This window comes from Coregonus clupeaformis, chromosome 3 (assembly GCF_020615455.1).
Source record: "Coregonus clupeaformis isolate EN_2021a chromosome 3, ASM2061545v1, whole genome shotgun sequence".
NCBI lineage: Eukaryota > Metazoa > Chordata > Actinopteri > Salmoniformes > Salmonidae > Coregonus > Coregonus clupeaformis.
In genome coordinates, this window is record NC_059194.1 from 25,171,780 (window position 1) to 25,310,169 (window position 138,390).

General features: G+C 43.1%; 7 protein-coding genes across 12 annotated transcripts; 6 read left to right on the forward strand and 1 right to left on the reverse strand.

The window, feature by feature from the left end:
- Positions 1-18,896: 18,896 nt before the first annotated feature.
- On the forward strand, positions 18,897-21,556 carry LOC121546458 (UDP-N-acetylglucosamine transferase subunit ALG13 homolog). Of its 3 annotated transcripts, none has more exons than XM_041857739.1 (3): positions 18,897-19,005; positions 19,534-19,714; positions 20,483-21,556. In XM_041857739.1, exon 3 carries the CDS (start codon positions 20,707-20,709, stop codon positions 20,890-20,892), a length of 186 nt encoding a protein of 61 aa, XP_041713673.1. In that variant the 5' UTR covers positions 18,897-19,005; positions 19,534-19,714; positions 20,483-20,706; the 3' UTR covers positions 20,893-21,556. The 3 variants fall into 3 exon arrangements, with proteins under 3 accessions (XP_041713673.1, XP_041713677.1, XP_041713667.1); XM_041857743.1 differs by having other exon boundaries at positions 20,522-21,556; XM_041857733.1 differs by having other exon boundaries at positions 19,534-21,556.
- Positions 21,557-21,722: 166 nt separating this feature from the next.
- On the forward strand, positions 21,723-23,524 carry c3hxorf65 (chromosome 3 CXorf65 homolog). Its single transcript, XM_041857751.1, has 5 exons — positions 21,723-22,017; positions 22,131-22,217; positions 22,811-22,933; positions 23,065-23,133; positions 23,270-23,524. Exons 1-5 carry the CDS (start codon positions 21,993-21,995, stop codon positions 23,467-23,469), a joined length of 504 nt encoding a protein of 167 aa, XP_041713685.1. The 5' UTR covers positions 21,723-21,992; the 3' UTR covers positions 23,470-23,524.
- An 8,126-nt stretch (positions 23,525-31,650) lies between these two features.
- LOC121542765 (sestrin-3) lies at positions 31,651-47,386 on the forward strand. The gene is made up of 9 exons (XM_041852300.2): positions 31,651-31,892; positions 39,895-40,095; positions 42,077-42,259; positions 43,000-43,245; positions 43,377-43,491; positions 43,830-43,954; positions 44,172-44,338; positions 44,592-44,736; positions 44,941-47,386. Exons 1-9 carry the CDS (start codon positions 31,827-31,829, stop codon positions 45,028-45,030), a joined length of 1,338 nt encoding a protein of 445 aa, XP_041708234.1. The 5' UTR covers positions 31,651-31,826; the 3' UTR covers positions 45,031-47,386.
- A 10,718-nt stretch (positions 47,387-58,104) lies between these two features.
- Positions 58,105-63,168, reverse strand: LOC121542773 (forkhead box protein O4). The gene is made up of 3 exons (XM_041852311.2): positions 62,486-63,168; positions 60,804-62,272; positions 58,105-60,587 (listed from the first exon to the last, which is right to left on the reverse strand). Exons 1-2 carry the CDS (start codon positions 62,915-62,917, stop codon positions 60,833-60,835), a joined length of 1,872 nt encoding a protein of 623 aa, XP_041708245.2. The 5' UTR covers positions 62,918-63,168; the 3' UTR covers positions 58,105-60,587; positions 60,804-60,832.
- A 3,206-nt stretch (positions 63,169-66,374) lies between these two features.
- LOC121542781 (sorting nexin-12) lies at positions 66,375-83,601 on the forward strand. 4 transcript variants are annotated; one of them, XM_041852340.1, is made up of 6 exons: positions 66,375-66,596; positions 67,514-67,609; positions 67,764-67,888; positions 68,048-68,138; positions 80,710-80,720; positions 81,667-83,601. In XM_041852340.1, the coding sequence occupies exons 1-5, from the start codon at positions 66,432-66,434 to the stop codon at positions 80,713-80,715; spliced, it is 483 nt and encodes a 160-aa protein (XP_041708274.1). In that variant the 5' UTR covers positions 66,375-66,431; the 3' UTR covers positions 80,716-80,720; positions 81,667-83,601. The 4 variants fall into 4 exon arrangements, with proteins under 4 accessions (XP_041708274.1, XP_041708265.1, XP_041708258.1 ...); XM_041852331.1 differs by having other exon boundaries at positions 81,670-83,601; XM_041852324.1 differs by lacking the exons at positions 80,710-80,720; positions 81,667-83,601 and having other exon boundaries at positions 68,048-68,150.
- Positions 83,602-91,446: 7,845 nt separating this feature from the next.
- LOC121546492 (cationic amino acid transporter 3) lies at positions 91,447-104,583 on the forward strand. Its single transcript, XM_041857759.1, has 12 exons — positions 91,447-91,679; positions 100,053-100,477; positions 100,923-101,084; positions 101,303-101,474; positions 101,754-101,872; positions 101,962-102,184; positions 102,528-102,667; positions 102,788-102,890; positions 102,971-103,206; positions 103,455-103,621; positions 103,880-103,988; positions 104,159-104,583. Exons 2-12 carry the CDS (start codon positions 100,111-100,113, stop codon positions 104,299-104,301), a joined length of 1,941 nt encoding a protein of 646 aa, XP_041713693.1. The 5' UTR covers positions 91,447-91,679; positions 100,053-100,110; the 3' UTR covers positions 104,302-104,583.
- Positions 104,584-106,878: 2,295 nt separating this feature from the next.
- On the forward strand, positions 106,879-115,587 carry ubl3b (ubiquitin-like 3b). The gene is made up of 5 exons (XM_041852360.2): positions 106,879-107,798; positions 110,806-110,914; positions 112,887-112,973; positions 113,399-113,476; positions 113,693-115,587. The coding sequence occupies exons 1-5, from the start codon at positions 107,772-107,774 to the stop codon at positions 113,743-113,745; spliced, it is 354 nt and encodes a 117-aa protein (XP_041708294.1). The 5' UTR covers positions 106,879-107,771; the 3' UTR covers positions 113,746-115,587.
- The last annotated feature ends 22,803 nt before the right edge of the window (positions 115,588-138,390 follow it).

Sequence of the window (138,390 nt, forward strand, 5' to 3'; positions counted from 1 at the left end):
CCATCTGATACCCCCCTTGGTATCGCATCCATCTAAATAGGGCTATTCTCCTTCTTGTTAAAACTCCTCCTACACCTTGGTTCCTGGTGACTAATTCTAACTAGCTGAACCAGTATAACCAGGGCACATGTATCTAGCCACCCCTTTGGAATTCTCTGCCTTACACTGCCTTTACTGGCACACGCCCACCACACATCGGTTACAGGGGCTGTAAGGTTTAGAATTCTCTCCTGTGCTTCCGAACTTAAATCTGTCACATTACTACTATCTCCAATTGATAGTTGGTGATGTCTTTGTTTCTCTTTACCCCCCATCTGGATGTTCAGTCCCCCTCGGTCTCATATCCCCACCCCCAAGTGTATTTAAACACTTGAGTCTAGGAACAATCTGCCGTGGGGGCCGAACACGAATATAATAGGATTTTATAATCCCAATTTGCTTATTGACATGTACCCCACCCATTGGCTACGTCCCTAACCCTTATTTTGAATCTGACAGTCTGCCCTTCTCTGACTCCCATTTTGTAGGCCACTCGTCCTTGACGGTCAGTATGTCGGGTCGCTTCTCTTCTCTTTTACTTCTTAACAATGGTAAGGGCATAGCATAATTGGTGGTGGATCTTGACATATCAAGACCATTACCGAGACTATGATGCAACTCAAGTTATCCATATCCCCAAAAACCGCCAACCCTCTCCTGTCCTCAGTCTTTCTGCTTGGTACTACCCCATACTCACACCCTGAGAACACACTACAGTGATGATAGGTCAGGGTAGGAGATCTTTGTTAACAGAGGTGATCCCCATACCCTATTGGTCTAGTTCTTCTCTCTAACTCTGCATGTGTTCAATGGTGCTTGTATGTGTTCTTACCTCTTTGCAGTGGGTAACGTGGACCCAGGTTGCTCTTTCTGCTATTCTAATGGCAAAGGCAGTGACCAATATAACCTGATAGGGCCCTTCCCAACAGGCCTGCTTCCAGTTTTTCTTCTTTAGGGACTGGATGCTCACCAGTCACCTGGTTAGATAGAGTGGGTCACCTCCTTTAGTTCACCTGTGGGGCACAAAACCTCTGACATACGGGTGTGGTTAATAAACTATCTTCACACGTGTTCAGCTCTCAATTTCAATTTCTGACTTTTTTTTCTAGACTGTATCTAAATAATTTTTAAAAAAAAAGTATTTTGTCCTCTCCTTCGTATATATTTATTATTTAATCCTATCATCTCCTATAATCCTACCATCCCCCTTTTGACACATGTTTTGCTCATGTGTCAATATTACCACCTACCTAAACAATCACTTAGGTAATATTGGTAATTTATCATCCAATTGCCATCCCTTATTTATTTTTGAGACTGTCCCTTGCTTCTTTATTGCTCCTATCTTCCTGATCTCATTACTAAATAAATGATCTAGGTAATAGCTGTTTCGCATTAGATTGTGCCTTCCTCTGATTACTGCAGCTCATTGCATTAATTTAGTTTCAAATACCAACTTGTTGTTTATTAAAGCATACTAAAAATGAAATTTAAATGACAACATTTGATAATACCTCAATTTACTTCTACCTCTACTTAGTACAATTGACTAGCAACAGGTATTCCTCATTCAGGGAAAGCTCTCTCTCTCTTCTGTTATTTTATGGTTCAAATCATATATATTATTATCAAATTATAATCTTCTTCACACTTTTCACAGTATTATAAATTACCCTCAACTTGGTAAAATAAACTATCTTAAAGTCCTCCTCTCATGCCTTTAGAATTGACCAGTGTGGATGATTAATTAACACCAGAAGGTTAAAACAGAGTTCAGAGGCAATTGAAATTATTCAACGAACTGTTCCATCCCATAGTATACCAAACATTACCATTATTCTAAATATTTCATAAATGTTACTTATCCCAAGTGTTCATTAAGTCCTCATGACATTCATTCTCATAATAAATCATATACAGTGGGGAGAACAAGTATTTGATACACTGCCGATTTTGCAGGTTTTCCTACTTACAAAGCATGTAGAGGTCTGTAATTTTTATCATAGGTACAATTCAACTGTGAGAGACGGAATCTAAAACAAAAATCCAGAAAATCACATTGTATGATTTTTAAGTAATTAATTTGCATTTTATTGCATGACATAAGTATTTGATACATCAGAAAAGCAGAACTTAATATTTGGAATAGAAACCTTTGTTTGCAATTACAGAGATCACACGTTTCCTGTAGGTCTTGACCAGGTTTGCACACACTGCAGCAGGGATTTTGGCCCACTCCTCCATACAGACCTTCTCCAGATCCTTCAGGTTTCGGGGCTGTCGCTGGGCAATACAGACTTTCAGCTCCCTCCAAAGATTTTCTATTGGGTTCAGGTCTGGAGACTGGCTAGGCCACTCCAGGACCTTGAGATGCTTCTTACGGAGCCACTCCTTAGTTGCCCTGGCTGTGAGTTTCGGGTCGTTGTCATGCTGGAAGACCCAGCCACGACCCATCTTCAATGCTTTTACTGAGGGAAGGAGATTGTTGGCCAAGATCTCGCGATACATGGCCCCATCCATCCTCCCCTCAATACGGTGCAGTCGTCCTGTCCCCTTTGCAGAAAAGCATCCCCAAAGAATGATGTTTCCACCTCCATGCTTCACGGTTGGGATGGTGTTCTTGGGGTTGTACTCATTCTTCTTCTTCCTCCAAACACGGCGAGTGGAGTTTAGAACAAAAAGCTATATTTTTGTCTCATCAGACCACATGACCGTCTCCCATTCCTCCTCTGGATCATCCAGATGGTCACTGGCAAACTTCAGACGGGCCTGGACATGCGCTGGCTTGAGCAGGGGGACCTTGTGTGCGCTGCAGGATTTTAATCCATGACGGCGTAGTGTGTTACTAATGGTTTTCTTTGAGACTGTGGTCCCAGCTCTCTTCAGGTCATTGACCAGGTCCTGCCGTGTAGTTCTGGGCTGATCCCTCACCTTCCTCATGATCATTGATGCCCCACGAGGTGAGATCTTGCATGGAGCCCCAGACCGAGGGTGATTGACCGTCATCTTGAACTTCTTCCATTTTCTAATAATTGCGCCAACAGTTGTTGCCTTCTCACCAAGCTGCTTGCCTATTGTCCTGTAGCCCATCCCAGCCTTGTGCAGGTCTACAATTTTATCCCTGATGTCCTTACACAGCTCTCTGGTCTTGGCCATTGTGGAGAGGTTGGAGTCTGTTTGATTGAGTGTGTGGACAGGTGTCTTTTATACAGGTAACGAGTTCAAACAGGTGCAGTTAATACAGGTAATGAGTGGAGAACAGGAGGGCTTCTTAAAGAAAAACTAACAGGTCTGTGAGAGCCGGAATTCTTACTGGTTGGTAGGTGATCAAATACTTATGTCATGCAATAAAATGCAAATTATTACTTAAAAATCATAGAATGTGATTTTCTGGATTTTTGTTTTAGATTCCATCTCTCACAGTTGAAGTGTACCTATGATAAATATTACAGACCTCTACATGCTTTGTAAGTAGGAAAACCTGCAAAATCGGCAGTGTATCAAATACTTGTTCTCCCCACTGTATACCCCAAACTCAGCCAAAACCGAGACCTCCAAGACCTATCACCCTTGACCTGCTGAAAACCCCCCAAAATTGAAACAACAAGGCTTTATAAACATCATACTAGGTGTGTTGTTTTTTGTTTGAAAAACCCAATTTGAAAAACAACAACCACAAATAGTCAGGCCCCACTTGATTTGGTAGCTCACTTTAATGACCTAAATACTGCCTAACTTCACTACTGCTCCCCCTAGCCCTGGGCAACATTCCAATGAGATAAGCTAATCTCTTTCTCCTGGTTATACATTTTGTTAACCTTCAATTACCATCAGTAATCTAAAGATGGTAGTACACACAAAACATGATACAGATATCCCCAGTCCTAACCCATCAATAATTGTTTGTATCAATCTAATTCCTCATAACTAATCCATAAAACCACTCAAAATTCCTCGAGTATACAATGATTATTTAATTGATTACCCTAAATCTGCTACATGTGATCTCATCTCAAATGATCCATTATCAATTATTTGATCAACCCCCTAGGAAAATCTGTCCCCCCTGTAAATGTCATATTAAATTTTTTAGCCAATACAATCACGGTTACATCAAATGTTCCCTCCTTTGGCCATTTAGTTTGCTACTGGTGATCCTGCCATCTCTACTTCTGGTGTGGTCTAATGTCTATATTAGGGTGTAAGGTAAATTATTCCTGTTGTCTTTTTCAGCTAAACGTTTTATATCCCTCAGTTAATGGTATTTTCTCCCTAATATATCTTCATACTCTTCTTCTTTCCCTAAATGAGATTTAATCCCTTGCCTTTCCTCTACTATCCTTCTATCATTACTGGATCAATGATAATAACTGTAATAACTATTAATAATAATTGTAATAACTATTTCACATTAAATTGTACCTTTTTCTGATAATGTTATAATTGTAGCCTATTGCATTACTTTAGTTTAAAATATAAGTTTGTTTATTTAACAAATCTAGAACCCACTATAGGTTGGTGCTATTCCCTCAGCATAATAGCTAAAGCTACTTGCATCCCCTGGTCCCCGTAACGAAAATAAATTATCGTTCTAGAATTCACCAACTATTTGCATACACCACTGGCGTCAAGCAACCTATCGAATAAAGTAATAACCATTAGACTTCGTCAAAGAAATGCTTTTCATTCAACTATTAAAACTTCTGCTCGATCTAGTCAAGCAAGTACAACCCTTTTACCCGGGAACTAGAATCATAAATGATTTTCCTTTGTCCTCAACTTAAATAATTTTCACAGCTCTATCGCCATTTCAGTTCGCTATTCAATTTATTTAACTGTTCTCTCTGATTAGGCCCTAATTAATAAAACAAATACTGGCTATAAGTTACCAGCACACATTTAATTCATATCCCTATCACTTTTGAACTATGTACTTGTTATATCTAGCCTAGTTGTAAAAGAACGGACATCTGCACAGTTTCACATTGAACATCACTCTGTCGTTTAATGACATGTGCCACGCATTCTGACAACCCATTCATCCGTAACGCAGCACACTGTCGTAAACCATAACAACGTACAGTACGACGTACAGCACGTCGTACCATACATAACATTTCCCCCCCCTTTCCAAAACCAGGGACTGGTACCATATATAAAATGTCCATAGGGCAAGAACCTAGAGTGATACCTGTAAGAAATAAACATTAACCCTTAAACGGATGGACTCTCCAAACTAGCCAGTTCAGTCCGTTAACCTGGAGGTTGACTAAGACACCTAACGGAGCCTAAGAATGAAAAGAGGTTAAGTAGTCCCCCAGATAAGCAGGGCGAGTTCGTGCCCGCATAGGCCTTTCTTCCACCGTCACCGCTTGTGGCTCTGGCCCTTGGGGAACCCACAGAGGCTGGGGCTCAGGTGGTAGTGGTGGAGGAGGTCCATCCGGTGGCGTCTCTGGCCTGCATGTCTGTTTTGTGTGCCTTCGTGTTCCTTGAGGGGCAGGGACTTTTCTGAGGCGGCTGGCATGCCAGCGTGATCCATTGCTCATCATGAATGTGGCGGGCCCCAGTTGTCGACTGACCTGCAAGGGGTCCGACCAGAATGAGGCCATTTTGTTGCACCGCTGAGGCCGTCGGGCTCGGACCCAGTCTGACACTTGAATGATCGACTTCTTCACCCTGTGTGCCTTGTCAAAACGCTGTTTCATTGCTCTTTGGTGCCTGGTCACTGCCTGCTGTTCTTGGGTGCGCCTAGTCGCCGGTTCTGCTACTCTCTGTGTTCTGAGTCTGTCCAGTGGCAGTTCCATCTCACGACCTAGCATGAGGGATGCCGGGGAGACCTGTGTTGTTGTGTGTTTGCTTGCTCTGTAGTGCATTAGCGTTTGATTCAAAGCAGTTTGGAACGTGCACCCCTGGACCAGGTGCGCTCTGATGCCGTTCTTCAGCGTTTGGTTGAAGCGTTCCACCCCTCCGTTAGCTTGTGGGTTGTAGTAGGCCGTGCGGATGTGTTTGATTCCCTTGTTGCTGAGATATGAGGAGAACTCGGCAGAGGTTAGCTGGGGCCCATTGTCCGTGGTAAGGGTGAGGGGTAGGCCCCACCTTGTGAACAGGCTGTCTAGGATGTCCACGATGGCCTGTGCTGTGACAGTTCCGACAGGAACCACTTCTGGCCACTTAGAGTGGAGGTCATACACCACCACCAGGAAGCGCTGATGGTGAGGGACTGCGTGTCCATGGATCTCGCCACAGATGTCCAGTTGGATGTGCTCCCAGGGGGTGGGACGGCCATGCGAGAGGCTGCAGGGGGGGTGGGGCGGACTGTCCTGTTTTCCCACTGAGGAGGCATGCAGCACAATCCCCTGACCAGGGCTTCAATGTCGTGGTCGATGCCTGGCCACCACACAAGGTCTCGACATCGCTGTTTGACCTTGACTATGCCCAAGTGACCCTCGTGCGCCATGGATAGAACACGCGCACGCAGGCCACTCGGGACCACAGTGCAAAACCCTCGAGAGACACAGACTTCTTCCCAGCAAGAAAGTTCGGTGCTTCACTCTGGCGAAAGTCGCCAGCTCTTCCGGCACATGTGCTGGCCATTTAGTGCGTATGTAGGTGCGCAGGGTAGACAGTGTGGGATCCTGTTCCGATGCTTGCTTCAGCTCCTCCAGTGAGACGACTGACTGAAGAGGAGCGTAGAGCATTTGTACAAGCTCTGTTTCGTTGTCGTCTGGCAAGACGGTTGGAGTAGGAGCGTCAAAGGAGCGTGAGAGGAGGTCTGCCACCACGTTATCCCTCCCCGGAGTGAACTTCAGCTGATAGTCATACTGTCTGAGGCGGTCGGCCCATCTGTGCAGCCGAAGTGGCTTGTGGCCAGTTCCTGATGCTGACAGTAGCGTTGTGAGGGACTGGTGGTCGGTTCGGAGTGTGAACAGACGGCCATATAGGTAGAGGTGCCACCTTTCGCACGCCCAGACACAGGCCAGTGCTTCTCGTTCGCCCACAGAGTACCGTTGTTCTGTGGGGCTCAGGGCCCTTGAGGCGAAGGCGACGGGCCTCTCAATGCCATTCTGCAGCTGTGAGAGGACAGCTCCTAGTGCTCCAGCTGAGGCGTCACATGTGACAATGGTGTGGCAGACGGGGTCAAAGTGAGCCAAGACTGGGGCTGTGGTGAGCTGGCTCTTCAGTGAGCGGACCGCGTCTGAGCAGGCTGCCGTCCAGGCCCATGGCTCATCCTTCTTGAGGAGCTGGCGAAGGGGCGCTGTGGTCTGAGAGTAGTGGGGCAGAAACCGGAGGTAGTAAGCTGTCATGCCCAAGAATGAGGCCACCTGAGAGGCTGAGGTCGGTTCCGGGATCCGGTGGACGGCTTCAATGTTCGACATGAGTGGGGCAATGCCTTTGGCCGACAGGCGGAAGCCCACAAACTCGACGGCTGGAGCTGCAAAGGTGCACTTTCCACCGTTCAGGGTCAGGTTGTTCCGCAGTAGAGCACTGAATACTCTGTGGAGTCGATAATCATGGATGTGGAGGTCAGGGCCGTGGACCACGATGTCATCCAGATAGACCGCCACCCCAGGTATTCCAGCGAGGATGGTGCTCATCACCTTCTGGAAGCAGCTGGGGGCGGAGCTAAGTCCAAAAGGCATGCGTGTATATCTGAACACGCCAGCGTGTGTGACAAAGGCCGTGAGGTCTCTGCTAGCTGCATGGAGGGTACCTGAAGATAACCCTGACGAAGGTCAAGCTTCGTGAAGATCGTGGAGCCATGGAATTGTGCGGTCAGCTCCTCAGCTGTAGGCAAGGGGTACTTATCCGGGACAACGGCCTTGTTCACAGCACGGAGATCCACACAGGTCCGGATTCCACCGGACTTTTGGTTGCAATGACCAAGTTTGAAATCCAGGGGGCAGCGTTGACTGGCTCAATGATGCCTGCATCCAACTGTGACTGGAGATCTTTTGTGACATCATCACGCAGTGCAAAGGGAATGCGCCGCAGGGGCTGCATGACTGGGGTCACTTCCGGATTCACTAGGGGCCTGTGAGTAAAGGGCTGTGAGGCAGCCCAGTCCATCAAACAGAGTCGGCCAGTTCTGTTGCCATGTGCAGGTAACCTGGTAGATAGCTGACCCACTGTCATCTCTCAGTGTGAATCCCAAGCCTGTGAAGAGGTCGAGGCCCAGGAGGTTGGCACCCCGCTTTGCAACATGAAATGTGAATGATGGCAGATGTTTGGTGCCGTAGTGTACTGGGACCTGGAGGGTGCCTACAATGTCTATCTTAGATCTACCGTACCCACACAGGGCAGTGGAGGGCTGTTGGAGTGGTAGGTGACTGAAAAACTTGTAGTAAGTGGCAAGGTTGAGCAACGACACCGCAGCGCCAGTATCCAGCAGCAAAGGCAAACCCACCTCACCCAGCTGCACAGTGCATGTCCTGAATGACACATGGTTGGTGGAGACGGTTCGGATTTCCGTGTGTTCATGTTGAGAGTGAGATGAAACGAAGGGCCTGTTCTGGGTGGAGCTAGTAGCAGGGGCAGAACGACACACTTTCGCAAAGTGATTGTATTTTGAACAGTTCTTGCATATTTTCCCACGGGCTGGGCAGTTTGAAGCCCTTGAATTGTGAGAGCTAGCCCCACAGTTGCCACAGCTAGTTCTGTTTGTTTGTCTGTGTGCCTGCTGCACGGGCATGTCGGTGTCTGTGTCCATGCAGCTATCGACGCGGGAGGGCGTGCGCAGCGCGTGATCGTTGTAGTGCGCCTGCTCGGGCTGAAGCTGCTGTGTGAGAATGGCTGGGGGCCAGTGTATGCTGCAGAGCTGTCTGTTAGCATAGAAGAGCATTCCAACGCCGCTTCAACCTGGAGTGCTATTTTAATAGCTCCATCTAGTTGTAAATTATCCGATTCCAAAAGCAGTTTCTCCCTTGTCTTTTCACATAACGTCCCCTCTATCAACTGATCCCTGATGATCTCGTCCTGAAGTGTCCCGTAGTTACAAGAGCTAGCCAAATCCCTCAGATTAGCCACGTAGCTTTGAATGGACTCACCCGGCCGTTGGTGTCTCTTCCGTAGCCGGTAGCGTCGGAGGAGCACTCGCTCTTTCCCGGCGAAGTGGTTCCGTAAGAGGCTGACTGCAGCAGTGAATGTAGGAGCCGATCCAAGCGCTCTGAAAATCCTCTGTCCCTCTGTACCAAGGCAGTGACGGAGCAGTGCTGTCCTCCGCTTGTCGGAGATTGTAGAAAAGTCCATAGCTTCTAAATAAGTGTTAAAACTATCAAGCCAGTTATTCCACGGGACTGGAGGTTCGCCAGGCACGGCGAGGAATGGTGCTGGCGGTGGTAAACTGAATTCAGCCATCTTCGTCGCCAATGTTATATCTAGCCTAGTTGTAAAAGAACGGACATCTGCACAGTTTCACATTGAACATCACTCTGTCGTTTAATGACATGTGCCACGCATTCTGACAACCCATTCATCCGTAACGCAGCACACTGTCGTAAACCATAACAACGTACAGTACGACGTACAGCACGTCGTACCATACATAACAGTACTGTCTCTCACCCCTCCCCTTGCTCCTTCCTACACAACGGGGGAGGCGCGGGGACCTTGTAACATATTTTCATAGACCTTTCTAGAATACTTCTACTTAAGCTATCTAATTCAACCTTTCACATTTCTCAATCCACGTAGTAATCTAGGTCTATAGCCACAATGCGAAAGCTTTACCCACTGTCCCTACCTGGGTTCAAACCCGGGACCCTCTACATACATCGGCAGTCACTCCACACATTCCGCGATGCTTTCAAAGCACGCCAAACAACCACTTCCATGTCGCACAACCAGCCACGTCATCACTCCCGACTAGCCAGCCCTTTCATCTCAAACACTAAATCCCCTAGTAGCAAAAATAAAACACTCTCAAACAGCGTTCTGCATTTACCTCTATCATCGGGTTTAAAAACTAACGTAACGACATTAACCATCCTCTATTGCTGTAGTAATGTCTTGTTTGGTTCAGTTTATTTATTACGGAGTGTCCATAATACTTCTCTATTCTCAGTAGTTTAACTCTCACCTCATTCAGTAACACAAAAACTCTCTCCCCGCACCTATTTCGGTTGAATAAGTGAGCCTTTCTATTTAACCCAAAACACGCTACAAATCGTCCATTCAACATCACCAAACCAAATACTCAGTAGTATCTGGTCACCACCTACACCAGCCGTCGAATTCCACTCATACACACAGACTTCACCTTATGCCACCGAAATGCCCAACAAAACATAATAGTTCAATGGAGCCCCCTATTGGCTCTCCACTGTTTATACATTACTTCCATACCCACATTAGTTATGGTCCGATTACACATTAAACCTTATCACATGATCAAACAACGGCACAACCTTAAACTCATATTCTCTACTTTCTCACCCATTACGTACGTCTTCGTTCGGGTTAGCAAGTTCATACGTATATATCGTTAGAAATGTATAGGTACCTATAATCGCTTCGTGGTGTTTTTAGCCAATTCTTAATCGACACAAATCACTTCTTAGTCTTTCCTGACTCTCCAAAAGCCATATTCTCGCTGTCTCTAGCCCCTCCCGCCTTTTGTTTCAAGGGTGGACTTCAGTACTTTCAGCACTCGTTCCGCCTCTGTGTGTCCTGCCATATTAATGTACACGAAGTTTCTATTTCTCACTTTTAATACGTTTTATTTTAATTTCTCTACCTTAGTATATCTATTCCCAATTATCATTCACAAATTATACGGTTTAAACAACCACAAACCCAATAGTTATTCACAAATTATACAGTTTGGACAGCCAAACTTTAATTCCTAATTAGTTTTCTATCAAGGTATACAGGTTTATTAATTTTAGTAACCCACATTCACTCTTTTATTTAGTCTGCAAACACTATTTTATTACACTGGGATCATTCATACTCTCATGCATACGACACCCTATACTTTAAAGTGCTCCTCCGATCTGGGTGTACCCCCAAGTACAGCTCCCTGCCGAAGCGCAACACTATAGTGTACTTTAAAGTGCTCCTACGATCCTAGCCGTACTAGTTACGGACCTTGCCGATAGCGCAACACTATTTAAAATTGTAAGTGTCCCTCTGATCCTAGCCGTACCCTCGTAGTTACGATCCTTGCCAGTAGCGCAACACTTTTATCCAATAATTCCCTATATCCCACAGTTCCCACCCCCGGTGGTCCTAGCCTGGGGATTTCAGTATTTTCTCTGATCCTAGCCGTACCCCCGCAGTTACGGACCTTGCCGGTAGAACAATACTCTATGGTGGTTTAACATCACATTCACCACAGGTTTGCATGTCACAATATGGTGCTTATCTACTCATAATAATTCCATAATTTAGTTCACTTACATCAGACAGGTGTTTCACAAAATTAATTTGGATAAAGCCAATGTGCAGAACTTTAGTTATATAACAATAGGTGTCTGCTTACCTGTTTTTAGTAGTCCGGACTCTTTGTGAAACACACCGTCCAATTACAGAGATGTGTCACGATCGTCAACCACAGTGGACCAATGCGCAGCGTGATTTGCGAACATACTTATTTTATTAGAGTACCACACGAACAAAACAACACGTGACGTCCTTGGTAACAGACACTAACCATAAACGGAACAAGATCCCACAAAACACTGTGGCAAACAGGCTGCCTAAGTATGGTTCCCAATCAGAGACAACAAGCAACAGCTGATACTCGTTGCCTCTGATTGAGAACCACCCCGGCCAACACAGAAACACAAGAGCTAGATAATAAACCTAGAACACAAAACACATAGAAATAACACACCCTGGCTCAACATAACAGAGTCCCAGAGCCAGGGCGTGACAAGATGTCCAATGGGCCGGACAATACCCAGCGAAGTCCCTTTACCAGATCACAGTCGGAGGTCACCAATTGTTAAATTGCGTCAATTCAAATCTGGTATTGGAACAAAAAGAGGTCAACACGACTTCTAAAATAGACTAGTATTTTAATTAATGCAAAACACTTCAATGGTAAATATGATGTTCGTATATACGGGTCCACTGAAATACCACGCAGGGCAGACAGAGAACTGGTCCATTGTTATAAGTTCTTCTTTAAATACTCTGACAGAGATAGTTCCCGCTCCCTGCTGGCCTATCAGAGTAGAGACTGAGCGTGGTTTAGACTTACTCAGCCTATCGTTGGCGCACAGGCTGGTCCCAGCCCCTTGGCGCTTCACTGTTGCCAGGTGTTTAGTTGTTTTGCAACTTGTCCAGAGAGTCAGCAACCTCAGACATCTTTGTAGCAGAACACTATGTCCTTGAGCGGTCTAACAAAGAGGCAGTGTGAGTCACAAGCCTTATCTCACCCTACTCCCTAACAGCTCCTCACATGAATCACAGCTTGTTAGGTTAAACATTTTATATCAGTACAGTACAAACCTTTTATGTTTAATCATTAATGCTTTCTTATTAAGCTAACAGCACATCTAAAATATAAGAGAATAATTTCCCACAATACACAAACATTTGATTAGTAAAATACTGAATCAGTCTTCTTTCTCAAATGAAGGCGATGACGCAATCTTTGCGAAAGGGAGGGCATCTGATTTAATTGATCCTCAGCTCATGGCACAGACAATTCATTCAGGATAAATTGACTTGTTAATTAGTTCTGAAGGATTTCTTGCCATAGAAATGTACCTGACTAAAAGGTACATTCGCATGACTGGGTATCCCGAGTTGAACTCAGTTGACCAAAGTTACCTCGCTAACTTATCAAACCTGATATGTAGGATACCCCTCTGATCATGTGGTCACAAGTTTGGTGTCCTGAATCAACATTGGCAAGCAAATGCTCTTACATTTCTGTTTTAGACTGTTACATTATTACAGCTGATGTGATATACATGTTTCCTACTTCACATCAAATTTAAATAACTTGAGGCAGTGTGCTGTACCTCCTACTACACTGCACATAAAGAGAACTGACGCTTATTCAGGTGGTTGACCCCTTGTACATACAGTAGCTGCGGGAAGTAAAGTAGTTTGGGGTGGGGGTGTTACAGCATTTTTTTGCTTGTTGCATGTGCTACAGACGGCTATATCGGCCCGCTAATACAGGACTAGTAAAGGCCCAGTGCACTATTTTTGTGAAAAAATATTCTTAACAAATATATATATTTTGTAATATTCTGATTATTCAGGGGGTGCTACTGCACCCCTTCTTCCTGCGGCTATGTCCTTGTATTTTTATTTTTGCACTGTCTATGCACACTTGCAGGGCCCTACACACCCATGCACACTACTAAGCTAACATATGGAATTGTTTTAAGATGGTCATACCAAGGATAATTTAGTTGATTTGGAATTTTAGGACCCCTTTAGGTGTAAAAAAATATATAATAAAATTATTTGATGAAACATTGAATTTGTCCTTACTGCTATTAGCCCATAGAAACGCGTTGAATAACAGATTCATACATAGAAAAACAGATAAAAAATAAGTCGGAAAAATACATCAAAAGGAAGTTTGTTTTAAAGTGTCTGTCCTATATCTTAGAGATATAAGAAAGATGTCGCGAACTCTGATGCGGATGTGGTGTGAATCAAATGCAGGACACAGGAGCTAAGTCAAACCAGACTTTACTTGCAAGAACAAAATAACAAAACGGGTCTAACCAACCCGGAGGCGAACAATACGCCACAGTGCGTAAAACACTCCAAAACCGACTGCGCACAAAACAATAGTGCGACGGTACAAAATGAGCGTCTGGCAAACAGCACTGCACCAAACGACAGGTGAAAACAATTACACACAACACAAGACAAACTAATGGAACGTATAAAGGGTACATAATCACACTAACAGGGAACAGGTGTACAACAACTAGACAAAACCAAACGAACATCGAAAACATACAATGGTGGCAGCTAGTACTCCGGGGACGACGACCGCCGAAGCCTGCCCGAGCAAGGAGGAGGAGCAGCCTCGGCCGAAACCGTGACAAAAGATCAGGAAATTACCCTCTTTTATTTTTTTACCCATATTTAACCCCTTTTTGGGCATTAAACTACTTCCATATATAGGGTTTAAACTGGTACAGGGCTACCTTTAGAAGAGTCTTGTGAGGCTTGTGGGTGTCCTAGAGCAAGTAGGCCAAACTGTTCGGATGCTGCAGACGTTTTCATGAGAAGACCGAATTTTGGGATGTCTCATGGTCTGAAAAACAATGCTGCTTAAACAGACGCATTTTAATGGGAATGTTTTATTATGCTAATTAGATTTCGGGTGGTCGCGGACATCGACTCTAGGGAGATATTTACCATCCCTCCATTATCCCTGCACATTGTAAATATGGCACTGGAACTGACTGACCCTTTATATAGTATGCTATGCTTACTTACTTTCTCATGTTCTTCTTATTTCTTTTCCCGTGTGTTTTTGTTCTACCTTATGTTATTTATAGTATTACATTGTTATTGATTACTACATTGTTGGGTTTAGAGCTTTCAAAAAAGGCATTTCACTGTACTTGTGCACGTGACCAGTGGCGGCTCCTGAAAAAATTCTCAGGGGGGGCAATTTTTCTGATGATTTAGGTGACCTACACACATTTTAAAAAAGATATGTCCAGCAACAACATGAAGACAGGGGCAGCATATAAGTCAATACCAGAAGCATTTATTGACTGATCTCAAAAGTGTTGGCTTACCAGGGTTGGTGGAGCCCTCAGTTTCATCTTTGCCTCGCAAAGCTAACTCAAACACTCCGCAAAACTTCACACACTGGATTAGCCGGCTGAGGATGTGGCGGTTCTTGCTAATGTCGTAGTAAATATATTTGTTATAGTGAATATGGAATATGATATGTTGAGTAAAATGTTGTGCTAAGATCTATTTAGGTCAGGAGCTGGTTATAAGTTCTGTTCCTATCCAATAACAATGGACAAAAGGGTCCTATCTTGTCAGCCTTGTCAGCAGGTGGCCAAGGACAACACCCACGCCATAGGCCTCTCAGTTCTTCCAACTCACGAGTTCTTGCTCTGAGGACACACACACACACACACAAACACACACACACACACATCATCACTGTTAAACACACACACACACACACACACACACACACACACACACACACATCATCACTGTTAAACACACACACACACACACACACACACACAAAAAATCCCCTCTCTTAGGCTGAACATTTGAAGACAGAGAACCCGACTCAGAGCCAATGCAACAGTGACACTAGCCTGGAGGGGACCTCGCCCAACTCATCAGGACCAATCAGAAGATCAGAACTACTAGATTCAACCTACTTCATTTATTGCATAAAATGTCTGCACACAATGTTTCGGGGCTCTCTTCAGATAATAATAATAATAATAATAATAATAAATGCCATTTAGCAGACGCTTTTATCCAAAGCGACTTACAGTCATGCGTGCATACATTTTTGTGTATGGGTGGTCCCGGGGATCGAACCCACTACCTTGGCGTTACAAGCGCAGTGCTCTACCAGCTGAGCTACAGAAAGTGGATACTCATGGATGCGCATCGCAATTGTAAAATGTCAACACAATTGGAGACGCCACGTCATTTTTGGAGACATGTTATTGACAGTAAACTATTGTAGATGCGACTGCTAACTAAATAAAACATTTTAGCTGGCTAGCTAATCATCTTAGCTAAATGTGGGGCAAACAATTCAGTTATTTACCGTTAATTTGAGGGATTGGGGTGAAAGAAATCGAAGTTACATAGTGATACTTTACGATATACTGTATTGACAATATCGCAATATTTTAGCGCTAGTTGGCTGTACCTGCACCAAAACACCATTATTGTTCCTTCATAGCTTGTTCTCAATCTTTTCACATTGGGAGCCAATTTGTTTTCAGCACTTTTATTTCCATGACTGATCAAAACTCGTTCTCATGGCTTTCTGATCCCTCTGCAACAGACATATGGTGCGCAATAAAATCACAGTATCGAATCGCAATACGTATAGAATCATGAGACTCGCAATGCATATATCTTATCGTGAGGTTCCTGGCAATTCCCAGCCCAAGTTCATTTGCCACAACAAATCTCTTCGCTAGCAAACGCGATGTCTTCTCCAAAACGGCAATGTGTCTCCAGCAATGTTTACTTTTTTGACGTTCTATGGCATCTCCACTTTCCAAGCATATATGACCACATGTAATATTTTGGTAAGTGATGCAAATAGTGAACTATGTAGGGCCAGGATGTAAAATATATGTAGCTGCAGCAATTTCTCTTATCTGATATGGTAAGTAATGGGGCTTAATGTATAGCTCCCTAAGAGTTTGACGAACGGGTCCGTGCACGCGATTCCAGATATCTTTACCTCTGAATAAACTGCCTTTATTATACCATATCCACCCTGTCCAAAGTCTCTACTTGGTCTCAGTTCTCCAGTAAACTTGTGATTATCAACACTAACCTCATCGTTGTGGCGGCGGACAGCTAGCCTGTATCCCTCATCCAGTTGAGTGGCAATGTCTTTTTTCGTTCGTACCAATTTTTGGAAAATCCTCAGGTGTAGGACTTTCCGCCTTTAGTAGAAACCTGTTGAATTATTAAATTTGGTCTGGGAGGTCCTAATTGTTTCGTTGCCAATTTATCTTCATTTGTTCGCCGACAAAAAGGAACTTCTTTCAAAGACACAATCGAGTTGCACTGAACGCTATAGCCATCTTGATAGTAGTACGTGAATTGATTGATGAGGCTACCCGCTCTTTTCTTAGTTACGTTCATGGTTACGTTACGTATGACGAAAGCGCTAAGTGCAAGCCCTCAGACACCCATAGAGATTGTATTGAAAGCTCTGAAATTTGAAAAAAATAGATTTTACATGGGAGTCTATGACAGACTTCTGGGCGATTTTCAACCTGACTGAAATCGCCCCAAAAGGGGGGGGAGCCATTTGAAGCACGACTTTAGCCTGATTGGACATTTAGTGGCAGTGTGGCACTGTGGCAGATCAGACGTCTAGATTACAACACTGATAACTACTGTTGCCGTGATATAATTGATTAGAAAAAAAATCCCTTCCTTTTCCCGTTTGGCAGTGCGTCGCCCATATCGCCCTATTGAACACACCGCCCCTGCACGTGACATTAAAATTTGAAACTTCGTTTAATATTCAGATGAATCAACTCAAGTGGCCTTAAGGCGTAGTCCACTGTAGCTCAGTTGGTAGAGCATGGCGCTTGCAACGAAAGGGTTGTGGGTTCGTTTCCCACGGGGGGGCAGTATGAAAATGTATGCACTCACTAACTGTAAGTCGCTCTGGATAAGAGCGTCTGCTAAATGACTCAAATGTAATGTAAAAATGGTTGGGCCATTTTGGCTGAGACAAGGCTACTTACTTTTACTTTGCTCAATATACAGATAGAATATGGTGTAGAACAGATATGATTTTCTATAATGTAGAAAGAATAGTGTCAGCTCTATATAATATACTGTATTTCTATTTGCAACGTTATGTGTGTTACACATAGTAAGGCCAAGTACTGTCACACAATTAGCCACAAGGGGGCAGCATTCCCTTATTTGAAAGCAGATGTTCATCAAAGTAGATTCTTGGGCTTTTGAGGAGTCAAACCGATTGAAGTATTTTCACATCACTAGTGGAGTTTTCTAAATGGTCAGAGGGATACTACCACTGTTTCAACAGTAGATCAATAATACCACACTTCTTATTCGGGGGAAAAAAATTCGAGACTAGGTAAATCTCCAAACCTTTAGGTGGCAGAGTGATGTATTATTTTGTGTAAATAAAAAATACGAACGTGACTTCTGGCTATTGACAGATATAAACAAACACACAATCGATATCTTTACTGTAACATTAGTTACATTTGATAACATTAGTTACATGAGTAACCATGAAGAGGGTATTTGTAACTGTAGGAACAACGAGCTTTGATTACCTAATTGAACGTGTTATGTCCCCTGAAGCTGTCCAAGTGAGTATGATCTGTGAAAATGGCTACATAAGCTAGCCCATTCAAATAGAAGGTACATGTTATTTAAGCAATACGGCCCGAGGTGGTGTGGTATATGGCCAATATACTACAGCTAAGGGCTTCTCTTAAGCACAACGCAACCTGGAGTGCCAGGATACAGCCCTTAACCATGGTATATTGGCAATATACCACAAACATATATATTATATACTGTCTATTTAGGAAGCTGCCTGAAGGGAATTTCACAGACACTGCCCTAATCAGTGGTGGAAAAAGTACCCAATTGTCATACTTCAGTAAAAGTAAAGATACTTTAATAGAAAATGGCGTAAGTAAAAGTGAAAGTCTAAAAGTATTTGGTGTACATATACTTAAGTATCAAAAGTAAATGTAATTGCAAAAATATACTTAAGTATCAAAAGTAAAAGTAGAAATAATTTCAAATTGCTTATATTTAGAAAACCAGACGGCACAATTTATTTTTATTTTTAATAGCTAGGGGCACACTCCAACACTCCGACATAATTTACAAACGAAGCATTTGTGTTTAATGAGTCCGACCAGATCAGAGGCAGTAGGGATGACCAGGGATGTTCTCTTGATAAGTGCGTGAATTTGACAATTTTCCTGTCCTGCTAAGTATTCCAAATGTAACGAGTACTTTTGGGTGTCAGGGAAAATGTATGGAGTAAAAAGTACATTATTTTCTTAAGGAATGTAGTGAAGTAAATTTAGTTAATCATATCAGTAATGTTAGTTCATTATATCAGAGCTGTAGCTCCGCCCACCGGTGAAGTGGAGCAGAGCATGCTGGCCCGCCTGGCCGATCTCCAGTTTAGAGAAGATCAGCTCGAGAGAAGTCAAGTGAGAGAAAGTTCTAGCCATCCTTGTGTTTTCCCAACAGTTAGCTTTCATTGTGTTAGCCAAGGCCAGTGTGCGGCCTTGTTGATATGTAAGTACATATTTCATATCTTTCAGGTGTTTATGTCTGAAGATGCACTCTTACGATCATTTCATATTTATGGTTATGCTAATTAGTAGTTTCTACTGCGAGCTAGCTATTGTTAGCTGGCTAGCTCTGGTTTGGTTGTCATATCGTTTCAGACATTTAACCCTGAATTTGTAGAGGATAATGTCCCCCAATGCGTTGTTTATATGCCCTGTAATTGTATAGGTGTATGGTACATCATTATATGGGTATTACATTGTAGTTCACTGTTTAGAGGTATTCAAGTTCATTGTGCAGTTGTAGCCTTGTACTGAAGATGATGGCGCTATGCCTTGTAGTACACGTGCGGCTGCACCCCTTTGATCTCAATTAGTGCAGTCACAGTCACGTTGAATTGCGCTGTATGGTCCTGTATAGCATTAAAGTTATCATAGTCATGTTATAGCCATACATATTGTTTGTAAGAGATGTGAATTGGAGATTGTATTCTGTCATTCACTATTGTATCTTTATTTCTCTCTTTACTTGCAGACCACACACACACACTTTGGTTGAAGCAAGTTGCCAGACCACTAAGTGCCTTAGCCCATCCATACAACATACACTGTGTTGTGCTGTTCCGTGCCTGTGCATATTCAGCGTTATTAAACAACTGGAATCTTACCTGTCTGTCATCTGTGGCCTTACCAGCACACGGGAGCGAACACATCAAGTAAAACCTAACCTAAAGAATATACAGTCCACCAAGTCCTCACTTACAGTAAAAGTAAAAGTTGTAAAAAATATATAAATAGTAAAGTAAAGGACAGATACCCAAAAAAAACTACTTAAGTAGTACTTTAAAGTATTTTTACTTAAGTACTTTACACCACTGGCCCTAATGCTCTGACTAAACACAAATACGCTTCGCACGCGATACAGTTTAGGAAACAATTGGAATTTAACTTTCATATAAGCGAGAAATACTTGTTCAAATGCAAAAGATACTTACTGTAAGCAGTTTAAGAAAGTTGCACCCGGTTGTATTTTGAGAAACACAGGAAATGTGGGATGGAATGGTCCAGTGGAAATGCGAGTGCAAAGTGAGATGATGCGTTTTAGCCGAGGCGGCGTGTGAAAACAGCCGGATGCAAGTAAGTGTATCTTTTGTATTTGAAAAATGATTTATTGCTTATATGAAAGTTAAGTTCCAAAGGTTTCCAAAACTGTATCGCAAGTTAGGCGTATTTGCGTTTAGACAGAGCGTTGGGATTAAACAGAGCATCGGGATTGTAGTTCACTAGGGAGCCAGCTGTGATCAGTACCAGCAGCTGAGAACCCAAGGGGGGGCCGGCTGTAAACTAGGTATACCTAACTTGGGTTCATGAGAGCTAGCTAGCTAGCTAGCTGGCCTCAAAAACTAGACAAGGATAAGTTGTGTAGATGTGCCATACCCTCGCATTGTTCTATTTATAGTAACGTTTCTTTATCTTTCTTGAAGTTGTTGAAAGCCCGCGCCTATCAACATTTGTTCCTGCAGGTCGGACGAAGCTCCATCCTCCCAGATTCAGACAGCTGTCACAAGATCACGTTAGAGGCCTTTAAATTCAAGGATTCCATCGCTGAAGATATCAAATGTGCCGACCTGGTTATCAGCCATGCTGGTGTGTACAATGGCCGAATAAATAAAAAAACGAAACTACCAAACCGTTGTGCTGGTCTTTAATGTTGATAATTGATAATAATGAAATGCCTTGTCTTGTATTCTCAGGGGCAGTTAGTTGTCTGGAGACCCTTGGTGCAGGCAAACCACTGCTAGTGGTGGTCAATGACAAATGTATGGACAATCACCAGCTAGAGCTGGCCAAACAGCTACACCAAGACTCACACCTACTGTACTGTACAGTGTAAATCCTCATGTCCAACTTAATCATGAGGACTCACACTTTGTCAATCTGACATATTGTACATTTCTGCTAATAAAGTCCCCGAGTTGTCAAAGTGATTCAAATTCATTGGGTCAACTTACAAATCCCCTTTTGTCTCAAATTTCACAGCAATCTCACTGAGACCTTGAGGACGATAAACCTTTCTGTTCTCTCACTAATCGGGACAACCAAATAATTTTGCCAATTTCCTGGACAAGTCCCTTGGTGTTCAATGATTCCAGCGGAGGGCAGTATCTTAGGTCAACTCAGTGTTCTTTTATGGGCTCTGGAGATGTTTGCACTCTGAAACTCTCCTCATCTTTGAGATGAACTGGCGTTGGGGATGGACAGAGGGAAGCCTGGGCCACATGTGCCCGGCTTCTAGGTTTCCTACCAGCATGCAGAGCAAACACCAGAATGCAACATCAGGCTGCGCAAGACTTTAAGATTAAGAGTCTGTTGAAAGGTCATTTCTGGCCATGTTCTATTTCAGCCAGTTTAAGACAGGCTGATTAGGTATTAGATGCTGACTTTTTAATGGTGGATGGGGTATATTTTCAACTCGAAATGATAGACACTCACGGATGTAGATACAGTATATTGTAAATCTCATTCTGATGATTTGTTATGAACAGAACAACTTATGTATAATTTGAGATATTAAATAGGTTTTATAAGAGTTTTGGTGTGCTGTTCATATTTGCTGTTGTCTTGATTATACTGTTGTTGTGTTGTCTGGAAGTGTAATTCAGCTTCTCCTTCACTCCTCATGACACTGGTTAGCACACTGTAATAAAGCTGACATAGGCAGGAGTGGGGTTGCACTCTGACATGAAAACAAACAACACATCCTGTTCAGATGGAGATTAAGACAGATGGAGAAAGCAGTCTCCAAAATCAAAGAATCAAAGTTGTGAAGCCAACAAGAGAAGAAGAGAACACTCCTGTGAAATCACAATTAATATTATGACTTCATAACCATGTATCCAATGATTCCAATCCATGGAACCTTTATCAAAAAGTTTTCACCACTTTAGGCTTCTCATTATCGCAAGGGACTCCGGTTCCTCAGCTTCCTGAGTGATGTTCATCTGTATTAAACACGGAGGTAAGACCAAAGTCATAAAATGCATTCCACTAGTTTCACATTTGATGTTTGCAATGTTAGAAACTGTATTTCAGGCAATTTCTTTATTTTCATTCTATCTCCTCCCTTTGCAGACAATGAGCAGTTTCTGGCCAACACCAACTGCCCTGTGGTTCTCCTGCTGCAGTACATGAGAGTTAAGATGGGCCTGCCGGAGACAGGTGGGAGTTCGGAGGGGGGGAGGGGGGGTCATCAGGGAGGGTGGGATGGAGGGCCTTAATGATGATGACAGCTTCCTGATTGAAATGCTGCTGTGCCGATGGTCCCTAATGCCATTGCTCTTACAGGCTAAGGGGGTCTTGAGTCTATCCTAAGTTTAGTGTCACTGCTGTAACTAAGGCAGGGAATGTGGAGGGAGAGTGCTGATGTGAGTGTCAGGGACAGAGACATGCGTGTGGGGGTTCACCGGAGGCTGGTGTTAAATATTTCACACTGCTCAACTCGAAGGGTGTCTGCTTACACCTGCTGGGTCCTGCCACACTTACCACTGTGTTGTCGCTAGGCCCAGAGCAAGCCTCCTCGACTAATGAAACTATCATTACCACTCTCATTAGCACAGAGTCTAATGGGGCTTGCTGATGAGTGGGTGTGGCTACCGCAAGGCTATCAGTAGTAAATCCTGCACTCTGGCCCTCCCCCTTATCAGCCATCTTTATGTTATGTTATATATTCAACCAGTTTTGTCTCTTTCTCTACATACGGATAGATTTGTCTTAAATGTGTGTGTGTGCGTGTGCGTGTGCACGTGTTTCAGAGCTGGTGGATCTGTGTGATGACCGTGGGGCTCTGAAGCTTCTCTTTCTGTCCCAGCAGCCTCAGGAGTGTGCCAGCCGACTACTTCCTCCCCGCTGCTCCCTCACATTCTGCATTGTTAATCGTGAGTTCTAAACATAATAGAAGTAGAACCAATAGAGTGGACAAGGCCTCTATGAAACTATTCATAATAGCCAAAAAGGAGTTTCTATACATGGCTCTTCTTTGATTTGAAGTATATGTTTATCTTATCAGGAAATCCAAAGGATGGTGCCTATGTTTCCATTACCCCCTTAGTGGTCAACCCAGACCCTGCACTTCTAGGTAACAATACACTCTGCTTGTTAATTATGTGTGTGCATCACTTAAAGTAGTTCATGTGTGTATTCTGGAGGATTTTTTTGTTTACCCTCTGTCTTAGCGTGTGTACATATGTTGTTCCTGTTTGTATGTGTATCAGAGACCCTACAGACTCAGACTGACAGCCTGGAGAGGGCTCGTCTCAGACAGCTCCGCTCTCAGGAGGACCGCAGAGCCACAGAGGCGCCCTCTCAGACCCAACCCACACAGACTAAGGGCCGGGGCCGTGCCGTACATATGGACACCCCTGATGACGAAGCCTCCAATCGCCGGACTGGAGGCAGGAGGAGCAGGAACTGAGAGAACCTATCAATTTTATAATCATTTATGTGCATATAAATGTGGAAATATAATAAAGTGGACCCTGAGTCTATCTAAGTCTATGCTAGCCAATGGTCATTAGGGTTGAATAATACGGTCATCACGAAAACAGCATGTGGGAGTTTCTGAAAAATCGAATCCTTCTTGGAACTCTTGATCAACATGACAATCCTGGGATTATTGTGTGACCACAATCAAAACAAACCAGAGCCTGTAATACCTTGGATTGTATAGGGTACATTTCTGGGTTTGAAATTAAAGCTGACAGTCTGCACTTTAACCTCATAGTCATTATATCATTTAAAAGCCAAAGTGCTGTAGTACAGAGCCAAAACAACAACAAAAATAGTCACTGCCCCAATACTTTTGGCGCTGCCTGTATTTTAAATAGCTTATGACTATAGATCTAAATAGAAATCTCTTATCCAATTGTTACGCTCCCATGTCTAATACACTTTATGCTCTGAAAGGAAGAGAGTTTTAGATGATGTCACCTTCTGCTTCTGTGATTGGTGGGTATGAATACCTGTTTGTTACCAAGCTTTACCAGTTGGGAAAATTGGATGGAAATGACTGAATTGGGATGAGTATATTTAGAAAGGGTGTGAAATCGTGACTGAAGCTCTGACATCAGTGTTTATTTTCCAAGAGTAAGAGTTTTGTTATGTGTCTTTGAATCTTGCTTTGCTCAACAGGTGTTGAGGTGTTGTTGCAATAATTATGTGTCTTGCAATATGTTCAACATGCACAGTTTAATTTTTGAGGCTTTATCAGAATTTCATTTATCTTGAAATGAATTTCCCTTGACCAGTGAGTGAACTTAAATTAGGGGTGGTATGTTGGTGTTAGCTGCCTGAGGGACTGACTGAGCGGTGTGACAGTGTGCCATTCTCTCCTCTAAAGGTTTATTTAGCCACCTCTGGTGGGTGGCTTGGCACTTTGAAACAGGAAGTCGTGGGTGAAATGTCAGCAGGTGGTTCCTTCCAGTGTTTGTGGTTTACCATCTTCTAAATTATTTACAGGCCTGGATCAGATGGTTTTCATAACAGATAACTTCCCTTCCTAGAATCACTGGGTTATTTTCTTAATGTACAGTACCAGTCAAAAGTTTGGACAGACCTACTCATTCAAGGGTTTTTCTTTATTTTTACTACTTTCTACATTGTAGAATAATAGTGAAGACATCAAAACGATGAAATAACACATATGGAATCATGTAGTAACCAACAAAGTGTTAAACAAATCAATATATATTTTACATTTGAAATTCTTCAAATAGCCACCCTTTGCCTTGATGACAGCTTTGCACACTCTTAGTATTCTCTCAACCAGCTTCACCTGGAATGCTTTTCCAACAGTCTTGAAGGAGTTCCCACATATGCTGAGCACTTGTTGGCTGCTTTTCCTTCACTCTGCCGTCCGACTCATCCCAAACCATCTCAACTGGGTTGAGGTCGGGGGATTGTGGAGGCCAGGTCATCTGATGCAGTACTCCATCACTCTCCTTCTTGGTAAAATAGCCCTTACACAGCCTGAAGGTGTGTTCGGTCATTGTCCTGTTGAAAAACAAATGATAGTCCCACTAAGCACAATACAGATGGGATGGCGTATCGCTGCAGAATGCTGTGGAAGCCATGCTGGTTAAGTGTGCCTTGAATTCTAAATAAATCACAGGCAGTGTCACCAGCAAAGCACCCCCACATCATAACACCTCCTCCTCCATGCTTTACGGTGGGAACTACACATGCGGAGATCATCCGTTCACCCACACCGTGCTCACAAAGACACAGCGGTTGGAACCAAAAATCTCCAATTTGGACTCCAGACCAAAGGACACATTTCCACTGGTCTAATGTCCATTGCTCGTGTTTCTTGGCCCAAGCAGCTCTCTTCTTCTTATTGGTGTCCTTTAGTAGTGGTTTCTTTGCAGCAATTCGACAATGAAGGCCTGATTCACACAGTCCCACAGTTTGTGACTTGAGCATTTATTTGGGCTGCAATTTCTGAGGCTGGTAACTCTAATGAACTTATCCTCTGCAGCAGAGGTAACTCTGGGCCTTCCATTCCTGTTGCGGTCTTCATGAGAGCGCTTAATGGTTTTTGCGACTGCACTTGAAGAAACTTTCAGTTCTTGAAATGTTGTGTATTGACTGACTTTCATGTCTTAAAGTAATGATGGACTGTCGTTTCTCTTTGCTTATTTGAGCTGTTCTTGCCATAATATGGTCTTGGTCTTTTACCAAATAGGGCTATCTTTTGTATACCCCCCCCCTACCTTGTCACAACACAATGCATTAAGAAGCAAAGAAATTCCACAAATTAACTTTTAACAAGGCACACCTGTTAATTGAAATGCATTACAGGTGACTACCTCATGAAGCTGGTTGAGAGAATGCCAAGCGTGTGCAAAGCTGTCATCAAGGCAAAGGGTGGCTATTTGAAGAATCAAAAATCAAAAATATATTTTGATTTGTTGAACACTTTTTTGGTTACTACATATGTGTTATTTCATAGTTTTGATGTCTTCGCTATTATTCTACAATGTAAAAATAAAGAAAAACCCTTGAATGAGTAGGTGTGTCCAAACTTTTGACTGTTAGCGTATGTCTGTGGAAGGCCCAATAATGTTTGAGGAACAAAGGCCTTTGGGATTTTGTGTAGAAGTGCCATTTTAAGTTTAGTTTTCATTGTCTTACCTCTTTCTCAACTGGTTTATTCCCCAAACTGAAACAAGTACTGTACTTCTTCGGTTCTTTCCAAAGTGATTACCTCAAGAAAAAGAAGAAGGATGCATGTTAGAAGTATTTGAATAGGGCCACTGTGTCAGGCCATGCAGCTGTGTCTTGCAGATGGCCTAACCACTTGCTGAATACTGTGGAAAAATAGGGAAGAAAGAGAAACAGCTGAGCTGTTCTTGTAAAAGGTTACATTGAGAATCTAGACATCATTTAGAAAGTGTTTGTAATATAAACAATCCATTTTACATGCCATTGTCTGATTCGGAATGCTTGCTGTGTGATTCTTCTCTTTGATTGAGATTTGATTTACCCAATCTCTAGAACATCTACACTGTAAATACAAGAGCAAGCAATATACACTGAGTGTAAAAAACATTGGGAACACCTTCCTAATATTGAGTTGCACCCCCTTTTGCCCTCAGAACAGCCTCAATTAATCGGGGCATGGACTCTACAAGATGTCAAAAGCGTTCCACAGGGATGGTGGCCCATGTTGACTCCAAAGCATCCCACAGTTGTGTCAAGTTGGCAGGCTGTCCTTTGGGTGTTGGACCATTCTTGATACACACAGGAAACTTTTGAGCATGAAATCGTTGTAGTTCTTGACACACTCAAACCGGTGTGCCTGGCACCTACTACCATACTCCATTCAAAGGCACTAAATCTTTTGTCTTGCCCATTCACCCTCTGAATGGCACACATACACAATCCATGTCTCAATTGTCTCAAGGCTTAAACATCCTTCTTTAACCTGTCTCCTTCCCTTCATCTACACGGATTTGAAGTGGATTTAACAAGTGACATCAATAAGGGATCATAGCTTTCACCTGGATTCACCTGGTCAGTCTGTCATGGAAAGAGCAGGTGTTCTTAATGTTTTGTACACTCAGTGTATACGCTATTTCACTTTTTATCCAGCAAATATCCATTCTTGCTGTAGTAAATCTGAACATTGTATATGAAATCATGATTTAGCATGCCATGTAATACTTACATCACTTCATGAATTTAGGAGATGGGTTAATGGGGTTATTAACTATGACAATACGTTTTATAAGTCTGTGCCCTTTGCTGTAAAACAGCTTGATCAGGTTCCTATCAGATTCGTTGAGACCACATGACAGCTTTATGCAGCCCTTTCACATCATAATAAGAAACTGAAGTTTTATATTTAGACTTGACCTCTCATGGAATGTTCTAACATTTAATTTTTCACCTATGAAATTGCCCCTCCAGTTCAATTGTGGAAAGGTTGCGCTCTATTCTGATTATTTAGATTAGAGTTATCTGGTTCAGATGGGTCATGCGTGTCTGCCTAAATGGCTATCACATGATGTTTTTGTGGACATAACTGTGTGTTAATCTAATATGTATTCAGGAGTTAGAATCTAGCAGCTCAGCTTTTCTCCTCTCTAGTTTCTCCAACCATAACAACTATTAAATCTAGCACATTCAAATGATTTTCAAACATTTCAAAGTAAAGTCATATAAAATATGTCATGGTATTTACATGTGCGAGGTAAAAGTAGTCATATGAAATATGTCATGGTATTTACATGTGCGAGGTGAAATAAATATTTCAGGCTGGTGCAATTTCAGTGACCAGCTCTAAGGGGTGTGCTAACAAGGCTGACTTGTCATTGCTCTGAGCTTGTTTTGTGTGCCTGGATGTGTTTTTACCAGCTGTAGAATGAGAATGCTTGTACACCAGTCCCCTCTCCCAGTGGAACTGGGGCCACAATGATTGTGAGCTGTCATCATTAATGGGGGTGAATATTGGGTACTATCTCCCTTTCGCCATTCACTGGTAGTTGATTGACTCCCTGAACAGATGACTCAGTCCATGGCAATAACTCCTGATATTATAGACCCATATGAGGCCCAAGATCTTAGTCAACTTCATGTTCTAGAAAAACAAGCGGACGCTGATGATATTGATATCTGTTCCCTCAATGAATATTCAGCTACTTCACCCTCAGATGGGGATGAGAGAATGAATATTAACATTAAGGTTAATGTAACAGCTAATGAACAAAGTTAAACAGAGGTCCAGTGAAATGCGGTAGCCTCATCCTTCCAGAACATAAACCAAACAAAGAGCTAACTACCATTTCTAATGACTGTTTGTTGCAGTGACATACTTGGAAAATATTCAGACCTTGGATGTTCCCTTGAAGTAAACGGTCGCCTTTCACACTCACACTCCCTGTAGGTCTCTCACCTCACCTCTCTTCTCTACCTCAGCTTTGTTGCTTATGACGTATTGCTCCTGAGGGAGGCCAAGAGTGTGAGAAGCTACTTTTGGCAATGAAACAAACCACATGTAAAATCTTTAGATAGAATTACATTTACATAAATCAGAGTTTATTCATTTTATGCACAGGATACAGCAGGGTGTAAAAGGTACAATGAAATGCTACAATGATGTACTTGCAAGATCTTCTTTCAACATTGCAGTAACAAAAAAACTAAAAAAATACTCAATAACCACCTTTTTGCTGTTGATAAAAATAGTATTTTATCAACAGCAAATGCTACAGAAGGTAGTGAATTAGGAGGGAATGTGTATGTCTTGTGGGAGCAAAAACATTGTAAATCTAGCAGGACATATTCGATTGTTGCCCAGATTACTGTTTAGGACAAAAGCACTATTCATTCAATTTATTTTTATTTATTTTATTTATCCTTTATTTAACTAGGCAAGTCAGTTAAGAACAAATTCTTATTTACAATGACGGCCTACACCGGCCAAACCCGGACGACGCTGGGCCAATTGTGCGCCGCCCTATGGGACTCCCAATCACGGCCGGTTGTGATACAGCCTGGAATCAAACCAGGGGGTCTGTAGTGACGCCTCAAGCACTGAGATGCAGTGCCTTAGACCGCTGCGCCACTCGGGAGCCAAGACCTGTGTGTGGACTGAGTTAGTCCAAGCTTAAAGCAACAAGGGAGCAGAAGGTCAATAAAATAATCATTTGAACACAATAGTCATTAGTTGATATCACATGTTTGGGGAGAGAGCAATGATACTTGTTTATTTCCAGACCACAGTAGCAGGGAACCATGGGATGGCTGTGATTTAACCTGGCATTTACAGACGGGGCCCACCCACTTCTTGGCCAAGTTGGAGAGGCAGGGGGAAAAAGGGTTATATTTTTCACAAGTCTGTATTAGCTCTGTGGCTCTGATGACATATGCCAGAATATTGGTCCTCTCTCTCAAATGTGTTTATTTGAACAGTAAATATACATAGATTTTTTTACACAACAACTACTTTATACTAGGCCTCACATTCAGTTATATGGATTGAGGACATTGCTGCAGTAGAATCTTGATCTAGTTTGACAAAGATTGGCTCTCTTTAAGGGACTGATATAATTTATTGTCCAAAACCAAAATAGTATAATCCCAGTGGTGCTCTGAGATATTGGTTTTCTCCAGGTTGGAGAGCACGTCAGGCTCTGAGACAAACTTACTAAATATAGACAGGCAAGAGCACTCCTCAGCTAGAGTCCCCCCTGGGGCCCTGCTGACAGTGCTATGAAAGGGCGAGATTTTATGTAATAATTTAATATCAATAAATAAATAAAATAAAATACCACCCATTAACCTATTAGAAGTTGAAGCAACAATCTCAGATGTGTGTTTTATTACTGCTTTTTAACCACTTTTGTGTTGTTAAGGGTTATCTGTATATAATGAATTAGTTACCTCTCTAGATGGCTGGCTGGTCAAAAATATATAGCTCAGTGGGTCAAACATGCCTGGACATGCCCTTACAGACTTGACTTGTTGTTTTACCAAAGTGAAACAAGTCCCAAGCCAAACATGTAAGGATGAAGATATGAATAACTATACAGGTGAAGAAGAAAGATGTTTCAGCTTACACTTCTCTGAGCCCATTCCATTTTAATTTTGTAATAATAGCCATCCCACAGGGCACAAACTGGCTGAATCAACATTGTTTCAACATAATTTGTCAACGTATTGTGACGTGGAATCTACATGGAAAATACATTAGATTTGAAAAAAAGTAATCAACTGTTGTTTTAAGGGTGACATTTCAACCACAGGATTATGTCATCATGGTAACCAAATTTCAACATAGACATTGTACCGTTAAAACAATGTCAGATCTTCACAGTTATATCCATCGGGGAGAAAAATTGCCTACGCAGCACCTCCTACTGGAGAGTTGATCTATCTACAGCTACCCTTTGGTCTCCCATCCAGGGTTTTAACCAAGCCCAGCTTTGATATTTGGCACTGACTATTACCAATGTGCTATCGTGAGAATGATTGTTGAGAGCTCTCCACTTAAAAACTAAATATTCACTGTTGCTATCAAAGTCATTACAAAAGGGTAGGTTTAACAGAGCAAATGAAATGTGACCATACTTTTTTACTTTAATATCATTAACATGATGCTATTCAGGCTTATATAGCATTTGCAAGGTCATCAACAACTAGGATTCAACTAAAAATAGACAATTCAATAGGCCTAGGGTTTCAAGCTCTGGATGATTTCAAATGTAATGATATGTATTGATATTCAATTGTGTTTGATTGTCAATGCAACCAAATATCAACATTTGAAGGAGATGTATCTTATGATTGGATAGTTCCATATTAATTTGTAGAAAAACTGGAATTAAAGCCAGACTTAGGCAAGTTAACATGTTACAGATGCAGTGGAGAGCTTGTGTTTATACTTGGTGATTAGAACTTGGTTGCTTTCCTTTTCTTCAGACATTTCAGGGAATCGTTTCTTATGACATTACCTGATGCATGCATATGTTCCTTTTTTAGGACAATCTTCTGTTCCTCTATTTTGTTTCATACATCCACTGTTTTTTCTGATGAATTACTGGTAATCAAGTATCAGGAGGGACATATTGAATGTCATCTAGTCCCTCGACACCATCACACATACACCATTTATTGCTCTCTCTCTCTCTCTCTCTCTCTCTCTCTCTCTCTCTCTCTCTCTCTCTCTCTCTCTCTCTCTCTCTCTCTCTCTCTCTCTCTCTCTCTCTCTCTCTCTCTCTCTCTCTCTCTCTCATACACCCACCTACAAACACTCCTGCTGATGTCAAGCTTGGGTAAGCATATACCCATACATCACTTGCGTTTCTTTTTATTTAGGGCCCTATATGAGACAAATGTATTTTGGACCCAGTAGGGACTGGAGTAGGCCCTGTGAGAGGTAATTTTGTTTTCTGGCTTTCCTCTCTGTGGATTGTGGAATAATAAAGAAAAACACACTGCAAATTGATCTCAACGTTGAATGGATCAAATGTTTTTTTCCACCAGCATAGCTAGCAGTAATTTACTTTCATATCAGCCTTTCAGTGAAAGAGTTGAAGCCTTAAATGCCATCTCTGTAAATTGATTGGCCCTTAGCATTTGCACGGACCCTACTCTTTACACTGCCTCTCTATGCTTTGATTGGGCACACTGTTACTGGAGCTGTCAGTGCACGGCAAGTTTTTTTCTCCTCTAGCTAAATGCCTAGACTTGTAGTGACACTGCTTTGTCAGCTGGGTAGGTGAACATCAAGAGAGATAGAGCCGTATCCATGCACTAATTAGTTGGAAAATGATAATCTTTATGAAACAAATGGATTACCCTCTCGGAACCCAATGTCAGCGCGTCCAGAACCAGGTATTCTTCTTGACTTAACTACTAAAAAGCCAGTCAACATTCCAATTTATGATTAACGTTAACTGGCTACTAATAAAGTTCCATCGACTGTGTCGTTCATTCATTTTGCCCTGAAAAACTTGTGGCAGTTTTGTCTCTCACGAAACTGTTAGCTAGAGTTAGCTCCAGAACTAACGTTAACGCTACTTCATATTCCTTGATGAGGTTGGATTTTTTTGTATCGAGAAACTTTTGCTTTAGCTAGCTAACTAATTGTTTTAATGTCCTACTAGCTAGTTTGTCGACATAAAATGGCTAACTAACTAGCTAACTGCCTTGCTAACTCAGACAACTGATTTGATGACTAGCTAGCTAGCGTTAGATGACAGGAGTTGACAAGGGGCAGGTGAGCAGCTAACTAACAGGTGGCTATTAAGTTAGCTAGCTAGTTTAGCTAGCTAACTAACGGTTCTTTTGAGCCAACTGGCCAAAGCAATGTCCAGCTAGCTAACTATTGTTTCTCATCTCTGAAATAGCTAGGTAAATCACGTTAACTAGCCAAAGTACCAACAATGCAATGCCAATAGTCATTATAGATTGTCATTTAATTGAGATAGCTAGCTGGCTAGGGGACTTCTTGAGGGGAAGATAACAAGCTGTCAAGAATTTTGCTTTGTCAGTCACAGTCAATGAATGAACATTTGCTGTTGTTGAAAAATGGTTTAGACATATCTATTCAACTAAACTAAAAGGATCGAGTGGTCACCTAGTCCTAGAATGTTGCCATAATGGATTGACAACTAGCTAACGTTAACTGGATAGTAAAAACTAATCTGTTAATCTGCAAACTAGGCAATACTTTTCTTCGTGATGTCTTTGCATTATGATTGTAGCTATATTTGCAGTCTAGGTTTGATGGCTATCAGCCGCCTACTCTTTTTGTGGGAGAATGCGATAATGACATCATTTGTAGAGATTTGCACGTGCAGAAAAAAAGTGTCTGCTAATGCAATGTTATTCCATAATTTTGGCAGTCTGGTGTGAGTTGCAAAGAATCTAGTTGGTTTGCTAACGAACAAAGGCCGTCGTTGACAATCAGAATTCAAGGAGCAGTTTTATTCTTCTGTTTCAATCGGCCTAATGCATTGTCCTCTGTCATAATGTCAAACGTTTGGTAAATATATTTGTTTTGTGTGTCTTTTTTCACTAAGATTTTGAATTATTTGTGTGCAGTGATGCTGGGTGCACTGCCAATCAAAGTTGTTTTTCTCTTTTCTGTGCTGTTTTTCCATGTACAGCCGATAGGGGGCATTGCGGATAGGAGAACTTGTTTACTGCGATTCAACATTCAGAAGTAGCTTGAACAAGAGAGGAATGTGCTGTGACATGCATTCCTTAATATTTGATGTAAAATTATATTTGACCTGTACCTACACTTGCATATAGGGGTTTAGACCTAGGCTTTCTTCAATGCCATGTATATGTCAGATGTGCCACATTTACCTCCTGCACCAAACCTGTCATACACAAAAATGTGATGAATAGCCTACCTACCCATTTGCAGATTTGACTAGACAGAAGCATGGGATGTATATTTTTCATTTGAATAAACAAGATCCTATCTGAGGTTTACCATTTGGACATTTGTTGCAGCTCTGGTGAGAAAACAACAGGCATATTGTTGCATCATGCTTTTGGGTGTTCTTTGTGCAGAACCAAAAACATAATAAATAAGCTGGCCATAAAGTGTGCACACTGGCCCAAAGTAGGGCCACCTCCTAGACTATGTTTCTCCCCTTACTACCTTATATCCAGTCAATAAAAGTGCCACAGATAAATGTCAGGTGTTAAAAACAGTCTTATCTGCTGGCATTGATATGAATTGGTCATTCTTACATACAAACCCCACCGGCCACGTTGTGTGTGTGTGTGAGCGTTGCAAAATAAATGTACACACATTATTCAATCATTTCACCCACACTGCTCGATCGCGTCTGCGTAGCCAAGTGCTAAAATATAACTTGGTTCTATTTGATACACGCCAAGCACTGCAAGTCCCCTCCTTATTGGGTATCAGGAAGATACAAACCCACCTGGATGCTTGAAAGACAGAGGAGGAGAGATTAAAGATAGCTAAAACTAGCTAGGTTTCACTTTTTATCTGTGGATTAAATGTCAGAGTAGAGAAACACGATTTTGTATGACCATGTGCATGACGGGTAAAATAACAACCCAATGTTTATCTCCCAGGACAAGCTAGCTAGCAACAGCTAGCTATCTGAATGTCCATGAATGTTTCATGTGTGTTTTGTCAGCATATTAGGCATGCTTCTTGTTTGAAAAAGAGGCAGAGAGAGGGTTGAAAAGTGTGTGTGGGGGGTATGAATGTAACTAACCAGGTTACAAAAGAGGACTAGATCAAGCAAATAAAGTAACCTGAATTCTGAAATACCTTGTGTGCATTAGGACTTGTGTTTCCTGTCTATGCTCAGCTGTCTGTCTCATGTCACCATATAATCTGGTTCTACCTGCCTGTGATATTTTTTCAGTTTTTTTGTTGTGTGTTATACATGTATGTTTGCCTGTGTCTCTCCATTTGTAGCCTGGTATGTTTGTGGGTCTTCTTTGGCTACTGTCCTGCCCAGCTCACCCCTCCCCCTCCTCCTGTGGGCTGCAGCTGGCTGTTTTGCACACCTCCCTCGGTTCAGTTTGCAGAGCCAAAAACAGAGCTCACCATTTGTGTTTCCGGTGAAGAGGGACGAGTGTGTTAAAGGCAGGCAGCCTGGACTCGACACTAGCAGAGCAGCGCATGACAAGGACAGACACCTTCAGGCTCACTTGGAATGCAAATAGAATATCCATCTATCTCCTCCTCCATCTGCAGCTAACCCCCTCCCCTGCAGCCCCTTGTACTACCTCATCCGCTCCCTCCCGCTGTCACATTTACCCTTTGAACCATTACTTGCATTATTTTTCTACTCTTTGTTCTCTTTTCCTTGGTCATCTCCGCATACTTCCCATTTTTTATTTCATACTCCACAATTTATAGGCCATTGTCTATTTAAGCAATAAGGCACAAAGGGATGTGGTATATGGCCAATATTCCACGGCTAAGGGATGTTCTTATGCACGACGCATCGCAGTGCCTGGATACAGCCCTTAGCCGTGGTATATTGGCCATATACCACAAACCCCAGAGGTGCCTTACTGCTATTATAAACTGGTTACCAACGTAATTAGAGCAGTAAAAATAAATGTTTTGTCATACCCGTGGTATACGGTCTGAAATACCACGGCTGTCAGCCAATCAGCATTCAGGGCTCGAACCACCCAGTTTATAATCACCTGTTTCCCATCCCCTTTTCCCATGTCTTTGTTTGTTTCTTCCACCCCTCTTTCCCTCCCCTCACCACTGCCACTATCCTTTGCATCTCGTTTCTACCTTGTGATGTTCTCCGATCAATAAACAAATGCGTTTCCCTCTGCAGCAGGGACCAGGGTCAGGATGGATGATGTGGTAAATTTTTGCATTTCAAATCGTGTTAACCTCTGCAGAGACCCAGGGAGTTAGAGGCCTTCGTCAGGACAATACTTTATTGAAAGGCTTTCAGCTGAATTACAGCCTCTCAACCTTCCCCACTTAATACAATACAGCAGTCTGCTCTATGAAACACTCAGTCATCCCCGTGCATGTTATTAGTCTCTGCCTTTACACTTTGATATTATATGCTGTTGCAATCAATATGGCAAGTCTATATAGGCCTATGTGTTAATTCCCTTGATTAGCCTATAGCAGTTGACTTGCGCCTAGAGGGCCTTTCAGTTGATTTCATCATTTTTTACTCATTTATACTGAACAAAAATATAAACGCAACAATTTCAAAGAGTTTGAGTTACAGTTCATATAAGGAAATCAGTCAATTTAAATAAATAAATAGGCCCTATTAATAGGCCCATTTAATAGGCCCTATTAAATGGATTTCACATGACTGGGTAGGGGCGCAGCCATGGGTGGCCCTGGGAGGCCATAGGTCCACCCACTTGAGAGCAAGGCCTACCCACTGGGGAGCAAGGCCCAGCCAAACTGACGATCCCGCAGGTGAAGAAAATGGATGTAGAGGTCCTGGGCTGGCGTGGGATCTTTTATTTCAATTCATGAAACATGGGACCAGCTCTTTTACATGTTGCGTTTATATTTTTGTTTAGTGTAGTTGTACATTAGCTACGTATTTTTATTTTGTGCCACTTGTTAGTTGGGCTATACATACATAAATACAAATGTGTTAAGAGTCAGCAGAATTGATGTGCGACTCATTAATGTGTCATTTCTTCCCTGGGACTGATGAAAGGATGTTGGTTCCTGTTTTAGTTTGACTAGACTACTTTCTATAATGGAACATGTTGGAGATGAATTTCCCTATTAGAGCATGCCAAGAGATCTGAGTAGAGTGATTGTACCATATAGAAAATGTATGCCGTTGTGATAGTTTAAAGTGTCTGAGATTTTCTTGTCTGGTTTGAATTATTAGTGAACGATTGCAGAATTCCAACAATGGTGAACAGAATGACTAGTTCCATGTCTTCTGAAGCAGGTCACTCACCATGCCTGTATGTTTGCCAGTGACACCTTCCATACAGGTTCTCTCATACTGTAACTTAAAGGGATACTTCTGGATTTTGGCAATGAGGCCCTTTATCTACTTCTCCAGAGTCAGATTAAGTCGTGGATACCATTTTTATGTCTCGGTGTCCAGTATGAAGGAAGTTAAAGGTAGTTTTGCAAGCCAGTGTTAACTAGCGTTAGCACAATGACTGGAAGTCTATGGTATCTGCTAGCATGCTTGATTCTGTTGACCTACAGAGCTATCAGGTAAATGGTGACTGGCCTGTTGAGAGGTGCTGAACGCATTTGTCTTTACTGCAACTCTGGGAGGCTGTTTTTAATCATGCTTGGTTATCGGGCCCTGCTGAACTGTGATATATTTACAGGGGGAGTGGGACATGGACTCTGAGGCTCGTAGCATCCTGGTTGGGAATGGGGTTCCATTTGGCTGACTGGTCTGGATTGTTGTCATTCCAGCTTCAACGCATCGGTCTGACATATTAATAACACACATTAATAATGTGGTGTCATGGCCACAGCGCCTCAGCAGGATGTTTATGAGACAGACTTTAAAGCCTGACAGAGCCCTGACATGATTCCCCCCCCTCACTGAAATGTAAATTCAAGTGTTTCATTCACTTGTATAGAACTTGATTCTCAGAAAGTACCTCAAAACACCCATGGAGACTTGGTTAGACTGAGCTCCTAAAGAGTGGGACTTTTATTGCTCTCTGAGGCTTGTTTGTTGAAGCCAGACAGAACACTGATATGGAACGTGGGGCCACAAATCAGCAGCCATGCAGGCACAGAGTTGTGGGGGCATACGTGTAGGGTTGACATTGTGTGAGTGACAGACGCCAGTGCCAAAGACATTGATATTAGACAGGCGAGGCCCATGTCATAGAGTTGAGCTCCCATGTTCCTTGAAAGTAGGCAAGTAGGTCAGGATCCAAGTCTGCATGTCAGATCTTTCTCTCCTGTTTGCTATGCTCTCTGTCACTGAACCGCTTACATTTGTTCTCTCTTCAAAGGCCTCCACACATCCTTACCATGCACGCTCTATCTAGGGCTACCGTGAGATTGACACATTGCAGTCAATAGCTGTTACATGGTGATAAAAAGGACTAAGGTCATCGTGAACGAGGACTTGTATACTTGAAGGCCATAGAAATGGAATGCCACATTTAATAATGAATGCCATGGGGATGTCAGCTGAGTGTTTAAACCCCCTAGGCCTATCCTGTTCCCCTTCTTGACATCCAGCAAAATATTGGAGGAGATGTAGGGGCGGCAAGTAGCTGAGTGGTTAAGAGCGTTGTGGCAGTAAACGAAAGGTTGCTGGTTCTAATCCCCGAGCCGACTAGGTGAAAAATCTGTCGATGTGCCCTTGAGCAAGGCACTTAACCCTAGTTGCTCTGGATAAGAGCGTCTGCAAAAAATAAAAATAAATAAATAAAGTGTATTCATTTAATATTGGAAAGTCTTTGTACCTAATGTTGGAGGAAGAGCAGCGCCACCTGCTGGGTAAGGCATGAAGTGAAGCGTTTTTATGAGCCAGTGAGATATGCTAACATGGGGCTAAATGCCAAGGAGCTATTACGTGAGGTGTTGGAACTACATAACGACCATCGCCAATCACCATCGCTGCCACCCACCAATATTTAGCTGATATAGATATACCTTTGGTATGAGGGGAGACATAACTCTCCACAGTGGTGGGTTACTGAGAACACCAGGCTCTGCCAGCAGAAGCTGCTTAGCCACTTGGCCCCTAGGTAAGCTGCCCTCTCACATTTCACGCACTGGTGCCAACATTTCCGGCCCGGTGCCAACACCTTTTCCTAGAAGCAGTTGTATGAGAGGTATTAAATGTATTTTAGCCTCTATGACCAGTCTCTCTCTCTGAGTCCATGTTTCTATTGGCCAGTGGCTCTCCTCCTCCCCAGCCAGTCTCTCTCTCTGAGTCCATGTTTCTATTGGCCAGTGGCTCTCCTCCTCCCCAGCCAGTCTCTCTCTATGAGTCCATGTTTCTATTGGCCAGTGGCTCTCCTCCTCCCCAGCCAGTCTCTCTCTCTGAGTCCATGTTTCTATTGGCCAGTGGCTCTCCTCCTCCCCAGCCAGTCTCTCTCTATGAGTCCATGTTTCTATTGGCCAGTGGCTCTCCTCCTCCCCAGCCAGTCTCTCTCTATGAGTCCATGTTTCTATTGGCCAGTGGCTCTCCTCCTCCCCAGCCAGTCTCTCTCTCTGAGTCCATGTTTCTATTGGCCAGTGGCTCTCCTCCTCCCCAGCCAGTCTCTCTCTATGAGTCCATGTTTCTATTGGCCAGTGGCTCTCCTCCTCCCCAGCCAGTCTCTCTCTATGAGTCCATGTTTCTATTGGCCAGTGGCTCTCCTCCTCCCCAGCCAGTCTCTCTCTATGAGTCCATGTTTCTATTGGCCAGTGGCTCTCCTCCTCCCCAGCCAGTCTCTCTCTATGAGTCCATGTTTCTATTGGCCAGTGGCTCTCCTCCTCCCCAGCCAGTCTCTCTCTCTGAGTCCATGTTTCTATTGGCCAGTGGCTCTCCTCCTCCCCAGCCAGTCTCTCTCTATGAGTCCATGTTTCTATTGGCCAGTGGCTCTCCTCCTCCCCAGCCAGTCTCTCTCTCTGAGTCCATGTTTCTATTGGCCAGTGGCTCTCCTCCCCAGCCAGTCTCTCTCTGTCGTTTTTGACTTTCCTCCTTCATTGCTGTGGTTCTTCCCTCAATGAGGCCTCATTCAGTTCCAGCCTTACAATCCCCCATACACCCAAGTTCCTCTGCTTTTCTCTGCTCTTCTCAACTAATTTTAAAAATGGAGGACTTTGAGCAGTTCTGGCATTATTCAGGGTATCACTCTTAATTCACTGTAGTCTCATTGCATCCTCCTATGACTTTTGATCTGTTTGTCTTTTGGTTGATACTCACCTGGTACTGTGACTGTGTGGGATGCTGAGCTCTTTTCTTTACGAGCAAGTCTGTCTCTGCCTGAAAAGTGTGCAGAGCGGCCTTGTTTGTTTGTGTTTTGCAGGGGAATATTGTGAGGAATGTCTAGTGGTACAATATCTCTGCTGCGGTTATAAGAAGGCTCCTATCGAAGGTTGATTCAAAGTTCATAATCCACAGTCCTGACCTGCCTGCAATTCACATGCTGATCTCACTGTAGGCTGACACCACAGGGACCATCAAAACAGAGGCTATCTGTCAGCCTGCCTGCCACATAAGCAAACCTCTCTAAAATAGGCTTGTGGAAAATCTGGCAATTATTTTATTACCCATTTTGTTAAAAAACGTAGATTTTAAACTGGCAAGGATGAATCGTAGCATAGACCTAGTTGCTGTGTGCATTGTCAGTGACATTGTCTCTGCCACCTGTCTCACCCTCCTCTTCCTCTGGTCCTGTCCAGGTGATGAAGGTGAACGCTGAGAAGGAGCGGGTGTCGCTGCGGTGTATGAAGGCTCTGGCCAGCAGGGGGTGTGTGGACACCGTGTCCCAGCAGATGGCCTCTCACCCCCAGTACCTGGAGAGCTTCCTCCGCACCCAGCACTACATCCTCCACATGGACGGCCCCCTGCCCCTGCAGTACCGCCACTATATCGCCATCATGGTGAGGCCACTGGACACACACTGCGCACACACACACACACACACTGCATGATGCACAGAAATGCGTCTGGTATTTGCACCAATCACCCCACGCACAGTTGCATACACTGACACCACTTTCATGTACCGTACCAGTCAAAAATGTGGACACACCTACTCATTCAATGGTTTTTCTTTATTTTTTACTATTTTCTACATTGTAGAATAATAGTGAAGACATCAAAACTATAAAATAACACATATGGAATCATGTAGTAACCAAAAAAGTGTTAAACAAATGAAAATATATTTTATATTTCATATTCTTCAAAGTAGCCACCCTTTGCCTTGATGACAGCTTTGCACACTCTTGGCATTCTCTCAACCAGCTTCATGAGGTAGTCACCTGGATTGCATTTCAATTAACAGGTGTGCCTTGTTAAAAGTTAATTTGTGGAATTTCCTTAATGCGTTTGAGCCATTCAGTTGTGTTTTGACAAGGTAGGGGTGGTATACAGAAGATAGCCCTATTTGGTAAAAGACCAAGTCCATATTATGGCAAGAACAGCTAAAATAAGCAAAGAGAAACGACAGTCCATCATTACTTTAAGACAGGAAGGACAGTCAATCTGGGAAATGTCAAGAACTTTGAACGTTTCTTCAAGTGCAGTCGCAAAAACCATCAAGTGCTATGATAAAACTGGCTCTCATGAGGACCGCCACAGGAAAGGAAGACCCAGAGTTACCTCTGCTGCAGAGGATAAGTTAATTAGAGTTACCAGCCTCAGATTGCAGCCCAAATAAATGCTTCACAACATCAACTGTTCAGAGGAGACTGCGTGAATCACATTTACATTTTAGTCATTTTAGCAGACGCTCTTATCCAGAGCGACTTACAGTTAGTGAGTGCATACATTTTTCATACTGGCCCCCTGTGGGAATCGAACCCACAACCCTGGTGTTGCAAGCGCCATGCTCTACCAACTGAGCTACAGGCCTTCATGGTCGAATTGCTGCAAAGAAACCACTACTAAAGGACACCAATAATAAGAAGAGACTTGCTTGGGCCAAGAAACACAAGCAATGGACATTAGACCAGTGGAAATCTGTCCTTTGGCCTGATGAGTCCAAATTTTAGATTTTTGGTTCCAACCGCCGTGTCTTTGTGAGACGCAGAGTAGGTGAACGGATGATCTCTGCATATGTGGTTCCCACCGTGAAGCATGGAGGAGGAGGTGTGATTGTGTTGGGGAGCTTTGCTGGTGACTCTGTCAGTGATTTAATTAGAATTCAAGGCACACTTAACCAGCATGGCTACCACAGCATTCTGCAGCGATACGCCATCCCATCTGGTTTGTGCTTAGTGGGACTATCATTTGTTTTTCAACAGGACAATGACCCAACACACCTCCAGGCTGTGTAAGGGCTATTTGACCAAGAAGGAGAGTGATGGAGTACTGCATCACATGACCTGGCCTCCACAATCACCCGACCTCAACCCAATTGAGATGGTTTGGGATGAGTTGGACCGCAGAGTGAAGGAAAAGCAGCCAACAAGTGCTCGACATATGTGGGAACTCCTTCAAGATTGTTGGAAAAGCATTCCAGGTGAAGTTGGTTGAGAGAATGCCAAGAGTGTGCAAAGCTGTTATCAAGGCAAATGGTGGCTACTTTGAAGAATCTAAAATCTATACAAAAAAGTAACTTTTTTTGGTTACTCATGATTCCATATGTGTTCTTTCATAGTTTTGATGTCTTCACTATTATTCTACAATGTAGAAAATTGTCAAAATAAAGAAAAACCCTTGAATGAGTAGGTGTTCTAAAACTTTTGACTGGTACTGTACATAAACAGTCAAACACATTTACACAGACGCAAACTCACCACAACCCACCCACGCACAATGACACAAACGTGGTCAACATCCTGGAGACAACCCTGTTCTTGCTGTAGATGTACTTGTATTGAAGTGTCTCTCTGTCCCTCCCTCCATCTCTCCCAGGCTGCAGCGCAGCATCACTGTGGCTACCTGGTGTCTCTGCACTCGGCCCAGTTCCTCAGGGTGGGGGGGGACCCGCTGTGGCTACAGGGGCTGAAGGCCGTCCCCCCTCGCCTACAACACCTTGACCAACTCAACAAGGTTCTGGCCCACCAACCCTGGCTCACCGCCCGCTCACACATACAGGTACCACAAGAACCAGCTCCTTGAAAAAGTTATGGGCTCTTATAAAAAAGATCTAATATGCCAAAGTAATGATGTTTTGGATGTTGATTGATTCTTATCTTTGTGGATTAGAGCAGTGGTTTCCTCTTTTTTTTAAGGAACTCAGTCTAGCTTTCGACTTACTCCTTAAAGTTGTAATGGTAGAATGCACAAGGGGAAATTTCAAAATTGAGTAGTGCCTCATCAGTATTCCTCTTGTCATGTTAGTCATTGCGGACCTTAGAGAGCTATTTATAACTTGTCAGAAATGTCCATATCAACTAGCCCATGTCAGCTAATGTTTTTTAGCAAGGTTTTTTAGCCCATAGATTTTGTTGTAATATCACATGAATACACATTAGATATGGCCAAATGTATAGAGTTGCAAGAAAATTAGCTTTAAAACGGCAACATTTTCTCTGCACCCCATGACAAAATGTGTATAATTACAGGAAATGTACTTTAAACCTGAAAATTTTTCTCTCCATCAAAAGAGGGGTGTGAACAGTTTGTTTCATGAACAGTGCTTGTGCCCATAGAAATAGACGTGGTGGGGAGGGGGGCGCGGGATGTTCCCCAACCCCAATGTTAGAAGGGGGACCTGAGTGAAAAAGTTTGGGAACCCCTGGTTTAGAGTGTCATATCCCTGATCAGTAGAGTTCTCCAGGCCTGTCTAATCTCCACCGTGAGGCCCACTCTCTGCTGTGTCCTTCCCCCACCAGGCGTTGCTGAAGACAGGGGAGCAGTGCTGGTCTCTGGCTGAGCTGGTTCAGGCTGTGGTGCTCCTGGCCCACTGCCACTCCCTCTCTAGCTTTGTGTTTGGCTCGGGCACCGACGCCGACCCCGTCCCCCTCCCCAGAGCCCCCAACGGCACCCCCCCGGGCTACTGCCTCTGTGACGCTGCCAACGGCAATGTCAGTGCGCCTCCGCCTCTCACCACACCCTCAGAACACACCACACGACGACGGGTAAGGGTTGTGTGCTGTATCAGACTGAATATGACATCCGAACTATTCCACAACAGGTTGTTGCCTGAAAGACTACCGAAGTTGCATGTTGTTCAACTTCACGTCTTTTATCATGGTATCTGTCTTGGCAGTCTCTGGACTCCAGTTGTGAGATGGTGTGTCTGAAAGAGAGGATCCAGAAGTCCCAGGAGGAGAAAGAGAGGAGGGGGGAGTGTGTCCTACACACCCAGACACTCCAGCACACAGGTACACACACACACACACACACACAGCTGTCCCCGCTCACTTTCACATTCACACCCGACATTGTGAAGCGGCAAGGGCTAAACTTATCATCGTGTGTGAACCAGTGGAGGCTGGTGGGAGGAGCTATAGGAGAACAGGCTCATTGTAATGGCTGGAATGGAATGAATTGAACGGTATTAAAAATATGGAAACCACGTTTGACTCCGTTCCATTCATTCCATTCCAGCCTTTACAATGAGCCTGTCCTCCTATAGATCCTCCCACCAGCCTCCACTGGTGTGAACGTTGCGTGACGGATCAACTATATTTATTTACCCTCTCTCACTGTTTCCTCTCAGATGGGAAAGATGAGGAGGAGATTATCTACTCAGCAGACCCCTCTCGTTTCATAACAGACCCCGAGTTCGGCTACCAGGAGTTTGCCCGGAAAGAGGAAGACCACTTCCAAGTATTCCGGGTGCAGGTAAGGACATGGCTTACATACATGTTGGAATATGTGAAACCCTGCTAGGAGGCGACAGGTGTCCATGTCAGTAAAGTAATAAATCAGCTTTCGTAGAATTTCAGTAGCATATACTGTAACATATGTCTGGGTCTATAGTTAGCTGAGGTGTTACAGAAACCATGTGAGTATTTCAGGTTTGTTTGACTGTGTGTGTGTGTGTGGTGTGTCTGGACAGGACTACTCCTGGGAGGACCACGGCTTCTCCCTGGTCAACCGGCTGTACTCAGACATCGGGCACCTGCTGGACGACCGTTTCCGCAGCGTCACCGCCCTCCCCTCGTCCCACGGGCCTGACCTGAAGAGAGCCATCTGGAACTACATCCACTGCATGTTGGGAATTAGGTGAGGACATGCTACTAGTCTGCACGCACACACACACACACACACACCTATACATACACAGGAACAAGCACACGTCAGGCAAATGAACACTGGGTACATAGTTAGAGTTCTTGTAAAGTGAGATGCTATCATGATCGCTTGCATTGCAGCCAGGTTAGGCCTATGATTCAATGCTTGTGATTCGCTGCAAGGGCCCCGCTTGGATTGCGTTCATGTTTGCATGACATGTGACACTTGTGGTGTGTGTCTGCAGGTACGACGATTATGACTATGGGGAGGTAAACCAGTTGCTGGAGAGGGAGCTGAAGCTTTATATCAAGTCTGTAGCCTGCTACCCTGACGCCACCAAGACCCCGCTGTGTCCTCTGCCCTGGGCACCACTCAAACCTTCTGAGAGGGTACGCATGTCGCCCCATACCAATACACCCTGCATCCATATACAGCTGAACTAAATGTACTGGACCATAATAGTTTTGTCCAAGTAATGTGCTGAAGATGATCAAATGGGATGCAAAGTGGTAATTTGTGTTCTGTTTCACCCTCAACCACATTCCATCTCTTGCTCACTCTGATACGATCCTCTCATTTTTCTCTTCTCTTAGATCCATGTGAACTTGCTGATAATGGAGGCTCGGTTACAGGCTGAGCTTCTGTATGCTCTGAGAGCCATCACCCAGTACATGATAGCTTAGGTCAGTTGGTGGGAGGGAGAGGCACAAAATGAATGGCCAACGGCGCAGAAAGACCAAGCTAGAAGGCCGCAGGGTGGGAACCCCCTTACAGCAAGCAGGGATATGGGGAAGAGGCTGGTAATTATGAGCAAGAAGAACAGTGCGACTATCTGTCCTATTTCTCAGTTAAAAACGGGAGAAAAAATAGTATAATGCAATCATTGAAGCTCTTTTTGTGGCATGCGCACTGCAGTGGAAAGCTGTTTTCCAAAGTCAAAACACGCAATGTAATTCCTCTCTTCCCCTCGCTCTGCCTGCTCATTTTCCACTCTGCAAGGGTGGTCTGTCCACTTTTAATTTAATGTATTTTCCTCTTATAAAATGTCTCTGCTGTTGATGGTTAATGTGCAATTATATTACTATTATTACAATAGATATTAATTATTTTCATTTGTATTAATGAATTGTTTGTCTCAATTCTGATGACTGTGATGAAAGCAGACGGTTGGTTCTGCAGTGTAGCAGAGATGTACGTACCCATGGCCAACACAATACCCTATTTCTTGGTTTGTGATTAGTTTCGTCTTTTCAACTTTGCATTTGTTCAAAACCAATTTTTTTATCCTTTCTTATTGGATTGAGCGAATGTTTTGGAGATATTGCCATAATTTGTCTTGTTACAGTCCCTGTCAGTGTTGTTGTAGGTAGTTGGTGATGGTGATGGACAGTTGTTCATCGTAGCTCTCTTAACGTTTTGCGTTAGTACTGAAAGGTCAAGAACAAAACCAAAACACTGCAAGACGATATCACACAACTATAGTTTATTTTAAAAGCACTTTATATATTTATTAAATAAAACAAGGTAGCTCAGTGGTAGAGATGGAGACCGAAGTTGTTCTGAGTCTTTCCTTTCCACTCTATGGCGTCTGATAGAAAGGATCCTGAGGCTGCTTCTTGGGTCCCTCTGTATTCAGATCACCTGATCTCCATTCCTACAGTCACCCCGTTTACCCCAGAGTGTTCTTGTGTAGGTGGAGTAGTGCAGGGCTACACAGGGTCCTAACAGAGGTCATGGCCCCAGATCTGACCTGACCTGAAGGAGGTCACAACTCACTTCAGTATCTTAGATAAATCTGAAATCGCTACGACAATTTAAAAACACATTTTAACTTTAATACACACAGGGGTGGCCAAAGTCATGTTTTGTAGAGTGACGCACAGCCATATAACTGTCTGTTTTTATATTGATGTGCTCTGGCATAGATCAAATGAAGGAATTTCCATTTCTAGGAAACCTCAACGTCCCTAAAACTGCATTGAAGGTCAGCAGCACTCTGAACTGGAATTTTGCAACATAAAAGTCCCCAAAAGTGACCTGCACTGGGTTTGAATTGCTGTTAAGCATATTCTATCTACTATGCTACAAAAGATGTAGACTAAGGATCATAAGTCATCGGTGCTCTGTGTATGATCTTGTGCATGTGAAAAGTAGGTCTGTCTTTCAATTATTTATTTGGTGAGCTTTATGACCTAAAATAAAGATGCTGATGCATGGTACAATTTGCAGAGCAGAAGAACGTGGGTACTGCAAACTATATTTTTATTTTTATTTTATTTTATTATATCCTTCATTTTTTGTTTTTTCTTTCTCGCTCTTGTTTTTAGTTTATTTTTTACACTTTTTGTAAACTTTGCATTACAGTACTATGATTGTTGAGCCCTTTGTTAAGTTGCTGGGTTCGCTGCTATATCCTGCCGGATGTGCTGCACCCTGAATATTTCAGCGGCAGTGAGGTTGATGACCCTGTTAATGTGCTCGACCGTTTGAAACGACAGGAGAGAGAGAAATGAAGAAAAAAGAAAGTGCATATCAATAGAAGCAAAAGAAGCGCTTTTTAACGGAGGTGCCTTTAGGCCAAACTGGACTGGTGCTTGAGTGGACAGGCTAGTTTTCTCTGGGCTGAGTGTAGGCCTCGTTAGAGCAGACTGCCCCTTTGGATCCTCAGGAACAGTGTTCTGTGGCCCATATAGAACGCCCAGTGCCATCACCACTGGACACATGGACACGGTTACTCTACTTAGAGTACTACAGTCCTCATTGGCTCCTTCTCAACACCTCTATGACATCGTTATGGCTCCAAATGCAGGAGCGAAAGCGTTTGTGTTCCTGTCTGAAGCTTCTGACCACCTGGCCAAGGAACGAAACGATAGAGCCACTGACACAAAGTTGGATGTTACAGTTGTTCAATATTTACCACGTAAATGAATGGACAATAAAAAAAATATTTAAAAAATGTAAAACGTAAGTGAAAAAAGCAAAAAATATGTTTTTGGGGAAATGTGAAGACTTAATTTTTCTATAAAGATGTTCTATCAAGTGAGTGTTTCCACTCTTTATTTATTTACTGTGGTTGCCTAATTGTGCTTTCACATTTGCCATATGCTGTAGTCAATTCCAAATCCACTTGTCAGTGCGTACAACTGAGGGACACGACAACTACATCGGTATCTCAAGCAAACCAGTTTAGTCAAACCATTCACAGTACTATTGGAAAACGTGCAATTCAGAAACATACTATACACTGAGTATACCAAACATTAGGAACACATTCCTAATATTGAGTTGCACCCCCCCTGCCCCTGGCCATCAGAACAGCCTCAATTCGTCAGGGCATGGACTCTACATGGTGTCGAAAGCGTTCCACAGGGATGCTGGCCCACGTTGACGCCAATGCTTCCCACAGTTGTCAAGATGTCCTTTGGGTGTTGGACCATTCTTGATACACTCGGGAAACTGTTGACCGTGAAAAACCCAACAGCGTTGCAGTTCTTGACACAAACTGGTGCGCCTGGCACCTACTGCCATGCCCTGTTCAAAGGCACTTAAATATTTTGTCTTGCCCATTCACCCTCTGAATGGCACACATACACAATCCATGTCTCAATTGTCTCAAGGCTTAAAAATCCTTTAACCTGTCTCTTCCCCTTCATCTACACTGATTGAAGTGGATTTAACAAGTGACGTCAATAAGGGATCATAGCTTTCACCTGGTCAGTCTATGTCATGGAAAGAGCAGATGTTTTAATGTTTTGTATACTCACTGTATATCATTGAAGCATTTTTACAGCCTGGATCCATCTGAGACAGAAGACAGATGGCAGGGTGATTTGAGCATGTCTGAAATCAACTCATCACAGATCCCTGACCGTAGGCCAAGTTCCCTTCTGATCCCTCACCCTTGTGATCGCTTTACTGAGAAATCCACATTTAACCTATCATGCTGTTGTGTAATATGGAACAACCAAGCAGTGGTGCTCATGCATATTGCTAACAGTTGGCACAGAAGTGTTAGTGAGATCATTTAGGGTTGCTTCAATTTCATTTAAAATACAGTACCAGTCAAAAGTTTGGACACACCTACTCATTACAGGGTTTTTCTTTATTTTTTACTATTTTCTACATTGTATAATAATAGTGAAGACATCAAAACTATGAAATAACACATGGAATCATGTAGTAACCAAAAAAGTGTTACATTTTGATTAGTGTATTTTATATTTGAGATTCTTCAAAGTAGCTACCCTTTCCTTGATGACAGCTTTGCACACTCTTGGCATTCTCTCAACCAGCTTCATGAGGTAGTCACCTGGAATGCATTTAAATTAACAGGTGTGACTAAGGGCGGCAGGTAGCTTAGTGGTTAAGAGCGTTGTGCCAGTAACCGAAAGGTCGCTGGTTCTAATCCCCGAGCCGACTAGGTAAAAAATCTGTCGATGTGCCCTTGAGCAAGGCACTTAACCCTAATTGCTCCTGTAAGTCGCTCTGGATAAGCGCGTCTGCTAAATGACCAATGTATTTTTATTTTATTTTTAAAAGTTAATTTGTGGAATTTCTTTCCTTCTTAATGCGTTTGAACCAATCAGTTGTGTTGTGACAAGGTAGGAGTGGTATACAGAAGATAGCCCTATTTGGTAAAAGACCAAGTCCATATTATGGCAAGAACAGCTCAAATAAGCAAAGAGAATCATTACTTTAAGACATGAAGGTCAGTCAATACGGAACATTTTAAGAACTTTTAAAGTTTCTTCAAGTGCAGTCGCAAAAACTATCAAGCGCTATGATGAAACTGGCTCTCATGAGGACCGCCACAGGAAAGGAAGACCCAGAGTTACCTCTGCTGCAGAGGATAAGTTAATTAGAGTTAACTGCACCTCAGAAATTGCAGCCCAAATAAATGCTTCACAGAGTTCAAGTAACAGACACATCTCAACATCAACTGTTCAGAGGAGACTGCATGAATCAGGCCTTCGTGGTCGAATTGCTGCAAAGAAACCACTACTAAAGGACACCAATAAGAAGACGAGACTTGCTTGGGCCAAGAAACACAAGCAATGGACATTAGACCGGTGGAAATCTGTCCTTTGGTCTGATGAGTCCAAATGTGAGATTTTTGGTTCCAACCGCCGTGTCTTTGTGAGACGCAGAGTAGCGGAACGGATGATCTCCGCATGTGTGGGTCCCACCGTGAAGCATGAAGGAGGAGGTGTGATGGTGTGGGGGTGCTTTGCTGGTGACACTGATTTATTTAGAATTCAAGGCACACTTAACCAGCATGGCTACCACAGCATTCTGCAGCGATACGCCATCCAATCTGGTTTGGGCTTAGTGGGACTATCATTTGTTTTTCAACAGGACAATGACCCAACACACCTCCAGGCTGTGTAAGGGCTATTTTACCAAGAAGGAGAGTGATCGAGTGCTGCATCACATGTCCTGGCCTCCATAATCCCCCGACCTCAACCCAGTTGAGATGGTTTGGGATGAGTCGGACGGTAGAGTGAAGGAAAATCAGCCAATAAGTGCTCAGCATATGTGGGAACTCCTTCAAGACTGTTGGAAAAGCATTCCAGGTGAAGTTGGTTGAGAGAATGCCAAGAGTGTGCAAAGCTGTCATCAAGGCAAAGGGTGGCTACTTTGAAGAATCTCAAATATAAAAAAAATATATTTTTGGTTACTACATGATTCCATGTGTGCTATTTCAAAGTTTTGATGTCTTCACTATTATTCTACAATGTAGAAAATAGTAAAAATAAAGAAAAACCCTTGAATGAGTAGGTGTGTCCAAACTTTTGACTGGTACTGTATGTTCGTCACTAAAATAGTTAGCCCCTTAAAATAAATCATACTGACTATGCTCTGATTTCAGCTATGATAAATGACAGGATGAAATATGAAGGAACGGGGTTCAGCTTTTTTCTTATTCTCCATTCCAGTCCCACCAGTCCTCACTTGCTCCCATTCTCCGATTCTCAGAAACATAGGCCAACAGGTTGCAACAGAGGCCTGAATTAATTAATAAGGTAATGTCCTACCAGTGGCGGCTCCTGAAAAAATTCTCAGGAGGGGCAATTTTTCTGATGATTTAGGTGACCTACACACATTTTTAAAAAGATATGTCCAGCAACAACATGAAGACAGGGGCAGCATATAAGTCAATACCAGAATCATTTATTGACTGATCTCAGGGAGTGCTCCTAATCTCAGCTTGTTACCTGTATAAAAGACACCTGTCCACAGAAGCAATCAATCAATCAGATTCCAAACTCTCCACCATGGCCAAGACCAAAGAGCTCTCCAAGGATGTCAGGGACAAAATTGGAGACCTACACAAGGCTGGAATAATAATAATAATAATAATAATATGCCATTTAGCAGACGCTTTTATCCAAAGCGACTTACAGTCATGCGTGCATACATTTTTGTGTATGGGTGGTCCCGGGGATCGAACCCACTACCTTGGCGTTACAAGCGCCGTGCTCTACCAGCTGAGCTACAGAAAGTGGATACTCATGGATGCGCATCGCAATTGTAAAATGTCAACACAATTGGAGACACCACGTCATTTTTGGAGACATGTTATTGACAGTAAACTATTGTAGATGCGACTGCTAACTAAATAAAACATTTTAGCTGGCTAGCTAATCATCTTAGCTAAATGTGGGGCAAACAATTCAGTTATTTACCGTTAATTTGAGGGATTGGGGTGAAAGAAATCGAGTTACATAGTGATACTTTACGATATACTGTATTGACAATATCGCAATATAACCATATCCACCCTGTCCAAAGTCTCTACTTGGTCTCAGTTCTCCAGTAAACTTGTGATTATCAACACTAACCTCATCGTTGTGGCGGCGGACAGCTAGCCTGTATCCCTCATCCAGTTGAGTGGCAATGTTATTTTTTCGTTCGTACCATTTTTTGGAAAATCCTCGGGTGTAGGACTTCCCCCCTTTAGTAGAAACCTGTTGAATTATTAAATTTGGTCTGGGAGGTCCTAATTGTTTCGTTGCCAATTTATCTTCATTTGTTCGCCGACAAAAAGGAAATTCTTTCAAAGACACAATCGAGTTGCACTGAAGCCTAGCCATGTTGATAGTAGTAGTGAATTGATTGACGCTGCTACCCTCTCTTTTCTTAGTTACGTTCATGTGACGAAAGCGCGTAAGTGCAAGCCAACAGACACCCATTGAGATTGTATTGAAGGCTCTGAAATTTGAAAAAAATAGATTTTACATGGGAGTCTATGACAGAAGTTCTGGGCGATTTTCAATCTGACTGAAATCGCCCCAAAAGGGGGTGGAGCCATTTGAAGCACGACTTTAGCCTGATTCGACATTTAGTGGCAGTGTGGCACTGTGGCAGATCAGACGTATAGATTACAACACTGATAACTACTGTTGCCGTGATATAATTGATTAGAAAAAAAATCCCTTCCTTTTCCCGTTTGGCAGTGCGTCGCCCATATCGCCCTATTGAACAGGCCGCCCCTGTGTCCTACATACATCTACATTTACATTTACATTTACATTTGTAATTAATTTGAAAGGCCTCCCTCCCTTGTGACATGATTAAAACATGGTAGCTGCTATTGGATAACATAACATGTTAATCCATTAGTCTCACAGAAATGTTGGAGGTGCGTCTGAGAATCATTTTTCTATACACTTACCCCCTCTAGTGGTAGATATCAAGCATTGTGCATCAACGTTAAATCGTTTAAAAAAAACATACATCCCAATGTTATATTCTTTGATACCATGAAGTTCATGAACAATATAAATGTGAATTTTAGTGAACCAATGACATGTTGAAATAAAATAATGACTTGGCTAAATGAGTTAAACAGATTAAGTTCATTTCCACTTTCCAGAACTGTGTTCAATGTTATTTCTGGCTGACTTTACAATATGTGAAGTAAGATTGGGAGAGAAATATATGGATGTCCAGAGAGCGGACATATGAATAAAAAAAAGAATTCTCTCGTTATATCGAGATCACAACTTATTTATCTCATGATCATGACATAACAAAAGTTGTTTTGTCGAGATCAGGAGAAACTCTTATCAATAGAAGTGGCCGTATTTATGATAGCTTCACAGTATGGTTGAGGCTGCCAACGGTGGATCAGCGCATATGTTTTAAAGGAAAACTACACCTAAAAATGTTTTGCTCCTCAGCAATCAAGTTTTCAAGATGTAACTTTCAAAATACAGAAATCATCTCCATATGATGCTAAATGTGGTGATGATTTCTGTATTTTGAAGGTTACATATCTTAAACGATTGCTGACAAGCAAAACATTTGGGACTTTGTCAACAATGGACTAATGAAACAAATCCCAAAAGATCGTTTTTAGGTGGAATTTTCCTTTAAGCGCTCGTAGGGCATTTAAGCCCTGAACGATGCCTGACAGGCAGCTCTGTCTCCCAGGCTGTGTGCCACCCCCAATACCACAGCCAATCGCATGCAAGCAACAACGCAGCTAACTTGGCTAGTCTTGTGAGCAAGCTAGCTAGCTAGTTTAAATTAAAAAATATGTGCAGGTTGTTAGCTTGCATAAGTGATGTGTATAATTGTAAAGGGATACTTCATGTTTTATGGATAATAAATATTTACAGTGGGTGAGCTCCATTCCTGACAGGCTGATCAGATTCAATTTCAGCCTCAGAGCTTGATCAGATTCAATAGCAGCCTCAGAGGCTGATAAATCAGGATTCTGCCTTGTAGGCTGTTTCATTGGCAAAGCTCCATGCAGGCAGATTAGCAGTCAGTGCATTATGTATATGATCAAGAGTGGGTGCGCTCTATTCCTGGCCGACTGATCAGATGCAATAGCAGCCTCAGAGAATGATAAGTCAGGATACTGCCTTGTAGGCTGTCTGCAAGGAGCCTTACATATGAAACAGCCTACAAGGCAGCATCCTGTTTTATCAGTCTCTAAGGCTGCTATTGAATCTGATCAGCCTGCCAGGAATAGAGCTCACCCCCTGGATCAGATCTGCATTTGCCTATAAAGCACTTTGACAGCTAATCTGCCTGCAAGGAGCTTTACCTATGAAACAGCCTACAAGGCAGCATCCTGACTTTTCAGCCTCTGAGGCTGAAATTGCATCTGATCAGCCTGTTAGGAATGGAGCTCACCCACTGTAAATGTTAATGTATCCCTTATAATTATACAGATATCAGTTATGCATGCTATCACTAAGCTAAGGACCCTGGGACTAAACACCTCCCTCTGCAACTGCATCCTGGACTTCCTGACGGGCCGCCCCCAGGTGGTAAGGGTAGGTAACAACACATCCACCACGCTGATCCTCAACACGGGGGCCCCACAGGGGTGCGTGCTCAGTCCCCTCCTGTACTCCCTGTTCACTCATGACTGCATGGCCAGGCACGACTCCAACACCATCATTAAGTTTGCCGATGACAAAACAGTGGTAGGCCTGATCACCGACAACGACGAGACAGCCTATAGGGAGGAGGTCAGAGACCTGGCCGTGTGGTGCCAGGACAACAACCTCTCCCTCAACGTGATCAAGACAAAGGAGATGATTGTGGACTACAGGAAGAAGAAGAGGACCGAGCACGCCCCCATTCTCATCTACAGGGCTGTAGTGGAGCAGGTTGAGAGCTTCAAGTTCCTTGGTGTCCACATCACCAACAAACTAACATGGTCCAAACACACCAATACAGTCGTAAAGAGGGCACGACAAAACCTATTCCCCCTAAGGAGACTGAAAACATTTGGCATGGGTCCTCAGATCCTCAAAAGGTTCTACAGCTGCACCATCAAGAGCATCCTGACTGGTTGCATCACTGCCTGGTATGGCAACTGCTCGGCCTCCGACCGCAAGGCACTATAGATGGTCGTGCGTACGGCCCAGTACATCACTGGGGCCAAGCTTCCTGCCATCCAGGACCTCTATACCAGGCGGTGTCAGAGGAAGGCCCTAAAAATGGTCAAAGACTCCAGCCACCCTAGTCATACACAAGCGGTACCGGAGCGCCAAGTCTAGGTCCAAGAGGCTTCTAAACAGCTTCTACCCCCAAGCCATAACACTCCTGAACATCTAATCAAATGGCTACCCAGACTATTTGCATTGCCCACCCCCCATCCCTTTTACGCTGCTGCTACTCTCTGTTTATTATCTATACATAGTCACTTTAATAACTCTACCCACATGTACAGTTGAAGTCGGAAGTTTACATACACCTTAAACAAATACATTTAAACTCAGTTTTTCACAATTCCTGACATTTAATCCTAGTAAAAATTCCCTATCTCAGGTCAGTTAGGATCACCACTTTATTTTAAGAATGTGAAATGTCAGAATAATAGTAGAAATAATTATTTATTTCTGCTTTTATTTGTTTCATCACATTCCCAGTGGGGAAGAAGTTTACATACACTCAATTAGTATTTGGTAGCATTGCCTTTAAATTGTTTAACTTGGGTCAAATGTTTCAGGTGGCCTTCTACAAGCTTCCCACAATAAGTTGGGTGAATTTGGCCCATTCCTCCTGACAGAGCTGGTGTAACTGAGTCAGGTTTGTATGCCTCCTTGCTCGCAAACACTTTTTCAGTTCTGCCCACAAATGTTCTATAGGATTGAGGTCAGGGCTTTGTGATGACCACTCCAATACCTTGACTTTGTTGTCCTTAAGCCATTTTGCCACAACTTTGTAAGTATGCTTGGGGTCATTGTCCATTTGGAAGACCCATTTGCGACCAAGCTTTAACTCCCTGACTGATGTCTTGAGATGTTGCTTCAATATATCCATATAATTCTCCTTCCTCATGAAGCCATCTATTTTGTGATGTGCACAAGTCCCTCCTGCAGCAAAGCACTCCCACAGCATGATGCTGCCACCCCCGTGCTTCACGGTCGGGATGGTGTTCTTCGGTTTGCAAGCATACCACCTTTTTCCTCCAAACATAACGATGGTAATTATGGCCAAACAGTTCTATTTTTGTTTCATCAGACCAGAGGACATTTCTCCAAAAAGTACGATCTTTGTCCCCATGTGCAGTTGCAAACCGTAGTTTGGCTTTTTTATGGTGGTTTTGGAGCAGTGGCTTCTTCCTTGCTGAGCGGCCTTTCAGGTTATGTCGATATAGGACTTGTTTTACTGTGGATATAGATAATTTTGTACCTGTTTCCTCCAGCATCTTCACAAGGTCCTTTGCTGTTGTTCTGGGATTGATTTGCACTTTTCGCACCAAAGTACGTTAATCTCTAGGAGACAGAATGCGTCTCCTTCCTGAGCGGTATGACGGCTGTGTGGTCCCATGGTGTTTATACTTGCGTACTATTGTTTGTACAGATGAACGTGGTACCTTCAGGCGTTTGGAAATTGCTCCGAAGGATGAACCAGACTTGTGAAGGTCAAAAAATAATAATTCTGATGTCTTGGCTGATTTCTTTTGATTTTCCCATGATGTCAAGCAAAGAGGCACTGAGTTTGAAGGTAGGCCTTGAAATACATCCACAGGTACACCTCCAAATGATTTCAATTAGCCTATCAGAAGCTTCTAAGGCCATTACATCATTTTCTGGAATTTTCCAAGCTGTTTAAAGGTACAGTCAACTTAGTGTATGTAAACTTCTGACACACTGGAATTGTGATACAGTGAATTATAAATGAAATAATCTGTCTGTAAACAATTGTTGGAAAAATTACTTGTGTCATGCACAAAGTAGATGTCCTAACCGACTTGCCAAAACTATAGTTTGTTAACAAGAAATTTGTGGAGTGGTTGAAAAACGAGTTTTAATGACTAAGTGTATGTAAACTTCCGACTTCAACTGTACATATTACCTCAATTACCTCGACTAACCAGTGCCCCCGCACATTGACTCGGTACCAGTAGCCCCTGTATATAGCCTCGCTATTGTTATTTTTACTGCTGCTCTTTAATTATTTGTTACTTTTATTTCATATTGTATTTTTTTGAAAAAATTTAAAAACTCTGTTGGTTAAGGGCTTGGAAGTAAGCGTTTCACTGTAAGGTCTACACCTGTTGTATTCGGCTCATGTGACAAATAACATTTGATTTGAACAACCTGCATAGATAACAAGCTACCTAGCTCACAAGACTGGCCAAGTTAGCCGCGTTGTTCCTTGCATGCGAATAGCTGTGGTCTTGGGGGGGGCACGCAGCCTGGGAGACAGTGCTGCCTTTCAGGCATCATTCAGGGCTTAAATGCAGACAGGGCTCCTTAATGGTGGTTATCGTGCATCTGAACAAAGGAATGGATGATGTGTGGTACTTTTGATTATTTTGTGATCTCGACAAAAAACGTTTATGTAGTGATCATGAGAAATCATTTGTGATCGACATAACAAGGGATTTTTTTATTTATTCAAATGTCCTCCCGTAGTAATAAGACCAAAACTAATCAAAGTAAATCAACCCATATTGGCTTTGCACAACTCATCAACCCCTGACTCCTGTCCCCCCAAAGAAAAAAATAGAAGATAAAACTAACATTTACTCAACCCTGTCCACATACTAAAATGCTGTATTATCAAACAAAGTGGGGCCATTTTTATTCTTCTAAATAATACAATTACTAACTGCTACTTTTATTGTAAGAAAATTAGTATTAAAGAAATGTAAGAAAAAGATTGAGAGGAAATATTATGGGGACTAGGGGATACAAAGCAAAAAGCCCATAAATTGTAGGTGGCAGCAGATTACTCAAGGCATGGCCTAGCAAATAAAGTATATGAGAAGGATGTCCTCTATACCCTGTGCTTTTACACACAGCCACCAACACACCACTGTCCAACAATGACACATTCACTTTCATACAGTCCTATCAAACACTCACACCCATCCTAAGACGCATAAGGAGAGGACATGTCTCAAAGACCCTGCCAATAATGGTAATAATAGTATGACTCTGCGGAATCCATCACAGCAACCAAGTTGATTTGTGGTACATCAATGGGACCAGTAAATGAATTGCCTTTTGCTTACATTTCATACATGATTACTAAAACACCTCAAACTACAGGGTATTCACTTTAATTTCAAATCTATTTTTAAGTGACAACGTTTGGGGATCATAATACAGAAAAATAATAAAAATGTTTGTTTCTTGAAAGATGCACTATGCAGAAATCGCTCCGCCATTTCCTGGTTGCTAAAATTCTAATAGCTCGCCTAATTTCAGTTTATGTGACAAAACAATAACTTATAGTGTAGAGAATCATTGTACCATCTAAACCGCTGTGAAATATATTTTCCATAACCAAAAATATTGTATTTTCAGATGGTGTACAAAATCGAAAGTAAAAGACGCAAAAACTAAACTTAAAAACGGGAAGCATAGAAATAGCGCACATAGAACAGATCTACTGCTTCTTAGATTTGCATTCAATGCGAATGACAGATCTATAACTAATGACATAATTATGTGAATTTTGTCAGGTCACCCAAAACGTTACATATTTCAGCTTTAACTAATCACTACCTTTATACTCACTCAAAATATCCTTGTGCTGCATACAAATGATTCAAGACCCTGAAATAATCTAAATATGCACCCATTGCATTATGACCCTCTTAGGGTATGTCATAAATGACAACTAGCACCGGTCAATAGAAAAATCTGTGAGAAAAAGAGTGCTTTATACAAATGAAAAGCTAAAGTATTCACATGGTTACAGTGAAATGATTAATAATGATGTCAATCTCAATCTAGGATGCATTTCAGATGAAAAACTGGTCAACACAAAAAACCTTTACAATAAATGATAAAAACCATTTTTTCTGTCATGATCAAGTAATTAAATACAAACTTCCTCCTAATACAAAACTCATCTTCAAAAGGAAAAAAACATGAAAAAAGACATGGTGCATCTTGCTATTGAATAACATGCTAGTGTTCAATATTGGCAGTTTAACAACCTCGAACAAGACTACTGTTATGATATACATGACTAAAGATCTCTTGTATACTTCCATCTTAGAAAGTAACATTTGAATTTATATTTTGAATTTGTAAGTGTCAAATTGAAAGTGGCATGAATCAAAGACACTTATGTCAAGAATGCCACACAATCAAGAACATGGCAAAACATGAGGGGCTTTTGGTTTCCAGTCTTGTATTTTAACATAGAAATTCACCTAAAATAAATGTAATTCTGATGATTATCTGATTACTCCCTTAAGGAAGATGTTTCCATTATTCTTCTTTTTGAATGACCCTTAATTGTTGCATCATTCACACAAATATTTTTTTGAGATGTGAATTCAGCATCACTGCTGTAAGCAAAATGTCCTCCATTGTGTAAATACCACGTGCAGGTTTTTACTTGGATTTACATTTCACAATAATCAAGTCAAATGAACTAAGTGGCTAGTCAATTTGGAAAATCAAGTTATACTGGTCAAGTATATCCACGCATGCACTTTGCCTCAACTCACCTGCCTTGTCATTTGTTAAAATGTCAGATTTATTTTCTTTGAACAGGCTCCACTTGCGAAGCTTATCTACACTAAAATGTTTTTTTTTGTCCCAAGCACCCCCTATCTGCCATGCAATTCTTAGTGTTCTTTTGGTTATGTATAAAATCTACATGCATCTCATCTTTTACAAAAATAAAAGAATATATAGAAAATGACCGTTAGAAATTATCTGAAATTGTTTCTCCATAACGTCTGATTAGTAATAGTAATATATTCATATCTGTTAATATTTCACATATAACCTCCATTCTAAATTGTATATTAAACTATAGTCAAATATTATTTTTTACTTCTCACACATTGTATTAATGTCATAAAAAGGATGGTTAGTAATGTATAACAAAGTTATCAGTGAGAAGATATTCCCACATGAAGCCCCGGTTTCCCTTACTTAAAGGGATAGAACATTTCAGGAAAACATTAAAATCCAAAACCCTTCAAGAGGAGATTAACAATTTTCTTCAAGATTTCTTTTTAGTTCTCCTGATTGATCTGCATAGCATGTCATGTCTATTTACATAGCATGTATAAAACCTTGCCTTTTCTCTTTGATGAAAATATTCAACCTAACTTGGTTTAGTCTCTTCTTTTGCCATTAGAGTACGGGAGCCACATGACAGGAATACTCCCAAGTGCCTTGAAACACAACCCGGTTCCGCAAAACCTTCAAGCGGCCCGTAAAGCAGTGGAGGAAAACTGCTTTCAATGATATAACACTTGGCCAACCAAATCATTTGTTGGCAAATAAAATTACCTTTGAATGCCCCCTGTAAAAAGCTCACTAATCACATTTCTTCAGATTGTTAGTGTAACTGCACATCAGAAAAAATAATAATAATAACTCCTCAAAGTGTTTTCTACTCTGCACTTTAGCACACACTGAGCAGAGTCATGAATGCAAACTGTAAATGCATATCACATACCCTGAACTGTTAAACTACTGAATTACCACTGACATAACTCGTAGTTACTTTGCAGCTCCGGTCTCTTCCATTAAAAAGAAACAGAAGGAAACATTGTGTCGTACCACTAAGCGACCAAACGTTAGACTACGTTTGGTCAACATGCGGAGTCCAATGTCAAATCATACATCCTCAACTCAGTCTCATCCAATGACTTAACATCTTCAGCCTTTGCTCGTGCCAGTCCGGCTGCATCTTCTCAAACTTTTCATTGGGGAAAGTCCAGAGGAGTGTGTTTGTGTGTGAACCCCATTCCCTCCATAGATAAAGATGCAGCAGCTTCATTTCATGTCCAAGTTGGCGGTGGTCGGTAATTGTTCACCACTTACAATTTATACAAAAACTGGCAATTTTTTCCTGTGTGCACTGTCCATTTCACCTTCAATATCAAAGACATCAAGGAGGTGTACCATATTGATCCTAAAACTACTTTGGTATAGTAATAATTAATATTAATTGTGATATTTACTCCAAGTAGTTTAGAGTTGTTAGTTGTGCTTAATCTTTTCACTCCAAATAAATTCTGTCGTACTTTTCTCAAAAACACTCATAAAAAAATACATACGGCAAACTCCCAAAAAGTTGCAAGTGTTACTAGGGGGAGGGACATGGATGGCCCGTGACATGGATGTTTGAGGTCTGGTTTCGTCAAAAGTACAAATACAAAGGTTTTAAAAAATAGCTTCGGAATCGGATCTTCAGCCAATAGGGAGATGAGGAATAGGAATGAATGCACCAGGTGTGTTCTTTGTTGTAGGTGTCGTTGAGTTTTTGTGTGATTGGGGATCCTTACCTGCAACAACAAGTAAAAGACAAATGTTCAAACTGTAGTTCCTGATTTTCTTGATTAATCTCCAGAACAAAGCAGGGGATACATGAAGTGAGTGAGGGTGAGACAAGGGTAATCATGAAGAGGATAAAGAAAGCAATGGGTAAAGAAAAGGGTGGTATAGTTGTAGAGTGCAAAACTACTGAGAGGTTAGAACCTGAAAGTATAATTTCAGCGTACCTGGCTAACGCTGCAAGGTTGCTGGGAAGTTAGCTGGGTACCCAGTTGTGGGCGGAGCTCTGTGTGGTTGCAGGGCCAGAGTAGCTTTGCCCACCTGGCATTATGGGGTCAAAGTTGAAATCGATGCCCTCTCCATCCATGAGGTCGCTGTTGATGATGTAGTCTACGTCACAGTCCAAGTTCTCTGTGAACATCTCGATGTCCAAGTCAGTGGGCAAGCGGTCTTGACTTGGTAGGAAGCAGCTTGGCGTTCCGAACTGGCCCATCCCTGGCAGACCTCCTCCTATATTGGCGGAGAGGCCTCCTCTGTGGTGAGGCCCCATACCTGGCAGCTGTGCATGCTGAGCTTTGAGGGCTGAGAGCTGTGGAGAGTCCTGGGCCATTCCTGACAGGATCATGCCCAGGCCCAGCTGAGAGTGCTGCTGTTGCTGCTGCTGGGACTGGGACTGCATCCTCATGGGTGCCACAGTGTTGGGCTCAAGCCCCTTCCCCAGCAACAGCTGGTTGGGCTTGGGTCGCACTCCCACCATGGGCCCCCCCATGCCCATCATCCCCACTCCACCAGGACTGGGCATAAGCGGGTCCACCTGGGTCATCATGAAATCACTGGGAGGTGGGGAGTCCGAGGTGAGCAACGCCTCCAAGCTGGAGCGAACATGGGTGCCATAGAGACCAGTCCCACGGGAGCCAGGACTGGGCATGGGGTTAAAGAGAGAGTTGCCATAGTTTGAGGGTTTGGAGTTGTTATTGTTGCCACATTGTGTGCCTGATGACTGTCCCCCGGTCTGGTTGGGGGCCTGGGAGAGGTTGGATGGCTGCAGCTGACGGAAGGAGGGGAACCCGGAGCCCCGGGGCAGCAGTGTGGAAGCAGAGGGCAGAGGGGTGGGGGGCGCCGGTGGGGCCGTGCTGGGACTAGCCCCTCCCTGCTGCTCGGTCATCAGCGTCAGGCCATCGATCAGGTCCAGCTCCTCCATTAGTGTCTCGGTGAGGGTGGGGGGCAGGTTGCCCGTGGAGTAGCCCAGTAGACTTTCCTCAGGTAGGTCATCCTCATCCTCCTGGCCGGGACCGATGGGGGACAGCCGGCCACTCAGGGTGCTGGCGTTGGAGCTGGTGCGTGGACGGAAGCTGGTCCACATGTCAGGGTCGTCTAGGCTACCACGGGATGAGGGGCTGCCGCTGTTCACCCCCCATTTGGGGAACTGCTGCGAGGAGTTGGGACTGTCTGCGCCCCCATCGCCATCTCCCCCAGTGGTCCCGCCCAAGCCTGCGGCTGCCTTCTTGGTCTGCTTGGCTCGCATCCGGCTCTTCAGCAGTTTGCTGCTGTTATCCATGGAGGCAGCACGGCGACGGGGTGCTTTCCCAGTCTTGCCCCCCTCTGGGTTGAGCATCCACCAGGAACTCTTGCCTGTGGACTCATTGTGAACTCTCAGGAACTTGTTGTGGAGTGATAAGTTGTGGCGAATTGAATTCTGAGTTAGAGGGAAGGGGGGGAAGAATAAGGGTTTTGTTTAAGATTGTTGTAATTTAGGAAAACATTCAACTTGGTTTGAAAATAGATTTCAAGCAATTACTTCCATTATTCACTAATTAATGCAGTGTAATAATGTATCATGTGTTCACATCAAATGGTTCTGTATAATATGGTTCTAACAATGTGAATAACAATAAGCATGTTTGTTTACCTTCCACCCTGCTGAGCTGTTGCTATCTCCTTTATCATTGAAGTAAGGCACGGTTTTCACCATCCAGTCATATATCTGCGCCAAGGTTAGACGCTTCTCTGGAGAGTTCTCAATAGCCTGACTAATCAGGTCCGCGTAGGACTGGTTCCCCCATGCATTGCGCCGGGATGATCCCTTTCGGGGCGTGGCTCCACCTACTCCGGCTACGACTCCTCCCTCTGTGACCACAACTTTCTCAGGCTCGGATATGATTTGCTGTTGCTCCTGCTTATCATCGTCGGCGGGCGGGGTTCCCGCAGAGGATTCAGGGCCGTCGGCCCCCTCCGGTTTGACAGCTGAGATGTCGGGTCTGGGGAGCGGCCATGTGCATGACCTAGGTCTGCTTTGCGGCTCAAAATCTGGGTCAATCGTGGGTACTGTTGAATCCTCCATTGTAAGGTTTTCCTCGAAATGTTTGCTACACTTCTGAACTATCCTAAATGTAGACAACTAAGAGATAATACTTCAAATAAACCGTCAAGATAAATAAAAGTGAGACTGAAATATTGAAACAAAATGTTTTTTGTTTTTTAAATTCTAAATAACAATATTGTACTTTTGTAGGGTCGCAGGTAGCCTAGTGGTTAAGAGCGTTGGGCCAGTAACCGAAAGGTTTGAATCCCTGAGATGACTGTGAAAAATCTGTCGATGTGCCCTTGAGCAAGGCACTTAACCCTAATTGCTCCTCTGGATAAAAGCATCTGCTAAATGACAAATGTAATCTGGGGACACGTATTTGTAATAGGCTCACCAAAATGTAGTCTTATTATTATCTAATGGGTCTATATTCAAATTTAGACTATATTGTCTAATATAATTATTGTATAACCGAAACTTCAATATAAACTTCAACTATCTACACAAAAATGCTATGTTCCATTCTCTATTAAGGGGACTAGTAGAAGAGAGAAACAATAATCAGAATACACCAGTATAGCGTCGTTAATCCTGAGATTGGAGATTAGGGGACCCAAATAATCCCTTTAATAGTAACTATCATAAACCTTCAGATTTACATAGTGCAGAGGAGGGCTGGGATTATGGTTCCTTTGTTTGTATAAAAGAACAAAGGAAACTCGGGGAGGAATGCACACCAAAACATCTGGATTGCAATCAGAGACCAATTCAATTGATTGCCCACATAACGTGTTGCTGTGGGGTATATACTTAAAATATATATAAACGTTTGTCTCGGTTTAGTTTTCGTAGGTTTTGGAAACTAAATCTATGCGATGTGTATGAAAAGGTAATTAAAAGGTAAAGTAATGTTAGCAATACAATTATTGCTCTCACAACACTATAAATGTAATTGATTTATTTCGTGTCTTCCTTTGAGCTTTACCATTATAACATAAAAGTTGCCCTCAAATACTTATACTTTGCAAAAAACCCACAAATTAGGATTACCACAGTGGGTCACTGTTACAAAAGAGCCGCTCGGTCTGCACTTGTAAACAACGTGCCGTCTCCCGCTTCAATAGAATACTGGAGTTGATATAATACTTGTTAGAATATTGATATCCAAATTCAAAGTAATTTAGTAAACAACAACTTACTGATTACAACATACATCTGTCACTGCTTCCCGTGAAACAATATTACTTAAAGTGAATACAAATCTGGATACATGGAGCTTGCAATAAAATAGTCAATGTTTCAAGTAAAACGTCTGCAATATTTGATTATCTAAGCAATGACACGTTTACTGCTGATGTCAAAACAGTGATGTTATGCTGGCTGTCGTTTCTTTGGCTACAGTATTATCTAAGTAATTTTAGTCGACTGACAAAAATACATGTGGAGCGCAAAACCTTACTGAACAGTTTGATCATGGTGGTCTGTAAAAAAAAAAGTAGACGAAGCAAATGGATCAGAAAGTACGTGGTTTTCTGATTCAGGTTTTCAGGCTCCTCCACATTGTGGGCAAGCGCGTGCCACCATCTGCCATGTTTCTTGACACGCAGCAGCACACGATGCTCGCGCAAGCACAAACCTTCAGAATGTGCCTAAACTTGAATCAGTCCATGTCTTGTGGACACTTTAAAGCACGGTTCGTAATCCACGGTTTCTTGAAGTTTACGCTCTCACACCTCGGCTGGACTCAACACACCAAACGTAGTTTTGAAAATAGCGTGATAGCCACCTAACGTTAGCTGCTGGCTAGCTCCAGTTATTTCGGAGTTTAAAATCCTTTCAAAAGTCGGAAAAAAGGCTTCAGTACCTTCCTTTGGAATTCTCCCCCTTTCAGTTGTTAGTTTCGCTTGACTTGTGGCTATTCTGGATGTCCAAATATTCATTAATCGTATATCTTTTTTTGTTTTGACTCGAGGCGAAGACTCCCTTCTGACGTCTGTTTACCACTGCCAGACAATTTGTACTGCGCTTGCGTGGTGAGGATTGCTGGGAAATGCAGTCAGTCATGTGACTACTTAAAGCACGAGTGTAAACAACGAACGGCTGTCGAGCTATAAAAGAGCAGGATTATGTAACATTTCCTAAAGTGTACACACACCTAAACCAAAGCTGGAAAGTTACCCGACAATGGTCAATCAGATTTCAATTGCCCAAGTAGCCCAGAGATCTATTCAGCTCCGATCTAGTTTTGAAGCACACGCATCCCTCTTTAATTTGACACTCAAACGTTCACCAATTTTTTTTTTTATTTAACTAGGCAAGTCAGTTAAGAACAAATTCTTATTTACAATGACGGCCTACACCGGCCAAACCCGGCCAATTGTGCGCCGCCCTATGGGACTCCCAATCACCGCCGGTTGTGATACAGCCTGGAATCGAACCAGGGGGTCTGTAGTAACGCCTCAAGCGCTCAAGCACTCAAGCACTGAGATGCAGTGCCTTAGACCGCTGCGCCACTCGGGAGCAATAGTCCCGGTGTGTCGGTGTACTGTCATAAATATTAGGTTTTAGACTGGTTACTTTAAAATTGGCATTGTTTTACAGTGACATTCAAAAATATGTATTTGTGTCCAGGAAGATCTGTGAAGAAAATTCATTTCAGTATGATAATTTTTTTCAAGAATATTGGTACCAATCTAGAAAATAATAAAAATGCCCTATGTATTCTATGCAAAACGTTTAATTTCAATGTTTAAGATCAGCCTAAATCACCATGGTATGGTGTGTTTATTTAAACAATAATCTGACCGTGTGCACAATAACTACAATTCCTAGTAGTTAGTAGTTACCTCAACTAGCCGGTGCCCCCCGCACATTGACTCTGCACCGGTACCCCCCTGTATATATAGCCTCCCTACTGTTATTTTATTTTACTTCTGCTCTTTTTTTCTCAACACTTTTTTGTTGTTTTATTCTACTTTTTTTGTTTAAAATAAATGCACTGTTGGTTAAGGGCTGTTAGTAAGCATTTCACTGTAATGTCTGCACCTGTTGTATTCGGCGCATGTGGCCAATACATTTTGATTTGATTTGATTTGATTTAGTGTATTTTAGAGTATAACTTTGTTTGGGAGTGTTTAGCGAATGCAGCGCGTGATGTAAGCAGAATAATAATATACAGTAGAGATATACCTATGTACAGCAAAAATATACATCTGGTCTGATTTAAACTCCTATAAGTCTTTATTCTGGAAACATTTGTATTATTATTTTTTACAATAGAATAGGCCGTCCTGTAAATGTGTAAGCCTTTAAAATGATAAACAGTCGTTCTCTTCATTGATAATATTTCAATCCCATTTTGTCAGTATGATTATTGTTTCACACTTGTTTAATTTTGGCACAATTGTTTCATTCTCTTCTGCAATTGGTCAAAGCAAACGCCGGTAAATACTTGGGGAAAGAGGATTGCGTTTCCTCTGTTTCGATTGGCTGCGGAACAAGAACCTTCGCAATTTTATAGTCTCGAGATCAGCCGCAGCTGAAACCGAAAATGTCGGATCCCACGGTTGCAGATACTCGCCGATTAAACTCTAAACCGCAGGATCTCACAGATGCGTATGGCCCCCCAAGCAATTTTCTTGAAATCGACGTTTATGACCCACAAACGATTGGAGTCGGCCGGAACCGATTCACCACCTATGAAGTGCGAATGCGGGTGAGTGTTCTAGGTCGGTACTAGCTTGCAGTATTGAAATCGAGGCCGGTGATATTGGCAGGGCCTAGTTTAGGTGACGCTAGTATGATGAGGGAACATGGGTGGGACGGTTTTTCGAGAGAGACTCGACTTTTTGCTGTTCAAATGCTTAGCCTTTCACTTCTTTGTCATTTCAAATAATCGTTTCATCCAAATTCCTGATGCAGTCGTTGCTAATATGGCTACCACCAATATCAAATAGCCAGTATGTGAAAGGACTGTCTTGTTAGTTTGGGTAGCAGTGTTTCTGCCAGATAACATACTGACTAGCATGGGATATATGTCTTTTATTCTACTTTGTTGAATTCTGTACGATGAATAGGCTTTTTCTCCAACCCAGAATAAAAGCCTGCACACCCTGGGATTCACCAGGACCAATATTGGAGAATACTGGGCCAGCTAACACTGTAGTTATGAGATAGGCAACCATACATTGGGGTGTTAAACCATCATGGTATTAGAAAGATCTGTTTGTACATGGGCTAGTCTCTTAAATCCCAGACCTAGGACATGCTGGAACAGAGAGAACATGGGCTGAGGGATATACAAAACTTGCACAGTGTGTACTGTATACCCTTACTTACTACTACAAACCTCAATGTATTAATGCAACAATTTCATATACACTCAACTCTGCATTTCCCTACTCCCTAAAGATGTGGTTGCATTATGAACCATCCATTATCACTAGACACAGCACAACACACCAGTGTCACAAAACTGAACAGTGGTTTTCACAGATTGAGATAAAATGCTGATCAAATTATACATTAGTGAGGGGTTCTGGTGTAAGCTCTGATGTCTGGCCACGTCACTGGACATGTATATGCTGTACTGGAAATGGATTGTAGTGATTTAATATATTTTTTCACATGCAGACAAATCTTCCCATCTTCAAACTTAAGGACTCTGTTGTGCGAAGAAGGTACAGTGATTTTGAGTGGCTGAAGAATGAGCTGGAGAGAGACAGTAAGGTAGGTTCACACACTGCATAACTACTTGCCTGCATGTCTGACCAGTATAATACTAATCAAAACAGAAATGTTTAATACATTTTTGTAGTTGGAATTAGTCTGTTTATATGTGACTAAGTAACTAATTTACTGATAAGTTGTGTGCTTTCTAAAGATTGTGGTGCCCCCTCTCCCTGGGAAAGCTTTAAAGAGACAGCTTCCCTTCCGAGGAGATGAGGGTATCTTTGAGGAGTCCTTCATTGAAGAACGGAGGGTAGGCTTGGAGCAGTTCATCAACAGGTGTGTATCGTTTCTGTCTATAGTATTTCTCTCTGTATGGCTGTGTCTCCATTTCAGGTCATTATCAAATTAACTCCCAGCCATCTGCCTTTGACGCCACTAATAATCAATTATGATTTCTAGGTAACTGAAACCTGCTTCTCTCTCCTCTATCACCAGACTTGCAGGTCATCCCCTGGCCCAGAATGAGCGCTGTCTTCACATGTTCCTTCAGGATGAGTCCATTGACCGGAACTACATTCCTGGAAAAGTACGCAAGTAGGATTGGCATGGTTGGGGTTCCGACTGGGTGGGTGTGGTGAAGATGCCGGTGGCAGTAGGTAGGATGGGCTGGCTGCTCCATAGCGGTTTCCATCCATCTCTCCCAGGAAGGGAATAGTATTTTATTTTTACACCAACAAATATAAATATTGTGTGTGTACAGTGCATTCGGAAAGAATTCAGACCCCTTGACTTTTTCCACATTTTGTTACGTTAAAGCATTATTCTAAAACTGATTAAATCAAAAATTTTATTCATTAATCTACACACAATAGCCCAAAATGACAAAGCGAAAACAGGTTTTTAGACATTTTTGCAAATTTATTAAAAATACCTTATTGACATAAATATTCAGACCCTTTGCGATGAGACTCGAAATTGAGCTCAGGTGCATCCTGTTTCCATTGATTATCATTGAGATGTTTCTACAACTTGATTGGAGTCCACCTGTGGTAAATTCAATTGATTGGACATGATTTGGAAAGGCACACACCTGTCTATATAAGGTCCCACAGTTGACAGTGCATGTCAGAGCGAAAGCCATGAGGTCGAAGGAATTATCCGTAGACCTCAGAGACAGGATTGTGTCGAGGCACAGATTTACATTTACGTCATTTAGCAGACGCTCTTATCCAGAGCGACTTACAAATTGGTGCATTCAACTTATGATAGCCAGTGGGACAACCACTTTTTTTTAGGGGGGGGGGGGTAGAAAGATTACTTTTATACTATTCCAGGTATTCCTTAAAGAGGTAGGGTTTCAAGTGTCTCCTTAAGGTGGTCAGTGACTCCGCTGTCCTGGCGTCATGGGGGAGCTTGTTCCACCATTGGGGTGCCAGAGCAGCGAATAGCTTTGACTGGGCTGAGCAGGAACTGTGCTTCTGTAGAGGTAGGTGGGCTAGAAGGCCAGAGGTGGATGAACGTAGTGCCCTCATTTGGGTGTAGGGTCTGATCAGAGCCTGAAGGTAAGGAGGTGCCGTTCCCCTCACAGCTCCGTAAGCAAGCACCATGGTCTTGTAGTAGATGCGAGCCTCAACTGGAAGCCAGTGGAGTGTGCGGAGGAGCGGGGTGACATGAGAGAACTTGGGAAGGTTGAACACCAGATGGGCTGTAGCGTTCTGGAATAAGTTGTAGGGGTTTAATGGCACAGGCAGGGAGCCCAGCCAACAGCGAGTTGCAGTAATCCAGAAGGGAGATGACAAGTGCCTGGATTAGGACCTGTGCCGCTTTCTGTGTAAGGTAGGGTCGTACTCTGTGAATGTTGTAGAGCATGAACCTGCAGTATCGGGTCACCACTTTGATGTTAGCGGAGAACGACAGGGTGTTGTCCAGGGTCACGCCAAGGTTCTTTGCACTCTGGGAGGAGGACACACTGGATTTGTCAACCGTGATGGCAAGATCATGGAGCAGGCAGTCCTTCCCCGGGAGGAAGAGCCGCTCCGTCTTGCCGAGGTTCAGCTTGAGGTGGTGATCCGACATCCACACTGATATGTCTGCCAGACATGCAGAGATGCGATTCGCCACCTGGTTATCAGAAGGGGGAAAGGAGAAAATTAATTGTGTGTCGTCTGCATAGCAATGATAGGAGAGACCATGTGAGGATATGACAGATCCAAGTGACTTGGTGTATAGAGAGAATAGGAGCGGGCCTAGAACTGAGCCCTTGGGGACACCAGTGGTGAGAGCACGTGGTGCGGAGACAGATTCTCGCCATGCCACCTGGTAGGAGCGACCTGTCAGGTAGGACGCAATCCAAGAGTGAGCAGCGCCGGAGATGTCCAACGCGGAGAGGAGGATCTGATGGTTCACAGTATCAAAGGCAGCAGATAGGTCTAGAAGGATAAGAGCAGAGGAGAGAGAGTTAGCTTTAGCAGTGCGGAGAGCCTCTGTGACAAAGAGAAGAGCAGTCTCAGTTGAATGACCAGTCTTGAAACCTGACTGGTTTGGATCAAGAAGGTCATTCTGAAAAAGATCACAGGAGAGTTTGCTAGAGACGGCACGCTCAAGAGTTTTGGAGAGAAAAGAAAGAAGGGATACTGGTCTGTAGTTGTTGACATCGGAGGGTTCGAGTGTAGGTTTTTTGAGGAGGGGTGCAACTCTCGCTCTCTTGAAGATGGAAGGGACAATGCCAGCGGTCAAGGATGAGTTGATGAGCGGGGTGAGGTAAGGGAGAAGGTCTCCGGAAATGGTCTGGAGAAGAGAGGAGGGGATAGGGTCAATCGGGCAGGTTGTTGGGCGGCTGGCCGTCACAAGTCGCAAAATTTCACCTGGAGAGAGAGGGGAGAAAGAAGTCAAAGCATAGGGTAGGGCAGTGTGAGCAGGACCAGCGGTGTCATTTGACTTAATAAATGAGGATCGGATGTCGTCAACCTTATTTTCAAAATGGTTGACGAAGTCATCCACAGAGAGGGAGGAGGAGGATTAAGCAGGGAGGAGAAGGTGGTAAAGAGCTTCCTAGGGTTAGAGGCAGAGGCTTGACATTTAGAGTGGTAGAAAGTGGCTTTAGCAGCAGAAACAGAGGAAGAGAATGTAGAGAGGAGGGAGTGAAAAGATGACAGGTCCGCAGGGAGTCTAGTTTTCCTCCATTTCCGCTCGGCTGCCCGGAGCCCTGTTCTGTGAGCTCGCAATGAGTCGTCAAGCCACGGAGCAGGAGGGGAGGACCGAGCCGGCCGGGAGGATAGGGGACATAGAGAGGCAAAAGATGCAGAAAGGCAGGAGAGGAGGGTTGAGTAGGCAGAATCAGGAGATCGGAGGGAGAAGGATTTAGCAGAGGGAAGAGATGATAGGATGGAAGAGGAGAGAGTAGCGGGAGAGAGAGAGCGAAGGTTGCGACGGCACATTACCATCTGTCGAGGGGCAGAGTGAGCAGTGTTGGAGGAGAGCGAGAGAGAAAATGATACAAAGTAGTGGTCGGAGACTTGGTGGGGAGTTGCAGTGAGATTAGTAGAAGAACAGCATCTAGTAAAGATGAGGTCAAGCGTATTGCCTGCCTTGTGAGTAGGGGGGGACGGTGAGAGGGTGTGGTCAAAAGAGGAAAGGAGTGGAAAGATCTGGGGAAGGGTACCAAAACATTTCTGCAGCATTGAAGGTCCCCAAGAACACAGTGGCCTCCATCATTCTTCAATGGAATAAGTTTGGAACCACCAAGACTTTTACTAGAGCTGGCCGCCCGGCCAAACTGCGCAATCAGGGGAGAAGGGCCTTGGTCAGGGAGGTGACCAAAAACCCGATGGTCACTCTGACAGAGCTCCAGAGTTTCTCTGTGGAGATCGGAGAACCTTCCAGAAGGACAACCATCTCTGCAACGCTCCACTTATCAGGCCTTTATGGTAGAGTGGCCAGATGGAAGCCACTCCTCAGTAAAAGGCACATGACAGCCTGCTTGGAGTTTGCCAAGAGGCACCTAAAGGACTCAGACCATGAAAAACCAAGATTTAACTCTTTGGCCTGAATGCCAAGCGTCACGTCTTGAGGAAACCTGGCACCATCCCTACGGTGAAGGTTGGGGGTGGCAGCATCATGCTGTGGGGATGATATTCAGCGGCAGGGACTGGGAGACTAGTCAGGATCAAGGGAAAGATGAACGGAGCAAAGTACAGAGAGCTCCTTGATGAAAACCTGCTCAGGACCTCAGACTGGGGTGAAGGTTCACCTTCCAACAGGACAACAACACTAAGCACACAGCCAAGACAACGCAGAAGTGGCTTCGGAACAAGTCTCTGAATGTCCTTGAGTGGCCCAGCCAGAGCCCGCACTTGAACCTGATCGAACATCTCTGGAGAGACCTGAAAATAGATGTGCAGCAACGCTCCCCATCCAACCTGACAGAGCTTGAGAGGATCTGCAGAGAAGAATGGGAGAAACTCCCCAAATACAGGTGTGCCATGCCCAAGAAGACTCAAGGCTGTAATCGCTGCCAAAGGTGCTTCAACAAAGTACTGAGTAAAGCGTCAGAATACTTATGTAAAAGTGATATTTCAGTTGTATTTTTTAAATAAATTTGCTAAAATTTATATAAACCTGTTTTTGCTTTGTCATTATGGAGTATTGTGTGTAGATTGATGAAGAAAAAAAAACAATTTTATCAATTTTAGAAATAAGGCTGTAACGTAACAATGTGGAAAAAGTCAAGGGGTCTGAATACTTCTGAATGCTGTGTGTTTGTACATACATACATACATACATACATACACTACCAGTCAAAAGTTAGGTTTTCACTTTATTTTTTCTTACTTTTTTACATACAAAACTATGAAATAACACATGGAATCATATAGTAACCCAAAAAGTGTTAAACAAATCAAAATAGATTTGAGATTCTTCAAATAGCCACCCTTTGCCTTGATGACAGCTTTGCACACTCTTGGCATTCTCTCAACCAGCTTCATGAGGTAGTCACCTGGAATGCATTTCAATTAACAGGTGTGCCTTCTTAAAAGTTAATTTGTGGAATTTCTTTCCTTCTTCATGCATTTGAGCCAATCAGTTGTGTTGTGACAAGGTATACAGAAGATAGCCCTTTTTGGTAAAAGACAAAGTCCATATTAAGGCAAGAACATCTCAAATAAGCAAATAGAAACGACAGTCCATTATTTTAAGACATGAAGGAAAGTCAATATGGAATATTTCAAGAACAGTGCAGTCGCAAAAACCATCAAGCGCTATGATGAAACTGGCTCTCATGAGGACTGCCACAGGAATGGAAGACCCAGAGTTACCTCTGCTGCAGAGGATAAGTTCATTAGTTACCAGCCTCAGAAATTGCAGCCCAAATAAATGCTTCACAGAGTTCAAGTCAGACACATCTCAACATCAACTGTTCAGAGCTGGTCCTCACTACATATTCGTCGCCAAACCCACTGGCTCCAGGCCATCTATAAATCACTGCTAGGCAAATCCCAGCCTTATCTTAGCTCATTGGTCACCATAGCAACACCCACCCGTAGTATGCGCTCCAGCAGGTATATCTCACTGGTCATCCCCAAAGCCAACACCTCCTTTGGCCGCCATTCCTTCCAGTTCTCTGCTGCCAATGACTGGAACAAATTGCAAAAATCTCTGAAACTGGAGACACTTATCTCCCTCACTAACTTTAAGCATCAGTTGTCAGAGCACCTTACCGATCACTGCACCTGTACACAGCCCATCTGAAATTAGCCCGCCCAACTACCTCATCCCTATATTGTTATTTATTTTGCTCATTTGTACCCCAGTATCTCTATTTGCACATCATCTCTTGCATATCTATCATTCCGGTGTTAATACTAATTGTAATTATTTTGCACTATAGCCTATTTATTGCCTTACCTCCATAACTTGCTACATTTGCACACACTGTATATATATTTTCTGTTGTATTTTTGACTTTATGTTTTGTTTTACCCCATATGTAACTCTGTGTTGTTGTTTTTATCGCACTGCTTTGCTTTATCTTGGCCAGGTCGCAGTTGTAAATGAGAACTTGTTCTCAACTGGCTTACCTGGTTAAATAAAGGTGAAAAAAAAAAAAAAGAGGGGACTGTGTGAATCAGGCCTTCATGGTCAAATTGCTGCAAAGAAACCACTACTAAAGGACACCAATAAGAAGAGGAGACCTGCTTGGGCCAAGAAACACGAGCAATGGGCATTAGACTGGTGGAAATGTGGTGAACGGAGGATCTCCGCATGTGTATTTCCCACCGTAACGCATGGAGGAGGAGGTGTTATGGTGTGGGGGGGCTTTGCTGGTGACACTGTCTGTGATTGATTTAGAATTCAAGGCACACTTAACCAGCATAGCTACCACAGCATTCTGCAGTGATACACCATCCCATCTGGTTTGGGCTTAGTGGGACTATGATTTGTTTTTCAACAGGACAATGACCCAACACACCTCCAGGCTGTGTAAGGGCTATTTGACCAAGAAGGAGAGTGATGGAGTGCTACATCAGATGACCTGGTCTCCACAATCACCCGAGCTCAACCCAATTGAGATGGTTTGGGATGAGTTGGACCGCAGACTGAAGGAAAAGCAGCCAACAAGTGCTCAGCATATGTGGGAACTGTTGGAAAAGCATTCCAGGTGAAGCTGGTTGAGAGAATGCCAAGAGTGTGCAAAGCTGTCATCAAGGCAAATGGTGGCTACTTTGAAGAATCTCAAATATAAAATATATTTGAATTTGTTTAACACTTTTTTTTTTTTGGTGGTTACTACATGATTCCATATTTGTTTTCATAGTTTTGATGTTTTCACTATTATTCTACAATGTAGAAAATAGTCAAAATAAAGAAAAACCCTTGAATGAGTAGGTGTGTCCAAACTTTTGACTGGTAGTGTGTGTATATGCATGTATGTATGTATGCATGTATGCATGCATGCATGTATGTATGTATGCATGCATGCATACAGTGAGGGGAAAAAAGTATTTGATCCCCTGCTGATTTTGTGCGTTTGCCCACTGACAAAGAAATGATCAGTCTATCATTTTAATGGTAGGTTTATTTGAACAGTGAGAGACAGAATAACAACAAAAAAATCCAGAAAAACGCATGTCATAAATGTTATAAATTGATTTGCATTTTAATGAGGGAAATAAGTATTTGACCCCCTCTCAATCAGAAATATTTCTGGCTCCCAGGTGTCTTTTATACAGGTAACGAGCTGAGATTAGGAGCGTAACGAGCTGAGATTAGGAGCACACTCTTAAAGGGAGTGCTCCTAATCTGTCATGACACATGTCCACAGAAGCAATCAATCAATCAGATTCCAAACTCTCCACCATAGCCAAGACCAAAGAGCTCTCCGAGGATGTCAGGGTCAAGATTGTAGACCTACACAACGCTGGAATGGGCTACAAGACCATCGCCAAGCAGCTTGGTGAGAAGGTAACAACAGTTGGTGCGATTATTCGCAAATGGAAGAAACACAAAAGAACTGTCAATCTCCCTCGGCCTGGGGCTCCATGCAAGATCTCACCTCGTGGAGTTGCAATGATCATGAGAACGGTGAGGAATCAGCCCAGAACTACACGGGAGGATCTTGTCAATGATCTCAAGGCAGCTGGGACCATAGTCACCAAGAAAACAATTGGTAACACACTACGCTGTGAAGGACTGAAATCCTGCAGTGCCTGCAAGGTCCCCCTGCTCAAGAAAGCACATATACAGGCCCGTCTGAAGTTTGCCAGTGAACATCTGAATGATTCAGAGGAGAACTGGGTGAAAGTGTTGTGGTCAGATGAGACCAAAATCGAGCTCTTTGGCATCAACTCAACTCGCCGTGTTTGGAGGAGGAGGAATGCTGCCTATGACCCCAAGAACACCATCCCCACTGTCAAACATGGAGGTGGAAACATTATGCTTTGGGGGTGTTTTTCTGCTATGGGGACAGGACAACTTCACCGCATCAAAGGGACGATGGACGGGGCCATGTACCGTCAAATCTTGGGTGAGAACCTCCTTCCCTCAGCCAGGGCATTGAAAATGGGTCGTGTATGGGTATTCCAGCATGACAATGACCCAAAACACACGGCCAAGGCAACAAAGGAGTGGCTCAAGAAGAAGCACATTAAGGTCCTGGAGTGGCCTAGCCAGTCTCCAGACCTTAATCCCATAGAAAATCTGTGGAGGGAGCTGAAGGTTTGAGTTGCCAAAAGTCAGCCTCGAAACCATAATGACTTGGAGAAGATCTGCAAAGAGGAGTGGGACAGAATCCCTCCTGAGATGTGTGCAAACCTGGTGGCCAACTACAAGAAACATCTGACCTCTGTGATTGCCAACAAGGGTTTTGCCTCCAAGTACTAAGTAATGTTTTGCAGAGGGGTCAAATACTTATTTCACTCATTAAAATGCAAATCAATTTATGACATTTTTGACATGTGTTTTTCTGGATTTTGTTGTTGTTATTCTGTCTCTCACTGTTCAAATAAACCTACCATTAAAATTATAGACTGATCATGTCTTTGTCAGTGGGCACATGTACAAAATCAGCAAGGGATCAAATACTTTATTCCCTCACTGTATGTGTGTATATACAGTGGGGGGGAAAAAGTATTTAGTCAGCCACCAGTTGTGCAAGTTCTCCCACTTAAAAAGATGAGAGAGGCCTGTAATTTTCATCATAGGTACACATCAACTATGACAGACAAAATGAGGAAAGAAAATCCAGAAAATCACATTGTAGGATTTTTAATGAATTTATTTGCAAATTATGGTGGAAAATAAGTATTTGGTCAATAACAAAAGTTTCTCAATACTTTGTTATATACCCTTTGTTGGCAATGACACAGGTCAAACGTTTTCTGTAAGTCTTCACAAGGTTTTCACACACTGTTGCTGGTATTTTGGCCCATTCCTCCATGCAGCTCTCCTCTAGAGCAGTGATGTTTTGGGGCTGTTGCTGGGCAACACAGACTTTCAACTCCCTCCAAAGATGTTCTATGGGGTTGAGATCTGGAGACTGGCTAGGCCACTCCAGGACCTTGAAATGCTTCTTACGAAGCCACTCCTTCGTTGCCCGGGCGGTGTGTTTGGGATCATTGTCATGCTGAAAGACCCAGCCACGTTTCATCTTCAATGCTCTTGCTGATGGAAGGAGGTTTTCACTCAAAATCTCACAATACATGGCCCCATTCATTCTTTCCTTTACACGGATCAGTCGTCCTGGTCCCTTTGCAGAAAAACAGCCCCAAAGCATGATTTTTCCACCCCCATGCTTCACAGTAGGTATGGTGTTCTTTGTATGCAACTCAGCATTCTTTGTCCTCCAAACACGACGAGTTGAGTTTTTACCAAAAAGTTTTATATATTGGTTTCATCTGACCATATGACATTCTCCCAATCCTCTTCTGGATCATCCAAATGCACTCTAGCAAACTTCAGACGGGCCTGGACATGTACTGGCTTAAGCAGGGGGACACGTCTGGCACTGCAGGATTTGAGTCCCTGGCGGCGTAGTGTGTTACTGATGGTAGGCTTTGTTACTTTGGTCCCAGCTCTCTGCAGGTCATTCACTAGGTCCCCCCGTGTGGTTCTGGGATTTTTGCTCACCGTTCTTGTGATAATTTTGACCCCACGGGGTGAGATCTTGCGTGGAGCCCCAGATCGAGGGAGATTATCAGTGGTCTTGTATGTCTTCCATTTCCTAATAATTGTTCCCACAGTTGATTTCTTCAAACCAAGCTGCTTACCTATTGCAGATTCAGTCTTCCCAGCCTGGTGCAGGTCTACAATTTTGTTTCTGGTGTCCTTTGACAGCTCTTTGGTCTTGGCCATAGTGGAGTTTGGAGTGTGACTGTTTGAGGTTGTGGACAGGTGTCTTTTATCCTGATAACAAGTTCAAACAGGTGCCATTAATACAGGTAACGAGTGGAGGACAGAGGAGTTTCTTAAAGAAGAAGTTACAGGTCTGTGAGAGCCAGAAATCTTGCTTGTTTGTAGGTGACCAAATACATATTTTCCACCATAATTTGCAAATAAATTCATAAAAAATCCTACAATGTGATTTTCTGTTGTTTTTTTTAACTCATTTTGTCTGTCATAGTTGACGTGTACCTATGATGAAAATTACAGGCCTCTCATCTTTTTAAGTGGTAGAACTTGCACAATTGGTGGCTGACTAAATACTTTTTTCCCCACTGTGTGTGTGTGTGTGTGTGTGTGTGTGTGTGTGTGTGTGTGTGTGTGTATATATAATAATAGAGAGAGGTCTATATCTATCCAAAAGTATGTGGACACCTGCTTGTCGAACATCTCATTCAAAAATCATGGACATTAATATGGAATTGGTCCCCCCTTTTGCTGCAATAACAGCCTCCACTCTTCTGGGAAGGCTTTCCACTAGATGTCTGAACATTGCTGCGGGGACTTGCTTCCATTTAGCCACGAGCATTAGTGAGGTCGGGCACTGATGTTAGGTGGTTATGCCTGGCTCACAGTCGGCGTTCCAATTCATCCCAAAGGTGTTCGATGGGGTTGAGCTCAGGGCTCTGTGCAGGCCAGTCAAATTACTCCACACAGATCGATAAACCATTTCTGTATGGACCTCGCTTTGTGCATGGGGGCATTGTCATGCTGAAACAGGAAAGGGCCTTCCCCAAACTGTTGCCCTGAAGTTGGAAGCACAGAATCGTCTAAAATGTCATTGTATGCTGTAGCGTTACAATTTCCCTTCACTGAAACTAAGGGTCCTAGCCCGAACCAGAGTATGGGAGCGGAGTTGAGCGGTTGGAAATCCGCTCATGGAGCGGTGCTTGTGCTCCGGCGCTCCACGTCCTTTCCAACCTCCGCTAAAAACCGCTCTGCGCTCACAGGAAAAAAAACTGCAACTCCAAATTCGCTCAATTCTTTAAATTCACAATTTAACCAACACCCATCTATTTTGTGACTACCTGGGCCAAACCGTATGATTTGAATGAATATGATATTTGAATAAACATGAAAAGGTGAATGTAAGAAGCGCACATCATTTCAAATAGGCTACATGTCCTATTAAACAGCATATAAACACTCTAAATAGGTCAGGAGCCAGATGGCGAGCCTAAGAAGGAACGAAAATGAATTATGTTCGGCTATATTATTTCAAGGCTATAGCCGACAAAGAAATACACTGAAGCATTTGCGAGTGCGACACACTAGGCTGGCAGGGACATAAAGGGCTCAGCATTTAAACAACATTTTGTTGTATTAAATCATTATAGTCTATCAATTGCTCATATAGGCTGTGACTTAGAATTTCAATGCAAATTTCAATGAAAAAATGAATTTTTTAAATTCATTTTTAGAAACACGAGTTTGGCCAGTCTGTGGCTTCAGACTGGTGATGGTGCCTGGAGAGAATATCCTCTCCACAGTTGCAGAGCTCCTGGGGACGCTATACACCCTTTTGACCACTCTTGCCAGATGCAGAGTTGTTAAAATTTATTTTTCTATAAGTAGGCCTAAGGTTTCTTTTGGCAAAATAACCCAATCAAAAGCTCCTTGAACGTGGGAATATGCCAGGCATATTGGGCCAAAGTCAATTATGGCCTATTTGTATAGATAATAGAACAAAAATCAACGAAACATTTAAGAGATCTGATTTTTAGTTTATAAATACTTTGCTACAATGACACACTTAATTATCTACCCACCTTGTTCACGTAGTAAGTACACCATCATGCTTTCGGGATATGTGTCTTTTCAGATTCCACAGTGATTCTTTAGTTGTGGACAATACATCACCCCACTCCCTCTCTTGCTCTTGGTCCTCATCATTGTAAGTCACTTTGATTTTGCACCTGTGTGTTTTATCAGTTTCTTTATGAAAATATTTAGCGAACTCCATGACAGTAGCTAAAGCAAGGGGGTTTAGCAGCACACAAGTAGACTACAAATGAATGCTGGGCCGGGCATGCCCTGAGCTCATAAAGTGAGCGCTACTGGAGCGAAATTGGTGCGGGCGAGAAGGCTGAAACTCCAGCCTTTGGGAATCTCACTCCACGCTCCAGTCAAATTGTGCACGCTCCGCTCCCATACTCTGGCCCAAACCATGAAAAACAACCCCAGACCATTATTCCTCCTCCATCAAACTTTACAGTTGACACTATGCATTCGGGCAGGTAGCGTTCTCTCAGCATCCGCCAAACCCATATTCGTCCGTCGGCCTGCCAGATGGTGAAGCGTGATTCATCACGCCAGAGAACACGCTTCCACTGCTCCAGAGTCCAATGGCACGCACGCTTTAAGCCACTCCAGCCGACGCTTGGCATTGCGCATGGTGATCTATGGCTTGTGTGCAACTGCTCAGCCATGGAAACCCATTTCATGAAGCTCCTGACGAACAGTTATTGTGCCGACGTTGCTCCCAGAGGCAGGTTGCAACTCCGTAGTGAGGACAGACCATTTTTACGCGCTTCTGCACTCGGTGGTCCCGTTCTGTGAGCTTGTGTGGCCTACCACTTCATGGCTGAGCCATTGTTGCTCCTAGACGTTTCCACTTCACAATACCAGCACTTACAGTTGACCGGGTCAGCTCTAGCAGGGCAGAAATGTAACTAACGGACTTGTTGGAAAGGTGGAGTCCTATGACGGTGCCACGTTGAAAGTCATTGAGCTCCTCAGTAGGCCATTCTACAGCCAATGTTTGTCTATGGAGATTGCATGGCTGTGTGCTTGATTTTATACACCTGTCAGCAACGGGTGTGGCTGAAATAGCCGAATCCACTAATTTGAAGGGGTGGCCACATACTTTTGTGTATATATAGTGTGTGTGTATATGTGTACACACAAGTATGACCTCGGCTTTCAAGTCTTGATTTGTATCTATATTTTACTAATTTCATGCTTACTTGAAGCATAATCGTGTGGAATTATAAGATAATTATGCATAACATAATGCATGATATCTATTCATGTGTAAATGTGTCTGATTGTTTCTCATCAATTAAAATGTAAAAATGAAGAAATACTGTATGTAGCAGGGGGATGAAAGGATTGTTCTCAAATGTCAGAGATTACATTTTGCAGTGGTTTAAGGAACCTGAAAACACTGTTCTCTGTATCACAGGTTCTTGTGTCTTACAATGTCTTTCCCCTTTTCTTAGGTGTGAATAAAGTAAGTTTGGTTATGCTTTTTATACGTATTAATACCATTGTGATAATCCCCCGGAAAGCTTTTGCATGTATCACATGGTAAATTCAGTTTTGGTATAGCGGGTTACCAATGATACATCCATGCATTTACACACAAACATCTGTCTTCGCTTCGCCTCTACTTTCTCAATCAGCACTTGTCCGTAACCTTCTCCTTTGTTCATTTTCCCTGAGTAAATGCAAGTGTAACTGTTGGCATGATATGGTTGCATGCGTGGTGTAATCTTCAAAGTTCATATTTAGTAGAGATAAGTTACTTACTTCCCCCTTTGACTCAAACCAGTCATGCAGGCTTTCAAGGGGACACTAAGTGAGACCTAGAGGGCAGTATCTAACATACTGTATATCATGTAGACTTCTTCATTGTTATGCTAACTGTTGTTGGTATTTTTTTAATGACATATTACATGTAATTACGTTGAAGTACCAGTGTACATCATCTGCTCATCTCCAGCACCCTAAAGTCTGCTTCTGATACAGTACACTGATACTGGTAACACAATTGCTCTATGAATCATTGACTCTAGTTTTTCAATCATAATTTTTTTTTTTTTTTAAAGAGGCTCGATTTCAAACGGACCGTGCTTTGGCTTTTTAATTGGTCAAATGGAACATACCCCTAAAATCATATAACTTTTTATTATTCTATGATAGATTGTTAACCCAGCAATAGAATCAGAGCCTAGAACTAACCTACACACACCTACCCTACCCATTTTTCCTAGTAGTTACTATGTTATAGAACATTACTGTTCTACAAGTAAAGTCTATGTGCCTTTTGTTTAAACTTTAATGTCTTGGTCTACATAAAGTTCAGCAAGGCTATAAAGGAGACTGTAGAAATGGCAACTAATGTTCAGATGCTAATGAGGCCATAAATGACCTGTGAATTGTTTTCCTTTCTAAAGCAGCCCAGGGATGAAAAATTGTCTACTCTGCCCCCCACCCCTACACCTCCTGGCTGTTTGGCTTTATCATTAGAGCCCGCGCTTCCTCTTCCACAGGGGGCCTCCTCTCACATCCTCCTTAACAACTGCATCTCTGTCGGAACGCTCTGTAAATACTATGTACATATATACATATCTTATTTGTAATCTATGTCGGGGGAAGCTGTCAGGATACTTGCATGAAGAGCATTTAACTTGTAGCAGAAGTTTGAGTGGAGAAGGTGATTTCATGAAACGAGTTAGTTAGCTACCTTGGGTAAACCTTTTGGAACAATAATATTTTCTAGTAGACTTGAGGCTTAGTCAGTAAGGGTAATGATTTGGTAATGGTTAACAACAAATTAGAAAATACTGAGTTGTTTCAGTAACACAGGATTGCTTCCTAACTCATGAATTCTGCTTGGCGAAATATAATTTGGTGTAGATTTCTCATGTGAAAATGACAAAGCCTCTGAATACTTATTCCAGAGCCACCAGTTTCTTAGTTATAGAGATTGATCTCTAGATTTTCAAAGGGAAACCTGGCCTACCTGACTCGCCAACACAAAGAAAATCATTCTATTACGTTCCATAATTTTATTTTATTTTTTATATGTACTTGACAACTCATTAGTAAGTCTTGATAGAGGAATGATTCCACAGTATAATTTTATTTTCGCCAAGAGTTATGATTGAGTCTTAGGGGACAAATATTCATACCACCTCAATGGTCATCAAAGATTCCATGGCACTTGCTGCAATAGTAGGGATGTTAACCCTGATCTCTTCTTGGGAAAACTCCCAACCTAGCTTCTCACCACCATGGCCACATAATCATTCTAAACCTCTCTTCTCTACTGCAATACTATTGTAGGTTGTTGTTGTTTTAACTTGTGAAATAAAGGTTGATCGATAACAACTAGAATGTCCAGCAGGATACCTATTTTACACTTGCTGATACAGGGTTGTTTAATGTGTGGGGTGAGGCTGATTGTACAAAGGCCGGCCCTCTCAATCTGATTGCTCTGCAGCCCTGTCAATCACCCTTCACACCTCTGTTCATTCAACCAATTAGGGCGCTTGGATGGGAGAAGAAGCAAGTATTGCCCAATGACCATAGAGAATGATAGAGGCCTCTAGTGGCCAAAAGGTCATATTAGCATGGGCAGCGCCATTGAGGCCTTCCATCATTTTAATGTCTGGGTGGGACTTCCAACTTCATTGGCTGATCCCTCCTGGTGATCTTGTTGGAGTCAAGTCCAAACGTGTCCTCAGGAGTGATCAGCCAATCGTGAAGAAGAAAATGGACTACTTCAGAATGGAGATGGCATCAATGGAACTGCCCATGCTGAAAGACACTAACAAAGATGAGTCCTCTATCTATGGTAATGACGGACTCCACCATGCAGTGTTTGTCCATCAAACCTAACCACACAACCATAAAGAACTATCTCTAATGGAAACAGCTGTGTGCGGTGTTGACAAGACAAGTGATCAGTATGGGCCTTAACATCTAACCGGACAGCACTATAGTGAGCAAACCAAAAGCAATCAGCATTAAATGTATATGCACAGCCAACCGCTCAGACAAGCTCCAACCAGCCGTTTTGTCATGGTCCTAGTTCTCGCCGGATTTAGCGACCAACAATTATTTTCATTGATGCAGCCGGACATTTTTGTAATCAAGCACCAAAGACAGTCCCTGCTGCCCTGTGATTGTGCCATGCCTTCCTGAAACATCCTCGGCCTCACCACAACAAAACTGATGGCTACTCGCCAACCATTTCATTGGGGTTTTATGTTCATGTGTATTTGACCGCCATTCAAATACATAAAGGCTGATTGTTGCTTCCTCTTTATTTTTTACATTATTGACCACAATGTAATGTTAGTTTATTAAACCGCTGTGAAAATCTATCAATGCTGGTTTTGTCATTTAACAAATTATTATGTTATTATGGCCCAATCTCTATTACCAATTTAGTGGAAATTACTTTCCCCAATTAGTAGTCTTTCAATTATCAAGACCTACCATTGGTCAAGAAGAGAAAGAGAAAAGGCAAGGAAGCGACCAGACTAGAGGGAGAGAGCCTAGCCCAATATGGCTGCGTTTGGACAGGTGGCCCATTTCTGATATTTTTTCTGAAAAAGATCTGATGTGATTGGTCAATATACCAATTAGTGGAAGAAATATACAAATTGGGCTTCCTGTGTAAACGCAACCTCTTGACTAATTATTTAATTAATGAGACAAAGTCTAAAGGCGTCTGCATTCATAGGTTCGGTTTGCTCCTAGCAGAACTCAGCTAGGCGAAGCGACCGTCTGTGCTCTCATACTCCCTAAAAACCTTTGCTTGAAAAACAAGAAAAAAGCAGAAATATTGTTGTTTGTTCCTCTTGAGCCACCGTAGGAACAACATAGCCAGAAACACTTCCTTAAAATAGCCTGAATTAATCTAAAGTTAGTCAAGAAATCTTTCTTTCATTTCAGGTCTTAGTCACGCAATTTTACATCTAGCTAAGATGTCTGGTGCACTATTTCTTAAGTGAAATGTGCATGAAAACTAGTTGTCTCTCATTAAGGACGACAAACACTTTATGTTCCCAGTCTTACTAGAAGTAGAACTTATGACCAATCACCAATGAAGGGGTGTAGTCTTCCGCTACCGAACTCGACTTGCCTCAAGAAAAAATGTGCACCAACAAAGACCAAAACGAACAAAATTGTCAGAATATATGCCCGAACTGTTTAGACTGGGAAGCATATGGTAAGCTTAATGCTGCGTTCACGTGCTAGTCTAAACTAGGACATTTATACACACTTGCCACGTTCAACGAATCAGCAAGTCGGAAATTTCCGAGTTCCCACTAGCATGTGAATGTGACATGATCCAATAACTACCTGCTAACAGCATGTGTACCGTGTCCCAAGCTACATCCATAATCGTTCAGATTGGAGAATCACCGTTTGCGTCGCAGAGCAGTGACCAGAGCATCACAATTGTGATGTATTATGGGTAAATTGGGACTGACTGATCTATAAATAATATTGAGTAGTTATTTATGATGCAGGGTGATTTGTAGATCAGTCAGTTTCGACTCGTTTTTAAAGTCTGCTACAATGTTGAAGCGCCCATTAAATCCAGTGTTTTTAGAGGCTACCTCCCCGAATCAAAACAAAACATGGGTTCCATGTTGTATTCTCACTTTTTGCACGCGCACCGGTCTGTGTTTCACACCTGTTTGTCTAGCTAATCAGCCTTGCAATGAGGGCACCATGCTGCCCCAGAGGGGAAGTAGAGGAAACGTGCGTGCAAATGCTAGAACAAAACATTGCCATCCATATTAGATTTTGATTTGGGGAGGGGGTAGCATCTAAAAACTGGATTTAATAGTTGCTTGTTCTCTGCTCAGCGACACAAACGGCGATTATCCAATCGGAACCTTGTACTGATTATGGTTGTAGCTTCGGATGTGGTGGGACACATGCTGCTAGCAGGTACAGGCATTGGACCATGACTTATCTTGCTCGCTGTCGCTATGGAATGCCCTTTGACTAAGTCTTATTAATGAAATAATTAATCAGAGGTCTAATATAGGCCGTCATTGTAAATAAGAATTTGTTCTTAACTGACTTGCCTAGTTAAATGTTAAATAAAATATTAATACAATTGGGCTAGAAAAGAGACATACCTGGTGTAATAGCATTCAAGTAATATTCCTAAATATTTTTCTCAAGGAATTTTATGAATCTATCTACTACAATGTAGTAGATAAAAAAAGACAGACAATTGTGGTGGAAATTCAACACCAGGGACACCTGAAGTCAATCTTAAATTAATTACTCTTTGTCAGCTAGCTGGAGAGGTTCCAACAAACTTAATGCACCTTAGTGAATGTCTGTCAGGAGCTCCGCTGGGGCAGTCTCAGCAGTTTGTTATATATACGGCTATACACAGACAAGTTATATTTGCATGATTTAGCATATATTAATTCATCATTAACGGTGGCTCGCACGTGACTGACCAATACCTCACGAGGCTCTCTCTCTCTCCAAGTTGAGACCTTGAAACTGAGATACCTTGGTTGTTCCCATAGCAATATTCTGGGCGTACTGCCAAGTTGAGGATCAGTGATAGTGAGGATTCCTCTGTACACGATCAGTCAGTCACCTGAATTTGATCTAGGGCACATGTAACTCCATACCCCGGAAAAAACACACCAAAGAACCTGGAGGCAGGTGCCTGAGTGTAAGTGATGTCAGCCAGAGACCTCTTATCTCTTCTCATTCCAGGAGGTTTGTAGTTTCTAAACAGAGCCTTCAGACTCTTATCATAGTTTGGAACAGTTCTCATAGCTGTCACCACAAACCCAACAGTACAACTACCTCCCCAGTTCAGCGGAAGGCTATAGTAAGCCATTTTTTCCACACAACCAATAGGTGCCATTTGGGGCTCCTCAAAGGGATAAGAACATTATAGACTGAATTACCAGAAGTAACATTACCAGGTTCCCCAGTGTCGGCATTGTTAACAATTAACTTACAGGTATTGGACTCGTTGTAATACATTGTACGATTACATTCTAGTTCACCCAAATGATTACTTCATTCTCCTCTAATACACCAAGGGGCTGTCACTCCTGCTACTGAGATGGGTGGGAGTAAAGTATTATCTGGCCTAGCAAATGACGGTGGGCCTATGTGGTTGTATAATGCAGAAAACGTCATGAGGTCAGGGTTACGTGGCATCTCTACTAGAAATGGTAAGTCCATTTGTAAAGTCAGATTTACCCCTATGGGAACTCCCACAAGTGGTAAACCTGCTACTACCTTAACTGGCCCCAACCCACACACCCAACACTCTTATTGTCCAGATGTAAGATTAGCAACCATTTCTGCTCTCCTCCTCCAATGATAATCTACTTCTGGGCCACTACTCTGGGCCTGCGTTGGCCCCTTTGGCTCGGGACTTATCTCACCCTCTGTCAGGTTTCCAACAAGAGGACAACCTACTGTTCTTATTAGCACTCCTGTGCTAATGCAGAGGAGGGCCACACTGCACCACCGGAACTGGCGAGGCCCCATCTTCTCCTGGATCAGGAACTTGTCTGAATTGCGACACGTGGATCCAGGTATCTCTTTCAGCAACCTTCACCGCAGTGGGGGTGGTCAGAAGAACTTGGTACGGCCCTCTCCAACGGGGGTCCTTCCAGCTCTTTCTCCTGAAATCTTTGACCACCACGAAATCACCTGGGCTCAAACAGTGCTCAGCTCCACCTGCCAAGTTCGGCAAAGATGCCTTCACTCGAGGAAAGAGAGTCTTGAGAACACTGTTAAGGGTGACACAATACTCAACCATGTCTTCCTCCATTCCTTGCAGGGACAACCTGTTCTGGGTGAAAGGTGTGTTCGTCATTCGCATAGGATGGCCAGTGACTGTATGGGATCTTCCTCTCATACTCATCAGTGCCAATGGAAACCCATGTCAGGCTTGTTTCACCAATCAATTTGACAAATTGGTTCGCCCTCTCTATCCCAAGCCAAATCAAACATTTCTTGCAGAAATGTTCTGCAAACACAGTAAAACCTACACATTGGCAAGAAAATGGAAAGTACAACGGGGCATGGCTGGTCTGCTCCACTCATCCAGCCATACACCTGAGGCATCTTTACGACAGCACCCAGCCCACTTGTGTCTCTCTGACTCATCAGCCGTTGCCTGCAAAGCAACAACGTCATCAACAGAGAAAGGGTTGGTGGGAGCTGGAACTGCTGCCATCTGCAGGAGAGGGGAAACAGAAGAGGAAGCAGCCAATTTAGCTGCATGGTCAGCTTTAGCGTTCCCCAGAGAAATGTTGTCATTAGAGGAAGAATGTGCTTGACACTTGATTATAGAAACAAAGGAGGGTAGCTGGACAGCCTGTAAGAGAGACAAAACAAGGTTACTGTGTGCAATCTGTTTTCCAGACAAGGTCAAAAACCCTCTATTCTTCCACAATGTTCCAAAATCATGCACAACACCGAACGCATATCTGCTATCAGTGTAAATGTTAACAGAGCTGTCCTTTTCCAAAATACAAGCTCTAGTCAAGTCAAAAAGTTATGCCGCCTGGGCTGATAAGTGGGAAGGGAGTCGAGCACTCTCCACAGTTTCCAAAACAGTCACAACAGCATAACCAACTAATTGATCCCCTTTTTCATTTCTCTGGGCAGACCCATCTACAAAAAAACTCAGTCTGGATTGTCTAACGGGGTGTCTCAATTCCAATCTAGGGCTACAGTCAATTTCAATAGTCACGTCACAGTCATGATCTTCACCGGCATCTGTTGTAGGGAGAAGAGTTGAGGGGTTAACATCGTGTCAGATTAACATGAGACATCGTCAACAGAATGTTCTGATAATCTAGCAGTCTCGCAGGCGTCAAATGAGCCGTTCTTGCCTGTGTAATAATTGCATGCACAGCATGGGGCACATGGACGGTTAGGGAAGACATAGCCACAATATCAGAACATGCCAAAACAGCTTCAGTAGCAGCCGCTACCGATCTCAAACAGGAAACCATTCCCCTGATCACACTATCGATTTGTTTAGAATAATAACCAACAGGTCTATATATCCCACACCATGATACTGTGTCAAAACTGCTGACATAAACCCACTCGCCTCCGAAACAAAGAGATGGAAGGGTTTATTATGGTCTGGCAAACCCAAGCAAGGGGTAGACATTAATTTTTGTTTCAATTTTACCAATGCCATCTCTACGTCCAGACCACAACTTCACTCGCATCCATCTTTCTACCATAGTTCAACCGCTGCAGGATTGTATTTATCTCTGCATAGTCTTTCAACCATGGTCAGTAACCAGCCACACCCAACAAAGACATAATGTGCTGCTTGGTAAAAGGTTTAGGAAAAGCCTTAATTGCCTCTAATCTGTTTTTGGAGAGGGCGCGACCCTCAGAAGTAATGTCATGACCCAAATATTTAACGGAGCTCCGGCATAATTGCATTTTACTCTGGGAAACTTTATGACCATTTTCTGCCAAAAAAATCAACAATGCCCTAGTGTCCTGGTGACATATCTCCTCTGATTGTGAGCAAACCAACAAATTGTCAACATACTGAACCAAAGAACTCCCACAGTTGTAGCAACTCCAGTCTCGCCCTCCGTCAGCTCCAGCAGGGGCCCCTCGGCCTCTACCTCTTTGGTTTCCACGGTTGCCACCATTTTCTCTATGTCCTCTTCCTCCTCCATAGTACATCAGCTGTGCCTTCTTCAGTGTCTTTCCGTCCTTAGTTTCATTTTCCTTCAACTGTCTTTCCGCATGGGTTATATATGGCTTTACATCAGACAGTGGTTTCGTTTCCCATGCAATACAAGTTGTAGTTACAGCTGTCTTCAGATCTTGTATCAGGCCTGTCACCACAGCATGGCACAATAGGCTGCTGAATGAGTCTGTCAGGCATTAACATTTTAGTCATTTAGCAGACGCTCTTATCCAGAGCGACTTACAGTTAGTGAGTGCATACATTTTTCATACTGCCCCCCCCGTGGGAATCGAACCCACAACCCTGCCGTTGCAAGCGCCATGCTCTACCTACTGAGCTACAGGAGGCCATCAGGCCTGAGTGTTGGAGGAAGACTGTCCATTATTTCCATGAAGTCACTACATTTTTCATCAGTTCTCTGTTTGGTGGAATGGATTTTCTGCCAGTCTGTGCGTTTGGGGAAAGCAGCCTTTATAGCGGTAAAAACTGCATCCAGCTTGTCACCACGATCAGTGACTGGTACATCGCGGTCCCACATGTTTATAGTCCTACCATATACATTTCAAGCAGCGGCAGTCTTCAATTTCTCTGGTGGTGGGGTTGTACATGGAGATGATTGCTTTTCCCTCTTCCTCAAACCTCACATCATCCTTTGCTGGGTCAACGACATCGTCCACTATTGCTTTTATTTCGTCAACATCCCACGGTTTCTCCATTTCCAACATCCCACCTCCATTGGGGTTGGGGTAGCATATTATTGAGAACATTCCCTCAAGCTTCTTTTGGGGGTTTTCTTTTTATCCTTATCTTTTCTGCTTTGTCCTTCGTTGCTGTCCTCGCTGCTGCTCCTTTTATCTTTGTCTTGGCTTCTTCCTTCTTCACTGACGTCATTCTTCCTGCTTGCACTCCTTAATTTGCCTCTTGTTTCTCTACTTTCTTCTTTTCTCTTACATTTCTCCAGTTATTTTCTGAGCTCTTCTAGCTCCTCTTCTTCACTCTCCCTCTCCTCTGTTCCTCTCTGCTCGTTCGCTCTGGTCCTTGTTTTTGTTGTTAGCTTTCAGCTCCTAATCCCACGGCACCTCCACCTGGCACAGGCCCAACCCCAACTGGGTTAGGAGGGGAAACCATCTCAGTCTGCTGGTGGAGGATTCGGCAGTGGCGGATACAACTAGTGGTACCCTTACATACTAGTGGTACCCTTCTTCTACATCTTTATGTTCAATTTTATTGGTTTTATAATTGTTCTTTTATTTTTATTCAAATTCATTGAAGTTGACTTACTGAAATTCAGTAGATATGTCCCTCCAGCTCACAGTAAAAGTCTGGTCTGGGCGGATCCACGTCGTCTTTGTTCAGATGGGAATTTCCCTTGCACGCCTTCACATGGAATGTGCCACCGGTGTTCCCTCGCAGACCTTCACTGGGATGCTCCACAGGTAGAATCACTGATCCTGTTTGTGATGCCAGATTGTGGTGGAAATTCAACACCAGCGACACCTGAAGTCAATCTTAAATTAATTACTCTATTTGTCAGCTAGCTGGAGAGGTTCCAACAAACTTAATGCACCTTAGTGAATGTCTGTATACTGCTATACACAGACAAGTTATATTTGCATGATTTAGCTTAATGAATTCATCATTGCCGGTGGCTCGCACGTGTGACTGACCAATACCTCATGATGCTCTCTCTCTCTCCAAGTTGAGACCTTGTAACTGAGATACCTTGGTCGTTCCCATAGCAATATTCAGGGCGTACTGCCAAGTTGAGGATCAGTGATCGTGAAGATTCCTCCGTACATGATCAGGCAGTCACCTGCATGAACCCATCTACAAGAAGTAGCATTGATTTTGATACACAAACATAACATTTCCCTTACACATCCCTTTTGTTAAAGGTACATTCAAGTAATGTTCACCATGTTTTTTTAACAGAATCTACTGCACATTATTTTCATTTATACAACGGGTGGGTCTAATCCTGAATGCTGATTGGTTAAAACTGCATTCCAGCCGGTGTCTATTCCACAAGTTACTACCAGCTAAATCTATGATGTTAAAATGCCTATTTACTCTGTTCCATCTGCGAATCCACTGTCTCATCAGCCCAGCCAGGCAATTTATAAACCTTATCTCCACTATAAAAAGCATCTAGACATTATCTCACATTTCTTCTAGATAAACATTTAGTTTTCAACAGCGAAGATTTGTATAAACCTTGCTGTCTGTCTCTCCGACATTTGCAACATTGTTTCAATATTCAATTCGATCTCCAGCTGTCCAATAGTAATGAAGGTGTCAGGATGAGACAGACAGGTAGGCAGCTTTTCTCAGCCAGTTGGAATCATGAATCTGCATAATTTTACGGATATATACAAATAACTATCAATAGAAAACAGGTCAAACGAAACGAAGTGCAGCTAGTTTGCAGTCTTTCCCGCTTCAGTTTGAAGTGATTGTGTTAGCTGTGTTGTTGTCTAGCTCCTCTGAACAACACAAGTGTCCTAACGAGAGAGCACATTTTCAATGACAGGCTCATTACACTAGCCAATCAAAACGCATGGGTTGTACCATTTACATTAGCGTGTGTTGTATACTGTGGTTGTATGAAGTTTGTAGACAGACATTAGCACTTTTTTCGGACTGTAAAGACAGAAGTTCAATTGGAAGACCGATAGTTTTCATCTGGCTGATCGCAATTTATTTTTGGGCCCATCAATTCCTCAGGTATGTAGCTAGCTAATGTTTGTTATACCAAATACATCGAATGTAGATTGTATTTGCTAGCGATGTGTTCCAAGAGTCTGAACCAAAGCGACTGCTCATCGATAGGAATGAATGATAACTCTGAAAGTCATTCAAGGTATGGAGATTTAGTGTGAATAACAACACCTGAATCGAATGTGGCAGTACTAGTTGGGCATTTTCGCGATGCCCAGCATGAATTAACGAGATTCTTTGTAGCTATCTAGCTTAGTCTGCAGACATGCTGGAGTGTTTGGATCTAGCTAGGTTTTCAGACAATTCAGCTGTCGGTTCTTTGGTTTTAGAAAATCTCCCTCAACCATAGGGTTTGACTGCTAACGTTATCTAGTTAGGTATTTTGGCTGGCACGTGAATGGACCGTCTAATTTATCTTGCTGTAAATCAGGTAACTACCTTACCAACCTCGCCAAACCAAACGTAAACGAGCCTAGTAATGTAAACCTTGAGTGTGTTTTATGTAGCTAACGTTAGATTAATAACTAAATTCGTGTCGAACATTCCTTCTCTATTTGATCCATAGTTATCAAGGTACTCTTGTAATCAGATTGGTGTTTATTTTTGTTACTTGTCGAACACGGACTGTTGTGTGCAATGTGAGGTGCAAGCCTGCAGTTCACTTTCAAATGTATTAATAATCTTAGCTGGCTAGCTAATAATACAACCAGGTCTCAGAGCATATCGTATTATTCTGTATGTAAATGCGAGACACTCATTTAATATGGTATGGTATGTATTCATTTGCTAACTAACGTTAGCTAGGCTAGCGGTTAAAGTTACGGTTAGGTTAAATGGTTAGCTAAAAGGGTTAGGTAAGTACACTGAACAAAAATATAAGCGCAACATGTAAAGTGTTGGTTTCATGAGCTGAAATAAAAAAATCCCTGAAATTGTGCACAAATTTTTTACATGCCTGTTAGTGAACATTTCTCCTTTGCCAAGATAATCCATCTACCTGAAAGGTGTGGCATATCAAGAAGCTCATTAAACAGCATGGTCATTACACAAATGTACCTTGTGCGGGGGACAATAAAAGGCCACTCTAAAATGTGCAGTTTTGTCTCACAACACAATGTCACAGATGTCTCAAGTTTTGAGAGAGCGTGCAATTGGCATGCTTACTGCAGGAATGTCCACCAGAGCTGTTGCCAGTGAATTGAATGTTCATTTCTCTACCATAAGCTGCCCCCAACATCGTTTTAGAGAATTTGGCAGTACGTCCAACCGCCCTCACAACCGCAGACCACGTGTAACTACGCCAGCCCAGGACCTCCACATCCACCTTCTTCACCTGGGGGGTATTACTGTCTGTAATAAAGCCCTTTTGTGGGAAAAAAATCATTCTGATTGGCTGTGCCTGGCTCCCCAGTGGGTGGGCCTATGCCCTCCAAGGCCCACCCGTGGCTGCACCCCTGCCCAGTCATGTGAAATCCGTAGATTAGGGCCTAAATAATTAATTTCAATTGACTTATTTCCTTATATGAACTGTAACTCAGTAAAAACGTAGAAATTGTTTATATTGTTGTTCAGTATAGTTGCAAAGTAGCTAAACATTTGTAAGTAGTTGCAAAGTTTCAAAAATGCTAAAGTTGTCCGTGATGAGATTTGAACACGCAACCTTTGGGTTGCTAGACATTCGCGTTATATATAGCCCCCCCATCCACCCCGACCAACCACCCTTCATCCCGGATTTACATTTACTATGTTAAGTCTAGTCTGAAACCAGTCAGAATAATGTCACTACCTACAATATATTCAATAAAATATAGTGTATATCCCATTGCTGCTTAATCTGCTAAGTGAGTACTGACACTTTCTATTGTGGAAGGCTTGGGTGTTGTTAGTGGTGTTGCATAACTATGTTCAAGTACCTGCTGAGGCTTGTCTTTTCCAGGTGTCAGAAATTTCTGTAGTTTTTTTTTTCAGCCAAGAAACCTAACCACCAATCAAACTACCACACCTACCTTTTTTCAGGGTTCCAAGGACAGTTTGAGTGTTCAGTAATTTACAGTAACTGGAAAGACTAGTGTGAAAGAACCCTCCCTCCCTCCCTCCCTCCCTCCCTCGTGTATAGCATGGGCACTCCAGCACTTCTTTCAGCATTTTGTGCGAATTGCATTGTTGTGTGGACACAGGGGTGTGGTAATAGGTAGAGGGCTTCATGTAGCAAGAGGTGGTTGATGTGCTGATTCTCTGTTGTCATCTATGCCCATAATTAGATTGCCCTTTGAAGACAGGGATCTGATGAATAGCAAATGCTGTGTGTGCATCATCTGGCATCATTTCAGAGAAGCCAAAGCGAAGTAACCATGGAAACACCCACAAATTGAGCATTATGCCCTGTCTGTCTCATTCCTTAGCAAAAGTTGGCAGTGATTCATTCCATTGTCAAATGATATGATGGTTCTTCTGAATGTGGCCTGTTCACTTGAATGGTTGAAATTTAATCATGAACCTTTTATTTTAGCTGTGCACTCACTTGTTTGATGGAGGCCACATTGTTTCCCCTTCCAAAAAATAACAAAGAGTGGAAGTAGAACCGTTGTTTTTCTTGATATTTAAAACTTCTGAGCATGGAACAGCTTGTTCTAGTTGTAGTCATGTTTGGCAAGACAACAGTATTGCGTTGTTGAATTCGGAAATGTCCTGGCGCCCAGGTCAGATTTCCTGTGTTATATGTTCTGCTTTACAATGGTTCTTCTATGTTTACAGTCAGGGTCTAAAATTGGCAGGTGAGGTCTACTATTTCACCTGCAACGTTGGCGGGTGGTTAGGGCTCCACAGTGCGAGCATTTCACTAGCAGTTGTGAATAAAAATAGTAAAGTATGATCACATTAATAGTTAAATGCTGTAGTAGCTGTTTTCAAAGTATTTCTGCCGTTTTGTTTCATAGCTGGTAAATTAATCGCACAAAGTCAAAGAACTACGAATCCTATAGTATAGTCTATCCCATCTTGCGCTGCTGTGCGCAGGTGAAGAGCTGAGTGAAATATTCATTTTAGAAGTGCTGAGCACAGGCATAAAAGTCAAATTTATTTGAAACGAAAGTCTACTGAAGTGAGACTTTGTCCCTATGTTTCTTGGCAATTTACATTGTTTTGTTCACAAGCTATGTTGTTTTTCAATGTTTGAGTTCCAACTGCTAGGGAAAAGAAGACAACACGTCTACTAGTCGGATTTATTCTCACAAACATGACTCGAGTCGCTTTACCACTGTAACAAAGATTTGTATAACTAAACCAGGATAGACCGAAGCCTGTCCTTTTTAAATGGGAACAAATGAGTCAATGTGGGTAGAACAAGCAATGAGGTGGGCAGAGCCAAGCACGAGCTAGCGAGATCCTATTAGCGCGTTCTAGCATATATTTGCATATTTTGGTTAGGGAACGCCTACTCTGAAGAGTGCGTGTGCAATAACTAAATTTGACTTTGCACTCCTAAACAACAAACATTTTTGAAACTTTGGCAAAGGGTAAAGTCTACAAAACGTTGTCCACTCTGTTCGTAACATATTTTAGTTTTGGGAACAGAAAACTGTATTGAGATCAAATGTTTCATCGATGAGAAAATTAGCAGAATGTGGGCCAAAATCCATCTCGTTCCATCTTCTCCCACTGCCGGCCACAGGGCTTTCCACTCACTACCATCTTTGGTAGCCAATCGGATGCTTCACATTTGTACATCCAGTGAAATATCTTTCTCATTGTTCTATCTGTGACTGTAACCTCCTGCCGTTAAAGGGGTAGGTAAAAATTTGTCTCATCTGTGATTCTCACAAAAAATTATATTAAATTAAACAATATACCACATTTATTTCTAACTAGTAATACATTTATTGTTTTAGAAACATTACAAAGCATGCTCATTTGTTTTATTACACAGTGGCAGGTGGACCAAAAAGTTAACTTTTTAGGCCCTCTTTACAGTTCTATTCTTAATGCTTCTTATAAATGACCAGAACATGCCATTACTTCATTTCCCACATCATATTGCAAATACTTTGTGGTGCAGTTTAGGCCACACATTTCACCATGGTCATGCTAGGCTACACAAACATAATCATGACTAATTATTTGTTCACCTCTAAGAAGGTTAGCAGGCTTATGTAACACTGTTGATTATCCTCTTAATGGAGGAGAAAGGCCAACTGTGCTTGATATAGTTGTTATTCCAGAGGCTGGATTTTCTCAACTTTGCCTGGCTAGAATGTCAGCCTACTGAGCCTAGTAGATGAAAACATGCAGCCAGGTAGACCTTGCAATCCCATTTGACTGTATCTTTATCATCCTAAAGTCAACAATATGTTACTGGTCAAATGGTTAGGAAATGGTAAGTGCCGTGGGTGTAGTAACTGGTGACTGAGATGCCTATTTGTTGAACTCAAAGCCTATATGAGGGCTATTCAACATATTCTTACGGGGGACAGATGTAAAAAAATAAATAAAATAAAAAACACGTGAGTCGAGGTGCAACCAAAACAATTTATCAACATTGAAAGGAAAAGGTGAAACGCTCACTCACCATTATTTTTGTTTTATTTAAACAATTATTAATAGCTTCTGTAGCTCAGCTGGTAGAGCACGGTGCTTGTAACGCCAGGGTAGTGGGTTCGATCCCCGGGACCACCCATACACAAAAATTTATGCACGCATGACTGTAAGTCGCTTTGGATAAAAGCGTCTGCTAAATGGCATATTATTATTGTTATTATATTATTAATTAGGTCATTTTAAAATCTTAACTAAGCATCTCAATAAATAAGACAGATATGTCAAATCAGGTATTGCCAAATTCCAGGCTGAAGGAAGTATGCTTTGAATTCATTTTTCTCAGTCATTAGGTGTTTTTTGTCATCCCCTTCTAACGAGTCCTTGTGAGCATCAGAGAGGGAAATGGAAGGCATGTACGTGTTCCTGAGAGTTGTAGCTTTAAGGAATGGGGTCATAGCTTAAACCGTTCAAACGCTAGAGACAAATTCGTATGAAGAAAAAAGAATTAACATGCCACATAGGCACTAGAAACCACACTATAGACAACCACCTTAGTGCTTGTCATTTTGGCACTGAATGTCAGATTTGGGCAGGGATTCTTTCCCCGGATCTTTTATTAATGTTCAGAATTGATCAAAGGTCCAGTATAAATGAATAAACGGGCCGGATCTGGCCTGCGGGCCGCCAGTTGAATAGCCCTGGCCTATAGTGTGTACACTACAGATTGAGAACAAGGACCACAGGGGTATGAGATCTGGGTGTAGGCAATATAGTCGCCTGTGTCCCTTGTAGACGTTGTCTCCTGTCAGCCAAACAGAGTTGACATGGACGCTCTCTCCCTCCTGATGAGGTGTGTTGCCCAGACATGGCCTGATTAAACTTGCATGGCATCTCCGGTGTGTGTGCCAGGATCAACCCTTCGACCTGGACCCATTGCCAGACAGGAGAGCTTTATTAGGTCCATCCATGGCGCCCACACAGTGGGCTTGGACAGCAATTATTTCCTGTTGCTTTTTTGGACACAGTTGGAAAGGGCGATTTCTAGTTTTCTTACCCAGCTTTGTATTGGGATCATCTGTCTGTTGCTTAAAAATGTAATCGGTCTGGTGTGTCAAGTCAGAGGCCGTTCATCAGGTTTTTCCATTCTCCTCTCTGTCCCATGCTTTCTTTGCCAACTACGCTGCCATTCCTTCTATTCCCCCCTTTCTCCCTGTTCTCTTTTCATTTATTTTCTTCAGTCTCCTATTTTAGTTTTTCTGGCTGCAAATGAATGGGGTTCTTGACTCCCTCCCTTAGCCAGTCTTTCAGATTCACTACGGTCTCTGCCAAGGTCAGGGTACTGGTCAGCGCTATGCACTACTGCAGGGCTTTCTTTCCTCGGGAGGCTACCAGCCAATGGTCGGGGCCTAAATGGCTGCCTGCCATTATTCACTATTCAGCCAGACTGCCTTTTAGTAGCAGGTAATTTCCATGTAAAAGGACCCACGAGCACCAACATGTGAAGTTCATAGGAGCATGTCAAATGAAAGCTAAGAGTCTATATTTTTGAGAAATTAAGGCATGTATACATTTTTCAACCATTTTCCATTCTAAAAATATGGAATATGCAAACGCTTTGATTTCTTGTCAAACAGATGGAAAAGGGGTCTTAGAAAACATCTACCAGAAAAAGTCTTAAAAGGTATTAGAAATACACCAAAACACAATGTTGAAGTAAAGACCCCTGCCAACTAATATCAACACTTTTATATTTAGTTTAGGAAAACAAAAAACCAGCCTTCTGTAAGTTCAAGAAATCTTGTCTTGTGCCTTGAAATTCCGTTACCAAAAACCCACATCATTAGACATGCTCCGGAACTTTGGCGACTACTAAGTCTTTTTTAAACCTTCCGCTTTAGGCTGGATTTGTCGGTATATTTCATACATGCATAATCTATGAGCAGAATTACCAAAATTAGCCACAAAATCCCTAGTTTGAAATCAACTTGTTTTCTGGAAGTTCAGCCCCTCGCCATTTCAGCAAAGACTAGCAAGATGCACACACAATGACGTGGTGCACGTATCTTCACATATGTGACGTAGTAACAATTTTCAGGGACCACTTTTGGCTCGTGAGCGCAACTTTCAGAACTACTATACAAAACAGGAGAATCTTTTTAAAATATATTTTCAAATTTCTCTCCCTCATGAGGAGGAAGGATAATGAATGTTCACAGAAGTAACAAGTAATGGTAGACATATCAATTAGTTTGTGTTTTACTGATATCAGGTTGTGAAACATAGACAAATATGATTTGCTTCAGATTTGGTCCGGACCAACCAAATGTGGTCTTGTTTGGTAGTGGAGCTCGTTAAAATAATAGCCAGTGTGTAGAATAATACCCAAATATGCAAAGGAGGATATTGCATATTTCTACCTTTGTGTACCACTTTGGGATACATCACCATGAAGATAATGACATTCATATCCATAATTATGTATTTCTATGTAGTACAGATCTGTGACCCATGATGAAATTCCCTTACCGCAATTCTGTTACCGGGTGCAAGTCCACTTCACTTACTGTAGTTCCAAAATAACCCAAATAGATTTTTTCAGAGCCAAGGTGCCATGTCATACCTGACACCCCATTCTTTTGGCAGACATCTTTGAATCTTAATTCAGAGCAGATATTTAATAACGTTCTTGGAAAACGTGTTCACAAAAAACTGAGGGAGATTTTACCGACATGTTGTTACCAAACCTTGCATCTGCACAGTTCTTCCAGTAAATGTGTTTCTGTAAACTGTTCTGTGTAAATTGTTAAAAGTAGTCATTGTGTATAGAGTTGTATGGTTTGTTTAACTTTGAAATCAATGGTTTTTGTTTGACATATATTTTAAGTGAAAAATTTGAGTCTCAGCGCAATTCTGTTAACGTGGAATTGCCCAGCACTGTTAACCTAGTGTCAGTGTGAGATCGGCAGAGAGATTTGGGATTGACGAAGGATGCATATCGCTGTGATGTTGCACTTGTCCTTGGGCCAACCTGCACTCTGTGTCCCCTTGTGTGATTAGTTCTATGTGAATGAATGAGTGTGTGTGTGTGTGTGTGTACCAGAGACCTTGACTTGCGTTGCCACATCTTGCCCTGATGTTGAGATTGCAGAGAAGAACTGCATAGTTGGTGGTGATGTTGTGCTTACTTCAACCGATGGCGGGCACAACACAAACCTCAGATTATGTAAAATATGGTCTAACCTACAACATTTGAAAAAAAATCTGCCTTTACGTGTTTTTAGATCATTGACATTAAAGGTAAAACATTTTAATAATTTATATTTAATAAAACAAGTTTCTTCAAGAAATTACAAAAGTTTGACAACCCAGTTAAGCTTTTTAATGATATCAAACTCAACTGTTTATCTTATCCAGTGATGAAGACATGGATGTCTTATGGTAGGGCGGGGTATGCGAAATTGGTCAACTTTGAGCACATCTATCTCCTAAATGTTTTGTCATTCATGTCCACAAAGTCACTTTTTGACCACTTCTACCATGGGCAAATATGTATACAAAGTTTTGTTCAAATCGAAAGGGGTGCGGTCAAAAATGACTGAAATCAAACAGAACGACCCTTCAGAGAATAATGATAGTGTGGCATCTACTCTACATGGAATGACACATTATTTCGTGTGAAGAGGCAAATTGCTTTGTTTTTCTAACTGACATTTCACTCCCCATTTGATTATATCATATCTCGCTTCTGAGAAAGTAGTTGATTACAAAATAATGATTGTTGTGTCTGGGCTTGTCCCTCCAAACCACTCCCGCTCTCATTTGACAGTAGATTCTCCTCTTCCTCAGTTGGCTGTAAGAAGATCCATAATCTCCTCCTCTTGACTTGGTGACCTACTGTCCTATTATGGCTGAGAAGCTAGCGTCCTTCGGTAAGATGCTGCTCCGGCGACGGGCGCTGGACTGTAACCAGGAAGAGAGCCACTTTGCCCGCTGCCTGACCACGCTGGACCTTATTGCCCTGGGGGTGGGCGCCACTCTGGGGGCTGGCGTCTATGTGCTGGCTGGAGAGGTGGCCAGGGAGAAGGCCGGCCCAGCCATCGTGCTCTGCTTCCTCATCGCAGCGCTCTCCTCCGTCCTTGCTGGTCTGTGTTATGCTGAGTTTGGTGCCCGTGTGCCCAAGACTGGTTCAGCCTACATATACAGCTATGTGACTGTGGGGGAAATCTGGGCCTTCGTCACTGGCTGGAACCTCATCCTCTCCTATGTCATAGGTGAGTCAGAAGTGGGTTAGTAAAAATGAAGGATTTGAAATTAAGAAGCAAAGTGATTCAAAAATGGGCAGGAAATGTTTAATCTATTTTTGTGTAAAATTGCAAGAAACACGTTTAAAGGTAAAAGCAGGATATGAGGTGCAAGGATAACATAAATGTATGTGACTGCACACAACTCCAAGCTGCTTAAACAGCAGTGATATTTTCTGCTATACCCAGCCAGTCACTTGAGATAATCAGCAATTCTGAGTAGCTTAATAATTAGACTGAATGAATAAGATTCTGACGAGGACGTGAGCTGAAGAGGTTTTACAGGCAGATCAAGTGCCTGGTCCTTCAGAAGGATTGCCTTGTGACAGAAGGGCCCTTGAAAGTATGACTCCAACCTCTCTCATTGTAAGTCTCTTCCTCTCTCTCTCTTTCTCTTCTTCTCCCTCTCTTTCAGGCACAGCCAGTGTTGCTCGGGCCTGGAGCTCCACCTTTGACAACCTGGTTGAACAGAAGATCTCAGACTTCTTCAGAGCCTCCATGTCCATCAAGGTCCCTGGGAAGATTCTTGCTGAATACCCAGACCTCTTTGCCTTCATCCTGATCTTGCTGCTCAGTGGTAAGGCTCTCATCTCATTAACATAACTCTGAACACATTTGAAAACATTATACACACCCTCAGCGAAACTACAGCTACTAAAGAGGGTTCTCTATGGCTGCCTCTTCATTGCTGCCCTAGAGCATGGGCAGAGTGCCCATTCAGTGCAGCATTGTGATTGGCGGTGCTTGGTCGCTGCCCACGTCTGTGGCTCTGACACTTTGCTAACACCCACACAGGCCTGCTGGCGTTTGGCGTGAGCGAGTCGGCCCTGGTGAACAAGATCTTCACGGGGGTCAACCTGGTGGTGCTGGGCTTCGTCATCATCTCAGGACTGGTGAAGGGAGACTGTGCCAACTGGAGCCTCACTGTGGAGGACTTCGTCAACACAACCAACATCACTGATCCAGAGTGAGTCACCAACAGACAGATGGGCTGGGGAGCTCAGAAGGAATACTTTATAAGGCAGCAATGGTGTTTTATGTTTTAAAATAAGCCCTATGCAGTAATTGAGAGGGTACGAAAGTCTGTTTGCAACAATAGATCAAAGCTTTTACAGACATCAGCCATCAGAGGTACCAGTTCTCTTCTTGAAGACTAAATATGAAACGATTACTCTTTCTCTTGGGCATTTTTCGGTATTTTGCAGGCTACTGCAAAACCAGTCCCCTGCTCTCTTTCTTTCTCCAGGATCATTAAAGAGAAGTTTGGCACCGGGGGTTTTGCTCCATTCGGCTTCAGTGGAGTCCTGTCTGGGGCAGCAACCTGCTTCTACGCCTTTGTGGGGTTCGACTGCATCGCAACAACAAGTAGGCCATTTTCTCTTCTCTTGACACCAGTGTATGTTTTCTGTGGTTGACGACTGTCAAATTTAAACCATCTCTATCTATCTTCACAGGCGAAGAGGCCAAGAACCCTATGCGTTCCATCCCCATCGGTATCGTGGCCTCTCTGCTCATCTGTTTCTTCGCCTACTTCGGGGTGTCTGCGGCCCTCACCCTCATGATGCCCTACTACCTGCTGAACCGAGAGAGCCCGCTGCCAGAGGCCTTCAGCTATGTGCACTGGGACCCTGCCCGCTACATCGTGGCTGTGGGCTCCCTCTGTGCCCTGTCCACCAGGTGACTGGCACAGACAGTTTCCCATAGAGACTTCTCATGGCCTTGTGTGCACGTCTAGCAAACGTAGAAAGGCACCCAGATGGCAGGATATTTTTTGTTTGATATTTATTTTTGGGTCTGAACAGATGTTTCATTTCATGTACGATTCTTTCAGTTCCTTTTTTGTTGTTTGTTGTTATTTGCCTGCAACCAATTATGATGTGGAATATATGAACCAAACTTTTTTGTTTCTTGTGTTAAATGTTGATGGCCAGTCAGTGTTTGTGGACTGTCCAGAGACATGGCTGACCTCTGTGTGACGGTGATGCCTGTGTCTGAGTCCCTCTCTCTTTTCTCTGTCTAGTTTACTGGGCTCAATGTTCCCCATGCCCCGTGTAATCTATGCAATGGCTGAGGACGGCCTGCTCTTCCGCTTCCTGTCAAAGATTAACATCAAAACCAAGACCCCCCTGTTAGCCACCATCGTGTCGGGTATTGTAGCAGGTAAGCATAGCCCTTGCTTTACTCAGTATCTCCTTCGTGCACCAACGCTTAGTTTTCTGTCAACTGTTTAGCAGCTACTCTATGCTGCTTAGAATTGAAATGGATTCTTTCTCTCTGCAGCCCTGATGGCGTTCCTGTTTGATCTGGCAGCCCTGGTGGACCTGATGTCGATAGGAACTCTCCTGGCATATACACTAGTGGCTGCGTGTGTGCTTATCCTCAGGTTAGGGCAGAGGATATTGGCTAAAAAGAGTCATGTTTTCAGTCAACGTAGGGTTGACTGTTTATGTGTATTTTTCTCAGGTACCAGCCGGGCACCCTGGGCGTCAGCGGTGCCAGTGAGAAGCTGGTGGAGCTGGTGGGTCTGCAGAGGGCAACCATGGCAGAGGGGGACAGTGGGGATGAGTTTGGCCAGGAGGGTGAGGGGGAGACCAGGCCCCTCAGGGAGAGGTTCACCCTCAAGATGCTGCTGGTGCCCAGCTGTGACGTCCCCACCAAGACCTCCGGACTCATAGTGTACATCACTTCCGCTGTCATTTGTGAGTCTCCCTCTTTTGTCAGGGTGAAGTGTTGATGATGTTTAAAGCTGCTTTGGGTTTACCAGAATAGCTACACATATTTAAGTGAGGCTTTCTTGATACGTTTGGCATACTGGTTACAAATGGAAGCAGCTGTCTGATAATACAAATGAGAGAATGCATTGAAATGATTTATTACCAAGAACTGTAAAGTACACTTAAGATTCCACTATACATGCTAAAGTTCACAATCTCTCTTTTCTCTGTAGCTGTGGTGTTCACGTTGCTGTGCGTAGTGCTGGCTGTGTGGGGGGCAGAGGTGGTGAGTGGCCACCCCGTGTGGGCCACCATATGTGCGATACTGGCCTTCCTCTCTTTCCTGTGTGTGGCCATCATCTGGAGACAGCCCCCGAGCAGACAGGCACTCACCTTTAAGGTATGATGGGAGTTGTCAATCACATGACTCATTTCATGTTTGTTGTTTCATTCATCCTGAGAAACCATTTCCTATTTACTGTAGGTTTCCGTATTCTCCTAGAAACCACTGTCTGTCTGTATTTGTTTCATTGAATCATCAGCTCTTAGCTTAAAAAAATGAAATAAACATTGTTGTACTTGTTAGACTTGATTATGTCCAGTGTGTGCTAATTGTGGTTCATGTAGAAAATAAACAAACTTTTTTGAATCCCCTCAGGTACCCCTACTCCCAGTGCTGCCATTGGTCAGTATCTTTGTCAACATTTACCTCATGATGCAGCTGGATGGGCCAACGTGGTGTCGCTTTGCAGTGTGGATGGCTATTGGTTAGTGAGATCCCCACCCCCTATTATTGCTTTGCCTCTTGGTCTTGTGTCGATCTGTATTTTTACTCAACTTTGTGTTACGCAAGTACAGTGTATCAGTGAGGTTCACCTTTGACCTGCTGTAGTTTATCACTGTTTAAATCAGTTTTTCTTCCTTCTCTTTCTCCTAGGTTTTCTCATCTACTTTGGTTATGGGATTAAGAACAGTTCAGAGGCCACACCCAACCGCGGTAAATTTGAGCCAGTCCTCCGATCAAAGAGTCCCATCTATCTGGCAGAGGATGACAGTGAGGTGGAAGGGATGACACCTTAGAGGAGAATAGTGGTGGAATAGATGGTGTACGCCCCAACGGCATACCATGCAAGACGAACAGGTGCACATTCTCATCGCGTTCATTTTCAACTGTCTGGGCATTGTGCTACAACCGACTGTCTTAACTTCTCGTCTCTGTTATTCGGTCATTCCTATAATGTAGAGAGGACCTCGCATGCTAAATAGATTTTGGATGTATGTGCACTGAGATATACACTGATTGTACAAAACACTAAGAACACCTGCGCTTTCCATGACATAGACTGACCAGGTGAAAGCTATGGTCCCTTATTGATGTCACTTGTTAAATCCACTTCAATCAGTGTAGATGAAGGGGAGGAGACGGGTTAAATAAGGATTTTTAAGACTTGAGACAATTGAGACATGGATTGTGTATGTGTGCCATTCAGAGGGTGAATGGGCAAGACAGAAGATTTAAGTGCCTTTGAACAGGTTATGGTAGTAGGTGCCAGGCACACAGGATTGTGTCAAGAACTGCGACACTGCTTCACGCTCAACAGGTTCCTGTGTGTATCAAGAATGATCCACCACCCATAGGACATCCAGCCAACTTGACACAACTGTGGGTAGCATTGGAGTCAACATGGGCCAGCATCCCTGTGGAATGTTTTCGACACCTTGTAGAGTCCATGCCCCGACTAATTGAGGCTGTTCTGAGGGCAAAAGGGAGGGAGGGAGGGGTGCATGCGACTCAATATTAGGAAGGTGTTCTTAACGTTTTGTACACTCAATGTATACTCTATCAAAATGAACTTGACAAATTTCTGCAATCTAAATGTTTTAAGGTTTATTTTTAATTGTTTTATATGTCATTTAGGTGGTACAAATGGCAAGGAAACAGAGTTCCTCCATTTTAATGTGTTATTCTAGTGCCTGGTTGTTTCTACCTGAATTCAGCCACTTTCCAAAAATGGTGTTTGATCTCTACTGTCTTTGCCCTGTGAGTTACTGCTGGGTACAGTAAGCACATCGACAGGGTATGTAGTGTCGTGTGTCCTCCTGTCCATGTAGGTCAATTACTATGGTATTATTTGTGTTCTTTGGGGACAGGCAATACCAAGGAGAGGGTCAAACCACCGCAGAACTCACTGTCTGCACTATAGAGAGACGCTTGACAATGACATTTAATTTAGTAAAACTTGACGGTCCTTACCCAAAAGCAGGTAATATTTCAAATTTTTGAAGCATTTAGCAATTTGAATAGATAATTTACAATAATTAATTGAATGTTGTTTTCATATTTATACAGATACATAGATATGAATGTTATATTTGTTAATTATTGTAAGAGCTGCCCAAATAATTATTCAATTTAAAGTTATGCTATTAAAGGTAGATATTATGTGACGAGAGAAATAACTTATTTTTGTACCATGATGATTGACAAACTCTATAGGAAGGTACACTGAAGAAAAATGCTGATATTCCTTGGAGCCCAAAACTGATACTACTGAAAGACAGAGAAAGGATTACAATACATTAGCCTAGTATGAAAAGTCTTATAGGTTTCGTACCTGTTTTAAGGTCTTAATCTCGTGGTACATGTTACTTACATGATTGATTCCATGTATAATTTTGTACATAACTGTTTGTATATAATTGTCCTAATTGTGTCATTGAAAGATGGGCCTGGGTTTTAATCTCTTAAGTCTACTGAGTGTCTAACTGAATGTAGTAATAACATGAACTGAAAAGCCCACCAGCCTCAGTCCAATTATGTTTCTAGAAACTTTGCTGTGGTGGTGTTCAAATCAACTTGTTACTGTTTTTGCTGTTTAACTATGTGCCTCAAAATGAATTTGCTCACTTCAAGGGTATGTAACTGTTATTTGTATTATATGCCTGTTTACGAGATGTAGAAATGGTCATATCACAGATAGATTATCAATTACAATTGAGGTCCCTTCATATTAAGATCAAGACTGGCCAGTCTTGTGGAAAAATGGTCTAGAAAGCACACTACAAATAGCTGTGAGTAAAAGTCTACAATGTGGGGATATTTTTTGTTTGCAGTTCTTTAACCATTTTAATGGTTCCAGAGGGCTCAAAGCTTGTTACAGCATCATGTTGCAAAGCAAAGCCTTGCACAGTATGTAAGTGTCTCCATACAAGGTTTTGTGAAGTGAGTTACAATACTAGGATGTTTACAAACAACCTTGAGGTCATCAGAACAGTATTTGAGAAAATAACAATTATGTTGTACTAACTGTTTCATGTCCATTTGTACTCTTACTGATGAGAACATGTACTGTTATACTATGTTTTATATCTGTAAATGTGTCAAGTGAAATTACTGTATATAGATCAATGTTTTTTTTAAAGTAAATTTGAATAATCCTAAATGAAAACTGATTTCTGTCTTGTGTGACTTGTATTGAATGTTATTTTTTCCAGGCTTTCATTACAAGGTGGCTTGAAACAAATGTCAAATTATCCCAATTTATGTTGATTGCCTCGGTGTCCAACTTTCATCACTTGTTCAATCAAAATGGAATCTTATGGCAAGACTGCAACTCCCAGAAGTACTTTGTTTCCTATGTTGACAAACAGCTGATTTCCGGTGTCTTTAAATGTCCTGCCATTATTCTTCGACAAGCAGCAGCTATGTTCGATGTTATTTGACGCAAAGAAACACTCAAACATGGGATACGTTTAACCATTGGGATGCTTGAATATTTAAGTATTTGTTTTATACCGGTAAGGTCTTTAGAGATTTGAGTTTTTTGTTGTTGTAAGATTAACGGTAGAGATATCGCGGGTTGTCTTTTCTGTGTTCCCACAGTTCCTATTTTCTGCCGCAGTCAGATATTTTCACCTTAGTTAGCCAGATAGTTACATTTTAGCCAGGTAGCTACATAAGTTACCTTCCTTGTAAATTACCACAACACCCGAAGTAACGTTAGCTAGTTATCTCCTTGCTGGCTAACCATGCTACTAGTTACAAGCTAGCGTTAGTTATATTGTCAGGCAGTACGGATTTGAGTTGATCTGTCGTTGAGGTTAAAGCAACGAGTTTATAGCCATCTGTTGTGTTTGTGTAGTTGTTGATAGCTAAGTAACGTTATTAGTGTTGGCAAGCTACTGAAGCTAGCTAGCTAACTAGCTAATGTGTAGCCAAATGCTATCTAGCTAAATAGCTTCCGACTGTCTGACAGTGTATGATTGCTAGGCAGTGGTTGATTGGTCAAATAAGCTTGACACCTTGCTACCTAGCCACCGTCGTTCGCAGATATCACATCAACAGGCGAATCTTGTAACCAATTTATGTTTCACGTTGGTCAGAGCGCTTGAGTTGGTGCCAGGCTGTGGAAATCAGAGAAGGGAGGGGGTGGGTGAGAGAGTAGTGAAACGCACACAGTGTTCTTTGTGCCAGGGGTTTGGCCCAGTCTCCTCCAGCAAAGCGCAACACTAACTGCCCAGTCGGCTCTGTTCAGAGCTGCTTCAGAGCCATGACAACTCAAAGGGATGTCGATATGGTGAGTATTCATTGCAACCCAACACAATCCTTAGTTACTGCATAAGATCCAATGCTGTGCATGTCTAATATTGACATGGTTACAGTGCATGTGATGTTTTCCATGTCAGAATGTATTTGGAGGCTAGTTTAGGATCAGGGATTAATCAAACAAAATAGCTGCTGTTTCTGTAATCACCATCTGTCAAACTACATTTTGAGATTGCCCCACATTTTTTGTAGAGGTGAGCCTTAAAGGCCCAGTGCAGTCAAATGTGATTTTCCTCTGTTTTATAAACATTTCCACACTGAGGTTGGAATAATACTGTGAAAATTATAATGCACTTTTAGTGTAATAGCTGTTTTTCAGACTGCCTGAAATGTCAGCATGTTTCGGTGGGAGGGAGTTTTGGCCTTCCATGGTGACGTCACCATGCAGTAAATTAGTTAATAGACCAATCGAGTTCCAAACCTCTCTGCCGATAACAGCTAATTTTCAGTTTTCCCCCCTCCACTCAAAACATTCCCAGACAGTTCTAGCGAATTTCTTGCTTGAGAAATTGTCCTTTGCTAAGAAGCTATTTTAGTTTATTTGACAATTTTTTTACATTCAAAACAATCACAGCAAGCTCCTTAATTGTTACCCAGAAATGATTTGATATTGAGATATAAATGGCTGCATTGGACCTTTTAACTGATTTGTTTCCGATCCCCAAATCACAGCTCTACCCCCTTGGATATTGTTAATCTCCAAACAAACCCATATGACCGGTGTTAAGACCATTTACATTTACGTCATTTAGCAGACGCTCTTAACCAGAGCGACTTACAAATTGGTGCATTCACCTTATAGCCAGTGGGATAACCACTTTACAATTTTTTTATTTTTTTGTCCATGGCACTGTTGTGTTAAGGCAGGAATGGAGAGGAGATTGTATCTAGGAACTGAGGAGAATCAGTCAAATTGAAATCACAATCTCAAATCAATGCAAAAGCTAGTAGGCTACTCTGGACTACCTGTGCTATTGTACTGATGCCAGCTTGTGGTGTTTTGGAGTCTGTCTACTTTTGTGTATTTGGTAGAATCCCTCATTGTCACATTTCTGTTCTCAATGCACACATGTTGCTGACCTTTTATCTTACTTCAAATCTGAGTTTTTGAAGTGCATGTTTGTTTGTCTCTTGATTGGCTAGTCTTAACAGGATATCCTTGATGGATAACAAAACAAAAACAAAAAATTCTCACTAAGGGCGACTGGGCAGATTCTAGTTTTGTTTGGTTGCGGATAAAAGGGATGGGGGGGGTAAAGCTTGTTAATGATGACATGGGTATGTAACCACACACGGAGAGGTTATGCAGTTCATAGGGGGGAGGGAATGGGACTTCCTCTGCTTAGGGGGGTTGGCGTGTTTGTAAACGGATCAGTGTAGGACAATCCAGACATCACACCTGGTGGCACACACTTGGTTCTGGCTTCCCTGATTACCAACGAAGAAAGTTTAGGGTTAAATGAACACATTTTAATATCTGTTAATGGAACTTTGATATTGGTCTCCAAACTATAATAGTGTTGGTAGGCCTAATGGTTGGAACGCCATGATTTCCCAGCCATTTGTTGGATTCTGGTGGAATACCAATATCTACTTTGGTGAATTATTTATTTACGTGAGGCAGTGGTTGTGTGTGTGCAGCGTGTTACAATCTGTCAGCTGATGGAGAGGTGGAGACCGTGTGGCTTCCGGCCATAATGATGCTTCTGAGCTTTTTTCCCTACCAGAGGTTCTGACCTGGGGCTGCTGCCACCACAGGAGGGAAGGCTTTGAGCCTGGGTCTCCTCCTGTGCAGGAGCTGCTGTGTATGCTTAAGACTACTTACTGGTAGCGGATGTTTTATGAGTGTAGAATTGATGAGTTGGTAATAGATGCCATTTACATAGCCTACATGGAGCATCTGACAGGAAACCTCAGGGTTGCACTACCTCATTCTACTTCATGTGAAATTGTTATTTTTCATATTGCCCTATAGGATTTCAATTTTCATGTGACTTATATGTACAATGATTTCTCAGAAATAATCAGTTGGTGGTTTTATTCATCATTTGATTCATGATTCTCGGTGGCATTTGGGATTTGACTCAATTCAGTGGACCAACTGCCTTACCTTGTTCATTTGTCCTCCCCTTTCTCAGTTTGGTTTTCAATGAGAGCGTTTATTCCCAGCCAAACTTTGCACACAGCATGTGGATGATGTAATCGTTAAACCAAGGAGCGATTTGAAATCCAAGAATAAAAAAAAAAATGCAATTACCCAACTCTCCTAAAAAGTAAACCACAACCTTCCTTTTGGATTCTGTAAATGACTAATAAAGGATGAAATGGTCTCTGTTTGTTTTAGGAGCCTTTTTAAGGCTTTAGGGAAACATGTCATAAGGTTCTAGTACGATTAGGGTAATATCATGTCAAACACATTTTCACCCAAAACATTTTTCGATGGGTTCATTTAGTGGACTGGGTGGGTACACACACCACTACCCCCCAGGGTTACGCATTGGCAATATAAATGTGATAATGTGGCCCAGGGCTGTCTGGGACACCTGGGGTTATCACATTAGGCTGACAGCCCGGAGAGAGGAGCTGCTCCCTGCCTCAAGCCACTGAAGGCCCACTGTTCTCCCCACTCCACCCCATCACCCCCCAGCTCCACCCTTATCTATGCCTTGTCCTACTATAGGGGCTCACTACACAACGAGCTCAGTCCTCTCTGAAGGAAGCAGCCCAGTGAAAGGGGCTGAGATCTGCACCAGAGAAATCTAATTAGATAGGAATGCCCATTTCGGTGCAGGCTTCCGAAGGTCATCTCATGTCATTCGAGGTGAGAGAAAACGGAAGGATTCCATGTGATTAGGCTAAGCTACATGCTTCTCATTGCTCGATGGGGCGGAAATGTAGACTTTATTATACTGGAATTTTGTGGGATTTCTGTGGAGCATGTGTAGGATTAATAAGATGTTTTGTTTGGGCCATTCCAGGTGAACCTGCGTCTTATCCTGGTCAGTGGGAAGACACAAGACTTCATCTTCTCCCCCAACGACTCGGCCATGGACATCGCCAAGCACGTCTTTGATAACTGGCCCTTGGGTGAGTTTTTGTGCATGTTGGGAGGTGGACCAGGAAACAACCACGTCACTGTCTTGTTTTACAGTGGGGGAAAAAAGTATTTAGTCAGCCACCAATTGTGCAAGTTCTCCCACTTAAAAAGATGAGAGGCTTGTAATTTTCATCATAGGTACACGTCAACTATGACAGACAAAATGAGAGAGAAAAATCCAGAAAATCACATTGTAGGATTTTTAATGAATTTATTTGCAAATGATGGTGGAAAATAAGTATTTGGTCAATAACAAAAGTTTCTCAATACTTTGTTATATACCCTTTGTTGGCAATGACACAGGTCAAACGTTTTATGTAAGTCTTCACAAGGTTTTCACACACTTGCTGGTATTTTGGCCCATTCCTCCATGCAGATCTCCTCTAGAGCAGTGATGTTTTGGGGCTGTCACTGGGCAACACGGACTTTCAACTCCCTCCAAAGATTTTCTATGGGGTTGAGATCTGGAGACTGGCTAGGCCACTCCAGGACCTTGAAATGCTTCTTACGAAGCCACTCCTTCGTTGCCCGGGTGGTGTGTTTGGGATCATTGTCATGCTGAAAGACCCAGCCACGTTTAATCTTCAATGCCCTTGCTGATGGAAGGAGGTTTTCACTCAAAATCTCACGATACATGGCCCCATTCATTCTTTCCTTTACACGGATCAGTCATCCTGGTCCCTTTGCAGAAAAACAGCCCCAAAGCATGATGTTTCCACCCCCATGCTTCACAGTAGGTATGGTGTTCTTTGGATGCAACTCAGCATTCTTTGTCCTCCAAACATGACGAGTTGAGTGTTTACCAAAAAGTTCTATTTTGGTTTCATCTGACCATATGACATTCTCCCAATCCTCTTCTGGATCATCCAAATGCGCTCTAGCAAACTTCAGACGGGCCTGGACATGTACTGGCTTAAGCAGGGGACACGTCTGGCACTGCAGGATTTGAGTCCCTGGCGGCGTAGTGTGTTACTGATGGTAGGCTTTGTTACTTTGGTCCCAGCTCTCTGCAGGTCATTCACTAGGTCCCCCCGTGTGGTTCTGGGATTTTTGCTCACCGTTCTTGTGATCATTTTGACCCCACGGGGTGAGATCTTGCGTGGAGCCCCAGATCGAGGGAGATTATCAGTGGTCTTGTATGTCTTCCATTTCCTAATAATTGCTCCCACAGTTGATTTCTTCAAACCAAGCTGCTTACCTATTGCAGATTCAGTCTTCCCAGCCTGGTGCAGGTCTACAATTTTGTTTCTGGTGTCCTTTGACAGCTCTTTGGTCTTGGCCATAGTGGAGTTTGGAGTGTGACTGTTTGAGGTTGTGGACAGGTGTCTTTTATACTGATAACAAGTTCAAACAGGTGCCATTAATACAGGTAACGAGTGGAGGACAGAGGAGCCTCTTAAAGAAGAAGTTACAGGTCTGTGAGAGCCAGAAATCTTGCTTGTTTGTAGGTGACCAAATACTTATTTTCCACCATAATTTGCAAATAAATTCATTAAAAATCCTACAATGTGATTTTCTGGAGAGAAAAAAATCTCAATTTGTCTGTCATAGTTGATGTGTACCTATGATGAAAATTAAGTGGGAGAACTTAAACAATTGGTGGCTGACTAAATACTTTTTTCCCCCACTGTATATTGAGTTGTATTGCAGAATTAATCAGGTCACTTCAACTTTCTGAATTATTCTTTCTGTGTCTGATTTAGAAACTATAATGGGCATACTTCTGTTTCTTGTCATGAAGACCACTTTAAAGTCCTTTACTGTTATTCTAGGAACAGCTGTGTTGGACAATGCCTTGTGTCATAACACTTTATTCCATCTTCAAACCCCTGATGATGGCAGTAATGTTTGTGTGGGTTCAACCACTGCAGGAAGTGTCTGTCTGAATGTCTGGCGCTAGTGATAAACCTTTCACCCTGTGCTTCTGAGTGTTGCTGTAATGTTGTCTCATCGCTCCATCAGGATGGGAGGAGGAGCAGGTGAGCAGCGCCAGCATCCTACGCCTCATCTTCCAGGGACGGTTCCTGCATGGCAACGTCACCCTGGGAGGTACTGGATGGACCCTCTTATACAATCACACACCACCATTCTACATGTCTGAAATTCACTAGTGAATACTGTGATTGAATGACCTGTATCCTTTGAAATTCAGTATGTTTTTTGAAAAAGCTAGAGTCGATGTCTGTGCCCCCGCGGACATCAAATTAGCATAATAAAAACATCCAACTGTTTTAAGTAAGATATATTTGGTATTTTGCATGGGCTGTGTCTCAATCCATCAATGGTGGCCTTAGACTCTAGAGGGTTACCCGTGCCACAGTTAAGGACATTCACTCTAATTAATGAATCTTCAAATATGGAGAATGGGCATTCTGAACATGTTTAGTAATACCGTAATTAAAGGAGGATTATCTTGTGATTATATATTCTGCATATTAATTGTTCATTGTGTCTCTGTCCTTTTGTTTTCTAAGCTTTAAAGCTGCCCCCTGGCCGAACAACTGTCATGCACTTGGTTGCCAGAGAGACCCTGCCAGAGCCTAACTCCCATGGTGAGAACCTCTCTCTGTCTGTTTCTGTCTCCTCTCATCTCAAGGAGGTCAACCCATCCCATCACCTAGCTGTCAGGGACAATGTTGAGCTGTAATTGCTACAGCTTTAGGCCTTATTGTCCCTTTAAACCGGAAAGTCTTATGATATTTGCTCTCAAGTTGTCGCATTGCAGTTGTCTCACCTCAAGTTTCTTTCTGTTGTCCTGGTCTTTGTAGGTCAGCGTAACAGGGAGAAGACCACGGAGAGCAACTGCTGTCTGCTCTTGTAAAGACAACAACAATCATCCCCTTCCTTAACCCCCCCACACACACACTCACCCCTGCTCGGCTTCTGTCTGCCCGTCAACCATGGATTTGGGGATATCACAGGAGGATGGGTCAGAGCTGTCAGCGGGCTATCTGTCACACGTGTTTGTGGCACTCTGGCCCAATCGGTGGCTTTGGAATTTTTCTTTTTCTTATGTTTCGTGCCAATTTATTCAAATCACATTTTTCACCCTTTTGCCAGATTCTGCCTTTTTCTTCTGTGTTGTAAAACCATGTTAAGAATTTGTACATATAATCTCCGTGGTTACCCAGGATGAGCTAGCTGGGTGACCATACAGGTTTTGAAGACCTCACACAGAAACACTGGCAAACTATGACTTCGGAACATTGACCCATACTGTGGCATTGGTTGCTTGCATTGACTCGGCAGACAGTTTCCTCCAAGTATCTTTCTGCTAATGAAATGGAGGTTCCCACGGGTCTTGTAGAATGGTGTTAAAACCTCTCATTGCACTTAACTGGGTTGTTTATTTGAAAGTGTCTTGGAGGTTTTTTTGTATGGTCTTAATCTTCCCATCTAACAGAGGAAGACAGAATAGTATCCTACTGTTAGACAAAGTGCCATCCTCCTCACCCGATGTAGACTGTGTACAGTAGTTGCCTCCCACTAGCAGGGAGTGTGTAGTCTGCCATAGGACCAGTGGAGTGGTGTGTATCTCTGTGACATGGGCCACACTTGTGTTTGTTCCTGGACTTGGACCAACACATAGGAAGAGTTTAAGTTGTAAAGGCTCAGCTGTGTCAACACCTAAGTGTGTGTGTGTGGCATTGTCATGTGTTTGATCACCTCGACGATGAAGGATGAACTGGTCTAGCTAGAAGATGAATCTAAGCTAACTCCCACATGTCCTCCCCTTGGTTGTGAAGCCTTGCTTTTTACATTTTTCTTTTTAAAACTGAGTTAAAAGTATTGAAGGATTGCTTCTGAGTGACCATTGTCATTCTGTATGGCTTACACCTCTGATCAACATGACCTTTTAGACTACACCCCGTCCCATGGGGAAGCCCCCTCGCCACTCCCCGTCCGACCTGAGTGAGGAATAAGGGAATCAACACCAGGAGTCAGTCAACAGAGCAGTGTCTGTAGTCGGAGGGCTTCATGGCCACCTACAGGACATTAGGGCTAGAGGCGTGGGAGGGAGCAAGTCCTTGGAGAGGGTTCCCCTCTGGAAAATATGAGGAAATTATGACTGTGGTATTTTACCTCCTTTTTTTGGATGCTGTCTGTTTTTGTTTGCCTTTTGATTGTGGAATTATTCAGTAATATCATTAATATTGCAATTGGAAAATGTAAATTTTTATCTTATCTTGTATTGGTATTGTTTGTCCAGTTTCTATTGTCTGACTCCTGTTAATTGAATACTTTTTGTCCCAGGGGTTAGTATATGTGTGTGTCTGGGAATGCGTATTAATTTTACATGACTGTTGAATGTGTGAGTGGATGGGTTGGGGAAATGGCTGAGTGTATTGAGACAGTATGTGTATTTGAGTAATGGGGGTGTGTTTGTGAATACCTAAGTACTGTGTGAGAGAGAACTGGAGGTTAGTGATGCAGGTGGTGGAGTAGGAGGACAGATTGGTCTTGGGTGGCTGTGGTTTCCATGGAAACAGTGGATCCTTCCTTTGAGTGAGTGTCCTTTGGTTAGTGTTTTGTCAACAAATGTCACTGCTATGAAATGTAGCTCAATATGAATAAATGTAAAAAAAAAAAAAAAAATTACTAATGAAATGTGGTCTGCTTAAAGCTTGTATTATACATTAATAAAACATCTTTAAATAAGAAATGTTCTTTTAAGTTTTAAAAAGCATGAAACACCTTGCTTGGACTATGCATTACACGTTTGGGATATGCCTTGAAGCAATCTTTATTGTTCAATGTAGAGGTCGTGACTCGTGATATAGCAGAAGGAAATCTGTTCATTGTCATTAGTAGAGCATATGGATTGCCGCTAGGTGGCAGTGTTGTGTAGATCCTCCATACTGTGTACTCATCCTAGTCCCGGGGCTTGGGCCCAGGGTTATCACTTTTCAACACCTGGTTGAGTTCCATACAGATAAGATTAATTCCATGTTTGGGATCCTCTTAAGGTCAAAATGCAACATTTCATGTTGGCTGTTTTATATAACATTTTCCTCTGACTGTAATAATGGTTGGCTGATGTCTATTATTCAGAGGTTCTTCGCAATGAATTTAGTTAAATGGTAGACTGATCAATATTACTCTCCAATATCACATAAATTACCTTACCAATGGATAAGAACGAGTGTAATATTTATGGATTACCATATGTGGACTTGGATAACTAAAATGTAGTAATCGGTCAATAGATTGGCTATTTTAATACATTCTGATACCGATCATTTATGTAGCTTCTGGTGCTGGAAATAAGTTTGGGCATCTTGGATTCTGTCTTGAGACTTAGACCCCATATAAAATGCTATGCATGTTGTAATGATTCAGTCATAACAGTTGGTCGAGCTCCTATTCAATATTATTCTCTCCAAAAACCTAGTTATGACGTATAGCTGGGAGAGCTCCAGGTTTCCAGTTGACATTGGCAATAAAAGTTAGGAAAAGTGCCTTCAAGTTCCCGGATTTATTCTAAAACCTACCCCTGTTCTTAATCTTTTAAATCAAACTATGTGTCCTTCCATGCATCTGCTCATCGTCTGTCAGTTTCTAGCTCTCTGTCTGGCAATGGATGAAGTAACAACACAGGAGAGAGATGGTCATAACAGAGGGGTCTCTGAGGTGATAACCAGCAACTCTGACCTGGACCCAGGGAAGCAGCATCTGTTGAAAGCATCACTGCTCTAAACACAGATACCACTGTTTCAAGATGAATTACTTTGCGGTCTTGCATGAGATGGCACGTGCGGTCAGTCTGTCCAGGGTTGGCGACCAAGGGAAACAGAACCACACATGGTTCAGCTGGGCCGTCTCTGGGTGCAGTGTGCTATGCTGCTGTGGTGATGGCGTGGGGTGGAGTCCAACTGCCGTACCCAGCTTCCTCTGGCCTTGGCTGGGGACTCTCCTCTACAGGAATGCCGTGATCTGGGAGAGGGGCTGCATGTGACGTAGCGCAGCGGAGGCCTGTCTTTGTAGTGATTTCTGAAGCTCTGGGAGACCCGTCTCTCTGTTTCCATCTGCCTTGGGCTCTATCTACAGTGGCCTGTGAAAGTATTCACCCCCCTTGGCATTTTTCCTATTTTGTTGCCTTACAACCTGGAATTAAAATGGATTTTTGGGGGTTTGTATCATTTGATTTACACAACATGCATACCACTTTGAAGATGCAAAATATTTTTTTATTTTGAAACGAACAAGAAATAAGACAAAAAAACTTGAGCGTGTATAACTATTCACCCCCCCCCCCTCCCCAAAGTCAATACTTTGTAGAGCCACCTTTTGCAGCAATTACAGCTGCAAGTCTCTTGGGGTATGTCTCTATAAGCTTGGCACATCTAGCCACTGGGATTTTTGCCCATTCTTCAAGGCAAAACTGCTCCAGCTCCTTCAAGTTGGATGGGTTCCACTGGTGTACAGCAATCTTTAAGTCATACCACAGATTCTCAATTGGATTGAGGTCTGGGGTTTGACTAGGCCATTCCAAGACATTTAAATGTTTCCCCTTAAACCACTCGAGTGTTGCTTTAGCAGTATGCTTAGGGTCATTGTCCTGCTGGAAGGTGCCATCCATCATTCCTTCAATTCTGACCAGTTTCCCAGTGAAAAACATCCCCACAGCATGATGCTGCCACTGCCATGCTGGGGATGGTGTTCTCGAGGTGTTGGGTTTGCACCAGACATACCGTTTTCCTTGATGGCCAAGAAGCTAAATTTTAGTCTCATCTGACTGAGTACCTCCTTCCATATGTTTGGCGAACACCAAATGTGTTCGCTTATTTTTTCTTTAAGCTATGGCTTAAAGCCCAGCTCTGTGGAGTGTACGGCTTAAAGTGGTCCTATGGACAGATACTCCAATCTCCGCTGTGGAGCTTTGCAGCTCCTTCAGGGTTGTCTTTGGTCTCTTTGTTGCCTCTCTGATTAATGCCCTCCTTGCCTGGTCCGTGAGTTTTGGTGGGCGGCCCTCTCTTGGCAGGTTTGTTGTGGTGCCATATTCTTTAAATTTTTTAATAATGGATTTAATTGTGCTCCGTGGGATGTTAAACGTTTCAAATATTTTTTTATAACCCAACCCTGATCTGTACTTCTCCACAACTTTGTCCCTGACCTGTTTGGAGAGCTCCTTGGTCTTCATGGTGCCGCTTGCTTGGTGGTGCCCCTTGCTTAGTGGTGTTGCAGACTCTGGGGCCTTTCAGAACAGGCGTATATATACACTGAGATCATGTGACAGATCATGTGACACTTATATTGCACACAGGTGCAGTGTTGCCAATTTAGCGACGTTGTCGCTATATTTAACGAGTTTTCAGACCCCTCTAGCGACACATTTTCAAAAAAGCGACTAGCGACAAATCTAGCGACTTTTTCTGGTGTTATTGGAGACTTTTGGAGACTCTGACGTGAAAGCACGTATCGTTCTTACTCTTCTCGACGAGCAGCGGTTGCTGCCGCGGGCCCCACCCCCGTCCCAAAGCACTCACAGGCGGCCCAGTCCTCGCGCAGCAGTCCCTCCCAGCTGCAGTCAGAGCAGGAGATGTTTTTACTCACTTTTTGTCTCTCCCACAACGTTATTCCTCTCTCCTACAGCGTCCATCACAATTACATGCGCATGGCCAATTATGCAAATTAGGTGATGACGTCATCTAGCGACTTTTAGGACAGCCAATAGCTACTTTCCTTACTGAGGAGTTGGCAACACTGCACAGGTGGACTTTATTTAACTAATTATGTGACTTCTGAAGGTAATTGGTTGCACCAGATCTTATTTAGGGGCTTCATAGCAAAGGGGGTGAATACATATGCACGCACCACTTTTCCGTTATTAATTTTTAATAATTTTTTGAAACAAGTGATTTTTTTCATTTCACTTAACCAATTTGGACTATTTTGTGTTTATCCATTACATGAAATCCAAATAAAAATCTATTTAAATTATAGGTTGTAAAAAAAACAAAATAGGAAAAACGCCAAGGGGGATGAATACTTTTGCAAGGAACTTTATTTGCTCACACTCCCTCCTCCTGCATCCCCCCTTTCTCGCTCTCTCAGAGGCCCTCTGCAGGCCCTCTGGGTAATAGGTGTGTGAACATCATAAAAGTATTAGATGTCTGAGGCTCTGCATCTGCAGTGGGTTGTGACTAGGGTTGCACCGCTACCGGTAATTTACCAAAGTTACCGGAATCTTCTGTATTAATATATAGTATTAGTTTGTTATATCTGTGTCCATATTGTCCACGAGTTTCTAGTAGATAGACCATATGGTTCAAAAGAATATAGCCTAATTAAGAAAAAAGCATTTAATCAACAATGGCCTTATTTTCAATTAACTCTGCGACTCTTCCAACAATTGACTTTTTTCACAACTGACAACAGTTTGGCACCAAAACATCGACAACAAATACGTACTAACATAGTCAAATAAATAAGTGTAAAAAAAAATATAAAAAGGATATGTCATGCTGAAACCCCTCATATTAAACACCAATGGTATTCACTAAGCTGATGGTTTATATATAGGATAATGTTTTACAGCTTTGTCATTCAATTATTAATTTTTTCAAATCATCTTATTTAATTATTTCATATTTTACCTGTGATAAGGCTACACAGAGGGCCAGAGATAATTACAGACACCATTAATAATCTGAAGTACCCAAAATGACCACTAGATGTCTTGTGATAGATTACATAAAATCCTTGAAAGATACCAAAATTCTCGTACTTTACTGGTAAACTTTGAACATTTCCAGTAATATATCCTTCCCTTTGCAACCCTAGTTGTGACTTAGAGTATATATATTTTTTAATTCCTCTGTTTTTTAAGCATACCAGAATCCCTTTCCCCCTTCCTGCTTCTGGCTAGTGCAGATACATCTTGCCTTGTCAGTCCCACTTATATTAAAACCAGCTGTGAGTGCACACAAACACACACACACACAGTTGAGCACATAGAGGCTACTGATACCACAGACTCTGAGCTTGTCATTCTAAATCAGTCAGCCTTTCTGTATAGCCTGGTTAGACAGTAGTGTGGGGGAAAACCAGACGGGATGCGTGAGAATGTTGTTTCGGTGTGTGTCGCTGTCTGTCTGTGTGAAAGTGTGTACGTACACTTGTGCCTATTTTTTATGGTGTGTGCATTCCTTCATCTCAGTTTTTTTCTATGCACCAGAACCCCTACTCATGGTGGAGTCATAAGAGTTCAGTAGGCCAGTATGAAAATACACACACACATGCTCGCATGGCTTAAACTAACACAGCAGGGTGGGAATGAGTGTTCACACACTGGCTGAAGCAGTCTTTTCACTCTCTCCTCTCCCGTCTCCAGTCATCCCCTCTCCTCCTAATTGGAAAAATGACACTGGTTCATGTGACTCCATTCGTTCCACATGAACGGACCCACACTAAGAAGTCAAGGACGGGACGTGGACTTTGCCTTGGCGTGTGGAGAGGGAAGGGGGTTTCAATCAACATTGTCCTACTGTTTTCACAGCCAAGAAGTAGCGGCACCAATGTAGAACTGTGGAGGGAGCCACCCAGTCAACCACCGGGAAGCATTTCGCTACATCCATTTTTTATTTGGCCGTGTATTTGACCAGATGGTCCCTTGTCCCTTCATAACATGCCACTGTAAAAGTGGGCAGGCCAAGGCAGGCGGGCTTCGCAACAATATAAGCTCTGTACTTCACAGAGCAGGGGCGACCGGGTGGAAATGACAAGTGGAGAAAAAAGGCGTAAGAAAGAGGGAGTAGTCAAAGGAGAACAGATACTGGGGATGGGAGCCCTGCCTGAGGCATCCTGAGATTTAAGCTGTTGTCCCACAGGTTGGTAGGCCGATTAATCAACCATAATTATAAACTGGGTGGTTCGAGCCCTGAATGCTGATAGGCTGACAGCCGTGGTATGTCAGACCGTATACCACGAGTATGACAAAACATTAATTTTTACTGCTCTAACTACGTTGGTGACCAGTTTATAGTAGCAAAAAGTCACCTTGGGGGTTTGTGGTATATGGCCAATATACCACGGCTAAGGGCTGTATCCAGGCACAACGCGTTGCGTCGTGCTTAAGAACAGCCAGTAGCAAATGTATATTGGCCATATACCACACCCCCTCGGGCCTTATTGCTTAAATATAAACCATTATGCACGGTTGCCTCCTTGCGGTCTCTTCTGTCTCAATCTCATGGTCGCTCATGCTCAGTCTATCCCCTCATTGGCCTCCCTCTTACTCTGTCCTCCTGCCTCAGACACACTCTCAGACCCAACAACATACATTTAGATCATCTCAGATCACATCTATGCCTATGTACTGTACTGGTAAACATGCTTTTAAATGAAATTCCTTTACTCTGCCTTTAGGGATTTTCTTCTTAGTTTGGAACCCCAACCATCTTAATAAGACTAGATTGACATCCATCCCATTGAGAGGAAGCCCCACCACACACATACACTCACACAAAATACACACTGCATAGGAAAGTATAAATGAAGAGAAGGAACGTAAAATAGAGGAGAGGTTAAAAGGACAGCAATATGTCATGGCCAGGATAAGAGCCAATTCAAGCCTCTTTGGATGAATAGATCTGCTGAGGATAATAAGTTAGCGCTGGTGTTAGAGGAAGTTTGACTTTTAGCAGTGGTATTAGTGATCATATTAGATTTAATAGTAATCTCTGCCAAGGCAGAGTCCTCTATGGGCTCTCCATCTCACTAGGGGCTGCAGATCATAATACAAATAGCTCACAGAGATGCGTGAACATAGGGCCAGTTGATGTTTTTCTACAGTAGCATTTTCCCATAGATTTGTTTGGATTATTTGGCTTGGCTCTGTGTGTGCTCATTGTTAGAGCAGGGCGAGTGGTCACTTTATGGGACTGGTTTCTATCCAAACTCTTACTCTGGCTTTCCTTGAAATGAAATTAGAAAAAATAAGCTAGGAAGAAAAACATACTAAAGATATTATACAAAGAAAAGCTGGGCCAAAACTTGATAACTGCATGCCCTTCAGAATGGTTCAGAATCAGCTTCTTCTCAGCCATCAAACAGGTCATGTAAAGTGATGAAATGATGTTGTCTTTGTGTTTGATTACACTTTAGCCATGCACGTTGAGTTATTTTGGTTAATCAAAACAGTTTATCCATTTTAATAAACCACCTATAGTAATTCTATCTGATTGTCTGTTCTGTGCCACCAAACAGACATGATCTTTAAATATAGTGACAAGTATACAGATTCAATATAGATATCCTGACAGCGGTTGTCATTGGTTTACATATGATGAATCATATTTCTCTCAGGCTTTGATCAGATGACACGCGTTACATCTCTGGTCTGCAGTCATGAATATGTATCTTTAATGGCTTCCATTTGGTTCATGTTTGCATTTTCTCATCTCTCTGTTTTACTTCCATGATGGTGATGATGATTTATGAATGGGTGGCTCTGGTTTCTGCATCTCCTTAGTGGCTCAGACAGTCGACACCCGAGGCACCAGAAAGATGATTATTAGTAAGGAGTTGTTTCTTTGAAGTTTAGTGTCTGTGTCGTGTCTAATTGTGTTTTGGATCACTGGACCAGAAGGGGAAGGGGAGGAGAGGTGACCTAATCTGGACATGTGCCCATTCCTTTAACACAACTTCTCATCCACTGACCTACACAGTGGTGCCGTGAGACCCGACTGGACCATTGACTTATATGAAACTGGAATCAAACCGCCTGGCCAACGTGCTCTGTGACATCATTCCAACCAACTAATCCCAGTTGCGTGAATATTTGAGAGCGTTTCCAATTGAAAATGTGAGCCTGTGCTGTGTGTGTGAGAAAGTACGTAATTAAATGCATGTCTTTATATGTTTATACGTGTTTCCACAGTATCTGCAAACATTGTTGCTGTATTCCATTGATTGCCTTTATTGGGCTTCTTGTTGATGTATACCCACATGAAAAATACTACAGTTTACTATATAATACTAGAGTACTTGCTATAGAATTATATAGTAAAATGTAGTATACTATACTACACACTGTAGTATCCCTTGATCATGTGTAGTACTTACTATAGAATGTTGTAGTATACTGTAGAATACTATAGTAAATACTATAGTAAATAGAACAGTATTCACTGTAGTGTTTGTGCCGAATAAAGTCTGCAAAAACACTACAGTGAATACTATAGCATTTATACCATAGTATACTATAGTATTTTTTCATGTGGGTGTTGCTCATTAAGCATAACAGCACATTGCAGTGCATTACAGTTTCCCCCCCTACAAGCTGCAGTAGGTGGTGAGAGATCATAAGAGGTTGACTGTCAGCTGGGGGTATGATCCGGAGGACTGCCCATTGCCCAACCCTGCCATTCTACACTACATTATCCCCCCTAATGGGCTCTCTTGGTAGGATTCCCAATGGTGATGGGGATTTAAATACCTGGCCCCTCGCCTACCACAGCTCCGCAAAGATACAGCTGTGCTGCATGGTCTGCTGTAGGCAACTACGATGAGAGTACCGGTGAGCCAAACTCCACCTGTTCGTTTTATATGGGATTCCCATCCAACATACAGTGTATGGGGATCGACTAGAGTCCAGTGATGAACCCTTATGGATCCACATTGGATTGGTCTGGACCGGATCAGTCCGGTTCCATAAGACCAGCAATGCCAGCAGGTTGGGTGTGGTCTGACTTTGAAGTGACTGAACGTATTGATTGCATAGGGTTAACACAGAGTGAAGACATGGGCCGGCCTTACCTTGGCCTAGCTGAATCTGACACCTCAGCACCTCCATCAGAGGATATTAGATGAGGGAGTGTAGGGAGCCAGAGGGTTAAAGGACAAAGTTAGATGTTACTTAAAGCCACCCGCATTCACTAAAGTCCTGTGATGCATTGTTGGATGTCCTCTGCAGTTTCCCGGTGTTACAAGAAAAGGGAAAAAAACACCACTTGGGGGGAAAAGAAAGAATGTGAAAGGGTAGAGGATGGAAAGCATCCCAAAAGAGAACAGAGTGAGAAAAAGAGAGAGTATGCTGCATCTCATTGCTGAGTAAAGGGAGAAGACAGTGTGTAGGGTCCCTGAGGGTTTAGTCTTTATTCTTCATCTGTGTGCTATGCAGATTCCCTGTGCCTGGGTCTGGGTCAAAGAAGAATGATTTAGGGACTTGGGTCTCCATGGCTCAGCATGAGGCCCATCTGTCTGTCACATGAAGTCTGAGCGACTCATGAATAGAAACATCAACAACAAAGAGCCATCTGAAGTGAATTCAGCCGTCCCTCTTTCCAGCACCACCACATAACCCTCCCTCTTGCTTGTTGCTTGTCCCGTGTACTGTTTACTCCAGAGCATTTGTTATTCCGTTTGATGCTGTCTCTCTCCAACCAGTCTCTCCGTTTACATCTGTCTACTCTGTTTTATTTACGATATCAACAGATGGATTTGATTAAGTATTTATGTTAGAGTACTTCAATTTGAACTATATTATATTCTGTGAAGCCGTAGCTATTCATCTCCATGTGAACTAGCAGTGATTGTTCATACCTCTGGTCTCTGTCGGTCTGTCTGCGGGTTCTGTCCTGCTGGGCCTCAGAGACTGGGAAGCCAGCAGTGGCAGCGGGTGCAGGGAAGCAGGATCCAGTCGTGCTGAGGGCAGCAACAAATAAAGGTCACGTTGACTCTATTGTTCTGCAGAGCTGTAGAGCCTATTATTTATTGTCAGCAGTTTTATATAGTGTTTCATTTTTTCTCAGGTCTCAGTTTATGGAGCCTGAGAGAGAGGGGGATGACTCGGATCCATGACCGTTTTTTGTGTGCTCTAAGAGTGTTTGTTGTGGGTGAGAGGGCATCTGTGAATCCTTCGGGAGTAAAACTCGTAGTAAAACATTGTCTGAGACATGGTGGAGCTGGTGAACCAACGCTCTTTAAAGCAGACAGTTACTCAACATGCTGCCAAGACTCGGGCACATACGCTACATGACAAAAAGTGTGTGGATACCTGCTCGTCGAACATCTCATTCCGAAATCATGGGCATTAATATGGAGTTGGTCCCCCCTTTGCTGTTGTAACAGCCTCCACTCTTCTGGGAAGGCTTTCCACTAGATGTTGGGACATTGCTGCGGGGACTTGCTTCCATTCAGCCACAAGAGCATTAGTGAGGTTGGGCACTGATGTTGGGCGATTAGGCCTGGCTCATAGTCGGCGTTCCAATTCATCCCAAAGGTGTTCGATGGGGTTGAGGTCAAGGCTTTATGCAGGCCAGTCAAGTTCTTTCACACCGATCTCGACAAACCATTTTTGAATGGACCTCGCTTTGTGCACAGGGGCATTGTAGCCTTCCCCAAACTGTTGGCACAAAGTTGGAAGCACAGAATCGTCTAGAATGTCATTGTATGCTGTAGCAGTAAGATTTCCCTTCACTGGAACTAAGGGGCCTAGCCCGAGCCATGAAAAACAGCCCCAGACCAGTATTCCTCCTCCACCAAACTTTACAGTTGGCACTACGCATTGGGACAGGAAGTGTGCTCCTGTTATCCACCAAATCCAGATGAGTTCGTTGGACTGCCAAATGGTGAAGCATGATTCATCACTCCAGAGAACGTGTTTCCACTGCTCCAGAGTCCAATGGCGGCGAGTTTTACACCACTCCAGCCGACACTTGGCATTGCGCATGGTTATCTTAGGCTTGTGTTCGGCTGCTTGGCCATGGAAACCCATTTCATGAAGCTCCTGACGAACAGTTCTTGTGCTGACGTGGATTCCAGAGGACTGACGATTTTAACGTGCTACGCGCTTCAGCACTCGTCGGTCACGTTCAGTGAGCTTGTGTGGCCTACCACTTTGCGGTTCAGCTGTTGTTGCTCCTAGACGTTTCCACTTCACAATAACAGCACTTACAGTTGCCCGGGGCAGCTCTAGCAGGGCAGAAATTTGACGAACGGACTTGTTGGAAAGGTGGCATCCTATGACGGTGCCACGTTGAGCTCTTCAGTAAGGTCATTCTACTGCCAATGTTTGTCTATGGAGATTGCATGGCGGTGTGCTCAATTTTATACACGGGTGTGGCTGAAATAGCCGAATCCACTAATTTGAATGTGTGTCCATATACTTTTCTATATACAGTGCATTCGGAAAGTATTCAGACCTCTTGACTTATTCCACATTTTGTTATGTTACAGCCTTATTCTAAAATGGATTAAATTATTCTACACACAATACCCCATAAATATACACACAATACCCCAAAATGACAAAGCGAAAACAGGTTTTTAGAAATTGTTGCGAATGTATATATATATATATATATATATATATATATATATATATATATATATATATATATATATATATATATATATTTATACCGTATTCAGACCTTTGCTATGAGACTCTCAATTGAGCTCAGGTGCATCCTGTTTCCATTGATCATCCTTGAGATGTTTCTACAACTTGATTGGAGTTCACCTGTGGTAAATTCAATTGATTGGACATGATTTGGAAAGGCACACACCTGTCTGTATAAGGTCCCACAGTTGACAGTGCATGTCAGACCAAAACCCAAGCCATGAGGTCGAAGGAATTGTCTGTAGAGCTCCGAGACAGGATTGTGTTGAGGCACAGATCTGGGGAAGGGTACCAAAACATTTCTGCAACATTGAAGGTCCCCAAGAACACAGTTGCCTCCATCATTCTTAAATGTAATAGGTTTGGAACCACCAAGACTCTTCCTAGAGCTGGCCGCCCGGCCAAACTGAGCAATCGGGGGAGAAGGGCCTTGGTCAGAGAGGTGACCAAGAAACCGATGGTCACTCTGTCAGAGGTCCATAGTTCCTCTGTGGAGATGGGAGAACCTTCCAGAAGGACAACCATCTCTGCAGCACTCCACCAATCAGGCCTTTATGGTAGCGTGGCCAGACGGAAGCCACTCCTCAGTAAAACTCCCCAAATACAGGTGTGCCAACCTTGTAGCGTCATACCAAAGAAGACTTGAGGCTGTAATCGCTGCCAAAGGTGCTTCAACAAAGTACTGAGTAAAGGGTCTGAATACTTATGAAATGTGATATTTCATGGTTTTTTTTAATACATTTGCTAAAATTTCTAAAAACCTGTTTTTGCTTTGTCAATATGGGGTATTGTGTGTAGATTGATGAGGGGGAAAAACAATTTAATCAATTTTAGAATAAGGCTGTAACGTAACAAAATGTGGAAAAAGTCAAGGGGTCTGAATACTTTCCGAAGGCACTGTATAGTGTAACTCACTAACACCTCATGCCTACATGTGCTCAGCATAGGAAATTAGAAATGATGCACATTCGCATGGGAGCTGGGTGAAAAGAAAAGCTAGCGAAAATATACTCACAAAAGAAAGCAGACATTCACTTTATTTTCTAGAAGGAATAAGCACCCTTTTAGCAATGATGGTCAACGGTTCTCAAGGAAAGTTAAAGAAGTGATTTAGGTCAGCCTGAAACTGAATTGATTATTGTGGGTTGCTTACAGGAACTGTTGCATATTGTATGGCAGCTGGTTCTGATTTGGCCTCTGGCTGCAGGTTAAGCAGTCTGGGTCCTGGAGGAGGTCTGTGTCTGCAGACCCCTGTCATGCTGCCTGAGACCCTGCAGGCCAATGTGATTCAACACCCCCTTATACACATGATTTATCCTCTCCATCTGTCCCTAAGGTGCCGGACGGACCCACTCTGTTTCACAAATGCGATTAAAACTCACAAATGCCTCGCTATTAACATTGCGTGAGTGAGAGAGGGTGAGAGCGAGCGATAAAGAGAGAGAATGTATGCTTAAATTGGCGCGTCTGTTAGTGTGGATAATCCAAGTGAGTTCCCATCCAAGTGTCAATGAGCCCAGATCTCTGTTGAATAAGAGCATATTTGATGTGGAAGAGCCAAGTGAATGGAGGGGTGAATGGAGGTTGAACTTCAACACAGAGACACAGCTGCAGCCCAGCCCGTCTGTCTTGGTCCTTGGCCTGGCCTTGGGCATGCAGCTCTGTCAGCCAGTCCTTCTCATACAGTGGGGGAAAAAAGTATTTAGTCAGCCACCAATTGTGCAAGTTCTCCCACTTAAAAAGTAGGATTTTTAATGAATTTATTTGCAAATTATGGTGGAAAATAAGTATTTGGTCAATAACAAAAGTTTCTCAATACTTTGTTATATACCCTTTGTTGGCAATGCCACAGGTCAAACGTTTTCTGTAAGTCTTCACAAGGTTTTCACACACTGTTGCTGGTATTTTGGCCCATTCCTCCATGCAGATCTCCTCTAGAGCAGTGATGTTTTGGGGCTGTCGCTAGGCAACACAGACTTTCAACTCCCCTCCAAAGATTTTCTATGGGGTTGAGATCTGGAGACTGGCTAGGCCACTCCAGGACCTTGAAATGCTTCTTACGAAGCCACTCCTTTGTTGCCCGGGCGGTGTGTTTGGGATCATTGTCATGCTGAAAGACCCAGCCACGTTTCATCTTCAATGCCCTTGCTGATGGAAGGAGGTTTTCACTCAAAATCTCACGATACATGGCCCCATTCATTCTTTCCTTTACACGGATCAGTCGTCCTGGTCCCTTTGCAGAAAAACTGCCCCAAAGCATGATGTTTCCACCCCCATGCTTCACAGTAGGTATGGTGTTCTTTGGATGCAACTCAGCATTCTTTGTCCTCCAAACACGACGAGTTGAGTTTTTACCAAAAAGTTCTATTTTGGTTTCATCTGACCATATGACATTCTCCCAATCCTCTTCTGGATCATCCAAATGCACTCTAGCAAACTTCAGACGGGCCTGGACATGTACTGGCTTAAGCAGGGGGACACGTCTGGCACTGCAGGATTTGAGTCCCTGGCGGCGTAGTGTGTTACTGATGGTAGGCTTTGTTACTTTGGTCCCAGCTCTCTGCAGGTCATTCACTAGGTCCCCCCGTGTGGTTCTGGGATTTTTTTTGCTCACCGTTCTTGTGATCATTTTGACCCCACGGGGTGAGATCTTGCGTGGAGCCCCAGATCAAGGGAGATTATCAGTGGTCTTGTATGTCTTCCATTTCCTAATAATTGCTCCCACAGTTGAATTATTCAAACCAAGCTGCTTACCTATTGCAGATTCAGTCTTCCCAGCCTGGTGCAGGTCTACAATTTTGTTTCTGGTGTCCTTTGACAGCTCTTTGGTCTTGGCCATAGTGGAGTTTGGAGTGTGACTGTTTGATGTTGTGGACAGGTGTCTTTTATACTGATAACAAGTTCAAACAGGTGCCATTAATACAGGTAACGAGTGGAGGACAGAGGAGCCTCTTAAAGAAGAAGTTACAGGTCTGTGAGAGCCAGAAATCTTGCTTGTTTGTAGGTGACCAAATACTTACTTTCCACCATAATTTGCAAATAAATTCATTAAAAATCCTACAATGTGATTTTCTGGATTTTGTTTTCTCAATTTGTCTGTCATAGTTGACGTGTACCTATGATGAAAATTACAGGCCTCTCTCATCTTTTTAAGTGGGAGAACTTGCACAATTGGTGGCTGACTAAATACTTTTTTTCCCCACTGATGTAATAATCACAGACGAGTGTCACCGCTCGGAACGTCTGCTCGCCGTCTGCAGCCCTGCCAGCAGTCTGTGCAGCTTCACATAGCCTACACTAAAGCAGGAAGAAAGATTAGATGGGACACATTTATTGTAAACACTGTGCTTGTGTCACTGTTTTGGAGACAACATTACCCATATCTAAGTTTCGAAAGATGGAAGTTTTACTCCACAGAACCCCTGTTTTCAAAATGTAATGGTTTGTTGGTCATTAATGGTTGATTGATTTCTTATAATAATAATATGCCATTTAGCAGACGCTTTTATCCAAAGCGACTTACAGTCATGCGTGCATACATCTTTACATATGGGTGGTTCCGGGGATCAAACCCACTACCCTGGCGTTACAAGCGCCATGCTCTACCAATTGAGCTACAGAGGACCACATTTCTTGCCAGGTAAAGCACTCTGACTCAATGTTGAGAAAGTGACAGAAAGGTAGAGGTGGACGTGGCTGTCTGTAAAGTTGACGATGTCAGATACAGTGGCTTCAGAAAGAATTCATACCTCTTGACTTAATCCATATTTTGTTGTGTTACAGCCTGAATTCAAAATGGATGTAATATTTATTTGTCTCTCCCATCTACACACAATACCCCATAATGACAAAGTGAAAACATGTTTTTAGAAATGTTTGTAAATGTTTTGAAAATGAAATACAGAAATATCTAATTTACATAACTATTCACACCCCTGAATACATGTTTGAATTACCTTAGGCAGCGATTACAGCTGTGAATTGTTCTGGGTAAGTCTCTAAGAGCTTTGCACACATGGATTGTACAATATTTGCACATTATTATTTTTAAAATTCTTCAAGCTCTTTCAAGTTGGTTGTTGATCATTGATAGACAGCCATTTCAAGTCTTGCCATAGATTTTCAAGCCGATTTAAGTCAAAACTGTGACTAGGCCACTCAGGAACATTCGATGTCATCTTGGTAAGCAACTCCAGGGTATATTTCGCCTTGTGTTTAGGTTATTTCCATGCTGAAAGGTGAATTTGTCTCCCAGTATCTGTTGGAAAGCAGACTGAACCTGGTTCAGCTGGTTTAGCTCTATTCTGTTTCTTTTTATCCCCCCCAAAGAAATATTCAACTCCCTAGTCCTTGCCGATGACAGGCATACCCGTAACATGATGCAGCCACCACCATGCTTGAAAATATGAAGAGTGGTACTCAGTGATATTTTGTGTCAGATGTGCCCCAAACATAACGCGTTGTATTCAGGACATAAAGTTCCTTTCTTATCCCAATTTTTTGCAGTTTTACTTTAGTGCCTTATTGCAAACAGGATGCACGTTTTGGAATATTTTTATTCAGTACAGGCTTCCTTCTTTTCACTCTGTCATTTAGGTTAGTATTGTGGTGTAACTACAATGTTGTTGATCCAGCCTCAGGTTTCTCCTATCACAGCCATTAAACTCTGTAACTGTTTAAAAGTCACCACTGGCCTCATGGTGAAATCCCTGAGGGGTTTCTTTCCTCTCCGGCAATTGAGTTAGGAAGGATGCTTGTATCTTTGTAGTGACTTGGTGTATTGATACAACATCCAAAGTGTAATTAATAACTTCACCATGCTCAAAGGGATGTTCAGTGTCTGCTTTTTTATTTTTTGCGAGGCATTGGAAAACCTCCCTGGTCTTTGTGGTTGAATCTGTGTTCGAAATTCACTGCTCGACTGAGATATAGATAATTGTATGTGTGGGGTACAGAGATGAGGTAGTCATTCAAAAATCATGTTAAACACTATTATTGCACACAGAGTGAGTCCATGCAACTTAATATGTGACTTGTTAAGCAAATTTGTGCTCCTGAACTTATTTAGGCTTGCCCTAACAAAGGGGTTGAATACTTATTGACTCAAGACATTTCAGCTTTAAATTTTTTATTAATTTGTACACATTTCTAAAAACATAATTCCACTTTGACATTATAGGGTATTGTGTGTAGGCCAGTGACACACAATCTCAATTTAATCAATTTTCAATTCAGGATGTAACACAACAAAATGTGGAAAAAGTCAAGGGTGTGAATAATTTCTGAAGGCTCTGAATGGTCACATCCAGGACACTAACTCCTCTCCCTTTCTCTTTTCTCTCTCTCATCTGCTCCCTCTCTACTTTCTTCTTCTCTCCTTGTTGGGACTATTTGAAAGGCAGCAGCCTCCGAATGTGAAGGTAAATGGGACAGCTGAAGTTGGAGAATAAGCTGTCTTTAAATCCATCACTTTTAAGTGTATAGAGACCCGAAAACACACACACATACACACCCCCTGCACTTGTTTCATAGTTGCACAGATTGAGACATGTATAGTATGTGTTGCTGGTACAAATTCGCTATCACTAACCCCAATAGCCTTTTGAAAATGATTGCCTTTTGATTTTTTAAGCTTCTCCCAAATAGATTCCTGCTGTCAGAGACGTGGCTGATGTTTTTCTCAGGCACTGTATGTGGTGTTTTTCATCTTATTAAAAACAGACAGGCTTTAGCAAAGCTTTTGTGACGGCGCTGATCCCCTTGGGAGGTTTGTCAGTTGGCTATTGATACCACCGGGTAAGTTTGCAATTAAACAGTTGTTGTTGCAGTGTTTTGTCACAGGGATGATTACGTTTTAGTCATTTAGCAGACGCTCTTGTCCAGAGCGACTTACAGGAGCAATTAGGGTTATGTGCCTTGCTCAAGGGCACATCGACAGATTTTTCACCTAGGCGGCTCGGGGATTAGAACCAGCGCCCTTTCAATTACTGGCACAATGCTCTTAACCACTAAGCTACCTGCTGCTACCTGATGTGTGGCTGATTGAGATATTTGGAACCGTAAATATCCGAGCCACCTCCGGTCGGCTGTATTTATAGGCCACAATCAGCTATGGATTAAATCTGGTCAAAACAATAGCTTCAATAAAGTAATGGATCAGAGATGAGGCCTGCTGGAATCCCATTAGGCCTGCTGTTGCCTCATCTCCCTCCAGGGAACAAAAACACAGGTCAGGCCCACGGCGGAACAGCTCCGCTGAAATTAGTTCCATGGCTTTCTCTGCCACACGGTGTGGCTTAGATCAGAGGCCTGTTTCTGACACTGGGAGTGAGGAAGTGCTTTGTTTCCGTCCGATACGTGGTGTTTAAAGGATTAAGCGGCGGCTTTGGAGAAGCTCGCCTTTCTTTGAGGTCTCTGATTGCTTTAAAGCCCCATCCGTCTACAGATCCATTGTTTTAGGGCCCGGGGACCAGAACAGGCCACCTTGTCCTTCCAAAGTCAAGAGGAAAGAAACTTAATAAAAAAGTCTGCTTGCCAAAACCTCAGTGAATTCCTGATGAGGGAAAGAATGCAGCAGGAAAAGAAGCCACATTCCCGTTCTTTCTATTTTTTCCCTCACTCCTTCCCATTTTTGATAAACACGAATACTTCCCTGTGCCCTACCTCCCTCCTCTTCTTCACTCAGCTCCTCATTCACTTGCACAGTTCTGGCAGAGACGAGGAGAACCATGAAATCCCTCATGTCCAGACCTCTGGCAGAGAGAGATGTTGAAAAAGAAGTAATTACACTTTCATTTGAGATCTCAGTAATATTTCATCCACTGATAGTTTGTTTATCCATTGTTGGAACGTTTAATCTGTTTTACTGACCTGTGTCTTTCTGAGTGTAACAGGGTAAGTAGGATAGGGTGTGTGAGGGCTTGTGCAGAGTGATTGACTGAAACTGGGCCTGTATATTTATTTCTATTCCCCAGCCTATTGGTTTAGAGTGTTGCAGAGGAAATGTCTTGTTACGGAGCTTCAGAGATGTTAAGCAGACTGCTGTTTGTTTTTCCTCGTGATTAATGTCAATTGATTAACTCTGGTTGGGGGCTGTGGAGCAGAGATGGTTAGATCTACAGCTGCAGATAGGACTGAATGATCTGGCAGCAATCGTCTCATCTCTGTTTGTCAGATCTGGGTTTGGAGTGTCTCCATTGAGCAGAGAGAGAGAGAGAGAGAGAGAGAGAGAGAGAGAGAGAGAGAGAGAGAGAGAGAGAGAGAGAGAGAGAGAGAGAGAGAGAGAGAGAGAGAGAGAGAGAGAGAGAGAGAGAGAGAGAGAGAGAGAGAGAGAGAGAGAGAGAGAGAGAGAGAGAGAGAGAGAGAGAGAGAGAGAGAGAGAGAGAGAGAGAGAGAGAGAGAGAGAGAGAGAGAGAGAGAGAGAGAGAGAGAGAGAGAGAGAGAGAGAGAGATTGTGAGTGTAATATTTACTGTTCACTTTTGATTATCCATTTCACTTTTGATTATCCATTTCACTTTTGATTATCCATTTCACTTTTGATTATCCATTTCACTTTTGATTATCCATTTCACTTGCTTTGGCAATGTAAACATATGTTTCCCATGCCAATAAAGCCCCTTGAATTGAATTGCGAGAGAGAGAGCTAGAGAGAGAAAGAGGGGGTTTCTGCGCTGTCCTTCTATCTAGTCTTATGTTGATTAAATCATTTAATAGTTTGGCAGCTCCACTGCATGTATTTCTTCCTAGTCTTCCCTCACTGTATTGTGGAACTAATTGGGAGTGAGAGGTGAGTTGAAGTACACACACACATTTCGCCTCTCACCCCACATGAGTTCCAATGTGTGGTCAATAGATTATCTGCCTGTCATCGAGACTGCTCAGTTACCTGGCAACCTCCATTGTTCCAGTGGGAGTGTCTCCAGACAGAGGAGAGAGGAGGGGGGCTGATAACATTCCAGGACATTCCATTGAGGACTCAGGTGCCACCCTCTGCCAGGCTCATAGCTCTGTAGTGTGTGTGTGCTGAAAAACAAGTGTGCTGGTGCGCTGTGCTCTCTGAGCCTTGAAGGTAAAAACCACACAACCACATCCATTGAGGCCTGTCTGCCTGAACTTCTTAGTCATAGGGACATGTGCAGGTTTGAGGATGAAGACAAGGGAGCTAAGCTTCTAAAAAACACTCTCTGCAATATACAGTGCCTTCCACATTTTGTTGTTTTACAGCCTGAATTCAAATGGATTCAATTGAGATTTTGTGTCACTGGCCTACACACAATACCCCATAATGTCAAAGTGGATTTATGTTTTTAGAAATGTGTACAAATTAATAAAAAATGAAACGCTGAAATGTCTTGAGTCAATAAGTATTCAACCACTTTGTTATTGTCACGATCGTTATTAGACACGGACCAAGGCGCAGCTTGATATGCATACATACTTTATTTTAAGTACACAACACGAACGAAAACAACAAAACAAACGATACGTGAAGTCCTGGGTTGAACACAAACCTTCCGGAACAAGATCCCTAAGTATGGTTCCCAATCAGAGACAACGAGCCACAGCTGCCTCTGATTGGGAACCACACCGGCCAACATAGAAATACACGAACTAGAACATGAACATAGAAAACACAACACAGACACTACACACCCTGGCTCAACTTTTAAGAGTCCCCAGAGCCAGGGCGTGACAGTACCCCCCCCCCAAAGGCGCGGACTGCGACCGCGCCAACCAAACTCAAGAGGGTAGGGGCTGGGTGGGCATTCCGCCTCGGAGGCGGATCCGGCTCCGGGCGTGACCACCACTCTCTCGCTACCCCCCCCCCCCGTAGCGCCCCTGGTCTGGTCTGGCCCCGCTGACCGGAGCTGGACTGGACACCGGTGGAGCGGATTGCTCAGGCTCCGGTGTGGAGCAGCTGACCGGTGCCTGGAACAGGCACGGGCTGTGCCGGACTGACGACGCGCACCACTGGCTTGGTGCGGGGAGCAGGAACGGGCCGGACCGGGCTGACGACGCGCACCCCTGGCTTGGTGCGGGGAGCAGGAACAGGCCGGACCGGGCTGACGACGCGCACAACTGGCTTGGTGCTGGGAGCAGGAACATGCCGGACCGGGCTGGCGACGCGCACCACTGGCTTGGTGCGGGGAGCAGGAACAGGCCGGACCGGGCTGGCGACGCGCACCACTGGCTTGGTGCGCGGGAGCAGGAACAGGCCGGACCGGGCTGGCGACGCGCACCACTGGCTTGGTGCGGGAGCAGGAACAGGCCGGACCGGGCTGGCGACGCGCACCACTGGCTTGGTGCGGGGAGCAGGAACAGGCCGGACCGGGCTGGCGACGCGCACCACTGGCTTGGTGCGGGGAGCAGGAACAGGCCGGACCGGGCTGGCGACGCGCCCCACAGGCTTGGTGCGGGGAGCAGGAACAGGCCGGACCGGGCTGGCGACGCGCACCACTGGCTTGGTGTGGGGAGCAGGAACAGGCCGGATCGGGCTGGCGACGCGCACCACTAACTTAGTGCGGGGAGCAGGAACGGGTTGGGCCGTACTGGGAACACGCACCACTAACTTAGTGCGGGGAGCAGGAACGGGTTGGGCCGTACTGGGAACACGCACCACTAACTTAGTGCGGGGAGCAGGAACGGGTTGGGCCGTACTGGGAACACGCACCACTAACTTAGTGCAGGGAGCAGGAACGGGTTGGGCCGTACTGGGAACACGCACCACTAACTTAGTGCGGGGAGCAGGAACGGGCCGGGCCGGACTGGGAACACGCACCACTGGCTTAGTGCGAGGGAGCAGGAACGGGTCGGGCCGTACTGGGAACACGCACCACTAACTTAGTGCGGGGAGCAGGAACGGGTTGGGCCGTACTGGGAACACGCACCACTAACTTAGTGCGGGGAGCAGGAAAGGGCCGGACCGTACTGGGAACACACACCACTGGCCTTGTGCGGGAAGCAGGAATGGGTCGGGCCGTACTGGGAACACACACCACTGGCTTAGTGCGGGGATCAGGAACGGGCCGGACCGGACTGGTGACACACACCACTTGCTTGGTGCGAGGAGCGGGACTGGGTTTCCTCATAAACCTCCGCTCCCTCTGCTGCCTACTCAGTTCCTCTCGCCGTGCCTCTACACTCTCCTTCTCCCTTATCGCCTCCAGTAGCTCCTCCCTCTGACCAATTAACCTCCTTCTCCCTCATGACCAATAGCCCCCGTAACCTGGTGGCCTCCTCTCCTATTTTGCAGATACGCCCTGTCGCTGCCTCCTGCTGCCTAGCCTGAGTACGAGGAGTTGGCTCTGCTCTACCTCTAGGCTCCGCCAACCTCCCTTCCAGCCCCCCAAACCTGGTGGCCTCCTCTCCTAATCCGCCGATACGTCCTGTAGCTGCCTCCAGCATCCCCGTCGTCCATGCCGTGTGCCCCCCCAAAAAAATGTTTTGGGGTTGCCTCTCGCCTGTCCGACGACGGCACTGTTGGCGCCGTACCTCCTCTCTCGCCAGGGCCTTAACTTTTGCCCATGGCCCTCTGCCCGCGAACATGTCCTCCCAAGACCACCATTCGCCCACCTGGGACATCGCCAACTTCTCCAGTTCCTTACCCAGCGTTTTCTCCTGAACACGCTGCTTGGTCCTGTTTTGGTGGGATCTTCTGTCACGATCGTTATTAGACACGGACCAAGGCGCAGCGTGATATGCATACATACTTTATTTTAAGTACACAACACGAACGAAAACAACAAAACAAACGATACGTGAAGTCCTGGGTTGAACACAAACCTTCCGGAACAAGATCCCACAATGAACTGTGCAAAACAGGCTGCCTAAGTATGGTTCCCAATCAGAGACAACGAGCCACAGCTGCCTCTGATTGGGAACCACCCCGGCCAACATAGAAATACACGAACTAGAACATGAACATAGAAAACACAACACAGACACTACACACCCTGGCTCAACTTTTAAGAGTCCCCAGAGCCAGGGCGTGACAGTTATGGCAAGCCTAAATAAGTTCAAGAGTAAACATTTGCTTAACAAGTCACATAATAAGTTGCATGGACTCACTCTGTGTGCAATAATAGTGTTTTTGAATGACTACCTCATTTCTGTACCCCACACATAAAATTACCACAAAGACCAGGGAGGTTTTCCAATGCCTCGCCAAGAAGGGCACCTATTGGTAAAAATAAAAAAGCAGACATTGAATATCCCTTTGAGCATGGTGATGTTATTAATTACACTTTGGATGGTGTATCAATACATTTACATTTACATTTACGTCATTTAGCAGACGCTCTTATCCAGAGCGACTTACAAATTGGTGCATTCACCTTATACACACATGCCTCCTGTTTGCAATAAGGCACTAAAGTAAAACTGCAAAACATGTGGCAAAGAAATTAACTTTAAGTCCAAAATCCTAGAGGAAAACCTGGTTCAGTCTGCTTTCCAACAGACACTGGGAGACAAATTCATCTTTCAGCAGGACAATAACCTAAAACCCAAGGCCAAATCTACACTGGAGTTGCTTACCAAGACAACATCGAATGTTCCTGAGTGGCCAAGTAACAGTTTTGAATTAAATCGGCTTGAAAATCTATGGCAAGACTTGAAAATGGCTGTCTAGCAATGATCAACAACCAACTTGAAAGAGCTTGAAGAATTTTAAAAAGAATAATGTGCAAATATTGTACAATCCAGGTATGCAAAGCTCTTAGAGACGTACCCAGAAAGACTCACAGCTGTAATCGCTGCCAATGGTGATTCTAACATGTATTGACTCAGGGGAGTGAATGCTTATGTAAATTAGGTATTTTTGTATTTCATTTTCACTAAATTTGCTAAAATGTCTAAAAACACATTTTCACTTAAAATTCTTGTTATTTCTAAATAGTTGTATGATGGCAATATCCATAAATAATTACTTTTATTAAATAGAGGAAAGGGAAATCTTTATTTCAAGACTACGTGTGAGTTCCTAGGTCAAGCCATGTGGGAACTAACATCTTAATTATCATGGGAAAGACATCGAAAAGACTCCTAGCACTGTGTTGTGCTCTACTGTTCTGTACTGTACTGTACTGAACTCTACTTTACTGTATCCTACTATGCTGTAC

Excerpts from the sequence above, each read along its gene's own strand:
- LOC121546458 (XM_041857733.1), top strand. The coding sequence starts at position 20,707 with ATGTTGATAATTGATAATAATGAAATGCCTTGTCTTGTATTCTCAGGG.
- c3hxorf65 (XM_041857751.1), top strand. The coding sequence starts at position 21,993 with ATGTTCATCTGTATTAAACACGGAG. Across the intron at positions 22,018-22,130 it reads CATCTGTATTAAACACGGAG|ACAATGAGCAGTTTCTGGCC; the intron begins GTAAGACCAAAG and ends CTCCCTTTGCAG. Across the intron at positions 22,218-22,810 it reads GATGGGCCTGCCGGAGACAG|AGCTGGTGGATCTGTGTGAT; the intron begins GTGGGAGTTCGG and ends CACGTGTTTCAG.
- LOC121542765 (XM_041852300.2), top strand. The coding sequence starts at position 31,827 with ATGATAATCTTTATGAAACAAATGGATTACCCTCTCGGAACCCAATGT. Across the intron at positions 31,893-39,894 it reads GTCAGCGCGTCCAGAACCAG|GTGATGAAGGTGAACGCTGA; the intron begins GTATTCTTCTTG and ends GGTCCTGTCCAG. Across the intron at positions 43,955-44,171 it reads TCCAAGTATTCCGGGTGCAG|GACTACTCCTGGGAGGACCA; the intron begins GTAAGGACATGG and ends GTGTCTGGACAG.
- LOC121542773 (XM_041852311.2), bottom strand. The coding sequence starts at position 62,917 with ATGGAGGATTCAACAGTACCCACGATTGACCCAGATTTTGAGCCGCAA. Across the intron at positions 62,273-62,485 it reads ACAGCTCAGCAGGGTGGAAG|AATTCAATTCGCCACAACTT; the intron begins GTAAACAAACAT and ends CCTCTAACTCAG.
- LOC121542781 (XM_041852324.1), top strand. The coding sequence starts at position 66,432 with ATGTCGGATCCCACGGTTGCAGATACTCGCCGATTAAACTCTAAACCG. Across the intron at positions 67,610-67,763 it reads AGCTGGAGAGAGACAGTAAG|ATTGTGGTGCCCCCTCTCCC; the intron begins GTAGGTTCACAC and ends TGCTTTCTAAAG. Across the intron at positions 67,889-68,047 it reads TTGGAGCAGTTCATCAACAG|ACTTGCAGGTCATCCCCTGG; the intron begins GTGTGTATCGTT and ends CTCTATCACCAG.
- LOC121546492 (XM_041857759.1), top strand. The coding sequence starts at position 100,111 with ATGGCTGAGAAGCTAGCGTCCTTCGGTAAGATGCTGCTCCGGCGACGG. Across the intron at positions 103,207-103,454 it reads CATCACTTCCGCTGTCATTT|CTGTGGTGTTCACGTTGCTG; the intron begins GTGAGTCTCCCT and ends TTTTCTCTGTAG. Across the intron at positions 103,622-103,879 it reads GACAGGCACTCACCTTTAAG|GTACCCCTACTCCCAGTGCT; the intron begins GTATGATGGGAG and ends GAATCCCCTCAG.
- ubl3b (XM_041852360.2), top strand. The coding sequence starts at position 107,772 with ATGACAACTCAAAGGGATGTCGATATG. Across the intron at positions 112,974-113,398 it reads TGGCAACGTCACCCTGGGAG|CTTTAAAGCTGCCCCCTGGC; the intron begins GTACTGGATGGA and ends TTGTTTTCTAAG. Across the intron at positions 113,477-113,692 it reads GCCAGAGCCTAACTCCCATG|GTCAGCGTAACAGGGAGAAG; the intron begins GTGAGAACCTCT and ends TGGTCTTTGTAG.